Source organism: Ochotona curzoniae, unplaced genomic scaffold (genome assembly GCF_017591425.1).
Source record: "Ochotona curzoniae isolate NIBS_2020 unplaced genomic scaffold, NIBS_Ocur_1.0 contig_1014, whole genome shotgun sequence".
Taxonomy (NCBI): Eukaryota; Metazoa; Chordata; class Mammalia; order Lagomorpha; family Ochotonidae; genus Ochotona; species Ochotona curzoniae.
In genome coordinates, this window is record NW_024464920.1 from 40519159 (window position 1) to 40661868 (window position 142710).

General features: G+C 47.2%; 2 protein-coding genes across 4 annotated transcripts; both read left to right on the forward strand.

The window, feature by feature from the left end:
* The first annotated feature begins 41215 nt into the window (after positions 1-41215).
* TXNRD1 (thioredoxin reductase 1) lies at positions 41216-114305 on the forward strand. 3 transcript variants are annotated; one of them, XM_040984708.1, is made up of 16 exons: positions 41216-41357; positions 48212-48272; positions 68997-69106; positions 86407-86529; positions 88456-88528; positions 90767-90886; positions 93911-94053; positions 97365-97480; positions 98815-99040; positions 100875-100967; positions 101528-101604; positions 102594-102750; positions 105019-105126; positions 108255-108350; positions 110249-110383; positions 112523-114305. In XM_040984708.1, exons 2-16 carry the CDS (start codon positions 48233-48235, stop codon positions 112583-112585), a joined length of 1680 nt encoding a protein of 559 aa, XP_040840642.1. In that variant the 5' UTR covers positions 41216-41357; positions 48212-48232; the 3' UTR covers positions 112586-114305. The 3 variants fall into 3 exon arrangements, with proteins under 3 accessions (XP_040840642.1, XP_040840635.1, XP_040840626.1); XM_040984701.1 differs by lacking the exons at positions 41216-41357; positions 48212-48272 and adding an exon at positions 67577-67655; XM_040984692.1 differs by lacking the exons at positions 41216-41357; positions 48212-48272; positions 68997-69106 and adding an exon at positions 84100-85268.
* On the forward strand, positions 81251-82477 carry EID3 (EP300 interacting inhibitor of differentiation 3). The gene has a single exon (XM_040984722.1). The coding sequence runs from the start codon at positions 81280-81282 to the stop codon at positions 82270-82272; it is 993 nt and encodes a 330-aa protein (XP_040840656.1). The 5' UTR covers positions 81251-81279; the 3' UTR covers positions 82273-82477.
* Positions 114306-142710: the final 28405 nt, after the last annotated feature.

Sequence of the window (142710 nt, forward strand, 5' to 3'; positions counted from 1 at the left end):
TGGACCATCTTCTACTGCTTTCCCAGGCCATAAACAGGAAGCTGGATGGGAAGTGGAGCAGCTGGGATGCCAACCAGTGCCCATATGGAATATTAGCACTTGAAAGTGGAGGATTAGCCATTGAACCAATGAGCCATCACCAAGACCACTTACTTTTTAAAAATCTGGACCTGAGGATAGAAGTTTAGCCTGGAGGATAGGACATAGGTTATGATGCCCATGTTGGAGTGCTTGGGTTCATCATTCGCTGTTGTGGCTCCTAACTCAGCTTCCTGCTGCATCAGACTCTGGGAGGCAGCTTGATGGCTCAGGTGCTTGGGCTCCCACCACCACATGGGGGACCTGGGAGGAGTCCCTTGCTCCAGGATTTGGCCTTTCCTAAACGCCCCAGTTGTTGCAGGCATTTAGGGAGTGAACCAGAGGGTGAAAAATCTTGCTCAAATTAATTAATTAAATGAAAAAAATCTATTCATATTAGCTATGAATATTGCTAGTATAATTGGAAGGACAGCATTTTAATGTAAGTTAACTATGTTATTTTAAACTATGTTATTTCTTAATTTTTGCATCTATAGCAAATGACATTGTTTTTCTCATTTCAATTGTTCCCTGCTAGTATGTAGAAGTTTCTATAGAGGACCCACCACGATAGCTCAATGGCTAAATCCTCACTTTGCAAATGCCAAGATCTCATATGGTCACCAATTCATGTCCGTACTACTCCCATTCTAGTCCAGCTCCCTACTTGTAGCCTGAGGAAATAGTGGAGTATGGCCCAAAGCCTTGGGCCCCTGCATCCATGTTGGAGATCTGGAGGAAGTTTCTGGCTCCTGATTTTGGATTGGCTCAGCTCTGGTTGTTGTGGCCACTTGGAGAATCATCTGCCTTTCCAATAAAAATTTAAAAATAAAGTTTTTATAAAACTATCATGTATCCTACAAACTCATTTATTTTAGTAGTTTTCTTTGTACAGTCCATTGGATCTTCTACACAAATGGTCATATTGTCTGTGAATAAGCACAATTTCATTTCATCCTTTTTATAAATACCTTCTGTTTCTTTTACTGAACTAAAACTTCCACTTTCATGCATGATGAGAGCAGACACTTCATTTTATTATTGATCATAAGGGGAAAGAATTCAGTCATTTGCCATTAACTATGACATCAACTGTAGGAGCGAACTGGAAGTTCCCTTCTGTTCCCAGCTTACTAAAGATTTGTATCAGGAATGAATATTGAAATCAGTTTGGTTCTTTCTCTGTCTTTTCTGTTCACTAGTTTAGTGAATTGTATTATGTTTTGAATGTTAAATCAACATTATGCCTGGATTGTAGTATAGTACTTTTTTACTAAAAAAAAAAAAAAAAGGAAAAATATTTTTTTGATTGGAAAGTCAATTTACAGAGAGGAGGAGAGACGGAGAGAAAGCTCTTCCATTTTCTTTTTCATTCCCCACGTGGCTGCCAATGGCAAGAGCTGAGCTGATCTGAAGCCAGGAGCCAGGAGCCAGGAGCTGCTTCTTCAGAAACACAGGTGTGGGGTCCCAAGGCCTGGAGCTATCATCCACTGCTTTCTCAGGTCATAAGATAAGAACTGGAAAGGAACAGCTGGGATACAAACCAGCATCCATATGGAATCCTGGTGTGTGCAAAGTGAGGACTTTAATCACTAGGCCACCACACCAGGCCCTGTAGTGCCCTTTCTAATTTGTTGCTAGATTTGATTTGCTGAAATTTTATTTAAAACTTTTGTACTTGCTAATGAAAGTGTTGGCCTACAGTTTTCTTATACTCTCTCAGCTGGGTAAAGCTGGTATCCTGGAGGAGGTTAGAAAGTGGACTCCTTTTCAGTTTCTGGTATAGTGGTATGATTTCTTCCTGAAATGTCTGATGGAATTCTAGGAGAAGTCCCCTGGGCACAGAGGGTTTTTGTTGTAGTTTCCGTGGGGGAGCAGTTTAGGGAGGGATGGAATTTTTATACCTGAGGGTTTTTCATGTTGTTGATGTTGTCTGTTCTTTAAAGTTTATTTATTTATTGTCATTTGTTTGAGAGGAGCAATGACAGGGACAAGGTGTTTTGTTTTGTTTTGTTTTAATTAGCCTTAGTAGTTTGTGCTTTGAAGAAAGTTGTGTATTTGATCTATGTTGTTGAATCTGTTGGCATAAAGCTGTATTTTCCATCCTTATCCTTTCCTAGCATAGAATCTGTCAGGGTCGTAGCTCCATTATTCTGAAAATGGATAATTTACCTTATGTCTTTTCTTCTTGGTCATTCAGCAAGAGTTACTGATCACATCAAAAGAGTTTTGGGTCTCGCTGGTTTTGGTTTTTCTGTTTACTAAGTGATCAGTTTTGGTGCTGATATGTATATTATATATATATAGTCTGTTCCTCCTATGTAGCTGGAGTGCAGTTTGATCTTTTTTTAGTTTTTGAAGATGAAAGCTAAGGTTGTAGATTTCAAAGCTTTCTTTCTTCCTAATGTAGCTATCATGCCTTCAAATTTCTCTCTAAAAATGGCCTTAAAAGTACCCCATTACATATCTATCTATCTATCTATATATATATATAGTTTTTTTTATTTTGAATTTTCGAATTATGTGTTACAATTTCATATAGACTGGGATTTCCCCTCAAGCTCCCACCCCTTGACAGATTTTACTTTTTAAAAAAAGATTTATTTACATTGATTGGAAAGGCAGATTTACAGGGAGAAGGAAAGACAGAAAGATCTTTCATCTGCTGGTTCCATTCCGAGATGACCATAATGGTCAGAGCTGAGCCAATCTAAACCCAGGAGCCAGGAGCTTTTTCCAGGTCTTCTTCATGGTTACAGGGTTTCACGACTTTATGCTATCCTCTGTTGCTTTTCTAGACCATAAACAGGGAGCTGGATGGGAAGTGGAGTGACCTAGACGGTGAACCAGCACCCAGATGTGCGGTCAGCACTTAAAGGCAGAGTATTAGCCAGTTAAACCATCAGGTTCATTCAAATACACTGGTTTCTCATTTCTCTTTTAATTGATCCTCTGATACAAATATTTTAAAATTATAATTAAAACATGTCAGTCTCCTTCCAAAAAGTGGAAGACACAAATCCTGTTTCTGGTACATGGTAACAACAATCCCAAATGCAAAAGTACCATCAGTTGCCTGCCTATAAAATTGAACTTTGGCCAAAATATGTGAGTGTTTTATCAAACAACACAGCCAATAAGGAAATGAGTGAGTTTGCTCAAATTCCCCGTGTCATGGCATTGGCTCTTCACTCTGTGTTAAAATGGGTGAATTATAATTCCTTCCCAGGTGACTCAGAGTTTTAAATACATGCTCTGATGATTAACATTGCTTTTTCTCCAGCCTCAGTCCTACTATGCAAATGACTCTCCTAAAATATTTGAAGCAGATATTGAATTTGTTGGCTGTCTGTATGAGTGAGACTACATGACTATGATACTAACTTGTTCCAATGGGACCAAGAAAATCCACTAAAAAGAACAGAAAAAGGCCTGTTGGCACTGGTTCATATGATCAAAGCATTTGTAGAAGTGTTTTTTTTTTTTTAATTTACAGTATTGATAAGTTTTTTTTAAAGATTTATTTATTTTTATTGGAAAGGCAGATACACAGAGAGAAGGAGATACAGAAAGAAAGATCTGGGCCCGGCGCGGTGGCGCAGTGGTTAAGGTCCTCGCCTTGCACGCCCGGGATCCCATATGGGTGCCGGTTCTATCCTGGCAGCCCCGCTTCCCTCCCAGCTCCCTGCCTGTGGCCCCGGGAAAGCAGACGAGGACAGCCCAAAGCTTTGGGACCCTGCACCCGCGTGGGAGGCCTGGAAGAGGCTCCTGGCTTCGGGTCGGCATAGCATCGGCCGTTGCACTCACTTGGGGAGTGATTCATCGGACGGAAGATCTTCCTCTCTGTCTCTCCTCTCTGTATATCTGCCTTTCCAATAAAACATAATAAAAATAAATCTTTAAAAAAAAAAAAAAGAAAGATCTTCTGTTTGCTGGTTCACTCCCGGAGCAGCCACAACAATTGGAGCTGAGCTGATCTGAAACCAGGAGCCAGGAGCTTTCTCTAGGTCTCTCACACGGGTGTTTAGGTCCCAAGGCTTTGGGCCATCCTTAACTGCTTTCCCAAGCCACAAGTAGGGAGCTGGATGGAAAGTAGAGCAGCCAGAACTTGAACCAGCACCCTTGTGACATGCTGGCACTGCAGGCAAGGGGCTTTACCTGCAACACCACAGTACCAACTCAAGACATATTTTATGACCTAGAATATGTTGAGACCATCATGTTCCAGGGCACCTGAAAAAACTGCACTCTGCTCTTGTTGCATGGAATGTTCCACAAAAACCAATTAGGTTGCATTGGTTATTAGATACATACTACTTGGCCAAATTAAAGGAACTCCTTAAGAAGGGTGCTAAATTTGGAGAATTCCAAAATATCCTGAAGAAGGCGTGACTTTTGCATTTTGGAATTATTTTTTCTTTTTTTCTTTTTTTTTTCTTTTTTTTTAAAGATTTATTTTATTTTTATTGGAAAGGCGGATATACAGAGAGGAGAGACAGAGAGGAAGATCTTCCGTCCGATGATTCACTCCCCAAGTGAGCATAACGGCCGGTGCTATGCCGATCCTGAGCCAGGAGACTGTTCCGGGTCTCCCACGCGGGTGCAGGGTCCCAAAGCCTTGGGCTGTCCTTGACTGCTTTCCTGGGCCACAGGCAGGGAGCTGGGAGGGAAGCGGGGCTGCCGGGATAGAACCGGCGCCCATATGGGTTCCCGGGCGTGCAAAGTGAGGACCTTAACCACTGCGCCACCGCGCCGGGCACTGGAATTATTTTTTCATCTTAAACCACCGTGGTTTTGTGTCTGTTCTGCCTCCAGGCCCTTCCTTCTCCCCCATCTGCCTGATCTAGCTCTCCCAGCTCTGCTTCTGAGTCTAGCTTCCTGCTAATGCATAGCTTTTTTAGACAGCAGTGATGGCTGAAGTAGGCAGGTTCCTGTCACACACATGGAAGACTGGATTGAGCTCTGGGCTCCAGGCTTCAGCTTGGTCCAGCCTGGGCCATTGCAGGTGCCACAGAGTAAACCAGTGGATGCAGGATTTCTCTCAGTCTTCTTATTCCCCCTCTTTTTCTTTGTCTCTCTGCCTTTCAAGTAAACGTAAAAAAGAAAGACCAAAAGCAAAATTTTTATATGCCATCAGATGTTTATAAAATTACTGGAAATGCAGAAGAAAAGAGGAAAAGTAGCTTAATTACTAGGGGGACGAAGGGTAGGGGGGCATGGGAAAATGTGACAGAGGTCAGAATTGAAGAGCAGCCCAGGCCCTTAGGTAGGAACGGGTCCTTTGCTGCTTTCTTGTGTCCAATGGGATCTTTAGCCTGACCAGCTGTTCAGATCATCTGGGAAATGAGCTGGCAGATGAAAAGATCTCTTTCTATCTCTCTGTCACTCCCTCTCTCTTTGTAATTCTTTCAAGTAAATAAAAATAAATACTTTTTTTTAGAAAAAGAAGAAGCCATTGGCCACGGGACTGACAGCAGAAAAGGACAGCTCCTGTCCCTAGCTTGAAGGCGGAGGTGACCGCTGTTTTCGTACCTTGGTCTGCAGGACACAGGTCCCCTCCTCACCCCACCACCAACCCCTCCTGGTGGTTGGCCAGGCCGCTGCATGGTTGTCAGGCCTTGTTCCGTTTACTCCTCTGCCCCCACACTACTCTGCTTCTATGGCCCAGCACACTCCTAGGCTGTTTCACACCACAAGGACAGGAGGAAACTTTCTTTTTGCAAAACACCCTACTTTTAATTAGCAACATGAAGATCTGCAAGCTAAAATACACAGTATGGCTTCCAGGTTCATCATTTTGGTTTTAGTTTTTATTGTTTTCCTTCTTGGGGATAGCAGGCTACATTTCAGGTTCTGAGTCCTACTTGCCTTGGGCCAGTCACAGCTTTCCTAAACTAGATAGGGTAAAAGCGACCCACAGCTGAACCCCAGACACCCCCAGCCCCTGCCAGTTATAGGTTACAGGGGCAGTGTGGGACAAGTAGCATTTTGTGCATGTAGCAGTAAAGATTGGAACTAGCATGTTGTCACCTTGGAGCCAGCCTTTTGCCCATCTATCAAGCTATGAAACCAGAAGCCTTTGGGCTTATTATCAACACATATTTTGGAGGCAAATCGATTTGGAGATTTAAGATTCTTCTGCACTCCTGACCCATGAGTCTATTTGTTTGTTTGTTTGTTTCTTTGCCCATTGGAGAATTCTCATTAAATCTTGCCTACAAGGTATGTGTGTCCTCAACTCAGTTATATTTAAGGAGGGTTCATGGCTGGTAGCCCTCAGGGTTCATCAGGGCTCAGGGTGACTTCACAGATGATAAGTTAATGACACCTAGTCAGCTGGCTGAGGAGTGTGAAGAAATCTAGGGTGCTGTGGGCTGCCCACCCTCAGTGTTGCAGGAATTCATGGGCTGAATATGTACAGATGTTTCAGTCTCTTTTTTCTACTGATCACTAGCTAAGCTGCTACTACAACCAGCTGGTTACTACACAGCAGCTGGAGCCAAAAATCTCATTGGATGCACTCTTTCAACATCCTCAGGGCATAGACTAACAGAGAGGGTGGCAATTGGAGAAAAATCTGAGATGAGAATGGCCTTATCCATCTTCTGGAACTTCCTGGGCCAGATCTTGTCAAATTCAGCTCCAAGGGTGGCCCTCCCATGAGCTGAGAGCAGGTGGGAGTGGATGGGGAGGGGTATGGAAAACCAGGACACATGGCCCAGGGGCAGACAGATACCAGCCAACCCAAAGTCAAAAGTCAAAAGGGAATCCTGACAGGTTGTGAAAGTACTGAAGGAGACGTAAAGACACAATCCAGAGGGATGCATGTGTTCAGAACTCTATAGAGAAGCAGAACCTATGGGCTCTGTGCCAAGGCATGTAAGGAGATTTAGGCCCAGAAGTCTCAGTACATGCTGTCCATGGTTATTGTACACCAATAACAGCAACAACAAAGCCCCAAGAACCACGAGCTCCAGCGTCAGAGGGCAGAAGACAGATGCCAATTCGGGAACTCCAGGTTCGTTCATTTAGTAAAAGATGACCGAGCCGTAGAGATCAGGTGTAACTGTCTCCTGAGTGGTCTCAGCCAGGAGAAGGCCAGAGCATAGGGCTGGTGAGCTAGTGGGGCACTGTGAAAGTGTTTGGCAACTTGAAAAAAATACGTTAAAATGCAAGCAGCAGAATTTACATGTAAGTTAATATTAAGTAAATATGCATACAAGATCAATTAGATCAGCTTACATATTGCTCAATAGAGTATTCATAAAAACAACCTTTCATTGAGAAATAAGTAGTGGCTTGATTTCATGGTGAAGAGCATGGACCATGAATGCCTGTTTCCTGGCCTTGGCTCCACTGCCGAACTGTGTGACTTCAGCAAGTTACACAACTTTCTGAGCTTCACTTTCCTCATCCTTTGTAATTCTGTGTACTTTGCACTTACTTGTATGCTTGTTAATGAGGTGTCCTTCTACTGTTCTTTATCTGCCAGAAGGCATTTTTTAACACAAATATTGATTTCTTATACTCACTTGTCTCTGTTGTCACCCCAAAGCATACTTACTTAATGTTGATATGGTCAAATACCACTTTAATGTTTGCTATAATTTGTAGGCAGGCCTACAAAAGCTCCAGGAAAAGCTAGACAAGGAGTGGGCATTCGGCCTAGCCGTTACGATTTCAGATTAATGTGACAGTTAGATGAGTTAATAGGTAGTCAGGGTCACCTCTCTGTTGGAATGAAAAAAGGGGGAGTGTCTTTAAAACTGTACAAGGTACTTGCTTTTGCCCAAAAGAAGCTTTTAGCAGGATAAGATTGCTACCCTACTCTTTTAAGTTTCATCATGAGAATGGAAGGAAGAAGGTTTTTGCTGTATCTTGAGCAAGGTGGCAGGATTACAGTTCTGGCCTGCTAATAGGTTTTGTCCCTGCCCTCTTGCTGAGTGTTAGCTGTTGTTCTGCTCACACTTCCACCCATTGCTTCTCTTGGAGTCCCCCTCTTGATGCTGCAGCAGGAGGTTTCCATACTCACTGAAATTATTCACCTGAAAATGCTTTCTTGTGAGACAAGAATAGTGGGGGCTTCCACTTCAATTTCCCAGTAACATTAAGACCCTGGTTCCCCTATTAGAGTGCCCAATTCCCCATGGTGCTTCTGAGTCCTGCTAATGTGCACCCTGGGAGGCAGCAGATGGTGATGTTGTACCCAGATGTTGAGATCCCCAGAAAATCATCTAGAATCTGAAGTTGATGCGAACACACAAGGGTGGTTTATTTAGGCTAGCCTGAGCTCTCAGCCATCACCCCAACCCAGCATTACTGGGGGAGCGTCAGCAGCTGAAGTAGCATCAGCAGCCAAAAAGGGGTGAGGTTGGATAGCATAGGGTTTTTATACATTTTAGGCCAATTCCGCACAATTCCACAGTCATGATTGGTCAGTTTAATTGTTAACTTTTAAAAAGAGCAAGTTGGCAGGCTTCTATTGGTGGATTTGAAGCAAGTAACTTCCAAAAGGTACAAACTGATGGGCTGTGGGGCGGTGAATCTTATCTAACACCAGGGACCTCCTTCCTGAGGAGTGCTCTGCCTACCTGACCTGCCAGGTGTCACGTAGACTGTCAGGCCTGGAGTTCACACAGCCCCCCGGTCAGGCAAGTAAAGCAAAAATGACAAAAGCAGAAAACACTGAGGTTCCTTAGTGAATCAAACAGTGGGTCCCTGCCACCGTGGAGGACCTGGGTTGGGTTCCTCACTCCTGCCTTCAGCCCAGCCCCGACGCACTGGCTGCAGGCTTTAGCAGCATGAGCCAGGGCCTGGGGGCTCTGTCCATGCCTTGCCAAACTGGCTGCATTGCTCTTGCCACCCAGACAGAAATCCCTCTCTAACTGGGACACGGGTGAGATGGCTAAAGCAGATGCAGTCAGTAGATGGAACCCAGGGATCAGCTGCTGCGAGGAGTACCAAGGCCAGGTGGTTGTAGGATCTGAAGGACACCATTTCCGCTCCCCCTTCCCCTGCCACCAGGCACCGGGGAAACAAACTGCCTGGGTTGTTGGTGGTGCACATCTGAGCAACTCACTAGAACCCCATGCCCAGTTGGGAAGAAGAGTAGCTGCTGGGCCAGGAGACCCACTGGTGCTGCCTGGCTGGGGGCGGGGCCCCAGAAGCAGGGGCAGGGCCTATCCCAGCAGTGACAAGAGCTGCAGGAAGGTTCCTCTAGGATCAGGGGATGAGTGATGGAACAGGACCCACCCCAACACCGACTCCACTGCTGCAGACAAACTTCTTTCAGCTAACCTGACTGGCTCCCAGCCTCCCTCAGGATGTCTACAATCTCACCCCACTAGAAGGCAGAGAAGGAGGCATGGAAGAGGGCTGATCGAGAGGAGGCCCACATGGATAGAATAGTCTGGAACCTTCCTTCTTTTTACATACAGCTTTCATGTCAGACTGCCCTCTTTGCGGGGTTTCCTCTGAAACCCTCAGTGCAAAAACATTTGCCCCATCTCTTCCTGCAGGTTACCCCACTTTGGGTTTTATTCTATCTTACAGATTTTTTTTTTTAATTGAAAGTCAGATTTATAGAAAGAAGGAGAGGCAGAGATAAAGATCTCCTGTCCATTGGTTCACTCCCCAAGAAGCCCCAACGGCCGGAGCTGAGCCGATTTGAAAGCAGGAACCAGGAGCTTGCTCTGGGTCTCCCATGTGGTTGGAGGGTCCCAAGGCTTTGGGTTGTCCTTGACTGCTTTTCCAGGCCACAAGCAGGGAGCTGGATGGGAAGTGAAGAAACCAGGATACTAACCAGCGTCCGTATGGGATACTGGCTCGTGTTAAGGTGAGGACTTTAGCCACTAGGTTACTGCGCCAGGCCAATTGGCAGAGATCTTCCAACTGCTGATTTACTCCCCTAATCCAGGAGCCGGAACTCCATTCCCATCTCCCACATGGTTGCAGGAGTCTAAGTACTTAGGCCATCTTTGGCTGTTTTTCCAAGTGCCTTAGAAATGGAGCAGCTGAGACTTGTAAGGTCACCCATATGGGATGCCAATATCTCAACTGTCAGCTTAACCTGTTGCACCAGAGTCTGATGATGATGTAATATGGCTATTTTTAAATTTTCAGTTTAATTATATTTATATAATTATATAATCTTGGGTTTTAACCATTTTATTATGATCCAGTGCCTCATATCACCTCAAAAACTGAAATCTGATGCCTGCTTAAAAAAATCTGGAGCAGCTGGGACATGAACCAGCAGCCAGCCAATAGATGCCAGCACTTGAGGGCAGAGAATTTGAACTGCAACTGGTTCATTCTCTAAATGGCCACAATGGCCAGAGCTGAGCCAATTTGAAGCCAGGAGCTTCTTCCAGTTGTACCATGTGGGTGCAGGGTCCCAAGGCTTTGGGTCATCCTCCAGTGCTTTTCCAGGCCACAAGCAGGGAGCTGGAAGAGAAGAAGAGCAACCATATTGGTTGTCGGCACTTGCAAGGGGGACAATTTGCAAACTGAACCATCACGCCAGGCCAGTCAGCCCCAATATTTACATTTTGAATGCATTTGCTTTGTGCCTAGCTCCCCCAGAATACAGAAAGCCCCCCAGTAAAAGGAACTATGTCTCTTTCACTCCCTGATTTGTACTCAGCATCTAGCGACAGGGCCAGACACCAAAATGGTAGCCTCCAAATATTTATTGATTGGCAAAGGCAACAAAGAGCCTCGCTGATGCAAGACCTCCTGTTGCTGTGTACCAGCAGCCGCCCCCTCTAGTCTGAGAGTCCTGTGAGCTTCCCTGACTTGCGTTGGATGATGCAGCCATTCTCTCCTTCTCCAAGGACAGGCAGTGACTCCTTGCATCCAATCCTGCTCCACTACTCCCTCCCCCATTTGTTCTTCCCGGAACTCTTTGCAGGGGTCAGTCCTACTGGGTCTATGTGAGCCTGTCCCCAGAAGTCCACCCTTCCCTGCTATTGCCTTAGGGGTTTTTGATGTCTCTGGCTAGAATGCCCTCTTGGCCTCCTAATGGCATTTTTGCCTGCTGTATTGATCAATTCCACCTTACTTTCCTCTTAGCTGCCAGAGATACTATTATAAAAAAAAATTGGGAAAGTTAATTCTAAAGTTTCAGGATTCCTGTTCATCCCCTAAACTGAGAGATCAGATCAAGTCCCAGCAGTGGAGCATGAAGTTCAAGGTGCCTCACACTGTGTCCCCAGGTCCTCTCCTGGTCCTGTGTCTCATCAACTATCCCTCCCCCTTCCAGCTTTTCTCCTTCTAGCCACAAGGAATGTTTCAGTGTTGAACGTATATGTCCAGCCTGTCATGGCACCTGCATCTGGTGCCATCTGTGTCCTCCTTTCTCATCTGTCCCTGAACTGCTGTTCTCAGGAAGCGGGCCCTGCCGCTGTGGTCACACCCCAAACAGTCCTTCCTCACATTGCAGTGGTGGCTGGGAGACTTGTTGGAGTGATGAGGGAGCAAGGGCTTGGCGTCCTGTCCCTCTGTGCACATCATGTTTCCCTGTGCCCCAAGTCCCCTGGGAACAGCCTCTAAGGTGCTTTTCTATCTCACTGTGCTTCTCTTTTCTCCCCTCTGGACATGGAGAGGTTAAGACAGCAGCCGTAACTGCCAGCATCCCCTATGGCAGTGCCTGGGTCCGCGGCCCTGCCCAGCTCCTGTGCACCATGGGAAGCAGCAGGTGCGGCTGAACGTTTGGACTCCTGCCACCCACCTGGATTCCAGGCCCTTAGAACAGAAACAATTCCTTATTATCTCAATTTTACTGAGAGAAGGTATATATTAATAAACCCATTGCTTGTCTTCAAGTACTAAGGGCATGGGCAAAACTCCTCCATGTATCTCTCTCGCTGGCTGTCTCACTTTCTGCCTCTCTTCGCAAGTGATTTCAGTGAGCTGTTACATTTTTTCCTTATGCTAAGAAAAACCTAAAAGGGACACTCACTCCTAAACCTTGTGTTTCACATGATGTTTCACTGCTGTTGATAGAAGCAATCTGGGGTTTGAAAAAGGCCACATTTTCAGGAGCCAGTGGTAATTAAGAATATACATTTGATCTAAAGCAGTTAAGATGCCACTTAAGAAACCCCCACCTGGTGTCAGAGTGCCTGGGTTCCATACCCAGATCCAGTTTTTGTTCCAGCTCCTTGCTATTGCCCACCTGGTGTCAGAGTGCCTGGGTTCCATACCCAGATCCAGTTTTTTTTCCATCTCCTTGCTATTGCGCATCCCAGGAGACAACAGGTTGCAGGCAGCTTGAGTGGCTGAGTCTCTGCTGTCCTTGTGGAAGACCCAGACTGAATTTCTTGCTCTCTGCCTCAGACTTGCCCAGGCAACTTATTAAGGAATTTGCACAGTGAGTCAGTGGATGGGAGCTCTGTCTGGCTGGCTGGCTCTCTGCCTTTTAAATAAATAAGCTTAAAAGATACACAGGGAGGAGCCCGGCATCTTGGTCTAGTGGCTAAAGTCCTTGCCTTGTGCACACCGAGATCCCATATGAACGCTTGTTCTAATCCTGGCAGCCCCAGTTCCCATTCTGCTCCCTGCCTGTGGCCTGGGAAAGCTGTCAAGGACGGCCCAAAGTCTTGGGACCCTGCACTCGAATGGGAGACCTGGAAGAACTCCTGGCTTCTGGCTTCAGATCGGCGCAGTGCCAGCCGTTGCAGTCACTTGGGGAGTGAATCATCGGATAGAAGATATTTCTGTCTCTCCTACTCTCTGTATATTTGACTTTGCAATAAAAATAAATAAATCTTTTTTTCTAAAAAAACAAAGATATACAGAGAGTACCCCAAGAATTTTTTTATTTATAGATATTTTGGGCAAAACAAAATTAGGGACAATTTCTGGGAAAAAGACACTGAAAAACAGGAGACAAAACAAGTTAAAACAAAATTGTGTGCTTATAAAGTCATCACAAGCAGTTCTAAAAAGGTTGGGGGAGCCAGCATTTATCACTGGGACCAGGCTGTCATCTCTTCGCTTCCATCCCTGCTCCCTCCTGACTGTTGTGGGCATTTGAGGAGCAAACCAGCAGGTGGAAACTCTTTCTGTTTATCTGCCTTTTGGCCCATGCACCTCCATTCATCCATCCTTCCACTATCATCGTTTTTTAGAAAGGCCACTGGGCCATTACCAGTGTGGAGAAAGGGCACGAGTGACATTTTGCAAAAGTGACATCAGATGGGCCCTCTTATTTCAGGACACTTTATCTGAAAAGGTTCATAAGAAAATATCCTTAGAAGGATGTATTCAGGAAGCCTGAAGAAAGGCAGTCTCTAAGGGACTTGCTCACTAGCCTTCCTTTCTTGTTCTGTAGCTTCTCAAGGTCATTACCAAGTGTGGGTAAATAGAACACTGACTTGCCTGGGAACTGTTGACCTTAATGACCCTCAAGGGCCCATGAGACACAGCTTCCCACCTCTCCACTCTTCACCAATCTAGCCTTGACTGTCAACAGGCAGTGGCCACTGTAGGCTCACTCATCCTCATCTTACAGTAACAGACTTGTGGTACCCAGAGCAGCTGTGTGGCAGGGAGAGGATACAGCAGAGTGGCAGTGCTGAAGTAAGGCAACAGGTAGGGATTGGCCAAAGCCTGCCTTACAACAAAGGGCCTGCCTGAGGTGTGCTCCCGTTGTCCCCTCTCTGCAGGGTTGATCAAATGTACAAAACCCAGTGTAGGACAGGGCCTCTTCTACTCTGCTGCCCACATGGACAGCTTGCTCTGGAGCAGCCCCAGGTCAGGGATCCCAAGGCTCTCACTGGGTCAGGTGTAAATGAGCAGTCTCACAGCTGTCAGTGAGCGAGTACAGACTCCCTGAAAATTGGCCTTGGAGACATGGCGACAAAGCAGCACTGCACTTTTCAGACTGTTTTGTGCTTTGAGCCAGCTATGTAGGCACAACCTTCACTCATGTTGCTCATCTCAGGCTGATTCCAGGCTGGTAGAAATAACCCTGGACCCCTTCCAGCAATGACAGCAATAACTCGTTTTAATCAGATGATGTCACTCAGTCTCCTGCTTAAAAACCTTCCCTCTGGATTATTCCTGTGTTCCTGGATACAGTTTGCAGTGTCGTAGGATCTATCTAAAGGCTCCTGTCTCCCTTTCCAGACACAGCCTCTCCACGCCAGCCTGCTGTTGTCTTTACATGATCCACTCTTACTCACTGTGGATACCCCCTGCTCCAGGAAGCTCTCCCTAAGATACAGTCATTATGACTATGCTGTCTCAGCTACCAGGCCATCTCTAGTGCTTTCCTGTCACTCTTTGTGTGATATCGGCTGGGCCAGGCTAAAGCTGGGAACGAGGAATTTGATCCAGGTCTCCCCCATGGATAGCAGGAAACCAAGTACTGGAGCCATCACCAGCTGCCCCCCAGAGTGCACGTTAGCGAGGAGCTGCAACCAGGAGCAGAGCTGGCAACCAGGCGCTCAAGTAATACCAGTGGCTGTGCTGGATGTCTGCCTCTGTCATCTCTCCTGGTTGTAATTGTCTTAGGGCTTGCCCATCTTACTATCCTCGTCTCCACTGGCTTAGTAACTTGTTAATGATTTCTTGAGGACAGGATAAGTGTCTTTTGTTTTGTCTTCGGAATACTTATTTCTTTATTTGAAAGGCACAGTGATGGAGAAAAGGAGAGAGAAATGTTCCATCTGCTGATTCTGCTTCCCAAATGGCACCACAGTTAGGTCTGGGCCGACTACAGGCCCAGGAACTCCATCTGGGTCTCCCATGTTGGTGGCATGGACCCAAGCATTGCAGTGTATTCCTTTGCTTGCCAGGATGCATCAGCAGGAAGCAGTCAGGACTCAAAGCAGCTCTCCAATCTGGGATGCTGACTTCTGGAGTGGAGGCTTAACCTCCTGCATCATGGGACCAGCTGCTGTCTTTTCTTTCTGATGCTTAACGGTCTTTCTTTTTTTTTTTTTTTAAGATTTATTTATTTTATTGGTAAGTCAGAAATATAGAGAGGAGGAGAGACAGAGAGGAAGATCTTCCGTCCGATGATTCACTCCCCAAGTGAACGCAACTGCCGATGCTATGCCGATCCGAAGCCAGGATCCAGGAACTTCTTCCGGGTATCCCACAGGGGTGCAGGGTCCCAAGGCTTTGGGCCATCCTCCACTGCTTTCCCAGGCCACAAGCAGGGAGCTGGATGGGAAGTGGAGCTGCTGGGATTAGAACCGGCGCCCATATGGGATCCCGGGGCATTCAAGGCGAGGACTTCAGCCGCTAGGCCATGCCGCCGGGCCCAACTGAATGGTCTTTCACACTCTCCCACAGACAAGAGCCTTGGAGAAATAAATGATTCTAGCAAATTGCTTTTTAGTGCAAGTCTGTGGGGTGAGCTGCTCAGAAATGGGCAAGGGCTCCTTGCTCACAGCATGTCCTCCTTCTTGAGGCGTGGCTGAGTTCTTGACCTCAGTTCCCTGAAGTATGTCTGTATCTTCCGAATAATGCCCTGCTGCTTTTCTCCCTTAAGCCGCCTTAAGAAGTTTCTTTAATTTGCAACTGAACATATCCTAAGTAAAGCATTACCTCATAGGCCCATTGCATGAACCCTGTATTGATCTGTGCATCTCACAGCTTGTAAATTTTACTTCCAAAAAAAAAAAAAAATTGATGTCATGGAGTTGCCATGAGGCATAACTGAAACAACGCACGAAGAGTGCTGGACCTGTCATTAACTTTCCAGATGCAATGCATGGACTGCTGAAGCTGGAGAGTAAGGACTGGTCTGTGTGTGTGCTGGTTACCTGTTGCTGTGCCAACAAACGACCCGAATCACCTGTTAACCATCTCAAAGGTCAAGACTTAACTCACCGTGTGGGCTGGGCTGAGTTTGTCATGTGGCGGCTGCATGAAGCCTTTAAACTCCTTCTTGTTAGCAGAATCCAGCTCTGGGCCGGCGTAACGGTTACACTGGCTAATCCTCCCCCTTCAAGTGCCAGGATGCAACATGGGCACCAGATCATGTTGTGACTGTTCCACTTCCCATCCAGCTTCCTGCTTGTGGCCTAGGAAGGCAGCAGATAATGCCCAAAGCCTTGGGACCCTGCACTGACATAGGAGACTCAGAAGGAGCTCCTAGCTCCTGGCTTCAGTTCGGCTCAGCTCCACCCATTGATATTACTGGGGGAGTGAACCAATGAATGGAAGATCTTTCTTTCTGTATTTCCTCCCCTCTGTAAATCTGCCTTTCAACTAAAAATAAGTAAATCTCTTTTGTTTTTCATTCCTTCTTCTGTTTTCCTTTTCTTTCTTCCTTCCTTCCCTTCTTTCTTTTCTCAGAATCTAGCTCCTCACGGTTTTCATGCTCAGGGCCCATTCTTCCCTGGCTGTGCCAGTCTCGGCTCCACAGGGTCATCCACACGTCCCTCCCACTGGTGCCCACAGGCTGTTCACAGCATGGACATTTGTGCTCTTCCAGGCACACACTCTCTTCTCTGTCACCCAGATCGTCACTCAACTCAACTGCCTTGAAGTCTCAACACATCAGCAGACTCTACTCACAACATCACCAACCAGGGACCAAGCATCTTGGGAGGTCCGTGTTGTGATTCTTCCTACCACAGGCTGATTTCAGGTGGCTGGGTCCAGGGACTCAGATGCACGAGCATGTGTGTGTGCTTGTGCTATTCCAATGGTTTCACCCTGTATGTATGCTTTTGGGTGCAACTGAGGACGGAGTCCTTCCCAATGGCTGTTAAAGGATTGGCTCTGGTTGGGCCTATGCCAGCCTTCTGCCCATCTCTGAATCAACTGTTGTGATGAGGGAAACGCAAAGGCACTGGCTGGCTGGGTCCGCATAGTGTACCCTTTCTGGAACTCAGTTTGTGCTGCTTTGGCATCTACGGTAGAGGCTGGTAGTTCTCAGTGGGGAGAGGGGGTGATTTTGATCCCCCAAGGACATTTGCCACTATCTGCGTGTGGCCGGCAGAGCTGGAGAAGAGAGATGCTACAGGCACATCTTAAGTAGAGAACAAGAACATTGTGTCACATCCTACAAAGCACAGAAGAGTTTCCACCACAAAGACCCAACCTCAGATCTGAAGAGCGTCGAGGCTGGGAAGGCCTGGCACAGAGTGAGGAAAGGGGAACTCGGGCAGCACCGGAGGGGTATCAGCCAGAACCCCCAGGCCCTGCTGCCATGGACTCAACTCTCTGTAGTTTGAATTGTTCCTCTTGTTCAATCTATTTTTTGTTTATTCAAGAGACAGAGAGAGGTCTTCCATCCCGCGTTCATTCCTCAGATGCTCACTACAGCCAGGGCTGGGCTCAAGCCAGGAACCTGGAACGTAACCGATGTGTGTGACAGGGACCCAGATTGGCGCCAGCATCTGCTGCCTCCTGGGCTGTGTGTGACAGGAAGCCAGATGGGAAATGTGGTCGCCAAGTTCAACCTAGTATTCAGATGTAGGAGGAGAGGGTCCCAAAGATGGCTTAACAAGCCAGTCTCTTCCCTCAAGCGGCTTATTTACAATTTGTTTATAGATTTTTGACATATAATTATATGTATTTGTAGATTACCACATGATATTTTGATACATATATACATTTTATTATGTTCAATCAAAGTAAATGTATCTTCTCAAATATTTAACCTTTCTTCATGGTGAAAAATCAAAAAAGCCTATCTTTTTTAAAAAATAGAGACATTTAGATAATTAACATCCGTGTGATGGAAGTCAGAACTTTCAATTCCAACTTAGCTGTGATTTCTTTTTTTTTTAGATTTATTTTTTAAATTTTTATTTGAAAGGTAGAGCTACAGCGATAAGGAGAGAGAGAAGGAGAAAGATCTTCCATCTGCTGGTTCATTCCCCAAGTGGTTGTAATGGCTAGGGCCAGGCCAGGTGAAAGCCAGGAGCCTAGGACTTCTTCCGAGTTTCCATGTGGGTGCAGGGGCCCAAGGAGCTGAGCCATCAGGCACATTAACAGGGAGCTGATTTGGAAGTGGAGCATCTGGGACTTGAACCAGTGTCCATATGGCCTTTATCATTATTACTCTGTATTTGATCCCTGCCCCCAGACACTGACCTGTGGTAACACTGGGATCACTTCCTCATTCATACAACGTGGGAAGGGAAGGAATTCTTCCATTTTACAGGAGTTCCTGCTTGTGATTGGGAAAACGTTCTCCAGGAAGGTCTAGAGGACAGCTGCTGCCCCGTGGACAGGGATTGGGGACATTGGGCAAGTGGGAGAGAAATTTAGATGGATTCTCTTTGTGCTTTTGGGGAAGAGTTTTTTTTTTTTTAATGCTGTGCATGTATTCCTTTAAAAATAACTGTGCCACTATTCTTGAAGCAAGAATAAATGCTAAGCATGTGTCTAACCAACCCTGAGTCACAGAGGGGGTGGAGGAGGAGATGAGAAGAGATGAAAATGACAGAAGTGGTCCTTGCGTTAGAAGACAAAGGCAACCCTAGAAAAATCGTAAACCAGATGAGGTTGCTTGCATGGCTGTGGTGTGTAACACCTGCTGATAAACTGGGAGCCAGATCAGGAAATTCTAGTTCTGCCACTTTTGCAAATCCTGATTTTACCTGGTTTTGTCTAAAGACAAGTGCTTGGTGTCTGAAATGCCAGGGCTTAGACATCGTATTAACCAAGTAATCGCAGAACCCTGTTTCAGCAGTGAAAAAGTGTGCGAGTTTTAAACTTGAAGTCTCACTTTTCTCAGTTTTCTCATTTGCAAAATGGGGATAATACTGACCGTCTGTTATTACCCGTGCTGTGAGAGTCCTCGGGGACTTTTGAAGGTCAAGGTCACACCCACCGGCAAACAGGCATTTGAGTGTGCACCGTGTGCCGTTTGCCATGCTCATGTCTGCTCTTAGTTCATTTAATCTCTGCAGCAAACATTCCAAGGGGGCAGCACGGAAGGTGAAGGTGCAGAGACGCTTGGTAATTTGCTCAAACTCACACAGCAGGGTTGGGTGCTTGGCTAACCGGTCAGGACGCCTGCATTCCTGAGCTGGTGTATGTGGGTCTCATTTTGGTTCCTGGTTCTCATATCCTGCCAATGCAGATCCTAGGCCCAGCAGCTGATGCCTCAAGTAACCGGGTTCTTGTTGTCCATGTGGGAGACCTGGACTGAATTCCTGGCTACCAGCTTTGGCAGGGCTCCCCTCCTGGCTGTTACGGGCCTCTGGGCAGGCAGCAGCAGCTGGGATCTCTCCGTTGGTCTCTTCATCTCGCACATAAATAAATAATTAAATTAACAAATGTTTATACAGCAAATGCAGGCTCAAAACGGGACTTGAATCAGACCTGTTTGGGAACAACATTTGCTGTTTGTTCTGCTCCCCCCGCCCCCCCCCCGGGGCAATGGCGGGCAGGGGCCCCTACCTGTAGCCCTGTGAGGTGGCACAGGGGTTGTGCGTCTGCTCTTCCTACCACAGCCATAACACTCAGGGAGGCCAGCACTGCCTTCCTCTTCTGGGTGTGTGCACCTGGCTAGCTGTCCGGGATGAAGATGCTTTAGGAATTTGGGGTCGGTTGTTTGTCTCCTGGCAAAGAACTACAAGGTGAAGATAAAGGCCCCTGAACAAAGCAGGCAGAAGTGTATTTTGTCGACAGAGATGGCTGATTACCAGGAGGGGTCCCTGAAGGAAAGGCCTGTCTAGGTCTGGGGATTGGGAGCTTTGAAAGGGAGGGCATATCCACGGATCAGTTCCTCTCCATGGTGCAATATGCCAGGGTCGGCTTTGTTCCATGTCACTTGCATAGCGGTCAGTTAGCAAACGTCAGTAGGTCAACCGACCACTTGGGAGATGTGACAGTTGAGAAACATTGCTGACCTAGCCAGTGAGGGCAGGTTATGCCCGCCTGACCAGTGGCAAGCCCTGGAGACTTGCTGCTTCGAGGTGTGTGTATCCTGATAGGATGTGAGAGCATGGCTCGTACAGTTACCTACAGGTGTGGGACCCATCGTGTTTTCTGTCAGTATTTTTGTTTCCTTGGGACGATGTCCTTTGTCTAATCAACTGATGTCAGGCTGTACCTGGTTTCTTGTTCCCTCACGGCCCTCTCAGAACTTCCAGCTCCTGGCAGAGCTCCTGGTGTTCCTAAAAGAAGTGAGACCACATCATAGCCACTTTGAACATGCAACAGTGGAATATGACTTAGGCAAAGAATTGTAAAATGAGGAAAATTTGATTTAGATAAATAATTAAAAAAAAAGAAGGAAGAAAGAAAAGAAAAAGACACAGCACTGAATCTCAGAGCAAAACTCACTCAAGCAGAAGGTTCGAGGGACTGGCCTGGTTTCCAAGGCATCACTAATGATTAGCATTCTGCTACAGGCTATTCCCATTATGTGTCTTTGGTACCAAGCCAGGTGATGCAGCTCCAGGGTGAATTCAATGCATGTCTGCCCTTGCCAAGTTCACAGTCCCACAGGGAACACGGTGGTGTTGAAGGACTCCTGGGGGAGCCAGCTTCCCATCACCTCTATTCCTTGATATGGACAGTTAGAGCCGCCAAATCACAAACCCAACTTGGAGTTCTTTTCTGCCACCTGGGCTCCTCAGTCAGAGCCATTCTGGAGCTGCTCTAAGGGAGTAGCCACAGTGCAGCACTAGGGCAATGGGAGAAGGAGGATGGAACATTCTGGAAGCACTTGGCCCAGCAAGCCTAGCGTGAAAGGAAAAATCGGGGTAAGCCAGCCCAGGAAGGACAGTCTGCAGGTGATGTGGCTTCTCCATGCACTTCCCCGTGGGGACAAAAGCGTAAGAGGCAGATCAGTGAGGGGCTGGCCCGTCTTTCCTGAGAAGGCTTTTGTGCGTGTTGGTTAGTGTCTCCTTGCTCCTACGACACTGAGCTGGCCTGTTTTGTGTTTGTTTCCTGTGAAGCCCTCACTCCTCTCATAGTGGCTGGTTGGCCTACAGCCAGCGTCGCACGTGTGTGCTGAATGAATGCAGGTTTGGAAAGCTACACCAGCAGCACTCCCAGCACAGCAGCACGCAGAGAAGGATGCGTTGGCGGGACAGTAAGACGAGGCAGCGCTTCCACTCCTCTCTTCCTGTAATCAGGCTGGGGCGTGGCACTGCGAGGACCAAGCTCCAACTACCCTAACAGTGGTACACAGCACAGCAGGGGAGTTAGAGAGGTATTAAAGAAACAGAAGCAGAGCCTGAGTAGGGACGACCTCTGGCCATGGGTACAGCTGCCAGAGCAGGGAGTGGGAGGGCAACAGAGAGAACCTGAACAGGGTATTCACCAACGCTTGCACATAAAGTGTCCTGGAGCTGGCCTGCCATCTTTGAAGTAACTGTGAAACCTGACTTTTTGTTAGGATTTTGTGCTTTTGTTCTAAGCTCCAATTGTGGAAATTTAGTTCTATGGTTGACTTCTTTAATTATCATTTGAATGACAGAAAACTTCCATCCACTGGTGCATCTGCCCCATGCCCACAACAACCAGGGCTGGCCCAAGGTAAAACAGGGAGCAGGGGTCTCAATCCGGGTCCTCCCTGTCGGTGGCCGGGTCTGTTTCCTCCAGGAGCGCCAGTGAGCAGGAAGCTGGAACCGAGCCTGGAGGTTTGACACGGTGTTACATGCTCAGGTGCCGGCCATCTGTGTGAGCCTGGAGTCCATGGGAGTGCTGGGGACAGAAAACAGGAATTCAGTAGTTGTTAGCAGGGATGAGGCGTGTAAAGCTTTGTGAGTGGATGTGACCATTGACGGAGCAGGTGCAGATTTCTGAGAAGCCGGAAATGAGGGCCAATGCTGTGGTGCCATAGGTTAAGCCATTATCTGCGGTGCCAGTTCCAGCTCCAGCTGCTCTGCTTCCCATCAGGCGTCCAGTTGCTGTGCCTGACAAAGCAGTGAGAAGACAGCTCACATGCTTGGACCCATGCCCGCCCACCTGCAAGACCCAGACAAAGTTCCTGGCTCCTTCCAGTACCTGCTGATGCAGCTGTTTTGGGGGAGTGAACCAGTGCAGAGCAGGTGGCTCTCTGTCTCTTCCTCTCTAGATGTCACTGTGCCTTTCAGATAAATACATTAATCTTACAAAGAGTGCTTGTTCAAGAACTAAGCCTCAGGATAGGACAATATGACATGCCAGGGACACTGGGGGAGTATACCCAGGAGGAAAGCCTAGAGGGCATGGTGCCCCAGAAGCCAGATCTCCCTGGCAGCACAGAGGGCACTCTGAACAGGCTGAGTGAGGTGAGGGCTGGGGATGAGCTGTTGGATGGAGATCTTCTAAACAAATCACGCATAATCAAATCTCACATTTTCCCAGGGCAGCATTCTCACAGATCGGGATTAAGGACCTCAGTGTTGCAGTGTTAGGGAGGTACCTGGTTAAGGACTGAGACCTGGGAGCGAGGAGACCTGGTGTCTAAGCTAGCTCTGTGCTCCAGGTAGTAAACCCAGCTGGCATCCAGAGTCACTGTGAGCCTGGAACCACAGTGGCCCTGCGAGGACGCCACAGGATAAGGCAGGCACTTAGGGAAGTGTTGGGCTCATCTTAAGTGTCCAACAATGTGCTGTTGTGGGCCCAGAGCGATAGCCTGTGGCTAAATCCTCACCTTGCCCGTGATGGCATCCCATAAGTGTACCAATTCATGTGCAGGCTGCTCCACTTCCCATCCAGCTCCCTTCTTGAGGCCTGGGAAAGCAGTTGAAAATGGCCCAAAACCTTAGGACCCTGCACCCATGTGGGAGACCCAGAGGAGGCTCCTGGCTTCAGATCAGCTCAGCTCCAGCAGCCACTTGGAGAATGAACTAGCAGATGGAAGATCTTTCTCTCTTTCTCCTTCTCTCTGCGAATCTGATCTGACTTTCCAAAATAAATAAATAAATAAATAAAACTCTAAGAAAGCAACACCATTGTGCTGTTACTCTGTGGGTGACACAGATAAGCACATGGCTACTTCTGCCTGTGTTAAAAAAGAAGAGCCCTCGATTTGGTTAGAGGTGAGCTTTGCATAGAGGAGAGAAGAGCCACAGTTGGAATGTTGCTGATAAAATGGTCCTTATGGCATGAATTGAACAGCCGTGTCAAAACACATTTCTGAAACAATCATTCCAACAGGCTGAAAGAAAGGCAGACCTGACTCACCTCACAGAAAGAGGGAACTTTGCTTTGTAAGATGTACTGACTTAGTTACATTAGTGGAAGTTTATATTTACGTACACACACACACACACACACACACACACACACACACACATTTATTTGAAAAGCAGAGCAACAGAGAGAAAGGGAAAGAAAGGTCTTGCATCCCAAGGTTCACTCCCTAAATGCTTGCAGCAGCCAGAGCTGGGCCAGACTGAAGCCAGGAACCCAAGACACCATGTGGGTCTCTCATGTGGGTGACAAGGGTGAGAGGGGTACCCATCATCTGGTACCCTCGGATGCACTGGCAGGAGGCGGGGTAGCCGGCACTCGAGCTGGCAGTCCCAGGCCTGGCCCGCCGTCCCCCAGCCCCTGCCTCACCACAGTTCCATTAGCACTAGCGCCTCAATGAGGTTTCAGAAGTCTTACTTTGGCTTTGTGGACTGTCTGTTTTGAAAGGGCTTTGGTTCTGCTTTCATTTGCTTTCTGTATTTAAGCAAATAAATATACTGTGTTTTCCAAGAGCATTTGATCCTAGGTTGCTCCCAGGAAAACAGGATCTAAGCTTGTCCAGAAACCCAATTAAAGCAAAAAGCCCAGACCATTGCCACACATCTGGTGACCAGATTAACTCAGTAAGTCTCAGCTGCACTTGGAAATCCCTTAAAAGCAGGGAACTCGGATTAGACACATCGTAAATCCTGGAACAGAGCCGGGCGCAGGCAGGGTGCTTAGCATGTGTTGGTTCATGGAGGGAAGGCAAGCAGAGCTCTGCACGACCCAGAACAGCCATTCTGTACTTGACGTAGCAGAAAGTGACGTTCATGTTAAAAAAAACAACATATTGGGGGTGTACGCACGGGGACCACCATTCTGGAAAAGCCATGCGGCAGAGTCCCATGAAGTCTTAGAGCTCTCAGCACAAAGATGTTTAATACGGTTGTCTTCGTAGTATTTTAAAACAGTAAGCTAAGCATCTAATAATAGAACAGGCAAGCTTGGTAATTAACTCTATCAGATGGACAATTATGTCGATAGTTTTTGAAAGTAATGGGGAAACATCTGGTGCAGTGACAGACGGTGCTTTCAACATCATGTCACATCCCGTATTTGAGTACTTGGGCTTGAGTCCCAGTGACACTTCCAATTCTAATACCCTGGGAACCAGCAGGGGATAGCTCCAGCACTTGGGTCTGTGTCACTCCCATGGGAAACTTGGGTTGAGTTTCTGGTCCCCAGCTTTGGCCCAGCTCTGTCCCAGCGGTGGTGAGGAAGGGACCATGTCTGTGTGTCTTTCAAAGGACAAAAAAATTAATTCTAAAAAAGTAGTGTGTCCTTTCTTTTTCTTCCCTTAATATTGAAGTCCCTATAATACCCAGGCACTTGAGACACATCAGAGAAAAAAAAAACAGACTTATTTTATTTTTTTTAAATTAGAAAGTCAGATATACAGAGAAGAGGAGAGACAGAGAGGAAGATCTTCTGGAAGATCTGTCCAGTGATTCACTCCCCAAGAAGCCACAGTGGCCAAAGCTGAGCCAAAGCCAGGAGCCAGGAACCTCCTCTGGATCTCCCACTTGGGTGCCGGGTCCCAAGGCTTTCAGTTATCCTTGAATGCCCTCCCATGCCACAAGCAGGGAGCTGGATGGGAGGGTTGTCCAGGTTAGAACTAGCACCCATATGGGATCCCAGTGTGTGCAGGGCGTGGACTTTAGCTGTAGGTTACTGTGCCGGGCCCTATTTATTTTTAAAAATAGCATGGGCAATGAATGATACATCCCCTGGTAAAGAAGGCCATGACAGTGAAAGTGAAGTCAGCAGTCGTCTGGGTGGCTTAGAAGATGGTGTGACAGAATGCAAAATGCTAGTATTCAGTTAATAGCTCAGTGCAAATCTTTGCATAGGGAAGAGAAAAAAATGATTTAAAAATGGTAAACACAGCCACAGTCATTTGTATAACATGATTCTGGATAATGTGTTGTTTCCATTTCTTCGTCTATTTGTTATTTTTCTTAATAGTCAAATAAATTTAAGAATTGGAAAGGGGGGACGAGGTCTCAAGCTGCGAGTCCCGCCCCCCGCGAGCACGCCGCTGCCCTCGCACGGCCGCCAGGGGGCGCGCGGCTTCCGCGCCGCGTCCCTCGGGCCCGCGCGTTCCCGCGGAGCCCGGCGCGCCATGGGGGGCGCGAAGAGTAAGGAGGCGGGCGCGTCCGGTAGGCCCGAGCGGAAGGGCCAGGCCATGGGCAGCCTGCGCGGCGAGGCGCCAGGTACGACCGAGGGCCAGGGCCCGGCTTCAGGCGGGCGGGTGAAGCCCTTGGAGCCCTCGACCCCCCAACGCCCCCGTCGTTGAAACCTGCCTGGGTTTCCCCCGGGAAGGCAGGCTGGCGGCTGTGGGAAAGGCTGCGCCAAGCCCCAGACGTGCCCCGCGCGCATTCGGGCATCACTACCCCACTGAGTCTCCATTTCACAGCTGCCTGGTGCCCGCGCCCGGCCCGGGTTGAGCGCTGCCCGGGTCCACCCCTGTTTTCGTCCTTGCCGTGATACCCGGGTCGATTGATCATAACCCCCATTTCACAGACAGAGAAACTGAGGTGAAATTTGTCAAAATGGCGCAACCTAGGGAACGGTGGGGCTTGGGGTACAGGCAGAGGCGGTTGGAGTTCACAGTCCGACTGTTGTCCAGCCTCCTCTCCAGACTTTGAGAGTTAGTAAGTCACACAGGTTTCCTGCCAGGGTTGGTGGGGCGAAGGGGTGCACACCTTGCCTGGGGTTCCAGGAGGAGAGTCTGGGTAAGGAGCAGGTGCCCCTTAAAGTCTGTGTGAGCGCATTTGTGGCTGTTCCTCTTTTTAAGATGGATTGATGGATTTACACAGAAGGAGACAAGAGGGAGTCCCTTTCCGGTGCAGTCCCCCAGGGGCTGCCCCCGACTCCCACGCAAGTACTTGAATCCTCTTCCACTGTGTGTTAGCAGGAAGCTGGGCCGGAAGTGGAGCAGCTGGGACTCCATGCCCGCCACGCTAGCTGTGGCTTGCCCTGGTGGACTGCAGCTTCATCCCCTGTGGGTAACCGTTGATGGGGTCTCATAGGCAGCAGAAGGGGTCTGAGTAAGTGCATCCTCAATTTGCCTTTTTTTGTCCCACCTTCAGGATTTTCCTGACAACCATGTAACACCATGTGGGCCCTAGTTTTAACTACATGAGGTTTTTAAAAATTGTGATGGACACCTGACAGATTTGAACACCCTGGCCATTTGAAGTGTCTAGCGCAATGGTGTTGAGTAAATTCATACGGTTGTGGGATGCGTTTCCACAGCTTTCTTAGCGTTTAAATCTGAAATTCCACAATAGTTAGACAACCCTCCCCACTCTGTTTCCACCTTACCCCAGCCCTGGGACAGCATTCTGGCCATCTAATGCTGTGGCATGGAATACAATTTCCTTCCTTTTTTAAGGTTAAGTATTCCGTTGTATCTTGATGTCACATTTTGTTTATCCTATATATTTTGCTTTTTTAACAAAAATTTTAAAAGATTTATTCATTTTTATTGGAAAGTCAGATTTACAGAGAGAAGGAGAGACAGATCTTCCATCTGCGGGTTCACTCCCTCAGTGGCAGCTACGGCCAGGGCTGAGCTGACCTGAAGCCAGGAGCTTCCTCCAGGTCTCCCACATGGGTGCAGGGTCCCAAGGCCTTGGACCGTCCTTTGCTGCTTTCCCAGGCCACAAGCAGGGAGCTGGATGGGAAGTGGAACGGCCAAGATAAGAGCTGGTGTCCATATGGGATCCTGGTGGGACTTTAGCCATTAAGGCTACTGTGCCAGGCTCATATTTTGCTTTTAAAAGTAAACTAAAAGTATATTTATCATAATATAACTTGCTAAATGTTTTACAGACTGAACCTACTCAGGCAGCTAGCACCAGCTCAAAAACCAGAACTTTTGGGGTTAGTATTGTGGTATAGCAAGTTGGGTCACTGCCTGAGATGCTAGCATGCTTTAAGTCCTACTGGCTCTGCTTCTGATGGAGCTTCCTGCTAAAGTGCCTTTCCACATGGATGACCCAGATGGGGTCCTGGCCCTTGTCTTCTCTCTGGCTCAGTCCCAGCGTTTGCTGCTGCTTAGTGAAGGAGCAGGTGGAAGATCTCTTTGTGACTCTGCCTTTCAATAAGTCAATCTCAAAGGGAAAACAGAACATTGCCTGTACTCCAAGGGTTGCCATCGCTGTGACTTCTAACAGTGTAAAAGAGTCTTACTGGCTTTACTTTTTGAGACTTAAATTTGGATTTCTAATCAACGTTAATCTGTGAGGTCACAACTTTGTTCTAGGTGCTTTTCCACACGTGCACATTCATATACGTAACTTTTGACCTGAAAGACGCTCTTTTGAGCATCATGTTGGAACGTTCCAGAAAGCCTGTAGCCGCCAATAGCAGAGCAGGTGAAGAGCAGGGTCACAGGCCCACGGTTCCTTCCCTATTTAAAATGACGTGGCTTCCAGGAAGTTGGATCAGGACCTGACATGAGGTTTTGCACTCTGTTCCAATGATGAAGAAAAGTCTTTATTGAGTGTCTGTTATTTATCAAGCCCTGGGGTCAAGAGTGAGTGAGACAGGCTGTTAGCCCTTGGGCGTCCATCCTGTGGAGAAGCGGGCAGGAAGTGCTGTGTCATGATGTGTAATCATAAAGCTGCTGGTGACCATGGCATGGGGAGGTGGCATCTTGGTACTTCACATTCAGCGTGTGTTCCTGGTATGACACACATTCCATTCTATCTTTATTGGCTTGTAAACATTTCTTTTTCCCTCTGGAGTTTTGAGAACCAGTATATCCCCAGGGCAAAGGACAGCTTTGTTCAAAGTGAGGAACTTGCAGAAGTTGGTGCTGCTCACCCGGCCCTGCTGGGGAGCAGGAGGTAGTGTTGCCCAGGACGGACTCCTGAGACAGCTGTCAGAGAAGCCATGACACGCACGCGGGCTGGGCGTGAGGGGCTCATGCGCAGACTCCTTCACCCCACGCAGCAGGTTGGGCTGGGAAGTGCCTCCTCCAATGCCTCAGGTGACTCTGTTTGAACCAAGGTCTGAGACTTGCACACTGAGGCGTCTGAACTGGCGCCCGACCTTTCTCTGGACTGAGGCCTTGAGTCTGGGGCAGAGGCAGCCCCTGCAGACAGCTGAGATGGGGACTCACATAAAGGAAGCAGCAATAGAACGGAAGAGCGTCCTGACCGAGTATGAAGCATCTGGAGTCAGAAGTTACAGTTGCAGGAATTACTCAGTAATCACGGAGAAAACTTCCTTTATGTCCTCTTAAAATTGTTATTATTTATTTTAATTTTACTTGAAAGGTAGCAAGATAGAGATCTTCTGTTTGCTGATTTATTCGTTCCCCAGATGCCTGCAAGAGCCAGGGCTGGTTCAGGTCAAACCCAGCAGCCCGGAACTCAGTCTGAGCCTCCCACATTGGTATTTGGGCAGGGACCCAAAGCCCTGAGCTGCGATCTGCTGCCTCTCAGGGCGCCCGTTGCCCAGGGAGCTGGATTGAAAGCAGAGTAGCTGGGACTTGAACTGGGCACGCCAGTATGAGATGTCCCAAGTTGCGTCTTACCTGGTGTTCAGAAATCATACATTTGGCCCACGTTAAACAGGCAACATGAATAAGACACTCTTATTATTTGGATCTTTGCCATTGAGCATTACTTCTTTGTGTTGCTGTATCATAAGTGTTTAAAGATTTGTAGTCTTTGTAAAGCATATTTTAGATTTATAACCTTTTAAAAAGAATGAATCTCTATGCCTTTTTAAATTTTGTATTTATTTTACTTGAAAGGCAGCAAGGGAGAGGGACAGGCAGGCAGACAAAGGGAAATCTTTCAGCTGTTGGTTCACTCCCCAAACGTACCCAGTTGCCAGGGCTAGGGGCCAGGAAGCTCAAACTGGCCCTTTCCTGTATAAGACAGGGAGCCAACTACTTGAGCCGTCACTGCTCTGTCCCAGGTGCATGCTGGCAGGAAGCTGCTGCCATCAGGACCAGAGCTGGTCTTGAGCCCAGACCTTCTGACATAGCCTACAGGTGCCGCAAGCCGCACCATGACTGCTGTGTCCGACACCTGGCCCCGTCTGCCTTTTCTTTACCGTCGTAGATCATCAGGGGACACTAGATGAATGCTCCTTATGTCCGGGTTTCTAGCTCTGAACTTTATGTGGCTGGCAGAAACGTGTCCATGTGTCCACCTGTGAAGCACTGACACAGGTCACTGCTGATGTTGAAAATGAACGACCTGGCACGTTCTGGTGTAAGTGGTGGTGCAGTGGGTTTCAGCTCTGAACTTCCTGATGTGCCCCGTAGGTGTGCTGTGACTTTGATCAGCACATGAAAGACATTTTTTATGCCACGTGTGTGTGTAGGAAATGCACATACATACAGGTATATACATTCCAGATGTCAGCATCCACCACAGGAGAGCAGCTGAGTGGGCAGTGGGATAAACTGAAAACAACCTGTTATGAGAAGAATTAAGAAGCCTCAGGTGAGGGGTCACAACCTGAGTGACTGCCTGGACATGCAGGATGGCGAGGCCGTAGGTCGAAGACAATAGCATGTGGGGCACCCTGGGCTGAGCCGGGCGGCTGCTGTTCTAGAAGGAGAAAGGGCAGCCGAACCCCGCTTCCCCTCCATAGGTGGGGAGAGGGGCTGGGGTTGCCAGAGCTTCAAGATTTCAAGAGAAACTGGAAATTCACATCTAGTGTTTCTGCGACTTCTTCCAGGTCCTAAGTGTCAGGAGTAACTATGACATGCAGCAAAACAAGATGTGACCGCCAGTAAAGGTGGTTTGTGGCTGTGTCGCTGGCACACGGGGAAGGGACAAGTGGCTGCCTTGATGAATGTGTAGGAGGAGAGACCAGGGCATATGTCAATTTTTCTTGGATAACATCTAGAGCACAGAGAAAGGACTGAGCGAGCAGGGTACTTCGAGCTGGTAAAGTATGTTTGCTATACGGAAACAGTGTTTACTAAACTCAGTGTGTGAAGGAACCAGCAAGATGGTAGGGTTGAGTTAAAGGAGAATTCAAGCAATAGAAACTTATGTGATGAGAGAAAGGCTGAATTTTCTGTTAGTCACAGGCTGGTTAATATCTCACAGGACAATAAAACTGCAGCTTGTGAGATTACTGGACAGAAAGGCACGATGTAGCAGCAATGCCTAGGCTAATAAAACAGGCAGTAGCGAGCTGAAGTGCAGGTGCGCCATCGTGGAGAATCAGATGGGCTTGTTGCCCGAGTCCCTGCAGGACACGGAAAGCACTTTCCATGAGCTTCTTCCTCTCCAGGGTTTGTGGCTAGTGCACCATCTCTGTGATAGCCTAGGAATCACTGCTTGTTTAGTTGGTGGCAGGGGAAGCTGCTTAATCCCCTCCAATGTGCTGCCCAAACTCTGTTTAAAGTCCTCTGGCTAGTGTGGTGAGCCCTTGGTCATCTCTTTTGTGTAGGCTTAAGGAAGTAGTCTTTGCTGCTGGAACGGGAGTCAGATTTCATTCTTTTATGTCTGGTGTGAGATCAGGAGGAAGGAATCAGCAGCTCCCCCACCCCCATCCCTTGTGGCACACAGGCCGGCCGGGTGGGGAGAGCAGGAAGGGCAGTTTTATAGGGTTTTTCCTAGATGTGGCTCAATGGGTAAACCAGTAACGCCGTCCTTGGGATGGGCCAGACTGATCTGGGGGAGACAGGTGTGTGGCCAGGTGAGGGCCAAGGAAATGAAAGTGCCAGAACGTGCCTCTCAGCTGTAGCACAAGGAGTAGTGAGTGGCAGCAGCTCTGGAGTCACGGAGGGAGGAGTGCCCGTGTATGTGTGGGCAGCCAGTGTGCGTGGCGGAGGTGCTGGGTCTTGGGCATGGGAGGAGGGCCCGAGCCAATGCGGGGGATGCGGAGGGCGAGCTGATGTGTGTGAGCAGGGTGAGCTAGCAGGAGCAGGCTTGTCATACAGTTTTCACAGGATTTGTTCAAACCGTGACAAGGGCCGGGCTTTTTACAGACTGACTTAAGTATTTTAAAGGTAGACTTTCAGAGATACACAGAGATATCTCCCACCCACTGGCTCACTCCCCAGGGCTGGGCCAGGCAAAGCCAGGAGCCAGGGAGTCTGTCTAGGTGTACACGTGGGTGCAGGGTCCCAAGCACTTGGACAGTCTTTCACTGCTTTCCCAGGCACGTGAGCAGGGAGTTGGATCAGATATGGAGCAGCTGGAGCACAAACTACCTCCCGTGCGGGCTGCTGGCACAGGTGGCAGCCTCACTATGCCACAATACCGACCCTAATAAAAAAATCTTAACAACAATAAAAAACCTTCAAAAACACAAACTATGACAGTAAAGGTAAATAAATCTGTTCCAGGCCTGGCACTGTGGCCTAGCAGCTAAAGTTCTTGCCTTGAACGCACCAGGGTCCCATATAGGCACTGGTTCTAATCCCGGCAGCTCCACTTCCCATCCAGCTCCCTGCCTGTGGCCTGGGAAAGCAGTCGAGGACGGCCCAAAGCCTTGGGACCCTGCACCTGCATGGGAGACCTGGAAGAAGTTCCTGGCTCCTGGCTTTGGATTGGCACAGCACCAGCTGTTGCAGTCACTTGGGGAGTAAATCATCAGATGGAAGATATTTCTCTCTGTCTCTCCTCTCAGTATATCTGCCTTTCCAATAAAAATAAATCTTTAAAAAAAAAATAAATCAGTTCCTCTACTCTGGGTGTGGGAAAGGGAGTAGATTCTCCCCACTGCCACTGTATTTATTTATGGAAGATTTATGTATTTGAAAGGCAGAACAACACGGGGAAAGAGAATCTTCCATCTCAAAACAGCCACAGTAGTCAGATGGGGGCAGGGTGAAGCCAGGACCTGGGGTGTCCCTGGTCTCCCCATGGCTGGCAGGGGCTCGAGTGCTGGATGCGTTCGAGGGTTGGTGTTAAAGGAAATGGTCTGTAGATTGCTTCTTTTTGTGTAATCATGGACTAACGATTACGCAGACCGGATCAGGTACCCACTGGAGTCTCCGGGTGACCAGTCTAAGAACAAAGGGACTATTCTCTTGCTAAGTCTTCTTTTCTTGCCTGTGACACATTCCTGTCTCCGCTTCGCTTCCCTGAGGTTCCCTCACCTGGTCTTACACACCTGCTCTATTCTACCCAGTCCCCTTCCTTCTCCTCTTGGCTGAGTACATGCTCCTCACCCAGGAAGACCCAGTCCAAAACATCACTCAGTGGTCACACACCTGTGGTCCGTCCTGTTCCTCTTGGAGACCATGTGGTGTGGCGGGTAGGGCATTGTACTGCACCAAGCCCCCCGGGGAAGGGTGGGATTTCCCATTCGGAGCCTTGTGCACTCACAGTAGTTACTCCATAAATGTCGGAATGCAGTCAATCGGGTTAGTCCCTCCTGTCTTTGTCCCCTATTGTGGGTGAACTGAGTCTGTCTCCCTTGGAAACTTCTCCAGCTTCTCCTGCTTCTAGCTCCGTGGGATCTCAAGAAGATGGAATTCCTCTTTTTATAAGAATGGGACTCGTAACAGGGACTTTTACGGGGTATTTCCAACATTTCATATGGAACGCTGTATTTCTCAGGAATACGGGTTTTTGCAAGAGGAGCTAGCTCCTAAGGTCGCCCTGTGAACTAGGTTACGTTGACTCAGTTCAGCACCTCCTGACCCTCTTCCCACGGGAAGCACTGTCTTAGGTGCTGAAGGGGCATCAGTGATTCATCAGCATGACGGTGCTGCTTTCCTGAACAGTGTGTCACTGCTGAGCTGTTCTGTGAAAAGTAGTCCTGTTTACTGAATGCTCATTCTGAGCCAGCATCTGTCTTGAGGCTTTTTTGTTTTGTTTTGTTTCTTGTTTTGTAGGATTGGTTTATTTATTTGAGAGGTAGAGTTAATGAGTAAAAGAAAGAAGAGAAATCTGGTTCACTCCCCACATGGCCCCAATGAGCTGACTTGAGCCAGACGGAAGCCAGGAGCTTGGAACTCCATCTCATTTCCCACATGAGCAGCAGGGACCCAGGTAATCGGCCATCTTCTTCTGCTACCCCAGGGAACTGGATCATAAGCTGAGCAGCTGGGACTTGAACTGGCACTCATAGGGGATACTGCAATTGCTTTCATTGTATTAACTCACTGGATCGTTGCAACAGCCCGTGAGGGAAAGAAGATGCTGGAGTTGGGATTCTGGCTCAGGAATCTGGTGTTCTGAAGGACTGAGCGGTGCTGCCTCACTTCACAGAGGAATCGTGCGTGTCTGATGTGACATGAACCTGGGCTCCTCCCAGGAGAGCATGGTTTTCTCAAGAAAAGCAGCTGAGGCAGGATTGTGGCACCTCAGACTAAACTGTTGCTTGGAATGGTACCAGCCCATATCAGAGTGCCTGGTCTGGTCCTGGCTGCTTCACTTCCTGTCTAGGTTCCTATTGCGTATCCTGGGAGGCCACAGGTGCTGGCTGAAGTGCTGGGGTCTCTGGCTCCCAGTGTGGTCCCGACTGGGGAGTCCCAGATGTGTTTCTGATTTCAGCCTGGTCTAGCCCTGGCTCTTCAGAGCACTTGGGGAAGGATCTGGTGGACGTAGATCTCTCGCTCTCACCCTTTTCCTCTGTTGTTCTGCATTCCACATAAATAACCATTAAACAGAAACACAATTGGATTAAAATGAAACTTTTTGCAGGATTGCCAGGACCTGGACAACAGAAAAAGTAATATATTCTTTTCAGTTTCACCTTATGCTTAAAGGTGCTTAAGGACAAACAATAAAATTAGTCATGGAAATGCTAAATACAGTCCGAGGTGTCCAGCTCAGGTCCTGGATGCTGGAGGCTGTGGGCCTCAGTGGCCCTTGCCTCCAAAGTGGAACAAAATCCCTGCATCACTTCATGCTCACAAATGTATCGCCTTGAACCAGGACATAATTGTGAACTGGAAGGACCTGTTTTGTAACCATGTGTAGTCTAGGCCTTTCCCCAGCATGATCCTGCCTTTACAAAGTGCTGCCATCATGTTGAGGGCTACTTATTTACTCAGAGTATGGCTCCTTGAGTCACTCGAGGGGAAATGGAAAGATAATTAAAAGACCAGAGGTCCCGTGCCAAGGCACTTGGGGCCTTCGTACCCTCATCTGCAGCAGTAAAGTGAATGAGTGAATCACCGGTCCTAAGCTCTGAAGTTCTGTAGCTCTGTCTTCCAGAAAATGAAACATGAAGCCTCTAACACACGGGAAATGGGATAATTCCAACTAAAAATGCCTAGCACACTGTAGGATGCCTTCACAAAGTAATTCCATGTGCATTATGTAAGAGATAGCCTTTCCCTGTCTTGCCGCCTGAAGTGCAGGCCTGAATAGTTAAGGTTTAACTCACTCATTTCATGTGAACAAGTCAGTAACTCAAGATAATGAAGAAGAGCTTGCTTTTAAGTAATTTGGTGAGATCGCCCAAAAGCTACCAACTATTTTTGAAGAGATAGATAGAATACTGTGTGTAAATTCAAGTATCTTTCTAGAACCAATGCTCTGTTCGAAAGAATTCTGTATTCATTTGTAAGGTAGAGTGATGTGAAGAGAGGGAGAAGGTAGAAAAAGAGAGGGAGAATGGAGAGATCTCTCATTTGCTGGTTCATTCATCCAATGAATGCGATAGCCGAGGCTGGGCTAGGCCAGCCAGGAGCCAGGAGCTCCATTCAGACCTTCCACACAATGGCGGGAACCCAGCACTTGGATTCTTGCTTGGACCACCACTGCTCATCCGAGTGTGTTAGCTGGGAGCTGGATGGGAAGGAGAGTGAAATCTTTTAGGAGAGGGAAATCTTTTCCATCTGTTAACTCACTCCCCGAACTGCCAGAGCTGGGCTGAGCCTAAGCCCAGAGTATCTTCCAGGTCTCCCATGTGAATCTACCAGTCACATAGCCGAGAACTGAATTGGAGATGGAGCAGTCAGGACTTGACCTGGCACCCACACAGGATGCTGGTGACATAGGCAGGTGGCATCACCGATACACCTCTGTGTCGGCCCTGAGGCCATTATTAAGGCAAGCATACATCTCTCACAGATGAAAAAGGTGCTTATATACTTAGACCATCATCTGCTGCTTTCCCAGGGACGTCAGCAGGAAGCTGGATTGGAAGTGGAGAAGCCAGAATTCAAACTGGTGCTGTAGTCTGGGTTGTCAGCACCTTAAACTGTGGCTTTTGTGCTGCACCACAATGTTGTCTCCAGGAAGTTGGAGTTTTGTCATTTTTCATTTGGTCCTTTGAAGATCCCTGTGGTAGATGGATAAATTTTGGGGCTCAGTGATTAGGTAAAACAGGTAAACCCTCATCAGCAAACACGTGTCATTTGTTCCCAGTGACGACACAATGGAGTTTCTGGCAGTTTCTCTGTTATCTCAAACCATTCTGTAAGCCAGCTCTTTGGGGTCAAGATCATTCATTTCAAATGTGTGTTTCAGGCCATACAGCCAACTGAGTCCTAGACTTGCGAGAATACAGTTGTGGAGTGGGGCATGTAGGAAAGTGTTTTTAAGCCAACACCCTCAACATATCCCAGATTTAATTTCAACTGTCTCATAGCATTCCTTTAAGGAAGTGTCAACACAGGAGCTATAACCAGGATGCCATAGCAGCTTTTTATAGCAGCTTGCTTCGAACATAATTAGTAGTTTATGTGCGAAGTTCTTTGTAAGAACCAAAGATGCTTTTGAGGCAAAAAATAAAAAACATTCCACAGGATCTCCCCCAAGCTCCTATTTGGCTAACAGTACAAAAACTAAGACATAATTTGCATGATCAGAAAGTCACCATCACATCCTCCTAATGAGTTTTTTGTCTGTTTTCCTGTAATCTTACAGATACTTCTGCTTTATTTTCCCAGCGTGCCTCATCCGCTGCAGACTCTAAAAGAAACCACACACATATAATTACCTTGTAGTCTTCACTTCACAGGTCGTGTCATGTTCACCACCTGAAGCTTCCCCACTCCTAGGTCTTATGTAATAACTTCTTGCTGGAGTCTTATTAGACCCATGTGTAATATTATTCTATATGTCTTGTGGGTTGAATAAAATAGAAAATTAAACATTATTGCATTGTTAAAAGGCATCTTCAGAGAGAGGCGGCGTGTCAGCAAAGCTTTTTGCACTTGAACTGGGAAGAAGTTGTGTTAAGTGGTGTGGGAGTCGAGGAAATCCTTTGTTTCTTCCGACTTCTTACAGTCCAGATGCTTTTAGCCGTGAGCAACAGAACGAGGGCATGCTCGGGACAGGCCAGAAAGTGATGACAGAGCAGGCAGAGTGGAGTACCATGAAAGTTTTATCATCACACTTGAAGTGGTCGTGTTACTTATTAGTGACAGAAACTCAAGTTGCAGCGTGTGACAGCTGCAGTCCGTGCCCGGCTCCTCTCTGCTTTCCTCTTTGTTTCCCTGCTCTGAAGTGCACCAGCCTGTTCTCTCATCTTTGGAGTGGCAGAGACTCTTGACCTTGGCCTCATCTTGCAGAAAGCCTCATCAGTTACCTCTAAGAACTAGCATCTCCTGTTTGTTTCCATGATCATGAGCAGAAACATACGCCATCATAGCTTCACACAATGAGTGTTGATGAATCAGTTATTACAGGTGAAGTGGCATCATCTTTCCCCCCCGTGTCTTGATCTGAGTGACCTGGAAATGGAAGTCCCGCGGTAGGACCAATGCAGGACAATGACGTTGACCCCTCCCCTTTAGAGAGAAGCCTGGAACTAACACCCTGTTGTGATTAGTTTTTGGAGCTTTGAGAGAGAAGTCAACTTGTGTTCATTTTGCATCCTTTCTGAAAAGGATTTGTTTTGGTATTTTTTGCAATTCTAGATAGAAGGACTTTTAGCTCCTGTTGAAACCCAAATTTTTACATATTCTTCCTAATTTTTCATAATATCAAATATAATCATTTTCAAGTTTTTGGCTTAAGAGCTCCTTTACCTATTATATATATATTATATATATAAACTATGTATATATTTTACTTATATATTTTTCTTATATATATAATATATTATGTATTATGAATTTAATAAATAGATTTTTATTTATATATATTTAAAAAGATTGATTTATTTATTCAAAAGCATGAGAGTGAGAGAGAGATCGCCCATCACTTGTTCATTCTTCCCATGGTCACAATAACCAGGACTGAACCAGGCCAAAGCCAGGAGCTTCATCTGGGTCTCCACCGTGGGTGGCAGGGGCCTAAGCCCTTAGCCACCTTTTGCTGCTTTCCCAGGCCATTAGCTGGATGGGAAGTGGACAGCTGGGACATGAACTGGCACCAATATGGGATGCTGTTATCTCACACAGTGGCTTTGCCTACTACACCACAGTGCTGGCCCTGGGTTCCCTCAATTTTAAGCTGGGTTAATACCCAACAGTGGAGATGTCAAACAGCATCATTATGGCACTAGTTTTGCCTCCAAGGCTTTCTAAAGATGTGCTTCACACAATCTGAATTCTAGAGGTCCAGCCATCTATTTCTTAGAGATGTTTTTATTGTGTGAGAGAAATCACTGAAGTTCTGAATGAACAACAGAAACAAAAAAAAATCAGGCCGGAGACACCTGGACTCCTCACTAGCTCCAGATGAACGCAGCAGCATTAACTGACCTCCAGCCTCCTGAGCTTTTCAGACTCAGAGCAGCCAGGAGGTGCCAGGAACAGGACTGAAGGGATGGAATGACCACAGATGACAACAGGAATATGCCATCAGGGTCTGAGAAGGGAAGTTGTAAATGCCACTGGCCCAGAGTTTGTAGCAATTCCTCCAAGCGACTGAAGAGCTGGGGAATAAAGCAATAAACTCCTGTTTTTCCCTGGCCACGACTCACACGTTGTGACATTTGCTTTATTTTTCCCTTGCTTACAGCTCTCTTCTGAATTTCCCCTCTGCACACACACACTCACTCACTCACAATACACTACTCTTTCTTTCTGAACAATTTGAAATAAGATGCAAACATCATGACTTTCACCCCTAAATATTTTAGCAAGTATCTCCTGACTACAGGATTCTCATTTTTAAATAAACCCCTGGCACTTCATGTTGCTACAGCCTTGTTACTCCATGTAAGTTTGTTTTCAGATTTACTGTTGGCCCTCGCATTCTTGAGGATCCAAGATTTAACTAAGGATCAGATGTTCGTTTGTGGCCAGTTGCTGTGTTTTGCAGGGCTGAGCAGTAAGACCCCTTAAGAGAAGCTGGATCACAGGAGGCGCTTTCAACATTGAGTTAGACCCTTGGGGTCACACTGAGTGCCTTTTTACCCTTCTGGTTTCAGATAAACCTGATATCTGAGGTCTCTTCAGAAAGATAACGGAAAATTCACGTTTTGGGACTTGGTGTGGTAGCCTAGCAGCTAAAATCCTGACCTTAAATGCGTCTGGATCCCATATGGGTGCCGGTTCTTATCCCGGCAGCTCCTCTTCCCACCCAACTCCCTGCTTGTGGCCCGGGAAAGCAGTCGAGGATGGCCCAAAGCCTTGGGACCCTGCACCCGCTTGAGAGACCTGGAAGAAGTTCCTGGCTCCTGGCTCCTGGCTCCTGGCTTCGGATTGGTGCAGAACTGGCCTTGCGGTCACTTGGAGAGTGAATCATCAGACAGAAGATCTTCCTCTCTGTTTCTCCTCCTCTCTGTATATCTGAATTTGCAATTAAAAAAAAAAAATAGGAGGTCATGACACAGTAGCTTAGTGGCTAAAGTCCTTGCCTTGCATGCACCGGGATCCCATTTGAATGCTGGTTTATATATTTGCTGGTCCACTTCCCATCCATCTCCCTGCCTGTGGCCTGGGAAAACAGTCAAGGACAGCCAAAAGCCTTGGGACCCTGCACCTGCACAGCAAACCAAGAAAAGACTCCTGGCACCTGGCTTCGGATCAGCTCAGTTCCGGCTGTTGGAGCCACTTGGGGAATGAACAAGTGAATGGAAGATCTTCCTCTCTGTCTTTCCTCCTCTCTGTATATCTGACTTTCTAATAAAAAATAAATAACTCTTTATTAAAAAGATATACAAATAATAATCACATAAAAAGTGATTCATTACTACTATCAAGGGAATGTAAATCAAAGCCACCAGGAAGACACTACTATCTCTACCTACCCACAGGAATGGCTAGAATCACAGCTAAGTGTTGGCCAGAAGGTTGAGAAATTGAGGCTTTCTTGCAGTGCTGGTGGGAAGGTAAAATGGTGTCGCAGCTTAGGAAAACACTTTGGGTGTTTCTCAGAATTATTTTTGTATCAGAGGAGTTCCACTTCCAAGCATTTACATCAAAGAATTGGCAGGGATTGAGACAAAAAACTTGTAAATGAATGTTGACAGCTGTTCTGTTCATTGAACTCAGAGTGGAAATGACCCAAATGTCCAGAAACTGATGAGCAAATGAAATGTGGTACAGCTGTACAATGGAGTGTTATGTAACAGTGAGACAGTGAGGCATGCTGAATCTTGCCAACGTTATGCTAAGTAAAAGAAGCCAATCACAAATGAGCACTTAGTGGATAATTCCAGAAGGTAGGTTAGTGATTGCCAAGAGGCTGTGCAGGATGGGGACTTGCTAGAAGATAAGGTGACATGACTTCTAAAAAGTGAGGGGGCTTCTTTTTAGAGTGAAGAAATTGGTGACTTCTACGATATTGTTATTCTGTGTCAACTTTGTTGACACCATGGGCTCTAGAGAACAGGTAACCAGGATTTGAATGCTAACTCTACCACTTGTTGTGAGCTGTGCAACCTTGGGAAAGTTTCTTAACCTCTTCGAGTCTGGGGATGTTGGTAGCATATCCACGCACAGTACCATTGGAAGGATTAAATGGGATGACGCTTACAGGCGTTCATTCCCTGGCTATGAAAAATGACGAGATTGAAGAAGAGCAGATCAGCATTATGCAAACAGAAAGGAGAGGACATCACTTCAGGAGCAAGAGTGTGCAGAGAGGGGCCCAGTGTGGTAGCCTAGCACCTAAAGTCCTTGCCTTGCACATGCCAAGATCCCATATGGGCACTGATTCTAATCCTGGCAGCCCATTTCCTTTCCATCTCCCTGCTTGTGGCCTGGGAAAGCAGCTGAGGGACCCTGCACCTGTGTGGGAGACCTGGAAGAGGTTCTGGGCTCCTGACTTTGGATCATCTCAGCTGTAGCTGTTGTGTCTGCTTTGGGAATGAATCAATGGACAGAAGCTCTTCCTCTCTGTCTCTCTTCTCTGTTTATCTGACTTTCCAATAAAAATAAAATAATTTTTTAAAAAATAAGAGTATGCACAGAATGGGGTCTGGTCTGTCTCTGGGCCTTGGAGGAGACAGATAGCATAACAATTTTCACAAGGCAGAGGTAGCAATCTCTTGGTGGTTTTGGCTAGTGATGGTGCACAGCTGGCAGGAGTGTCGCATGGGGGTGACTTGCCTCTAAGCCAGGTCACGTTTCCTTTGATGCCTGATTGGGCCAGAGTGAACTCCTAGGCAAGAAACAGAAACTCTGAAGGGATTTTTGTGGAAGTTTTTCTGTGCCTGGGACCTGAAGATCCTGTGTCTGCCTAAGAGTGAGTTGGAGAAGAAAAAAGAGAAGCGTGAGCCTTGCTTTGGGCCTGGTTTCTGAGCGGTCAGTGCTGGGTGGGAAGGGGACACAGCTCTGGCCTTTAGCCTCGCTGTGTTTGCAGCACAGGTGGGAGTGGAGAAGAGGCGAGGCGTGGCCCCGGGGGCTGAGGACCCGTGGCTCTCCTGCTGCTTCCCGGGATGGTTCACACCATGGCCTGCCTTCCTTAGGCTTCCCTGGGAGTCCACGTTGAATGTGGTAACCGGAGTTGGGAGCTGGAGGGGGCTAATCAGAAAAAAATCTATAATCCATGTCCGAGTCCTTCCTCAGATTCCTCGATACAGTCCCGGGAGCCCTGATGCACGGCTTTTCAGAGTGAGCCCTGCTATTAGGAAATACATTGTCCTCTCTTCCCTTCTGATAATTACCGTCTTCGCTTCAATGACTTCCAGCTAAGGGTTATCATCCACATCAGACTTTGCCCGGACACCCAGCAGGAGCGGCCGGCACAGCCCCTGCAGACCCCAGGGCCCGGCTGCAGTCCTACATAGACGGTCACCCTGTGGTCATCTTCAGTACGTCCACGTGCAAGCGCTGTGCTGAGGTAATGCCCCAGGATCACCGGGTGGGGCTGAGCTGGGCAGCAGGGGGAATGGGGATGACTTCGGAGCTCAAGTGTTGACAATTGGATTTTATGTTAGAAAGGGCGTATGTGGGTGTAACTTGCTTTGGAGTCACTGGAGAATGTTGATTTGAGAGCAACAGTGCTGAAGTTGTCTCTTTCTGAGCTTCAGCAAGGCAGGTGTTACCAGGGATTCTGGGTCAGGGAAGGTCAGTGTGGGGCAGTTACCAAACCTGCTCATTTGCTGCTCTTTTGGGTGTGTCTAAAGGGACCATTTTATAAGAAACTATTACTTAAAGTATTCTTCTATTTTTTTCATTTCCATGATCTGGTTGGTTATGTGGAAAGTGATTTTGTAAAGAATAATCTGTGCCCAGCACGGTAGCCTAGTGGCTAAATTCTTGCCTTGCTCCCTGCTAGTAGCCTATAGGGGCACTAGTTCATGTCCTGGCTACTTCACTTCCCATCCAGTTCCTTGCTTGTGGCATGGGAAGGCAGTAGAGAATGGCTAAGCTCTTGGGACCCTGAACCCACACATGAGACCCAGAGGAAGCTACTGGCTCCTGGCTTTGCATCAGCTCAGCTCTGGCCATTGCAGCTGCTTGGGGAGTGAATAAATGGATGCAAAATCTCTCTCTGTCTCTCCTTCTCTCTGTAGATCTGCCTTTCCAATAAAAAATAGATCTGTATGTTCTACTTAAAAAAAAAAAAGATTTCTTTATTTGAAAGGCAAAGTTTACATGGGAGTGGGAGGATAGAGAAAGAGAGAACTTGTCCATTTGCTGGTTTACTCTCCTAATGGCTGCAACAGCTGGAGCTGGGCCAGGCCCACGCCAGGAGCTTCTTCCTGGTCTCTTGGGTGGGTGCATTTTTGCCGCTTTCCCAAATGCATTGAAGGGCCTGGCCTCGATAGCCTAGCGACTAAAATCTTGCACATGCCATGATCCCATATGGATACCGGTTCATGGCCCAGTGACCTCACTTCCCATCCAGCTCCCTGCTTGTGGCCTGCGAAAGCAAAGACAGCCCAGAGCCCTGGGACCCTGCCCCTACCCAAGAGACCTGGAAGAAGCTCCTGGCTCCTGGCTTTAGATTGGCACACCACTAGTCACTGCAGCCACTTGGGGACTGAATCTTCAGATGAAAGATCTTCTTCTCTGTCTCTCCTCCTCTCTGTATATCTCACTTTCCAATTAAAAAAAAAAAAAAACCACACACATCTTTTAAAAATAAAAACAAAAACAGGGTATTAAATTGCAAGTAAAATGGCTGGGACTCAAACTGGTATCTGTATAGGATGCCAGTGTTGCAGGCAGCAGCTTTATGTACTATGCCACAATGCCATTTTCCTACCCCCTCCCCCATTTGATTTTTTTTTTTTTGGTAATTATTTCATTTTGATAATCTTTACATAGTTGGTTAGGGCATAAAAGGTCAAGGGCTACAGAAAAGTGGGTAAAGCCATTGTTTCCAATTACTACTATTATTATTATTATTATTATTATTATTTTCTGTATCTGGATTAAGGCAAGAGATAAAGGGAGAAGCCCCACCCTGCCTCCACCCATCCCAGTTACCCCATGTGGGGCATGCTCTAAGTGTCCTGCTCAAGTGGTTTTGATAGTTCTGAATTGCTGCCAATCTCGCCACTCCTAGCACAATGAAATCTCTCCAGAATCCTTAGCTTGTCAGAAAAAGTACTCCCCATGGCCTTGGGGTATATTGATGTAAGCCGCCCTGGATTAACTGCTGAATGGGAGCTGAAAGACAAGCTGATCTGGTGCTTTGGAGAAGCAGCTAGGGCGTTTCGGTGCTGCTGAAGTTTGCTTTAAATTCTACTCGATGAACTCTGCCTCAGCACAGTGGCCTCAGTAACTGCCCGCGTATCCAGCCCTGCTGTAGGTCCGAGCATCCAGCTTCACTTGCTCTCAGCTTGGCTCTGCCTTGACTTACTTCCCAGATCTCACCTGTGTGGGAGACTCAGATGAAGCTCTTGTCTTCTGGCTTTGGCCTGGGTCAGCGCTGGCCATTGGGGCCAGCTGGGGAATGAAGCAGCCGATGGAAGATTCTCTCTCTTTCTCTCCACTACCGTGTGTGTGTGTGTGTGTGTGTGTGTGTGTGTGTGTGTGTGTGTGTGTGTGTGTGTGTGTCCCTTTCTATCTATAACTCCTTCAAGAATAAATCTTGGGCTCAAGCAGGTAGCCTAGTGCCTAAATCCTAGCCTTGCATGTGCCAGGATCCCATATGGGCACTAGTTTGTATCCCAGCTACTCCACTTCCCATCCAGCTCCCTCTTTGTGGCCTGGGAAAGCAGTAGAGGACTGCCAAAAGCCTTGGGATCCTGCACCATGTGGGAGATCCAGAAGTTCCAGGCTACTGGCTTTAGACCTGCTCAGTTCTGGCCATCATGGCCACTTGGAGAATGATCTTTTACTCTGTATCTCCTTCTTTTTGTATATCTGCCTTTCCAATTAAAAAAATAAATCTTAGCAAAAACTTTATGAAAAAAGAATAATTAAGGAATCTTTTTTTTTTTTAAAGATAAACCTTGCTAAATTCTGAATGATTGTTGTAGACAATAAAAGTCAGAGAATTTGGAGGAGGACTGGTATTGGATGTCTGTGTACCTCTGCATCTCTCGGGGTGTCATGATTTAGCTCTGATGATTTGGGAGCTTCTTCTGCTTCTTGTTTTATTTTTACAATCAAGGGCTTGAACCAGTTGATTCGCGAGGTTTCGTTTATCTCTAGAATTATGTGGTGGTCTAATCATTTCGGTTACCAAGCAATGGTTATGAGCTGGATTCTGAGGTCAGAGTTTGGCTCTTGGCCCTGTGACTGATTAGCCATGTGACCTTGGTTATTTACTGATTGTGCCTCAGTTTCCTCATCTGTAAAATGAGCATAATAATAGTACTTATGACATGAGTTGGTTGTGAGACTGAAGTTAGCTGATATTTTTGAAAGCCATAGAACATGCCTGGCATACGGTAAACTCTATGTAAGTGTTTGTTAAACAAAGGAACTGTTTGCCTTTCCTGTTTTCCTGGCAAGACGTAAAGTCTTAGATGGTGATTTTCCATCTGCACTGAAGCTCAGGTAAATGTTAGTCACCAAATGTCTGTCAGTTCTAAAAACAGTGATTCCTGTCAACGGCTACACCATTCTGTGGCCATCTGAATGCTTACTACGTGCAGGGCGTTATTTGATCACTCTACTGATATATTTCTAAGAATTAGTAACTAATTGAAAGTCTGTCTTATCCTTCCCTGATTCTGCCATGGAGATTTCGGTTCCTGGTCCAGATTACTATTAGGAGAAGGTAGTTACAGTGCCAGTGTATTTGGCACAATCCCACATTTTGGCCAGTAATGATTCTTATCCTTATTAACTCTTACACCTGATTTTTTTTTTTTAATGTATTTGAGAGACAGAGAGGGGGCTGGGTAAAGAGAAGTCCTTTCCTCTGACTTGTTCCCTGGATGCCCACAGTGGCGAGGCTGCTGGGCTGGGCTGGGATGAAGCTGAGCTGGGTACAGGCTGGGAGATAGGTCAGTGCAGGTCTCCCATGTGCATGACGGGGACCCAGCTGCTTGAACGGTGGCTGCCACCTCCCAGGGTCCACACTGACAGGAAGCTGGAGTCAGGAGTTGGAGATGGAAATTGGTGTGCATGTCCTAACCACTCAGCTAACCTACTCCTGTCCCTGAATTCTAAGTCCCTTTTGTTATTCTAGAAACTTTATTTGATGTGATTACTGAAAAATTCTTGGATATGCCAGGTCTTCGGGACAAAAGTCCTCTGATTTTACTTTATCTAATAGTGCTAATTCCTTAGATTTTCCAATTTATAAACTGTTTTCAGATTAGTGCCAATTAAGGTAGAAATTAATTTTGTCTGTCTTTGGCCATGGAAAATAACTAAAGCACCTCTCCTGGCGAACAATAATAAGTTTACTTCTTGTGGTAAGGTTTACTATATTAAAAAATGATTTATCTACTTACTTATCTGAGAGGCAGAGCTACAAAGAAAAAGAGATGGGGGCAAGAGCTCTTCCAAGAAAGACCTTCCTCTCTGTCTCTCCTCCTCTCTGTATATCTGAGTTTGCGATAAAAATAAAATAAAATCTTTTTAAAAATTACCTTAAAGTAAAATTTCCCTCCAAGTTATTTCTTTGCGGTTTATTATTTCATTTAGCAATTATGAGAAAATCAAAATGGAGAAACTTTGTTTTCATATTTGTGCTTGGATAGATTGATGTAAATTTCTCTCTGGGATGAGCAATGCAATTTGCATGAATTCAAGTTAGGAAATACCAACAAACAAATGAACTTTTACATGGTTTCCCAATTATTGCATAACACGTTAACATACGTGTTTTAGAAGCGTCTTACTGGGAAAGATGAATTTAAAAGAGCAAAGGTGAACCCTTTCTGTACCCTTTTCAAAAAAGATGTTTGCTTCTTATGGATATTTCGGAGGAAATTCAGAGGTAGGCAGTCAGTATGAATGAATGAAGTCTTGTACACGTGTCTATTGTCTGACATCTCAGTCTGCTACCATCGCTCAGGAGTGTTCATTTTACAGGAGAACTTGGTCATGCTCTAATTTTCAAAACAATTTCATAATTTTTATTAATGTGTTTATACATTTATGTATTCATTTGCCTTACGGAGGTGAGGGGATGAGGATTGCAGACCCATGTGAGCCTCTGATGGGGACCGTCCTCTACTTTTACCGAAGAGAATATTCTAGAAGTTAGCACTTCTGATATTCAGTACAGGTTTAAGTCTTGTACTTTGTATGAGTGCTCAAGCTTATTTAGAGTTAAAGTCACCTTCAAAATAACAGTTAGTGGAAGATTATGTATATTATATAACCCAGGGAGTATGTATCCTGCATTTCATATGCCGATTTTTAAAAAAGATTTCTTTTATTCTTATTTGAAAGTCAGAGTTACTGAAAGGAGAGACAGAGAAAGAGAGATCTTCTGTCTCCTGAAACACTCAGCTAATGACTGCAATGGCCCGAGCTGGGCCACTGAAGCCAGGAGCCAGGGGTTTCTTCCATGTCTTCCATGTAGGTACAGGACCCAAGGACTTGAACTATCTTCTAGTGTTTTCCCAGGCATGTTAGCAGGAAGCTAGACCAGAAGTAGTGTGGATGGGACGTGAACTGCACCCATATGGGATGCCAGCATAGCAGGTGGAGGTTTAGTATACTACACCATGACACCGGCCTAACATGCCAAGTTTTAATAATGACCTTTTTGGGATTTACACTTTCAAGTTAGAAAACCTTTTTGGTTATAACTTATCAATATTTAATTTCAAAAAATAAGTGGCTAAGGAAGTCATAAGTCTGTGACTTCATATGTGTATGAACTTTTTAGCCAGATAGTAAACTTGTAAGAACATCAATGAAATTTTATTGAGGTAAATTCCCAGTTCTAACCTTCCTTGCTCTCTCTTTTTTTTCTTAATATTTATTTATTTATTTTTTATCTGAAAGGCAGAGTTAAGAAGAGAAAGAAAGAAAGGAAAAGAATCTTCTTTCTACTGGTTCGTTCCCCAAATGACCACAATGACTAGGTTGGGGCCAATGACAGGAGTCAGGAGCTTGATCCTGGTCTTCCATGTGGGTGCAGGAGCCCATGGACTTGGGCCATCTTAATTGCTTTCCCAGGTACATTTGCAGTGAGCTAGATCAGAAGTGGAGTCTCCAGGACTTAAACAGGTACTCCTCTGTGCTACGTTTGAATTGGGGCCTAGATGTCATCTGAAACTTATGTTTTATTTGAAAGGCAGATTTACAGAGAGGAGAGGAGGAAAGAAAAACCTATCTGCTGGCTCGCTCTCCTAATGAGCACAGTGGCCAATCTAAAGCCAGGAGCCAGGAGCTTCTTCCGGGTCTCCCACATGGGTGCTGAGTTCCAAGGCTTTGGAACATCCTCTACTGCTTTCCCAGGCCACAAGCAGGGAGCTGCGTGGGAAGTGGAGCAGCCAGGACAGGAACTGGTGCCTATTTGCACTCAGAGGAATAGCCAATTGGGCCATTGCACCAGCCCCTCAGTATGATTTATATACACTTCGGAGCATCCTGATTAATAGTTAACACTTAGAACGAAGCAAGATTTGTGAGTTCTGTGAACCTCAGGACCCTTTGACCTTTTACATTGTATAGTATAAGCCTGGGAAGAAGAGTTCTAAGGTTTCCTAAAGGATTAACGTCTGGTTATTTGTATCTTGTGCATAAATGTTTTGCATGTAAAAGTCTTTTTTAATCAGGAATGTAAGTGTCACTCATGATTTAAATTTGGTAGTTTATTCTTCAAGTAAAATAAATACATTTTTTACTTGTGTATGATTGGTGAAGTTGGCTCTTTGTGCTGATTTGTTGGTTGAAGGTTACTGGTCAAAATCATGATTAGTATTTTTGTAACAACCCCTCCCCCACCCCTTCACATGCAGGATTTGCCACATAATGTTTTGGAAGCCTTACATATTCCATTGTTGTTGTTGTTGTTTTTTTTTTTAAATGGTGAGTGTTAAGTATCTGTGATAGTAAGGTAGCCTGAGTCACCAGGCGTGTGTAAAACCTTTATGAAGCTCCTCAAGTGAGTCATTGCCAGAATGGAAACAACACACTTCAAATAACTCTTAAATACCATTACTGTCAGCAGGGAGAATGTCTTGGATTATATGCGAATGAACTGGAAAGTTCTCAAAGGGAAGGCTGGTTGAATAGGAAAGCGTCACTGTTGAATAAGAGGCCCTTCTCTTGGTGGTAACCTTTTGTCTTTTCATTCGCTCCCTTATTTTCTTCATCTTCTTCCAGGTCAAGAAGTTATTTAAGTCTATGCGTGTCCCGTATTTTTTACTTGAACTTGATCAAACAGGTAAGGTTCTGTTTAATGCATAAATTACATGAAACCAGCCAGCCATACATGTTATTTAATCTCCTCTGTCTAGATTTCATTTTCCTGTCTTGATATTTTTAGTGTTTAGTTCATTTGTACCAGATGATTTCCTCTTGTTAACTATTTACACAATGTACTTCCTTGGGGTTGGTTGTTTTTACTTTAACTTTTGCTTGATTTACACCCTTGGTATTATCTGAAGTTTCCTGTTGTTGGAATCTTTTTCCTGTTAACCTTGGGCCTGGTTACAGGTACCGTATTTGCTGGTTTTGTGGTAGACAAGTACTTACCAAAGAGTATTTGAATTAAATATAAGTTAAGATACATTCAGAATTGTGGCAGGAACAAATAAAGGCCAGAAAGGACCATTAATGGAGCCTTGGGGAAATGGTTGCATGACGCTAAGAATCTCAGAGAAAGAAAGGCTGGTGTAGTGAAATGGAAACTTCTCCCTAGGACTGAGGTCCACCTGCTGTTTCAGGCTTGGATTAGAGCATCGAGAGCTTGATGGCAAACATTAAGAATGTGCTCAGAGGGCAGCACTGTGGCACTGTATGCTAATCTGCTGCTTTTGACATTAGTCCTGGTTGCTCCACTTCTGACCCAGCTCCTTATTAATGTGCCTGGGAAGGCAGGAGGTGTTGGCTCAGGTAACTACGCCACCCATGAAGGACCTTGCCATCACAACCATCTGGTGTAGGAATCAGCAGACGGGAGATCTTTCTCCCCCTTTTCTGTCACTGTGCGTTTCAGAACAGTGTGTCTTGAAGACTGGGGAAAGAGAATCCTGAGTTGACCATTTTTGCCCTGTCTCCAAAGGACTGGAACAACAGCCAGGGGATTCAGCTGGAAATGGGAAGACATATGGTCATGGAGATACAAATCTTACTTCTAGGGTCAGACAGGAGAGAGTTATGTTGCAAGAAATTATTACTGCTAGGATAGATTTACTCGGCCCGGCTTTGGTAGCCTAGCAACTGAAGTTCTCACCTTGCACATGCCAGGATTCCATATGGGCACCCGTCCTAATCCCGGCAGCCCCGCTTCCCATCCAGCTCCCTGCTTGTGGCTTGGGAAAGCAGTTGAGGATGGCCCCAAACTTTGGGACCCTGTACCCATGTGGGAGACCCGGAACAAACTCTGGGCTCCTGGCTTCTGATCGGCTCAGCTCTGGCTGTTGTGGCCACTTCAGGAGTGAATCATTGGACAGAGGATCTTTTACTCTGTCTCTCCTCCTCTCTGTTTATCTAACTTTCTAATTAAAAAAAAAAAAAAAGAAGATTCCCTCACTCTCACTATTGCCTCAGTATTGTTTTGTAGACTGTGTTGCTGGAAAGTCACCCATTCTCATAGGAAGTCTGCAAGGAAGACATTATCCACTTTTATGGATAGGGGAACAATTCCAGCCAAGTGAAACGATTTTTCTGAAATCATATGAATTGTAGGTCTGTAATTCAGATACCAGCCTACATGAATCTGGTCTGTGTTCCCATCATATCTTGTTATCTGTCTTTCTTAGCATGACCTTTATAGTCCTGTATTGAGTAAGGTGCTTGCTCCTAAGTTCTCCATAGTGTTAGGGAGGATTAATTAAAATTTTATCTGGATCAGAAAGTGGCATTTTACAAATGTAAATTTTCTTGGCTGATGCAAATTGCTTGTGACTTGGTGTGAATGAGGAAAAAAAGAAGTAAGTTAATTACCTTAATGAAAGGCAAAGCAAGCTAACATATACTTCAAGGGTAAGGTGAACAAGGGTGGATCAAATGGAAGAGGTTGGGCAAGGTGACGGTACTGGGTGCTGGGGGATGTGGGTTGGGAGGCTGAGGGGATTGATAAGGTGTCTCATGGCAGGAAGGAAGCAAGTGTCAACCACTTTGGAATTTTACTTTGGGCAACACTCACCAGTGAGGAAGCTCCCTTCCTTCCCTGTGATATTATAGATCACGGCTGGGAACTCCCACCCTGTTTTTGCTAATGTGTTATCTGAGAAGAGCCAATGAGTGTGGCTTTGGCTGGAACCATCTGGAAGGATGGGAGCCCTCTGCTAAGGATGACATTGACTGTGTCCTCACTTGCTACTTGTCACATGTGAGAAGTTAACTTCCGTCTCATGCTCCCTTCTAGTCGGGAAGCTGGGCAGCCAGCAGGGACAGACTAGGATTTTTCCACTAAGGCAGCAGTTTTTGAAGTCTGGTCTCAAAAATCCTGGGGGTACCTATGACCGTTTAGGGAATCCTTAAGGTCAAAATTGTTTACATTATAACAAAACACTACCAGTTTTACTGTTTTTGCCATTTGTGTTGATGCTGCATAAGTATTGTTGTATAAAGCTGTTAGTGTTTAGCATGAATCAAATCTGGGATGGAGTACCATTTGTCCTGATAGACTGGATTGTTCACCACCACATACATAGGGGGAAAAATGTCTCTATGAAGCAGTAAAGACCTTTCTTAAATCTCAACCCTGCATGGTATGACATTGTGTGACGAGGAAAGTGCGAATAGTGTTTGTCCAGCTGACATTTGCAAGCTGACCTATCTGCCTTTTTGGTGCAATACCATATATACTTAAACACATGCCTGACAGTCACACTATGACTGTTTAACTTGGATGTGGGCCAGTTATGTCCCCCATAATGGACAAAGTGAATCTGCCACTTCAAGGAAAACAACTGACAATATTTTGCTGCCAGTGATAAAATGTGATTTTTTTTAAAGGAAAAATGAGACTTTTGGAAGATGTATCTGCCATATGGTTCAGTAGCTTCACGGTACTTTTCTGATGAAATGAAAGATAATCTATTGATATGGTTTTTGGATATTGTTTGTTGACATAACTCAACATTTGAAATAAGTTGGTGAAGGAATATTTCCCGAACGTCAGTGTATGATATTACAAAGGGCCAAAGAGCAGTTCAAAGTGCAAAGCTGCTCAATGGTTTTTATTGTGACAGATAATGAAAGGTTCATCCTGATGGTTCAAACTCCAGCTTGTGACTAGCTTCCACTGAGTTCTGCTTGTGTGGCACAAGAGACCAACAGCCACACTAACCTGAGTGCATTACATATTCCTCCTTCCCAACTACTTCTCTGTGTAAGAGTGGATTTTCCAGTTACCTCTATCAAAATAACACACATGGCAACAGAGTAAACATAGAAGCAGATTTTAGAGCCTGGTTGTTCTTTGATAAGCCAAGCACTAAAAATACTCCAAAAATGTCTCATAATGTGAGTATTCTCACTGTATTTGCTTTGCTTTAGTACATATAGTTATTTCTATTAAAATATATGAACATATAATAATAGTTATATTAATTTTAGGCAAATTAGCAAATATTATTTTTTAAAAGATTTATTTATTTTTATTGGAAAGGCAAATGTACAGAGAGGAGGAGAGACAGAGAGGATGATCTTCCATCTGATGATTCACTCCCCAAGTGGCCGCAACGACTGGTGCTGCACCGATCCGAAGCCAGGAGCCAGGAACTCCTTTCTGGGTCTCCCACATGGGTGCAGGGTCCCAAGGCGTTGGGCCATCCTTGACTGCTTTCCCGGGCCACAAGCAGGTAGCTGGATGAGAAGTGGAGCTGTTGGGATTAGAACCGGCGCTCATATGGGATCCTAGCGGATTCAAGGTGAGGATCTTGACTGCTACTCTATTGCGCCAGGCCCAAATTAGTAAATATTATTGAGCATCTCAGTTTTGAGTTCTAATGATTGATGCTATGATCCATATCAATGAAAAATACTTGGGAGCTGGTATCATGGCATCTAAAGCCACTATCATGCCAACCTCCCATGTGAGTGCTAGTTTGAGTTTTTGGCTGTACTGCTTCTGATCCAGCTCCCAGCTAATGCTCCTGGAAAGGCAGCGGAGGGTGGGTCAAGCACATGGACCCTGCCACCCACATGGGAAGCCCAAATGGAGCTCCAGTTTCCTGCTTCAGGTTTAGTCATTCCAGCCATTGGGGGGAGTAAACCAACACATAGAAAAATCAGTCTTTCTCTGTCTCTCTTTCTCTATCTAACTCCACCTTCCAAATAATTAAAGTAAATCTTTAAGAAGTCATTGGGGGCCTAGCGTGGTAGCCTAGTGACTAAAATCCTCACCTTGCATGTGCCAGAATTCAATATGGGTACCAGTTTGTATCCTGGCTGCTCCACGTCCCTTCCGACTCCCTGCTTGTGGCCTGGGAAAACAGTAGAGGACGGCCCAACGCCTTGGAATCCTGTACCTATGTGGGAGACCCAGAAGAGGCTTCTGGCTCCTGGCTTTAGATAGGCTAAGCTCCAGCCATTGTAGCCACTTGGGGAGTGAATCAGCGGACAAAGGATCTTTCTGTCTGTCTCTCCTCCTCCTCTCTGTAAATCTAACTTTCCAACAAAAATACATAAATCTTAAAAAAAAAACTTTGGGAGCCTCAGTAATTACTGAAAAGTATGAAGGGACTTTGAGGGTGCAGGTGTTTGGCATAATTGTTGAGATGCCACTTGGTACATTTCGAAGCAGAGTGCTTGGTTTAAGTTCTAGTTTGCGTCTCATTGCAGCCTCTTGTTAACATGACTCTGGAAGGCAGCAGGTGATGACTCGGAGAACTGTGTCCCTGCCCCATGGCCAGGGAGACCTGCACTGACTCATGGTTCCAACCTGGCCAGGTTGCAGGAGTGAACCAGTGGATAAGAGTGCACAAACACATACTCTATCTTTCAAATAAAGAATTAAGTATTTAAAAGATTTAGTTATTTCTACAGGAAAGATCAGATTTATGGAGAGCAAGATAGAGAGAAAGATCCTCCATCCACTGGCTCAACCCTCAAATGGCTGCAATGGCTGGAGCTGAGTCTATCTGAAGCCAGAAGCCAGCAGATTCTTCCAGATCTCCCACACGGGTATAGGGTCCCAAGGCTTTGGGCCATCCTCTACTCTTTCCCAGATCACAAGCAGGGAGCTGGATGGGAAGTGGAGCTGCCAGGACATGAACTGGTGCCCATACGGGATACTGGTGATTGCAAGGTGAAGATTTAGCCACTCAACCATCATGCTATGCCCATAAAAAATATTTAATTTATTTATTCTAAAGGTAGAACTACAAAAGGGGAGAGAGAACCTCCATCCCCTTATTCACTCCCCAAATGTCTGCAATAGCTTGGATTTGGCCAGGCTAAAACTAGGAGTCAGGAACTTCCTCTGGGTCTTCCACTTGAGTGGCAGGGGCCCAAGCCCTTAGGCCATCCTCTGCTGCCTTCCCAGGCACATTAATGGATAGCTGGATCAGAAGTAGGGCAGCCAGGATCCATGTGGGGTTAGGTACTGTAGTCAGGGACTTAATCTACTGTGCCATCTCACCAGCCCCAATATATATGTATTTTTAAAAAAGGTCTATAAAGAGAAAAAAATCTGGCATCCCTTGTCAGAAGAAAATCATTGATCAGTACATTTTTGATGCTGTGAGTTTCACTTGTCCCCAGCATCGGATGTGCACTCTCCCAACGTGTGCTGTGAGCTCTACCCAGAGATTTAGAGTCCTTGTCGTCCAGGAGCTTGTAATTATGCAACTGAAGTAGCTGGTGTGGTCTCCTAAGTGTTAGTTTCACGAATAAACACCTTTATCTGTGTCTGCTTGGCCTCAGAAGAACCCTTTATTGGCATGGTTCTCACAACAGTCTTGGTTACCTATCCTCCCCCTGCACCTGCTTCATAATGGAGACTGAGAGCCCCAGAAGGTGCAGTGGTAGAAAGGGGCATTCTGTATGGAATTCAGCAGGTGTGTTTATTCATGCAGCATAGTTCTTGTAAGCCTTCTGCTGGCTAGACTTTGTACTAAGCATCGGAAATGGGTAGAATACAAGGCAGGCGTACTTCCTGGTCTAATGAAATTACACTTAGCTTTTTTTCTCCCAGGGAATTTTCTTTTATCTGCCTTTAGAGTTGAGGGCCTGAGGTAGTCCACGGAAGGCGTGCTGCATAACTTCCCAGTGAGTTCCTGTCATCTCCCAAAGGAAATTTTAAAAAGGAAGCTGTGCTGCCAGGAGGCCTCGTCCTTCACCATCATGACATCTTCTTCATTTTTTGGGCTTTATTTTGGATAATTCTATGTAATAGCAGGTTTCTCTTTTGAGAGCAACCATCAAGGTCAACTCAGGCCTAGTGAGATTGTTATTGGGGCACCTGGAAGGCATAGCCTTGGCAGTGATGTGTGGGCAGTAGTAATAATTAGTCCCCTGCCTGCACCAGAAATGTGTGTGTGTCCTCCTGCTTAATCTTCAGAATACCACTGGGGCTGGGGGTGGTGATTTAACCTTCATGTGACAAGGAAATGAGACGTGCGAAGGTGTCGGCTGCAGGGTGATTGGTTGCCTAATGGAGCCATTATTAGTTCCTGGTCCCTCCCCCTAATTTCTTTGACTACCTTCTTGGAATTTTTTGTGCCACACCCTACCTGCCTCATGTGTGATGTTCATAGTGTTGATACCATGATAGTATTTCCAGATGTGACAGTGGCTATTGCAACTGGAAGTTGTGCAATTGGTGGTGCCCATGCCAGCCATCTGTCAGTCAGCCTGATGGATGAGCTTCCACACGCAGGGCTTGTTGATGCAAAAGGGCTTCCAACTTAATTTTGGGTGTCCTTGCGGTTGATTACAACTGAGAACACGTGATATCATCAATATGATCGTCTCAATTCAGTCTTACAGTTTCTGTCATTTTGTGGTGATTGATGTGGGAAGCCCATGTAAGTTTGAAGAAGAAGGTGTGACAGTTTTTAGAAGTACATATGGAATGACGCATGTCACCAGCTTGGGGCTTCCGATTTTGTTTGTGTTTTCTTTGTCGCCTGTCTGCTTACAGTGTGGCTTCACCGCCTTTGGCAAGAGGGAGAGAGAAGAATCAATATGGCTCCTTTCTTACGCCAGGGTCTCCTGTCTCTCTCATTTTGTCATCACAGCAGCTTTGCGTGGTCATGGGATTCATTTCTGTTTTACGAGTGAGGCAGCAGAAGCTCAGCATTGGAGTATCTTGCTCACGCCCGGGCCTGCCTGCTTCCCCAGGTGCCTCTTCAGAAACTGTTTTTCTTCAGGAGATTACAAAACTCTCACTCACAGAGGCTCCTTGGGCCAGCTCAGATCTCACCACTTTGGTATTGGTGTGTGTTCATCCAGCCGATGTGTTTCGACCATTTTCTTCATCTGTCAAGCACAGTGGGGAGAGTGGATGAGTAAGGAACCATCTCATTCAGGATCATGCCACTGTTTGCGTCTGCCAGTCCAGTTTTGGGGTAATCTGATCTTTGTCAAGGTTATAGGATCCCAGAGCTTCTGTGGTAGCATGTTGGATGGCATTTTTCAAGTGGACAGAAGTACTGGGTAAGAAATTCAGGACCACCTGGCCAGGAGAGAGAAGTGTGAAGAGGTCAAGAGGCTTCGCCCTGCAGGAACTGGGGAACCACAGGAGGCTCTGCTTGCTTATGAGCGATGTTTAGTCTGTAAGCATTTTGGTTTTATTGGTAAAAATATTAATTTTTTTAAAAATTGGGGATCACTGTATAATGAAATATAAAAATCACCTTTAATTACATAGAGATGAGTGCTATTAATATTTTTATTTCTTTTATGTATCCTGTGTCCTGTTTTGTTGAATACATATTTTACTGATTATAATAAGTTCTTATAATTTCTCAGTGGCTGTAACATATCACATAGTGTATTTATTTGACATTTCTACAACAACTCCACAACGCTGACCTCTAACACTTTTTTTTTAGATTTATTTATTTTTATTGGCTAGGAAGATTTACAGAGAAGGAGAGACAAAGAAGACAGACAAAAAAGATCTGCTATCCACTGATTCACTCCCCAGACGGCTGCAATGGCTGGAGCTGAGCCTCTCTGGAATCAGGAGCTTCTTCTGGGTCTCCCACAAGGGGCAGGGTCCCAAGGACTTGAGCTGTTCCCTCACTGCTTTCCTGACGTCATAAGCGGGGTGCTGGATGGGAAACTGAGCTGCCAGGACATGACATGAATCAATGCACTATGGGATGCCAGTGCCTGTAATTAGATTAGTCAATTGAACCATTGCACAGGACCCAACAAAATTCTTACATAACAATCTGTATGAGCCTCTGCTCTAAGTACCTTGAACATAAGTAATAATAATTTAATAATTTAATTCTGTAAGATTGACATTACTATTTCTATTTTTGTAAATAAGGAAATAGAGGCACAAAGAGGTTAGACAACTCGCTCAATGTTGTAGAACCAGAAAGTAGCAATGAGAATTTGAAAGTGGAGAACCTGGCTCCTAAGTCCAGGATCTTAATCAACGCTGAACTGTTCTGACCTAATCTGCCCTTCTGTTCTGGTTAATCCTGGTGTGCTCCCTGGACGTGGTGTGCTCCACACACACACACCCCTCTACCGTGGGCCCGTGCTGTAGGTCTGTCCTTAGAAATGACTGCTGCCCTGCTGGGAGCCTCAGGCGTGCGCTGCATTTACATAAGTGGGGCAAGAGCAGAGACCAGTGATTATGTAATATTCAGGTAAGAAGATTCTAAGAATATACCTCTAGTGAGGTAAATTTCTGTTTTAAAATAAATGCAAAGGAAGTAGAAAAACTGATTATTAATTTAAGGAAACAACTCATACATTTTATATAAGAATTTATCTTAAATAAAACATTAAAAATATATTTCTGTATCCTGAAGGTCCATGTTCAAATCCATGTCGGAGATGGACGACTGATGTCTCTATCCCAATGTATTTAGATATGAGGAAGTTAGATTTATTTTTTTAAAGATTTACTTTTTTTTTTTAATTGAAAAGTCAGATATACAGAGAGGAAGAGAAATAGAGAAGAAGATCTTCCATCCACTGATCACTCCCTAAGTGACCGTAATGGCCTGAGCTGAGCTGATCCGAACCCAGGAACACAGAGCCCCTTCAGGGTTGCCCACACGGGTGCAGGGCCCAAGGCTTTGGGCCGTCCTCCACTGCTTTCCCAGGCCACAAGCAGGGAGCTAGATGGGAAGTGGGGCTGCCGGGCTTAAAACCAGCACCCATATGGGATTCTGGTGCATTCAAGGCGAGGACTTTAGCTGCTAGGCTACCATACTGGGCCCAAGAAAGTTAGATTTAGATGAAACTTTTTATAAAATAAATTATTTTAATTGGCAGACTTTGCTTCTAGTTCATTTTTTCATTCTATCAACAAAGGTTGAGGTACTGGTTTTATACATGAGATATGAGTCCTGCCTTCTGTGGGCTCATGATCTGTTGTGGGGCATTAATCATAGTTACCACACATGGAGCTTTTAGGCCCTGAGTCTCCAAATGTGGGCTCTAATGAGGATGAATATAAATTGCCTATCAGAGAACCTGACACAGTCAGTGCTTAATAGTAACTGCCAATAATGTAATATGATGCAGCTACTAAAAGTGACTCATAGTTCTAGTAGCATGGGGACATTTTCTGTGCTATGATGTTAACCAGAAAAAAATAATTTTAAATAATTTTCATAAAATAATAATGCCTTGCTTTTAAAAGCTCAGGATAGGGCCCGGCGCGGTGGCGCAAGTGGTTAAAGGTCCTCGCCTTGCACGCCCGGGATCCCATATGGGCGCCGGTTCTAATCCCGGCAGCCCCGCTTCCCTTCCAGCTCCCTGCCTGTGGCCTGGGAAAGCAGTCGAGGACGGCCCAACGCTTTGGAAACCTGCACCCGCGTGGGAGACCCGGAAGAGGCTCCTGGCTTCGGATCGGCATAGTATCGGCCCGTTGCGCTCACTTGGGGAGTGAATCATCGGACGGAAGATCTTCCTCTCTGTCTCTCCTCTCTGTATATCCGCCTTTCCAATGAAAAAATAATAAAAATAAATCTTTAAAAAAAAAAAAAAAAAAAAGCACAGGATAAAGGCTGGAAAGAAGTCCATAAATTACTAATTATCATGTAGATGTTTGTACACCTGTCTTGGCTGTGTGATAGGACTCCAGGATGCACAGGTGGATAGGATATGATTCCTCTATAAGACTATGTCTGAAAAAGAAGGTCAGCCACAAGGCAGCACTGGACGAAGGGGAGGGAGAAATCAAGAGTGCTGTTCAGATTTCTGTCATGAAGAAGGGCAGTGGCCGTCTTTTTTCTCACCAAGGGGAGACAGGATCTAAATCAGGGAAGATCATGAATGTGGTGTTGGCATGTTTTGCATTGGTTTGGATTTGGGGTTTGACATGAGATTGGTTGGACATGTTGTTCAGAGTCTGTATATAGATAGGCTAGTGGATGTATGGGTGTGGATGACCGGAGACATACATTTGATCGGGTTTAACCCTTAGGAGAGATGTGAGGCTGTAGGACCAAACAGGAGCATGCTGGGAAAGTCTGCAAAGTAAGTAAGAATGTTACCTTGCTGGTATCAAGATGGTCAGATTCTGCAAGACTCATTGTCTTCCTTTTTTTCGTGTTTGTAACTCCTCATGAGAGGATGTGTTTCCTGTGTGTTTCCTGTAATATATATGTTTTAGTTAGGATTAGGTTTTGCCACGTGTAACAGTAGCCCAAAATAATAATGTCTTTTTTTTTTTTAAAGATTTATTTATTATTATTTTTGTATTGGAAAGGCGGATATACACAGAGGAGAGACAGAGAGGAAGATCTTCCGTCCGATGATTCACTCCCCAAGTGAGCCGCAATGGCCAGTGCTGTGCCGATCCGAAGCCAGGAGCCTCTTCCGGGTCTCCCACGTGGGTGCAGGTTCCCAAAGCTTTGGGCCGTCCTCGACTGCTTTCCCAGGCCACAGGCAGGGAGCTGGAAGGGAAGCGGGGCTGCCGGGATTAGAACCGGCGCCCATATGGGATCCCGGGCGTGCAAGGCGAGGACCTTTAACCACTTGCGCCACCGTGCCGGGCCATAATAATGTCTTAAACTAGATATAAGGGCATTTCTCTTATTTAAAAGAGGCCCAGGCATAGTTGGCCCATTCAGGTTTATGTGACTTTTGCACAGTAATCTTGTTCTTCTGATGCTTGGTGCTCCTGTCCTTGTGTCCCACAGTTTTCAGTGTTTATCTTCCATCTTCCATTCCGTGTTGGGCTTCCCAACTCTAGTCAACAGTTAGAAGGATTGAAGGAAGTCATGTCATTTCCAGTGAAGAACATTTCCTGGAAGTTGCACATGATAGTTTGTTTATTTCCTACTGACCAGAATTTAGTTAGTTATCTGTATAAGAGCAGGGTACTTCTAAAGTTCATGGAAAAAAAATAGGTATATGAATTTAATCTACTGCAAAAGCTTTCATAATGTGTGAAAATGCACATTATGAAAAACCTGCATGGATTTCAAAAATGTTTATACTAAAATAAATTCATTCTTTTAGTACCATTTTCCATGATCTTTTAAAAACAAGATTGATTTTTTTTATTCAAAAGAGTTGCAGAGAAAAAGGAAGAGAGAGCCTCCATTCACAGATTCACTCCCTAGGTGGCTGCAACAGCCAGGGCGGGGCCAGGCCAAAGCCAGGAGCTTCATCTGGGTCATCCATGTGGGTGGCAGGGGCCCAGACACTTGGGCCATCTTGTGCTGCTTTTCCCAAGCTCTTGGCCAAGAGCTGGATTGGAAGTAGAACAACTGGAGTATGAACCAGCACCCATATGGAATGTTGGCATTATAGGTGGTGGCTTAACCTGCCATGCCAGACTGCTAGCCTTGAAAAGAAATCTTTATCTGAGGAAGTCATATGTCCTCGAGTCCAATTAGTGATGCTAATAGCATCTCTAATAGCTAAGGCTGGTTCATCTGAAAGGATTAGTGCAATGATAGCCTCATAAACCACACATGTGCATGCTATTTAAATTGTGAAAAAAGAGGTACCAAAATATGGTCATGATAATAATGAGATGGAAAATACTTTTATCTTCTTAAAAGTGCCAGTGACTGAGCTGTAAGTTAGAGGCTTAGTGTGTGTGGTCTCTTCTGGAAGAATACCCACCTCATGGCTAAAAAAGAGCAGAGTGGGAGGTCGTTTAGTCTCCTTCACTGTACCACAGCTTCAGAGAGTTCTTGAGAATATTGAAACATTAAGCATTTCCCCTTTTAAAATATATTTTTCATTTTAAAACATAGAGACATCTTCCATCTATTGATTGACTCCCCAAATGCTCATAACAAAAGCCTGGGCCAAGGTCAAAGCCAGAAGCCTGGGGTCATCCAGGTTTCCCACAGGGAGCTCAGCTATTTGAACTGCTTTGTAAAGTGTGCTTTAGGAAGAAGCTGGATTACGGAGCCAGGACTCGAACCCAGGCACTCCAGTGTGGGAAGTGGCCATCCCAAGGAATGACTTTATTACACCAAATGCCTGCCTCTAAATAAATGTGCTACATATAATATAAAGGAATTAAGAAAATTTTTGTTGGGTAATTTTGAAGTTTCATTTGCCTTGAAGGAGGAAAAATAAATGTTATATAACCATTTAAATAAGGCATATATCAATCTAATTCAAACCAGACCTCCAGTATTAGCTCCTAACTATTGAACCTACAAGGCTTCTTGGGACCCAGCTGCAGAATGGCGCTAGCTCCCCAACAAAGACTTGTAGTCATTTGCTTTCTTGGGGTTCTGAAATTTTGGCTCTTAGAGAAATGAGGGTGTTTCTCTTCATGTTAACTCTAACAGTGTTTAGGAATGCAGAACTTAATTATAATGATAACCTGATATGTGATACTTTTTCATCTGTAGGATCTAAAAGGCCTTTCTCACTATTCATTAATACTCACCCAACCCCTTGGCTGGTGGTGAGGGTGGCTGATGTCCGGTTTTGTAAGATTAGACACCAGAGAGTAGAGTGCAGCCTGAGCCTCCTGAGGCACTCCAAGGCAGTGGTTTTTGTACTAAAAACTGTCTTTTCCCTCTAGAATTGAAATGTGACGCTAAAGTCCTGAAACAAATGGAGTGCAAAAGGGCACTATTTCTGCATGAGATGCACATACACACACATACGTGAAATGCAAAATGTGGCATCTTAAAATTGTTTGCTTAGCTCTTTTTTGTTTATTTGTAAGGCAGAGTGACAAAGAGAAAGAGAAAAAACTCCTCTCCACTGGTTCACTCCCCAAATGCCACTCACAGCACCCACCTGTGCTGGTTAAAGCCCAGAACTGAGACCCCCATTGGAGTCCTCCGTGTGGGGGGCAGGGACTCTAGTACACGTGTCACCCAGCATCTGCTGCCTCTCAGGCACACTAAACTGGATCAGAGTTGGAGCAAAGGTAGGACTTGATCCCAGGCCCTCTGACAGGAGACATGATAATTCCAAGCTGCCGTTTTACCTGCTGTGCCACAAAGCCCATCCCCCCTCATGTAGTTTTTTTTTTTTTTCTTAAAGATTTACTTATTTTTCTTGGAAAGGCAGATATACATATGGAGAAGAAGAAACAGAGAGAAAGATCTTCCACTCGCTGGTTCAACCCCCAAGTGGCCACAACTGCCAGAGCTGAGCTGATCCGAAGCCAGGAGCCAAGAACTTCTTCCAGGTCTCCCACGTGGGTGCAGGGTCCCAAGGCTTTGGGTCATCCTCTGTTGCTCTCCCAGGCCACAAGCAGGGAGCTGGAAATGAAGTAGAGCAGTCGGGATTAGAACCAGCACCCGTATGGGATCTGGGCATGCAAGGCGAAGACTTTAGCCACTAGGCTACTGCGCAGGGCCTCATGCAGTTTTTAAAGGAGTTCCTCATATCCCTTCTATTCTTTTCTAGTAATTAGTTTTTAAAAATCATGGTTTTTTTCCACATAAACTTCTAGTAATAAGAATATGTACACTGTGGAAAATGATGCTTAACCAGAGATTTCAAATTAAAACAAAGATGAATGGATTACCCCTTGAGTTCAGCTTTTTGTTTTGTTTTTATTTTTAATTTATTTAAGAGAAATAGAGAGACGCCAGTTGTTCAATACAGTAGCTTGCTCCTTAAATATGTGTAATGGCTTGGCTCAGGCCCAGCTCAAACTGGAAGCTACGAACTCAATCCAGGTTTTCCATGTGGATGGCAGACACCTATACATTGCCTGCTGCCTCCCATGGTGCATGTTAGTGGAACGTTGGGATTAGGACTGGACCTGGCACTGAACCCACAAACTTTGATATGGGATGTTGGACTTCCCAAGAGGTATCTTAGCTGGTATGTCAAAATTTTCTCTATAAGCTAGGTTATAGATAGTGCCTAGTGTAATACAGTGTTCACTGTGAATGACTGACTTATAGAAGGGTAAATTAAAACTTTAACCATATTAAAAATCTTCATGGATGGTGCTGGTATTGTAGCACATTAAATTAAGCTTCTGCTCCCCTATATGAGCACCTGTTCAAGTCCTAGCTGCCCCACTTCTGATCCAGCTCCCTGCTAATCTGCCTGGGAAAGCAGCAGCAGAAGGCCCAGGTCTTTGAGTCTGTGCCACCCACAAGGGAGCCCTGGAAGACACGCTTGGGTCCTGGCTTCACTCTGACCAAGCCCTGGCCGTTGCAGCCATTTGGGGAGTAAACCAGCAGATGGAAGACCTCTTTTTCTCTCTCTTTATCCCTTCCTTCCTTTCTCTGTAACTCTTTGAAATAGATAGATAGATGAATAATTAACTATTTTTAAAAAACATTTTCATGCACTTGTATCATATGATGATGGTAGTAATTCAGACACTGAATACCAAACCCATTCTGAGGCCTTTACTTGTGTTTAACTCATCTGATTTCCATGGCTGCCCTAAGAGGTGTGGCTACTGTGTGGACATTTTATTGTTAAGGTAGGCGAGGCACAGAGAGAGAACAGAACTTAAGGGTGCACAGCTTGCCTGCAGAAAAGCAGGTTAAGTGCCTTCAGTGCATGCTCCCCCGTCTCTGGTGGGCCATGCTGCTCAGCAGCAGAAAACCGGATGATGCTTTAGCATTAGCTCTCAGATCTGAAGGCTGAAATGCCTTGAATGGTACTGCTTACAGGGACAGCTATAACGGAGAGGAAACCTTAGCCTCTGTGGGACCCTGGCGTGGAATTGGAATTGCTTGTGGGGGTTCTGAGGAAGGCAAGCTGTAGCCGAGATAAAACAGTTTTTACCCATGTCTTCTGAGGTTGTGGTGGTGTCTTAAGTATGTGAACAGGGGACATAGAAAGAAAGGTTGCTTGTCACAGATGACCTTGAGCTGTGATGAGATTGTAGCCGACCCCTACAGTCAGAAGAGAACCATTGCTCAACTCTCAGGGATTTTGCAAATGGGTTAGTAGCTTGCCATCAGCCCAGATGGGGAGTAATTATATCCTGGAATTGGCAACTGCCACAATGGAAGGCTACCTCCACCACCCAGAACGTCTTAGGTCCTCTCATCTCTACTTCATTAGCATTCAGCCTGACCAGATAGCATAATGAGTATCTCCTGTAAGTGAAGGTAACATGCCAGGTACCAGGAAACACCGACGAGCCCTTCAGCTGTGTGGAGGGTAGAGAGGAGTGTGCGGGAGTAAGTTTTTGACTAACTGTGAGACCGTGGCCAGGTGCTTCGCCTTGGGTTCCCCATCCAGGAACCGAGATAATAGTACATATCCCAAGGGTTACGGAAATAATTACTGAGAACATGTAATGCTGCGGGCCCAGAGGCGCTCAGTAAGTGATAGTTCTAAGTGGCTGAGATGTAAACAGATGGCTTTAATGTAGCATGATGTAAGAAAGAAAGGAGTGGCTAGTTCTAAAGGAGGAAGGCTTTGCAGAGGTCACAGTCACCCACCCCCCCTCCCCCGGGGTAGGACTTCAGTTTTCAGGGTAGATGATTCACGGATGCAGCGTTCCTTGGTTCTTGTCAGAAAGTCTGCTTTTTTTTTAAGCTCCCACAGCATATTGCTTTTACCTCCCCAGGTGAGACAAACTTGGATTTGGAGCTAAGGGCAGGGTCCTAACCATGGCCTTGGAGATCCGAGCCCTGGCTGCTCCTCTGGCCCTGCTTCCTTCCATTTTCTTCCTGGTTCACCAAGGAGCCTGGATAGATCAGGCAGGCTCCCAGCCTAGGGCTTTGGTACTTGTCGCTTCCTCTGCTTGGCAGTAGTTCCCCCTAGGTATTCTCATGCTTTGCTCTTTTCTCTCTGGTCTCTGTTCAAGAGTCATATTCTCACATGCTTTTGGAGCTCCTTGCTTCTTCAGGTGCACATGGGTTGTTTTGTTTTTCCCTGCGAAGGGGAGTACTGAGCCCTGGCGTGGTCTGGGCCCTGGATGATCCTGGGGCTGGGGTGGACTTCTCTATAATGGGACAAAGCAATGTGTTTGTGTGAAAAGCAGGTGAGGAGGCACTGACACCAATTTGGGAAGGGGAGACTGATTTTAAGAGTGGTTCTTGAAGATGAGAAGGCAAGAAAAGATAAGAAGCCACTTATAAGAGGAGCTGGCTTATGATGGGGAAGGCTGGGAATTTTTTTTGTAAAGATTTATTTATTTTTTATTACAAAGTTAGATATACACAGAGGAGGAGAGACAGAGGGGAAGATCTTCTGTCCGATGATTCACTCCCCAAGTGAGCCGCAATGGCCAGTGCTGTGCCGATCCGAAGCCAGGAACCAGGAACCTCTTCGGGGTCTCCCACACGGGTGCAGGGTCCCAAAGCTTTGGGCCGTCCTTGACTGCTTTCCCAGGCCACAAGCAGGGAACTGGATGGGAAGTGGAGCTGTTGGGATTAGAACCGGTGCCCATATGGGATCCTGGTGCGTTCAAGGTGAGGACTTAAGCTGCTAGGCCACACCGCCGGGCCTGGGATTTTCTTAAAGTAGAAAGTAGGTAAGGAGCTAATGACAAGGTGTAGGGGTGGTGGAAATTCTAGAAAAGAGGCATATGTATGAAAGCCTCTATTTGGAAACTGGGAGAACAAATCTGCCCGAGGTGAAAATGTTGCTGGGCAGTGTTGAAGGTGTATTTCAAGTGTGTGCTCTTTACAGTGAAGTCACTTTTAATTTCTGTGTTTTCTACAGCAAGGCTTTTTTTTTTTTCCCCCAAGATGTATTTATTTGAAAGGCAGCGTTAAAGAGAGAGAGAAAAGAAGAGATAGAAAAAGGTCTGCCATCTGCTGGCTCACTTTCTCAATGGCCACCATGGTCAGAGCTATGTCAGGTTGAAGCCAGGAGCTTCTTCTGGGTCTCCCCATGGATATAGGGGCCCAAGGACTGGAGCCATCCTTCTTTTGCTTTGTCAGGCTATAAGCAGGGAGCTAGATTAGAAGTGGAGCAGCTGGGACTTGAAGCAGCGCCCATATAAGATGCTGGCACTGTAGGTGGAAGCTTAGCGTACTGTGGCTATAGCACATGCCCTTCCCATCCAGCAAGGTTTTGCTGCTTAATATATAAACAGCTAGGTTTTATAAGGGTGAACCTAGCCATGTCGCTACAATTCATAAGTTTGGAATTTGTTTTGATGTCCCTTAAGCTACCAAATGTCTGAGCAGAGAACATGTGGGTGTCAGATTCTTCAGCTCAGGATGTTGTGTGTGTGTGAGATGCTTATTACAGATGGGACAATATACAATAGCAGGGTCTTAGTCTGTGTTATGTGGTGACAACAAAAGGTCTGAGGCTGTGTCACTTTGTTTTTAAAGAAATATTTTTTATTTTTTAATTTTATTTTTAATATTGTGTACATAGTTAAGAGGGATGCTCACCCTTGTGGGCCTCTGATCAGGGAGGCAGGATCAAGCTTGGAGGAAGGTGGGTAGGACATGTTTCAGGTTTTTTTTTCTCCTGCTTTTCCTTTTTCTCCTATGTTCACAGGGGACGTGGGGCAAAAGGGTCGCTTCTTGTTGTCAAATTGCATCAGCACCCAGGTATGGGGGATGACGCCCTAGAGACCCCAGTGTGGGGAGTAGTGTTCTGAGGGTATTACTTGATTGGTTTAGTAGCCCTGAGACATTGTCAGTTTCGTTGTTCCAGGGTTGAGAAAAATCTTTCCAAAGTCTGCTGGTTGACAAAATCCACCTTAGTGCATTCACAGACCCAGAAAGATGCTGCAAAGCTTGGCCAGAATATTACCTGCAGTCTCCCCTCTGCCCGCACAAGATGTTATCAGAGGCCAGGCTGTTGAATCAATCCTTGCTTGGTACATTATTTCCAGTTACATGACTTAAAACTCCTCTATCCCAGACTATGCTTTTGCAACAAACTGTAGTTTGTATATATTGTGAAGAATGGTAAGTTCATGACCCTGGCTTATGGGTTGATTCTATATACGTTAAATAAGGAACATGGCTAATACAGAGCTTGGCTTGTGAATCAGGTATAAATGTTACATGTTCTTAGTCCCAAGTTCTTCCCCCGCCCCCTTCACATTTTCCTTAAATTTCATTGTTTCCTGGATACCCTGTGTGCTAGACTCAGTCTGGGTTCTGGGGACCCCAGAATCAGGTGAGGCACTGCAATACAGACTCATGATCCACAGCAAGTGTGATGTGATGAGTGTGCACATAGAAGGTCAGATGTTAAACAAGGTGTCTGACCTTGACCTTGGAAGGGGCTAGACCGAGCCTCAGGAGGGCTGTTCAGTTCAGAGGAGGCTTAGCTTCTCCCAGTAAGAGCGGGCAAGTGTGTGAGAACCATGGCTCCCCGGAGCAGCGGCAGGTGGCTTGGCTCAGAAGACAAGAGTTAAACTGCTCTCGGTTTTCCCTAAGACAACACAAACCCAAGCCTGAGAAGTCAAGTGCCAGTGAGAATTTGTCATTTCTTTTCGGGATTAGTCAGGGTGAATCAGATGTTTCTTTAACAAAGTCTGGAAACTTCCTTTAGGGAATTACGTATCTGACTAATCATTACCTGAGGGCAGTGGGTCCCAAAACTTTGCTGTCTGCTAGTCACCTTTGGCATTTTTTTGGATGTCCAAGTCACACCCTGTGCTGGTGACATCACAATGTCTGGGAGCAGGGACCAGACACCCTGCTAGGTCCAAACTCCTCTCCTGTGAGGAGTTCTGCAGCTACTGCCCTGGAGCAAGGACCGGTCAGTTCAGTTCAAACACACAGGCTCCACTGTTCTGGCTCCACACAGCCCTAGGTCCTTTACTGCTCTTTTCTCCGCTGTGGGCGGCCAGGAGCCGGCAGGGGATACAGTGACACCCAATTAGGAGCTCGCACTTGGCTGAGTGGCTCAGCATAGGCTGCCTGGGCTGCACGAGGGCTGGATTTTTGCTTTGTCATCCTGACTCTGGCCATTTGCCCGCCCGCTCCGAGTAGGGCGTGGCTTTGCGGCGCCACTGCGAACCTACAACCCTTTCCATCCAGTTCCCTTCAGTCCCGAGTGCGCATCGCCACCCCAGGAGGTGGACGGAGCCCAGAAGGACGGTGTGCATCTTCTCCATTGTGGCGTTCATGTAAGCTTCGCGGCTGACTGGAAACAAAGCCCCAAGTCTGAGTGCGTGAACACGCCGGGGACGGCTTGCTGGCTGGGGCAGGGAGCTGGGAGCCTTGCGCCCGCCCGAGGGGGGTGTGTTAGGAACGCTGTGGCTCTGGGGATGTGCTAGGACCGGATCAAGTTAGGGGCTGAAGCTTCCCCGGTGGGGGACCGGTGCAATGCAGCCGGAGCCTTCTCCAGCCGCCGAGAGCTTCTTCAAACCCGCGGACAACCTGGGCCCCCTGTCGGTCGCAGCTCTCCTTCCTGTTGCCCTTGATGGAGACGTCTGTGCAGAATGTCTTGGTGGTGGGGAAGTCGAGGTTTTTTGCGGTTTCCCAGAGCTGCTGTCTGCAGGTGTGGATGACCAAGCGATGTATAGACGGACAGGTCTCCGAAGTGTCCGAATGTCTTCCCAGGAGCAGTCATACAGCGTAATCCCTAGCAATCCCGAGAGATTGGCAAAACCCGTGTCATCTCACTTTTTTTTTTTTAAGTGGCACGCACACCCGACACGGGCTGCTGAGCGGGTCAGTAAGACTAGGCACCAGGGCAAGGCTGGGCGGGGCGGGGCAGTGGTCAGGTGCCGGCGTTTGCTGCCTGGACTCGGCTGAGCTGCCTAGCTTTGCTGTTTCTCAGTTTCTTTCCGTGGGAAGTACTTGCCAGTGCATTCCGACGAAGGCTAAAGCGTGCCAAGCTCCACCGTGGTGGAAGTGTGGGCGGCTGTTGCTCTTAAACGGCTGTGCAGCTGAGCACTGGCCGAGCCTTTGGTGTCATGACTGGGCCGGCGTCATTGTGGAAGGCACTCTGTGAAAATGGTCCATGAGTTCCGGTTTTCACGAGCGTTGCTGAGAGGAAGAGAGCGCTAGTCTAAGTTGGCAGAGGGGTTGCCATGACGCCCTGTGGCTTCGGATTTGAAGGTTGAACTTTAAATTTCTGTATAGGCACAGAATTCAAAGCAACATCAAATTGGGAGGTGTTTTGTGAAAGCTGAAGTAATTGTGGCACAAGCGGGTTACTGTAGCCTGCCCGAAAGCTGAGAAAATAGGACTTTTCCTTTCAGCAGAGCCGGGGGGCGGGGGAGCCCGAGGCGCCCCGGCCAGAAAGCCTGGCGCGTCTGGCTCGCTGGCCTTGAGGCCATGTTTTCGGCCAGGACGCAGGTCGGCCGGGGAGTCCTGCCGGGATTGTGGGTTTTAGTCAGCGGGAAACGGCGCGAGTCACGGCGCGGCGAGGGCGTGGCCCTGGGCCCGGAAGCCCCGCCCCGCCGCGCCGCCCCGCGCGCCCCGCGCGCCCCGGAGCTCACCGCTCTGCTTTTGTGCCACAGAGGACGGCCCGGGCCTGCACGCCGCGCTCGCCGAGCTGACCGCCGACCCCGAAGTGCCCGTGGTGTTTGTGAGGCGGACCAAGATAGGCGGCCATGGTCCGACTTTGAAGGTAGGAGCTGGGGGCGCGCCGGAGTGCGCCGGCCGAGCCGGTGGGGCCCGTGGTGGGCGCAGCGGTTCTCGGGGCTCCGGCGGGGAAAGTGGTGACCTCGTGGGCGTCTTTGGCAAGAATATCTGAAAATATCCAGGGTCTCCTCTTTCCCCCTCCTCCCCAGCTAGTCACTTGCCATTTTTAGCCGCAGCCTTAGCTGCTGAGCTGGGGCTGTTTGGCGGGGAAGTACTGAACAAAAGGCACCAGGAAGTGCGTTTATTGCGTCACGCAGGCGGCCCGGGCACTCTGGGGAGTCTCCGAGGGGTGGCCGGCCTCGCAGTCCGCCGCGCCCGCCCAGGGGACCTCGGGGAGCCCATTTCCCTCCGGTGTCGCTGCCATTTATCCCCCGGGGAGGCCGGGTGTGGAGCCGTTGCCATGGCGCCCGGGCGGCTTGTGGCACGTGGCCCCGGTGCTTAGCCAGTTTTTGTGAAATGGAACTCAGCTGTTAACACTTTCACACTGCCCGCGTTACCTGTGGAAGTGCATTGAATGTGTGCATCCTGGGGAAGGAGAGCTACAATTAATTTGCATTTTTATTTACCACTTTTTCGTGCTGCTGAAGGAGTGCTCACCTCTTTTGAAGCCTGTTTAGGCAGTGGAGCTAGAGTTCAAAGACCTAATGGAAAGTAATTAGAGGAGATAAAAGGCCTTTAGCGTTATGTAAAAATTACTGTGTTCCTCATAGTTTGCGGGTAAAGTGAAACAAACTGATATTCCTGTTGATGATTCTCTTGACCGTGTCGTAAGCTTACATTTACAAAGTCTAGGTGTTTGTAAGTAAAAAGAATCCGTTTTTATGAGCTTGGGCGCTCGCTGTAACATGGTGTGACCTCTTTGCTTCCCGGTGATCTCAGTTCAGGGCAGACAGGGAGATGGAGCCGGGCTCCAGGGCAGGTGTCCCGCCAGGAGGTCGGGTCCTTTGGAGGGCCTCTTGAGCAGGCCCCCATCTGCTCTGAGCACTTGATTGGGTTTCAGCTCTTGGTGAGTGCCGACAAATGGGACTGAGGCCGACTGGTGGCCATGGTTAATTTCCAACCAGTGGTTCAAGTTTGGGGCTCAATGGGGGATTCTGGAAATCTTTAGGGTACATTGAGAAGGCATATGTATTTAGTGGGGAACTGAATTGGGGTTATGAACTTCAAATCCACACCTTAACAAAAGGGAAGATGAAGAGTTCATTTTTAACTTGCAGCTTTTTTTTTTAAGATTTATTTTAATTTTTATTACAAAGTCAGATATACAGAGAGGAGGAGAGATAGAGAGGAAGTACAGCTGCCGGGGTTAGAACCAGCAACCATATGGGATCCCGGCGCATTCAAGGCGAGGCTCTTAGCCACTAGGCCACGTTGCTAGGCCCTTAACTTGCAACTTTAATTAAGTAATAGAGAGGGAGCGCTCCCAGTCCTGGCTCTTCCCTTTGCCTCCTGATGTAGTTTCTTACCTTGTCCCCATCTTGTCCCTGGTTCCACAGTGAGCGTGCTGTGGAAACGAGGAAAGGCCTACTGAGGGGAGCCAGGGGTCCGCAGGTGCTTAGTGACCGAATGCACACACAGCCTGTGCCCAGGCTGGCTTGGGACGTCAGTTCAACATAGGTTCGGGTTAAGTAGCAGCTTGGGCCGGCTGTTTCCTGTAAGGGATTGTGGGTTCCCGTGCTGGCGTCTCCAGTCCAGCTTCCTGGCGGCGTGTACCTCGCAGGCAGCAGGAGGATGCCCAGGTGCTTGGGTTCCTGTCACCAACATGGGAAATGTGGAGGAGGTTGCTGCTGTCTTTGGCCTTGCTCAGTCCTGGTTGTTATGAGCCTTGGGGAAGTGAGACAGTGGGTGTTTCTGGAAACCTACTTTGCAAATAAATAAAACACTCTTAGGAAAAAAGCACACATGCTCAGCCTTACCTGAATCCTGACGTGTGACCGCTCCCCACCACCAGCCACCACCCAGAAGAGACTAGAAATATGTCTGTCTGTCTTATTTTCTTGGAACAGTTACCTTCTCTGGTCATTTTTATCAAAAATACCAAATTTGGGACTGAAGTATAAATGTGTTCAAGACCAGTTGATACAATAACCAGAATTGGGGTAGGCAGAAGATTGCCCTTTATAATACCCAAAAGTTACTAATTAGAAAATAGCAAACGGTAGCTCCACAGAGGGCTAACACTTCATATTGCCTCCCCTCTTTTAACTGAAAACTTATTTTCCTGAAAGACAACGTGAGAGAGGCTGGTTTTCCAGCTCGTAGTTCACTCCCCAAAGGTCCGCAATAGCCAGGACTTTGCGAGGCTGAAACCACGAGCCCGGATCCCCCACTCCCACCTGGGTGACAGCAGCCCACGTACTTGGACCATCTGTTTCTGCTCTCCCAGGCACATCCTCAGGGAGCTGGATTGGAAGTGGAACAGCTAGGACCCAAGTTGGCACTCTGGTGTGGAATGCCAGCATCACAGGTGGGTGGTTTCACATGATGTGCCCCAATGCTAGGCACCACATTGGCCACTTCAGCCCAGAATAGGAAAAGGGAAGTGCTGTCTGTGGCCAGGCCTTGTGTGTCCACATGTAAAGTTGGAACTAAGGCACTTCTGAGTTACTGCTCAAAGACATATGACTTTCCTGAGCATCTTTGGTTATTGGACAAGATGACAAGATGACGAGTATGTTCCCTTCAACATCTCCAAGATTCTAGTTTTGAAAGCACTTAGGTAAATGCCCTCTGGTGGTACTGAGAAGTAGATCGAACGAGAAAACAGATGCTCAAGGTCCGACATAGGGAAGTGTTCTGCAGTTTTCAGATAGTAATCTTGGGGACAGGACTAAAACTGGTGACAGAGAACTGGAATTGTGTAATGTCTTCCGGCCCATAATTGGAACGATGACAGACATGGCAGCAGTGTGAAGGTGACGCCAGGGGAGTTGTGGACAGTGGATGGGTGTAGGTTGGGAAAACCCATGTTCCAGTCTTGGTAGGTAGACGGAGACAAAGGCAGGTCTCTTCTGACCCAACTTCTGTTAACTGAATAGGCATTAGGAAATTAATAATTTTTATTTTTAAAGAAAGCTTTGTCTATTTGAAAGGCAGAGCTGGTGGGTAGGAAGAGGGAGAAATCTTCCATCTGCTGGTTCACTCCTCTTAGGGTCCCCTTGGTGGGAGCTGGATGGGTCAGGAATGGCTTCTGGTTGTCTGTACATGCAGGGCCCCAGTCACTTGGGCCTTCCTCTGCTGCTTTCCCAGGCACCACAGCAGGGAGCAGCAGGTGGAGGGCCCAACAAGCAGGAACTGGATAACTAAGCATTCTCTTTTCTCCTCATTCTATTTCTTTTTTAAGATTTATTTATCTTTATTGGAAAAGTAGATATACAGAGAGGAAGATCTTCCGTCTGCTGATTCACTCCCCAAGCGGCCACAACGGCTGGAGCTGAGCCACTCTGAAGCCAGGAGCCAGGAGTTTCTTCCAGGTCTCCCATGTGGTGCAAGGTCCCAAGGCTTTGGACCATCCTCGACTGCTTTCCCAGGCCACAAGCAGGGAGCTGGATGGGAAGCAGGGTTGCCGGAATTAGAACTGGTGCCCATATGGGATCCCAGGCATGCAGGGCGAGGACCTTAGCCGCTATTGTGCCGGGCCCTTTCTCCTCACTCTAAACAAGTTTTGGATTTCTCTTTTTGGGTTGGAAGAGGAGCAGCCAGGCCTTGAACTATTTGGGAGGCTGACCCTGTGAACTGTGGTTTAATCCAGTGTGCCACAATGCCGGCCCCAGTAGGAAAGTTTCACCAGTTGTACTAGTGCATACTGAGACCCAAATCGCCACCTTTCCCAGATGGCAGCACAAACCTTTTTGGCTGCGTGTGTGTTCTGTTGTGGTGGTATCATTGTGCCTATGGTTTAGGCATCACATGTCCTCCTGCACATTTCCTAAGTGTTCACTCACGGGCTGACTAGAGCCACGCATCTTCCCACTGCCCCCCTTTACTTGTTGCGGTTGGAGTGCTTACGTCTCCCTCCTCTGCCAGGCCATCTGCTGCTGGGTTCCAGCCTGATTGCTCCCCCCCTGCGCCCAGGCCAGCATCCAGAATCAACAACAGGTGCCCCTTCTAGAAATTCTGGCCCTTGGGCGTACGCCCCAGCTTGTGTCACCCTGCTTCCTCACTGAAGGCTCCGGGCTGGGGTTGCTAAAATTTCCCTCCTTTATTTTGTTTTATGTTCAATTCCTTACATTTCTTCCTGTCCAGGCTCTTTTTTTTTTCTCCCCCCCCAGCTGCTATACCTGTTCTTGCTTTCTCTGATTTCCCTTAGCACTCCCAGACATCTTTGTCTCTGGACAAGGATGAATACTGCCCATGGTCATTGTTGCTTGTGCATCAAAATTGGAAAACAAAGCTTATCTGTGCCAGTGAATGTGCTTTTTACCAATAAGTACTGCTCACCCAATGCTGTGCTGCCGAGTTTATTCCTCAGGGCAGTCTCATGAAGGGGCCGCGGTGTTCTCCAGTGTTGCAGGTGAGAGAACAAAGGCCAAGGGAATGGCGCATGCTTAGTGAGATGACAGCAGCAGAGTCAGGAACGGAACCTGGGCCTGCCTCCTGGCAGAGCTCACGCTGGAGTCCTCACACTCCTGGCAGTTGGCTTTGCATTCCTACGTTGAGATACCTGTCTCCTGTGCTCATGATTGGTGGTTAAGCCAATGCAAATCCTGGGATTGCTAGCATAGTTGGGGCAAACATTCATTAAAGACTTGCTGAGTGGAATATCATTCTCCCATACCTACTTAATGAAACTGTATGTTCTTTTGGGAGAACAGTAATCACATTCTTGCATCTTTATATCTTTTCAAATCTTTATTTTCATGTACTTGAAAGGCATTTGATTGCTCTTGCATCCACTGGTTCACCTCCCAAATTCCTGCAACAGTCAGGGCTGGGCCAGGTCGAAGCCAGGAATCCCAAACTACCTGGGTCTCTCTCCTATGTGAGGGGCCAGAGTCCAAGCGCTGGAGCTGTCCTCTGCTGGCTGCTAGGATGTGCATGAGCAGGAACTTAGAGCAGCACTTGCACCTGTCCAAGCAGTAGCTTAACTAGTGCGCTACAATGCCCACCTCCTCTGGATTCTCACCTCCACACATGCAGTAGGAGTTGAGTGAGGATAGTGGTGTTGAGGCTGGAGAAGTCTTGTCTCAGGAAGGGATTTAAGTGCAAGGTGTCTGATGTTATTGAGGATCGTTTGGCTGTGAGAGGCAAGCCCCAGGTCGCTCCCAGAGGGGTTCCAGGGAGCATGTGTGAAAGCAGTTCAGTGTTTTCAAAAGCTGCCACCTACAACATTTCATGAAGGTATGCCCAGGTTCATTGGGAAGAAAGTCACGTCAAGTTCATGGTCTTGAACACCTATGTTGTTGACACTGTGATAGGGCACTATTTTTGTTATCTCTAACAAATCTGTAAGGTGATGGACTTTTTTTAAATAAAGATTTATTTTTATTGGAAAGGCAGATTTACAGCAAGAAGGATGCACACACATATTTTTAAAGACGGTGTTTGCTAACACATGCTTACAAATGAGTTAAAATATGGTCACAGCCATTCTATATGGCTAAGTGAGATATCAGTAGGCCAGTTAAACAAAGGAAGAGACTCAGCAGTGAAGAAAACTTGTGGACATTAAGCCCTTTAAAAATTGGAACCCGATGTGCAGAGCCCACCCATCCCCCGACTTTTGAGAGGTTCGGTTTGTTTCATCTCCCACGCTTGTGGCTTGCTCTGGAAGCTTTGCAGTGAGCCAGGGTTGGGTTTTCTAAGTGTCATTAAGTATGCAAATTTAGAGTGACTGTAGAGCTTTTATATAGCAAAAATTATGAATCCAGATTATTTGGTGGGAGTTGACTTTCATCTTTTACCTCACTGGTAATAATACCATCTTATTTGAATAGAGCAGTTACTTAAAATCTCTTTGGGATACTGACCTTTTTGCTTTTAAAGCTTTATTTATTTGAAAAGCATTTGTGGGGCAGGGTGGAGGAGTGGGAATGGAGGGGCAGGGAGACAAAGAGGTTTTATATCTGTTAGTTTAATCCCCAGATGTCCATTATAGCTGAAATTGGACAGGTCTGAAGCCAGGAGCCAGGAGCTTCTGAATCCCCATGTGTGTCCAGGGGCCCAAGTATTGGGACCATCTTCTGCTTTCCACATGCACATTTGGAACAGTTAGATCAGAAGTGGAGCAGCTAGGACTTGAAGTGGCACCCATGTGGGATGCTGACATCACAGGCAGTGGCTTTATCCACTGTGCTGCAACACCGGGCCCTAAGCATACCAAACTTTTAAGATTTATTTATTTATTTATTTGAAAACAAGAGTTAGAAATTTATCTGGTTTATTCCCTAGAGGACTGCAGTGGTCAAGGCTGGGCCAGGCTAAAGCCAGGAGCCAGGTATTCTTACTGATTTTACCTTTAAATATATTTTTTTGTTCCTAAAGCAATATCTGGGAGTGAAAACTATTTGCACCTTTTTTTCTTCTTGTTTTCAATGTCTAATCTTTGGAATCCATAATGATTCATTATGTATTTAGTACATGAAAATATTCAAAATTTCCAGTAGTTTAATGTTTGATATAGCATCTAAAAATCTCAAATGCTTCAAAATGTGAATTTTTAAAATGGTTTTTAAAATTTTTATTTGAAAGGCAAATTTTTGTAGAGAGAGGAGAGTTAGAAGATCTTCTGTCCACTGGTTAGCTGCCCAAATGGCCGTTGGCTGTTGTGGCCAGAGGTGAGCTGACGGCAAAGCCAGGAGCCTAGAGCTTCTAGGTCTCACCTAGGCACAAGGCCCCAGGGACTTGGCCATCTCCCTCTGCTTTCCTAGACCATAAGCAGAGAGCTAGATGGGAGGTGGGGAAGCTAGACCATGAACTGGCACTCAGATGGGATGCCAGCGCCACAGGTAGAGGATTCTGTGCCATCACACTGGCCCCCCAAAATGTGAATTTTTTGAGTGCAGGCATCATGCCCTAAGTGGGACGTTATATGCCTGGTTTCAGGCGACAAGCAAAACATGGGCACTCTAAAATATTGTGCAAAATCATTTTTGATTCTTTAGGTTATTTGAATAGAGCAGTTATATCCCCGTTATGTCTCATAATTTATGTGTGTATATTTAACAACTTAAAACCCTTGTGGTCCCAGGCATCTTAGATGAGTGGTGGTGGGAGTCCTGAGATCTTCCCAGTGAGGACCCTGGAGGCTCGGAGGTTAAGCAGATTGTCTGAAGCACTACTATTGCTGAGGAGTCCAGGTTTCTTTCCATCTGGTCCACAGTTTTAAAAGCTCATTTTATTTATTTATTTATTTATTTATTTATTTTTTTTTTTTTTAAACAGTTTCTGGGGAGCTTAATTTTAATCTCCTGGCCCATGCCTTGGTGTAGCACATTAAGTTTCTTTTTTTTTTTTTTTAAGATTTATTTTTATTATTTTTTATTGGAAAGGCGGATATACAGAGAGGAGATACAGAGAGGAAGATCTTCCATCCGATGATTCACTCCCCAAGTGAGCCGCAACGGGTCGATACTATGCCGATCCGAAGCCAGGAGCCTCTTCCGGGTCTCCCACGCGGGTGCAGGGTCCCAAAGCTTTGGGCCGTCCTCAACTGCCTTCCCAGGCCAGAGGCAGGGAGCTGGAAGGGAAGCGGGGCTGCCGGGATTAGAACCGGCGCCCATATGGGATCCCGGGCGTGCAAGGCGAGGACTTAACCACTTGCGCCACCGCGCCGGGCCCTAAAAGCTCATTTTAATATAGCACAGAAGTCTGTCTTGGTCATTGCAAAGTCTCAGCAAGCAAGTGAGGAAGATACATGCACACATGTAGGTGGCCTTGCAGGAAATTCAGACGAAAGGGAACATACTCCTCACATTCGGCTCCGCCGGGAGCTCAAACCAGGGCTTGCACCTCGTGACTTCGCAGGTCAGATGCACTGGTGGGTGAAGGAGAGAAGGCTGCATGGAAAGAAGGAACGGAGAAATGAGGGGGAGGTGGTTCCTGAGGGGTAGTTGGTAACCAGAGTGTCAGAGTGGGACTCAATGGATCCTGCTTGGGGTCTCCTAAAAATACATTAATTTTTCAGTTAAATAAAAAGAAACCACAATGGACCTATGTGAATTCTTATGTGGCCAGAGAGAGATGTTGACATTGGTCATACTGACATGTTTGTGCTGAGTGGTAGGGGTTCCAGGAAAGAGTTTAAGACTGTTTGGGATGGTTGAATCAGAACTCCTAGGAAAGGGACTGAAGAATAACACAAGAGAAGGTGGAAGGAACGAGAAACCAGGCAGGGTTATAGTGATGCTGTGCAGCTGCACTGGAGAAACAGGAGGGCCCAGGGCTGCCGGAGCCTGGCTTGGGGCTTCTGGGGCTCGTGGTTGCCCAGGCACAGGGCAGGCCGACTGCAGTGGCTTACTTCATGGTCCAGTGCCCCTTTGCTTCTTACTTAGTGGTCAGGAACTTTATTGGTATAACTTCTAAGTATGTATGAGGATATTTTTAAGAAGTTCGTGGAGAATGGAATTAAAACAAGTATGTTGGTGTAAACAGTTTGTGAAATTCCTGCATATAGAGTTTTTCAAAAAAATTAAATGCAAAATGCATATTATGAAAAAAATTCACCAAACATCCCATTTCAGTTCCATTTTTTTCCACATTATCAAGTGTCCTTGGGATGCCTGCCTGCCTGCTTCTTTCCTTCTTTCTTTCTTTCTTTCTTTCTTTCTTTCTTTCTTTCTTTCTTTCTTTCTTTCTTTCTTTCTTTCTTTCTTTATTTATTTATTTATTTTAAGATTTGTTTGTTTACCTCAAACGCAGTTAGAAACAGAGAGGGAAGAAGGGATCTTTGAACCGCTGGCTCATTCCCCAAATGCCCCATCAGCTGTAGCTAGGCGGATCCAAAGGCAGGAGCTGCTTCTGGTTTTACCATGTGGATGCAGAGGTCCAGGTCCTTGGGTGATCTTTCACTGCGTTCCAGGCACATTGGAAGTAATCTGGGTTGGAAATGGAATAGAGACTCGAACCAGGGCCCACAGGGGATGCTGGCACTGCAGGCAGTTAGCTTCACCTGCTCTGCCCCAGCACTGGGTCCAGTTTCTTTTGAAGTTGTATTTAAATAGTTACTGTTAGTAATTGAACCTCAGGTTAGAAAACTGCTGTTCGATGTAGAGAAATCCTAGGCTTGAGATGGTAAGAGGAAAATCATTAGATATAAGATTGTTTTCCTCCAGCAGTATCTGACGCCTTGTACTCCAAAGGCAGAATCTGTCCAAGGATGATCTGAATAACCTTATGACAGTTCTTGGGAACTAAGACCAAACAGAAGGAATTCGGCATTAAAAATCAGGACTTTGAGTTAGGGTACATGAATGGTGTTGTGTGGGCTGTGTGTCTTTATCTCCTGAGAAATCACCATAAACAGCGTTATGATACTTGATGAGTAGGTTAGAGGATTCATTTATTTTCTATAGCATTTTGAAATTCTTAGATGAAAGGCTCTGTACGGAGCAAGCTGGTGTCAGCCTGTTTTCCTTCCTCTGAGCTAGGAGAAAATATGTACCTTAGGGTGGGAATTAGCTTTTGGGGTTTTGTGAATTGCTTTCATTGAATTTCAGGTGTATATCAGAAGCTCCCAAGACAATGGTTCACTATAAGGTCAAACTTTTTCCAGTGTAGGTCTTGGATTTTTCAATTGTGTGTTGTGTTGTCTTTTATTTGAAAGGCAAGAGTTAAAGACCTGTTACCTGCTGATTCACTCCCCAAAGGACCGTAATGGTTAGAGCTGGGCCAGGTCAGAGCCAGGAGCCAGGAACTGCATCCTGGTTTCCCATGTGGGTGCAGGGGCCCAACCACTTGGACCATCTTGTGCTGCCTTTCCAAGTGGAGCACCTGGGACTTGAACTGGCACTCTGACATGGAGTGTTATTGTTACAGGTAGTGGCATAGCATGCTGCACTGCAGTGCTGGCCTGTGTCTGAGCTAGATGGATTTCAGTATTGGTTGAACGTGTATAAAATGCCACTCTTCAGTGATTCTGCATCTCAAATTTAATTTCTTCTTGATTTTCCTTTTTTCTGGATATTTTTATACATTAACCATTTACTTCAGAAGCTGTAGGAAGCTAGTCTTTTGTAAAGGTTTACATATTTATCATTTGAGAGGCAGAGTGACGCAAAGAGAGGAAGAGAAAGAGCTTGTGTTGATTCCCTCCTCATATGGCAACAGTGTGGCTGGGCTGGACCAGGTCCCATCTTGATTTCTCCCAGGTGGGTGGTGACCCCGAGGACTTGGGCTATCTTTTGCTGCTTTTCCAGGTACATTAACAGGGACCCGGATTTGAAGGGGAGAAGCCTGGCTCACATGCACAATATCGCCAGCTTACCCTGCTGCGGCACAATTTCACCCCAGTGAAATTCATGTTTCCTTGTCAACTTGGAGTAGGTGCTGGATCAAACGTCTCATCACGTTATTATTTAGTGAGTGCATACTCAAACTCAGATACATTAATGTGAGAATAGCTATGGTTGGAATATGGAGCCACATTTTTGTTTCTAAGAATCAAATAGTATTGTAGGGCAGGATTTAATATAAATACACAAGTAACCATAATAGATGGTATTCTTACAAACTACATGTTGCTTCTGCAATTCCTCCTGCTTAAATACAGTGTTTGTGGACAAACGGTAGCAACGTAGAAGCTTGGAAGGGAAGGAAGCAGAGTTGATTTGCTTCCTGGTGCTGGGAAGCCTGGGGCAGTTGGTGTGTAGTTTAAGCCCTGCTTGTTCTGTTCTTTAAAGGACACACTGCAGTGGTTGGTAAGAATCTGTGTCTTTAAGAACAGATTTTCCATTGTTGCTTTTTATGTGACGGAAGCTGACCCCCTTCCCCTTCCACCCCTGCCTCTGCCCACTTCTGCCAGTGGGTGAATTTTCCAAAAACAGATTAGTCAACCCAATTTATGGTTTTTCTTCATGTCTGTTATAAGCAGATTTTGCTTAAAAACCTGTGTATTATTACTGGTCTTTGATTAGTAACCACCCAGTGAGCTTTATTAGACTTTGGCAAAGTTCCAGATAATTTTTCCCCCCATTTTCCTCCCCTTTGGAGAAGCCTACCCACTCTATATTCTCCCACCTTTGGGTGGCAGAGCGCCGAAGGGCACTTGAGTTTAATAAGACTTTGCACATGGTTGGCAAGGACCTCCACTGAAGCTGCCAGCCCCAACCTCAGGAAGGGGTAAGCAGGTTGCAGCTTGGCTTTTGAAGGCAGACAAGTGTGGTAGTGCGCCAGATTTACATTTGTATAGTGAATCCCAAACAATCGTCCTGGGATCCACCTGTGTTTCTAATGGATTCTCTGTGTTTTCTGATCTTGGATTGTCCTCACAGTTCCTCATTCAAATATATAGTCCAGCCAGATTTAGTTCTCAGTAACTGCATCTTTTAGTGATTGAAAAACTTCTGATAGTAAACGTTTCAAATTCCAAGACCTTTAATTCTTCCAAATCTTGCCTGAAGGCTGTCCAAAAGTCTTTGTTTGCAAGTTAAGTGATAATGTCATTAAACACCAGCAGGGAGAATGGCTGTCCCATGAACAGCCATTACATCCTGGTAGAACTGGGGCCCACTGTTGCGCGCGTTTCTCCCGCGCCAACGCACAGATCTTGCCTCCAGGAAACAAGGCCCAGCAGAGGTGGAGCTGTCCTGCACCCGTAGGTGCTGCCGGGGAACCGGGGGAGGCGGAACCCGCTGCCATGGCGTGGGGCCGGCCTGCTGCGAGGCGGGGTCAGGGCGGGTGGAGGCGGGGTCAGGGCGGGTGGAGGCGGGGCCGCCCTGCCGAGGGGCGGGGTCAGTGCTGGGGAGGCGGGGCCTGGGCGGGACGAGCTGCCGGGCGGACTCAGCGGCCGCTACTGCGCATGAGCAGGCATCCTGCGCGGCTGCAACTGCCCACTTAAGTGTAGACGGCTGCGGCGTCAGAGTCGTTGGGGAGGCCGTTCCCATTCCCAGCATGTCTGTTGAAAAAGGTGCCCTGAGAGAAGGCGAAGCGAAAGAGGAGGCAGCCATGGTGACCGTCGCCAGTGCCCAGTACTTGATAAAGCAGGCGGAGGAGGAGGAGCGGATGAAGCTGGAGCTGGCCATGGACTCGGATGGTTGCTCTGACGACCTCAGCTCGGAGGAGGTCGACCTGGACGCTGCCCTCTTCGGGATGGAGGCTGACGAGGAGGAGTGCCGGAGCATCCGCAGGCAGTACCGGCAGCTGATGGACAGTGTGCGGAAGAACCGCGAGGACATCATCAACACGGCCAGCAGCTCGCTCACCGAGGCGCTGGAGGAAGCCAACGTGCTGTTCGACGCCGTGAGCCGCACCAGGGAGGCGGCCCTGGATGCCCAGTTTCTCGTTCTGGCTTCCGACTTGGGGAAAGAGAAGGCGAAGCAGTTGAATTCGGATATGAGCTATTTTAACCAAGCCGCGTTTTGTGACTTCCTGTTTATATTTGCGGGCCTGAACTGGCTGGAGGAGGAGCACGACGAGCTGAGTAGCTATGAAGATAACGTGGCCCTTCTCTTCTGGGACGCGCTGCAGAAGGAAGCGACGTCCTGGACGCAGCGGGCCGAGAGCTTCCACTACCTGTATGGTTCGTTCAAGCCTGCGCTGCGGAAGGCACGCTCTGAACAGCAGAAGAGAGTTGGCCAAATGACAGGGAGTGGCGACATGCCCACCAAGCTGAGGAAGCTGGACCTGAGCAGGAGCCAGGAGGCCACCGAGAAGGAAGTGGAGAGAATCCTGGGGTTGCTGCAAACCTACTTCCAGGAGTACCCCGACACTCCCGTGCCCTACTTTGAGTTTGTGGTTGATCCAAACTCGTTCTCTCGCACCGTGGAGAACATATTCCACGTTTCCTTCATTATAAGGGATGGCTTTGCGAGAATAAGGCTGGACCAGGACAGACTGCCAATATTAGAGCCGATCAGTACCACCCAGGCAGGTGAAGAAGGTGATGCCGGCTTCCATGGCCGGAAGCAAGGAATCATCTCTCTTAGTTTGCAAGAGTGGAAAAATATTGTGGCAACTTTTGAAATTTCAGAGGCTATGATCACAAATTCATACTAGACAGAGTTTTGTTTTAAGTTTAAGCCGTTTTGCGTTGCCAGGACTATCTCAAGAAATAGTCAGTAAAATCTAAACAGAAGCATATACTGTATATCCCGGGTCAAGTGAAAAAAGTATTGCATAAACATCGGAGATTTTACTCTGTAGTGTATTTTCCTTGGTAGTTTGCAATGTCATGGTCATCTATTAAAACAAAATTCACTGATAACATTTATGGAACGTTTTTATTTGTAACACTCTGTACGTATTTGAAAAGTAGTTTCTAAATTTTGTGAATTTGTTATAATTTAAAAACCAGTCAGTTGTGCCATGTGCATTGTTACTTACTGTGCTAGGGTGAATCGTGCATGGACCTGGTTGGTACTGAAGGTGCAGAGATGAAAGACAAGATATCCTTGCAGTGGCTGGGGGCAGTGGGATCTAAGACGCAGCCCCCTTCTCTGGCTGCCAGCTGAAGGCTCCCAGTTAGGCACTGCAGTGGAGAGAGGAGGAAATGGTTTGTGTTGTTGGAGTTGCAAGAAAGGAGAATTGTTTGAGAGTCTGAAGAGGACAGGGAGGTAGAATGGACCTCGTCCTGGTTTAAGCACCTGTCACAGGTGACGTGTCTGGGTTCACTGAGCAGAAGGAGCACAGGGCTGGACTGCTCTGTGTCCTGGATCAGCACTGACAGGAGGACATGCCTGCAGGGCTCAGGCCGCAGGGCTCCCGGGACACCTGGAGGACACACCTAGAGGACAGGCTACGAGGCTTTCAGATTTATTCCCAGAGAGCAGGGGAGAATTGATCATTTACAGAGTAAGCCTGCCAACAATCACTGTTTCCCTTAAACTCAGCCAGCAGGTGAGGTCCAGGGGGTGTGTTCTCTTATTTAAAAGTTTTGGAGAGCATCAGAGCAAGTGCTTAAACTGGGTCGGTTAACACCAAAACCATGTAAAAAGAACAGAAAAACCAACACAGAAGGTGGTGAAACAGCAGTCCTGTTGGGGGTGCGGGGAACCAGAATGGCTGATCCTAATATTCCAGAAATCTTGAACAATGAACTTGTCGTGCATTTTTCTGGGGAGTCTGAAGCAGTGTTTATTAGGAGCGGGGTGGGAAGGGCATGGCTGTGAGAGGCAAATGGGAGAAGGCAAGTGACCAGCATGGGCTGGTGGGCTGGCGGGCTGGTGGGCTGGTGACTGCAGTCTCAGGGCTCTGTGTGCCTTTTAGGAAGGCTGAGAGGTGAACTTTATTTTCATACTACTAAGATGCTGTTTGTCCTTTTAAATTAAGACTACTACTAATTTTTCTTTATGAACAATTTGTTCCTTGAAAGTCAGAGTTACAGATACACGGATCTTCTGTATGCTGACTTACTCCCCACATGGCCACCACAGCCAGAGCTGGGCTGGTCCAAAGCTGGGAGCCAGGAGCTGCTTCTGCCTGACCGGTCTGCTGCTTTCCCAGGACATAATCAGGGAGCAGCTGGAACTTGAACTGGTGCCCTTATGGGATGCCTGTACCATAGATAGGAGCTTAGCCTACTGTGCCACAGCGTGGACCCCATGAACTGTCTTTTTAAAAGTCAGGCATTAAAGGGAATTCCAAAGATATGGAATAGTAGTGCTCTTGTAATTAAATAAAAGTTTTCCTAAAGATATTTGTTGACATGTAATGAATGTGTTAATTTAAAAATTTGAATGTTTTGAACTAAAAAAAATTTGAGGGAGATAGAAAGAAAAAGCAAGCACTTCCAACTGCCAGCCCTCTTCCTAGGTGACCTCACCAGCTGGGAGCCTCCTAGTGGCTGGAAGGCACCCAGTTACCTGAGCCATCACTGCTGCTCGCCAGGGTCTGTGTTAGCAGGTAATGAATGCAGGCGCTTGGATATGTGCTATAATGGGATGCAGGCTTCTCAATTGGTACCCAAATGCCGGGCCTGAGTTATTTCTGATACCGCAAATGTGAGTAGGCAAAACCTACTTTAACAAGCCGTAATTTAGGGCTATGGTGTGACCCTGAGACTGCCAGCAAAATTGAGAGCTTCCTGGATCAACCGTCATAATTAGCCACTGTTAAATTCAGCCCCTGCAATTGGGGGAGGGTGGGAGAGTTTTTCTCTGATCTTCTTATCCTGTGTCTGTGTTCCTTAAGCCATCTCAGAGCTGTGTTCCACTGTCTGTCTTAGCTGTATGACCCTTCTAGTTGGGTTTCCATTTGTCTGGAGCTGAATGATGGTAGTTTTTATATTAAGTTAAATTTTTCAACTTAATTAAAACGTAGGAGCCAGTTCCACCTCACAGAAGTTAAGTAGGACCAGGTTTCTCTGGGATTCTCTTTGTAGAAATGGATGTGCTCTGGATAAACGTGGCCCTCAGAATTCCCGCAAGGAGCAGATTGTGAATGCTGGCAGAGACGGGATTTGTCTTCTTGGCATTTTCGTCTTTTATTTTGCTGTACTAGATGTGTTGGGGGGCTGGGGGGAAGCTAAGAATGGGGTGATTTTCTTTAGGTCACAGCAACTGTGTTGAGCCCCATCTGTGCCGAGCACGCTCCGTGACAACTGGGAGGTGACTGGTTTCCTGGCACTTCTGCTGCTCTGTTGGTCTGAATGGCGACTGTCACCCAACTGTTTCTTCCCCACAGCGCCCGGTACTGCAGGAGGAACCTCGGCCACAATGCCAGTCTACGAGTACTGGCTCTGTTTGCCAGCCTCCCACGTTAGACCTTTTGTGCAGACTGTCAGGGTGACACAGTCGTGTCCCTGCTGCCGCTGGTTTCTAGCTGTTCCCCCTTCTTCGGTCCCTGAGCCACCAAATGGGCCCACTGTGCTACCAGGGTGCAGCTGCAGCCCCGTGCCGCCACCTCCGCAGCCCTCCACCGCACCCTCTCCCGCACCCTCTGCTGCACCCTCTCCTGAAACATCCCAAGCACCCTGTTCATCTGCTGACCCCACCCTTTGCCCATCAGCTCCTGCAGGTGACTGTAAGCAGGAGAGCAGTGTACAGCCTGGGATGGTAAGTTGGAGGACCTTTTGGATGTTACTGTGCTTATTAACTATTTTTTGTCCAGGATTTATTTATGTTCATTGGAAAGGTAAATTTACCGAGAGAAGGAGAGACATAGAGAAAGGTCTTCTGTTCACTGGTTTATTCCCCTAGTGGCCTCAAGAGCCAGAGCTGAGCTGATCCAAAGCCAGGAGCCCGGGGCTTCTTTTGACTCTCACATGGTACAGGGTCCCAAGTCTTAGGGCCGTCCTCAACTGTACCCATTGCTCCACAAGCAGGGAGCTGGATGGGAAGTGGAACAGCTAGGACACAAACTGGTGCGTGTATGGGATCCCAGCACGTGCAAGGCAGGGACTTAGCCACTAGGCTATCATGCTGGACCCAGGTTTTTTTTTTTTTTTTAAGATTTATTTTACTTGATAACCAGAGTTGTAAGGAGAAAGAGAGAAAGAAAATCTTTCATCTGTTGGTTCACTTCTCAAATGGTCACAACAGCCAGAGCTGGGCTGGTCTGATGCTGGAAGCCAGAAGCTTCCTCTGGGTGTCACATGTCAGTGCAGGGTCCCAAGAACTTAGGCCATCCTTCATTGCATTCCTAAACCATAAACTAGGAGCTGGATGGGAAGTGGAGCAGCCAGGACACGAACCTGTACCCAAATGGAATGCCATCACACAGGGCGGAGGTTTAGTGTGCTGTACCCATTGTGCCGACCCGAGCCCATTCATTCTACAGAAGTACAGATGGTTGCCAGATTGTGTGGACTGTTTTACTCTAATGTGTGGTATATACTAGTTGAAACTAGCTTACCTCCTTGAAAAATTTTGGGGAAAAATAGCTGGTCATACTTAGTTTAGGTGGAGGTTGTTTGTTGGGTCATCAAAGTCCCCTCTGAGCACACCTCAGCGTGGTGAGCAGTGATGGAAAGGCCTGGGGACTTGGACGCTCAGGGCTCCTTACCTCAAGGAAAGCAAGTCCCTGGGCCCTTCAGAGGAGGGCTGGGTGTTGCCATTTATGTGCTGTAAATTAAATCAGAAATTTTTCTTTTTAAGATGCCTTTTGTTTTTGTATTTCTAAAAGATTTTCTTGGCTCTCTGAATGTTGCCACCTTTCAGTTGGGTTCTATGTCCTTGTGTTGTGTCTCTGCAGGCTTATCAGGAGGGCACGCTGCAGAAGCTCCTGAAGATGAATGGTTCAGAGGACCCGCCCCAGGCCTATGACTTTGACCTCATCATCATCGGCGGTGGCTCAGGAGGACTGGCAGCCGCCAAGGCAAGGCCCCTCGCGTTGTGTTCTCTGAACTGTGCCTACAACTTCAGCATAGTTCCCTGTGCTCTCTGTAGATTCCATTTGATTCATTCTTGTGGCATTTTCCACGTTGACTTGGCTATTTATTGTTTTTCTGAATTGAAATGTTCGTTCTTTTTTTTTTTTTTTTAAAGATTTATTTTTATTATTTTTTATTGGAAAGGTGGACATACAGAGAGGAAGATCCTCCATCCGATGATTCACTCCCCAAGTGAGCCGCAACGGGTCGACACTATGCCGATCCGAAGCCAGGAGCCTCCTCCGGGTCTCCCACATGGGCGCAGGTTCCCAAAGCTTTGGGCCGTCCTCGGCTGCCCTCCCAGGCCACAGGCAGGGAGCTGGAAGGGAAGCGGGGCTGCCGGGATCAGAACCGGCGCCCATATGGGATCCCGGGCGTGCAAGGCGAGGACTCAACCACTTGCGCCACCGCGCCGGGCCCGAAATGTTCGTTCTTTATGAAAAAGTACAGAACCCAATGTTTGGGGATGCATTTGCACTCATTTTTAATTGGTTTTTCAAAGATATTAAGGGTAATATATAGGAATGGCTAGAAATTAGGTGTTTCTTTTTATAGATATCATCATTTGATTTTTCACCTTTATGATTCTCTGCTCAGAATTCTAAAAATGTGGAGAGTAATTATATTTCTCAATCTGCTAGAAATGTTAATGCCTTGATCTGAGGTTAGCCACTCACTCTGTGACAGACATCTGACTGGGAAGAGGGTGTGTGCAGAAGGAAGATTGGCAGGCAGGCGCCTGTCCCTGAGTGCAGGTGCATGTCCCGTTTGATGAGCCCTCAGGCCTGTCCTTCCCCCACAGGTTCTTTGAAAAGCTGTACTGATTTTTCTCCTACCAGTAGGTAGATGTAGTCCGTGGTGAGTGAGTAAAGTGGGTTTAAAGGAGGCAGGCCAGTGTAACATGAAGCAGTTTTTGCCAAAAGTGATTGGTGAGTCCCTGCTGACGTCTTGACAGTGTGTTTGAAGGACACGTAGACTCTGTCCTTTGAAAAAAGCCCTTGGAACTCTTGTTGCCTGCACCCACAGCTTACTGTTTGAGAAAGATGCAAAATTCTGCAAATGAACTTGTGACCTTTCTCTTTACTTCCCTTGAAACAGATCTGGAAAATCTATGTATGTCCTCAACCTCTCCATGGGCTCCTCACGTCACGTGGAAATCTTTTAGGAAATCTGACAACTTCTGTCAAAAAATATGTACAGTATTCTTCAGGACTTAGAAGTTTAGACTGTCAGATAAAAGGCTATAGACTATTAGTAAACTGGATTTAGCAGTTACTTAACCAGTTGTTTGGAAATGGCCACATTTTTTGGTCTGGTTGTTACTTAATCTGCTATACAACTGGAATTAAAAATACTTCTGAGATTTCTACTTGGTTGTAAAATTTTTACAATTGTCATCTACATTTATTTATTTGAAAGCCAAAATTACAGAGAGAGCGGGAAAGAGATCGTCTGTCTACTGCTTCACTGCCCAGATGGTCTCAGTATCTAGGGTTGGGCCAGGCTGAAGCCAGGAGCGTCACCTGAATCTCCAGCCTGGGTGTAAGGGGGCTGTGACACTTGGGTCATCTTCCACTGCTTTTCCCAAGCTCTTAGCAGGGAGTAAGATTGGAAATATAAGATCTAGGACATGAATTGGTGCCCCTGTGGGATGCAGCAGCTCTACCTGCTCTGCTACAATGCCAGCCCTTATTTGAATACTTATTGATTTTTATCTTGAAGTTGAATTAATCATCATGATATAGCAAATTCTCAAGTATTTACAATTGGATATTCTTTAGGCATTTATAGCTTAATTGTGACTGGATTTTAATTGTTTGTGATCTCTCTTGTGATCCTTTTCAACTAATTTTAATACTTTTATTTTCTAGGAGGCAGCTAAATATGGCAAGAAGGTGATGGTTCTGGATTTTGTCACCCCAACCCCTCTTGGAACTAGATGGGGTAAGATTTTTAAAATATTTTGGAAGTGTTTTTACAGAAGCAAGCCTTTCTTTGCTACTGTTGAAATGACTCCTAGAACTCAATTTAAAAGAAAGAAGTTGAAAACAAAGCTAAAAACATAAACCTTTTTCACTGAGCTTAGCTAGAATGGGCTCAGGTTAAATGCTGAAAAACATCAGTTTCTTTGGCACCAAGTCAAGCTAGTAAATTTTTTCCACAAGCTGTGATTTGAAGGTAAATGTTTTGGTAACTTTAGGGGCTTTCATAACTGAAAATGCCAACTTTTCAAGATTTAAATCCACCTCCCACATTCTACCAGAAGTGGAATTTGATACTTTAATGGATAGCCCATGCTAGCTCTGAGTCTTGTAAATTATATGTTACTTGCTCGATTCACCAGGTATTTGTTGAGCCCTTAGGTACTCTGGGGTGGAGTAGTGGATTTGATACATGAGAAGTTGCTGTCCTCATGAAGCTTGTATTATAGTGGGGGAGTTAAAAGATAAGTAACAAACTTAAGAGATATGCTGAGTGAGACTGAGAAAAATACAACATGATTGGGAAGCTCTGGCAGGAGACTTTGAGAAGATTATTGAGGGAGACTTCTGAAGAGCCAACATTTATCGATTTATTCTAAAGATTTGTGTACTCACTTGAAAGAGTTAGAGAGGACACACGCACACACACACTCAGAGTCTTCCATCTGTTTGGTTACTCCTCAGATGGTATAATGAGCAGGACTGGGTCAGGCTGAAGCTGTGAGCTAACTCCAGGTCTCCCATGTGGGTGAGAGCTGGTTCAGAAGTGCAGCAGCCTGAACTCCAGCCAGTACCCACACACAGTGCGCATTTTATAGGTGATAGTGTTGCCTGCTATGCCATACTGTCAGCTTCAGACCCGGCATCTAGATGAAGCCTCAAGAATGAGAATGCCAAAAGCTGAGGCAGAACCTCTAAGACAGAGACTATGAGGTAGGTAACAGTCCCTTGTGGTTGTGGCACAAGTCACAGAGGCTCAAGGTAATGGTGTCAGCAGTGACTGGTCAGAAGGCAGGTGTCAAGCCTGTGCAGGACCTGGTGGGCCAAGGTGAATTTGTAAGAGTTGCCTGGGAAGCCTCTAGGCATTTAAGGTAAGGGAGTGATGGAATATGTACATTCCATAGAGATCACTTGGCTGCTTGTGTTAGGATGCGAGAGCAGGAAGTTCAGATGGCACCGTTTCTAGTTTCTTTTGGGTAAACACCAGGTGTCAGCTCTGCGTCACACGCTCTTGGTACCAGTGCATGTCCTGCCCTGTGGTGCCTACACTCTGTGCGACCCCCTGCTGCTTCTCAGAATGCTGACTGTGAGCTTTCAAGACCACGGACACCCAGGCAGCTTGTGGTAACTCATGTTTGGGTCCCCCTCCACCTGCCTGCGTTTTGTTCTGAGTCAGAAGTTAACATCATGTTCTTTTCACAGAGAACCGTTAACTCCTTTTGGATGGAAGAACAGTTTTTCACAGAATCAAGTAAATCACATCCTAAAAATCTATACACATGCCAGATTTTATAATTTCAAACCCACATAAATCTAATCATACCCAGCATAACAGCATCACTTGATTCTGTGCCTATATTCAGTGGCAAGTATGCAGTTGTCATGTTTATTGGCATTATATAATTTTGGATCTTTGAGACATGTGGAAATTGTAGAAGCTGGCATTGTGGTGCAGCAGATAAATCTGGCATCCTATCGCAGACCCTCTACTTCCAATTCAACTTCCTGCTAATGCACTTGGAAAAACAACAGAGAATGGCCCAAGACCTTGGGCACCTGTACTCACATTGGAGCCCTGGAAGAAGCTCTTGGCTCCTTGCTTCCTTCGGACCCAGCCCTGGCCATTGTGCTCATCGGGATTGAGCTACATGAGCCATGGAACATTTTTCTCTCTCTGTCTCTTCCTCTTTGTTTCTGTAATTGCCTTTCAGATAAATAAATGTCTTTTAAAAAAAATTCAGAACACAAAATAATATTTTTTTCGAAGAAATTGTAAAAGTGTACTTCTGTTTTTGTTTTAGGATGATGTTATGTTTGGTTTTCTGAAATTTCTTAATAGTTAGGAATAAATTTACATACATAGTAGTGGCCACATTAAGCAAATAAAATGCCATGTTTGACAGAATCTTAATCAGCACTGACCTTTTGCTTTGAAGGGTTGTAAGACAGGCTCTGAGCTGGCTTCTCCATGTTGTTGCAGGTCTCGGAGGAACGTGTGTGAATGTGGGTTGCATACCTAAAAAGCTGATGCATCAGGCGGCTCTGCTGGGACAGGCGCTGCGAGACTCTCGCAATTATGGCTGGAAATTCGAGGAGACGGGTATGGGAACGAACTGCTTTTCAGTTTGCACTTGGGGTTTTGAGCAGTGTGTATACGAGGCTGGCAGATATTCTGGGAGTGGTTTTTAGTGTTTACATTCTGTATGGATGAAATCACTACACTTTTCCTTAGCTGCATAGTTATTATGGTAAGAATAGCTACTATACTTGGAGTGTGGTATTTCTGTAATAGAAAACAAGAATTCTTTGAAATGAGTTTTCATGTACTTGTGAGAAACCATGCAATGTTAATAATTTATAAGCCAGTGCAAATCACATTGGCTTTCTGTCGAGGTGTTTGTGTTTTTCCCTCTCCAGATAATTTCTGAGCTAATACACTGACAGGGGACTGTTGGTTGAGGTAAAATATTTAGAATGCTCTGTAAATGCTGGGCCTGTTGAAGTGGCGGGTGGCACTCTGCAGGAGGTTTGGGGAGGCCTGACCCAGCTTTGTGACTGATTCGTGACCTGCACATTATTCTGTCCTTGAGCAGTGAAATTTTAGTTTTGAGATCGATGCAATATGGGCTATTTGAGGGGGAAATCTTCAGTCTAGTAACTAGGATAAGCTATTTTGTGACTTCTCGGAGATTCCATAAATAGCCTACTAAGTGCAAAAAATGAGGCATAGATTTTACATGCTGTGAAGAATGTTGCTTCTCTTCAAACACATCACACCTCCTTTGTTGGTGCTTTTCCTTCTTGTGTGAAATCAAGTGGCTTTTTTTTTTTTTTTTCATGGCTGGAGGTGTAGAAAACCAGTTTCTTCTCCAAGTTTTCTCATGTTTGAGGTCTCTTCTGTTTCTGCCAACCCAGTGCAAGGCTGCTTTATGCCTGTGACCTGTGGCCGCCTAGGCCATGCTGCGTGTCTGAGTGCCATCACATCTTTAATTGCCCAGTTGAGCAGACTTCTGGCTGTGGAGCATGATTTTGATACACAGGGCTCCAGTCGTCTCCCACATTTCTGCCCGTCCTTCCTCCGTGTTCTTGCTGGCTTGCGTGTCTGCCAACCATGTCTGCCCACACATACCCCTTTCCACTACTGTTACACCCCATTAACAACAGGGTCTCAGGGAATTTGTTTAGCTTCTCAGTTGACACTTTAGAAATGCAGTGGATGAAGCCGTGTAAGAAGAATATTCATCTGAAAAGGTTTAGAATTTGAAGTCGGGTTGTTCCACACAAATTTTGATTTATGCCAGTCAATTTTGTGAATCTATATGCCTTCTGTTTCCTGAACCCCTGACTCATAAATGCAGGTAAATCACCAGGCTAGGGAGTTTGTGTGTGGTGCTGGTGGAGATTAGCCTCATGCTATCAGCTGGACATATAATAAGGAGTCTTTAAGTAAAATTCCTGGGGCTCCTGCTTAACTTTATCAGGTTAGTTGAAGGAGAAAGTAAGGATGGCTGCTGTGATTTTTTTTTTTCTTTTTTTTAAGTTTTATTGTATTGGAGCCGGCGCTGGCATCACAAATGGGCACCAGTTTGGGTCCTAGTTGTTCCATATCTGATTCAGCTCCCTGTTAATGTTCCTAGGAAAGCAGTGGAAGATGGCACAAGCACTTGAGCCCCTGCACCCACATGGGAGATCTGGATGGGGCTCCTGGCTGCTTGCTTCAACCTGGCCCAGCCCTAAACATTGCAGTCATTAGAGGAGCAAGCCAGAAGGTGGAATATTTATCTTTCAAATAAATAATTATCTTTAAAAAAAATAAATCTTGAAATACTTGAAAGTAAGAATGACTGAGAGAAAGGGAGAGACACAGAAGGAGAGACATCTTCTGCCCACTGATTTACTCCACTAAATGCCCACATTGGCTGGGGTTGGGCTAGGTCAGAGCCAAGTGCTGGAACTCATCTGGGTGTCTCACATGGAAGGAGGCACAGGTCCAAGCACTTGGACCACCTTCCGCTGCTTTTCCAAGTGTATTAGCAGGGAGCTGGATCGAGAGTGGAGCAGCTGGGACTTGGGTTAGTCACAGCTGGTGGCTTAACTGGCTGCACCACAGCATCTGCACCTGTGTGTGTGAATTTTAATAAATGGCCAGGTATGCCAGACTGAAGCCAGGAGCTTCTAAGGGGTCTCCCATGTGGATGGCAGGTTCCCAAAGACATGGTCTGTTCTTTGCCATTTTCCCTGGCACATAAGAAGGGAGGTGGATGTGGAGCAGTGTGGTCTCAAACTGCTACACCACCACACCAGCCCCTCAGATTTGTGTCTCTTTTTTCCAAAGATTTCTTTATATTTATTGGAATGGCAGAATTATAGACAGAAGGAGAGAAGGAGAGAAAGATCTTCCGTCTGGTGCTTAACTCCCCCAAATGGCTGCAACAGCTGGAGCTGAGCTGATCAGAAGCCAGGAGCCAGGAACCTCTTCCGGATAGGGGTGCAAGGTCCCAAGGCTTTGGGCCATCCTCTACTGTTTTCCTAGGCCACAAGCAGCAGGCAGTCAGCTTTTTCTGTAAGGTCCAGGTAGTAAATATTTTAGGCCTTTGTGGCCATGTTGCCTGTGTCTCACATTTTGCATTCTGCCATGTGGTGTGAAGATAGTATATAGGTACTTGCCTGTAGCTGTATTGCAATAAAACTTCATTTGCAAAAATGGTGGACTGAATTTCTGCCATAATATATCAGCTGCTGGCACAGTTACCACTTGAGTAACCTTACACCTGCTTTTATTGAAATCTCTTGGAACTTCAGATGTAGCACCCTAAGCCTTAACTCTCTTTATTTATACCCCAGCAGTTAATATTTACAATCCAAAGTTCCAGTTCATTTCTAGAAAAAGAAGATCAAATATGTATGACTATTATGGTCTGGACAGTTGTCAAGCAGCCTTGCGTTGCTCTTCTGCAAGGGAAAGGATCCCTAAAGATGAAAATGTGGCTCGTGTTCCCACAGTGAAGGCCCCCGTCTTTTCTCCCAAGAGCTCAACGCTTTGTTTCTGGGGAGCAGTTACTCAGAAATGTTGTGGGCCATGCAGCGGAAAAGCCTAACCATGTGTCGTAATTGTCTTATGCAGTTGAGCATGACTGGGAGAAGATGACGGAGGCTGTCCAGAATCACATCGGCTCCCTGAACTGGGGCTACCGAGTGGCTCTGCGGGAGAAGAAGGTAGTCTACGAGAATGCCTATGGCGAGTTCATCGGTCCTCATCAGATTAAGGTAATTGCATCACATTCTGAGACACCTTTTTTTTTTTAAAGATCTATTTATTTTTATTGGAAAGTCAGATATACAGAGAGGAGGAGAGGCAGAGAGGAAGATCTCCCGTCCGTTGATTCATTCCCCAAGCGGCCGCAATGGCTGGAGCTGAACTGATCCAAGGCCAGGGGCCAGGAGCCTCCAGGTCTTTCACGTGGGCAATCCTTGACTGCTTTCCCAGGCCACAGACAGGGAGCTGGATGGGAAGTGGGGCCACAGAGACACGAACCAGCACCCATATGGGATCCAGGCATGTGCAAGACAAGACTTTAGCCGCCAGGGTACCATACTGGGCCCCAAGTCGTTGTTTTAAAATAAGATTAAGTTGGCGGTGGGAGAGGACAAAACATTCTGAAGTATGAAAAGTATTAGGAAAATGATAATCCCTGTGGCCTAGACCATCCAGTGTGGTAACTTTGCCACCACCCCTTTTGGTCACCTTTGGTGGAGGTGTGGGAATTTTTAAGAGTGGGCTTTACGACAGCTTCCGCCGCTTGCAGGGACGCCGGCATCCTCCTGGCCCGGGGGTAACTAAGCCCCCTCGCGGGTGGGTACTCGCGAGGGCTGGCGAGGGAGGCTGGGGGTCAAATCCTGGCTCCCCTCTGCCCCCGTCAGCTTTTGGCTGACGGCAGGGTAGGCTGGGCGGTTCGCGTCTCCGGACAAGGGGCGGGGTTAAACTCCCATGCGAGGTGGCGCTCCATGGGAACGCCCCTTCCGGCCCGAACCATGCCGGAGTCCCAGCCACAGCCCCCGTTCGTCGCGAGACGGGGGCAGAGACCCAGGCCTTGGGCGGCCAGTGCACCAAGTGGTGCCAGGCTCTGCCTGCTGGCCGCCCAGCGGCGAGCTCTGGGGTTTTGAGGATATGAAATAGGTGCTTTGGGACACCCAAAAGTAAGACCAGCGGTAGTGTAGGTGAGACACTAATTTCTGGTGATTCCCAGGAACCGGGACATGAAACCCTAATGCAAGTGCGGGACTGAGAGATGAATGTTCGGACCAAGCAAACCTTAGCCCACTAGTGTGATTGGAACACAGGGTGCAACACAGGACATGCCCAGCTTGGATTTGGCTCCAACTGGTTCACATTAAGCACAAAGTTGAGCCACAGAGTCTAAGGCAGAGGTCATGACAGGTGGACGGGGCTGCGGCAGGATCTGGATACAGCTGTCCTCTCCCTTGGCACAAATGTGGATTGGGAAAAGATGTACCGGGCCAGGCCAGACACTAACACGTTCTGGTGCTCTGGAGTACCAGGGTGGATGTGGGGCGGACTAGGCTAGGTCCCAACCTCAACTTAGCCATGTACAAGCTATATGGGGGCATGGATGACCGTGGCCGCGCTGAAACACTCTACAGCAAGAACCAGAACGGGATGATGGCCAGTTAGGAAAGACCACTGTTCCTACAAGGATAAGAGGCGAACTGGCACATGGACCCACTGACATGCGCGAAACCTGGCACATGGAGGGGTTCTGATGGAGGAGCTCAGGCAACTCCTCTGGCAGGACACAGACCCTGCAGGTCAGCACAAGGAACATGCAAGGCAACAGCCAAGAGGTCATAGAAAGTGTCCCACTGGCATGCATTTGGCTTGGGTCGGGGGCAGACCAGGCTGAATCCGTTCATGTCATCCACTGGTGAATCTGACCGCCAGAACAGAGTGTGGGTCGAACCAGGTCCGGTCGTAACAAAAGCAACACGCAGGCTGGAATGCCAAGGTGAGGTAGCCTGAGTCGGATGCAGCCGCAGCACCCAACCAACACAAGTGAGAACCAGGAAAGGAGACGGCAGAACTGACAGGAGAAAAAGGGGAGGCTCCCTAGCTGAACAGCAAATTACACTGAGGAGCGGGAGCTGGGTGGGGGGTAGACTAGACCAGGCAGGGACACAGCGCCTGTGCACCTCATGGGGACCAGATTGGGTGAAAACCAGGCTAGGCTGACCAATCCCACTAGAGTAAGCTACAACCAGAGTTGGTGAGGGTTGTTGGGCTTAGTTGTAGCAACAGAAGGGTACTGGGGACAGACTGGGCTAGTATGCCATATATACTGGCAAGCCAGGGTAGGAGGTGGGCCTGGTTGAGGCTACTGTGGGCCGCCCTGACTGGGCTGCAACTCCTACTAGTTCGTGCGAGGGACAAATGCGTCCAGGGTGGAACCAGGCGGGACTGCAAGAAGACACGGGTGGAGACAGAACCGGCCCAGCAACTGCAGCCGCCAGCTGACCGGGGCAGTGGACTGTGATGGGCCCTATGCTACTAAAACAGCAGGAATCTGGACTGGGAATACCTCAAAATTTCTTCGAGGATCTTCCCATTCGAGACACCGGACTCGGAGTCCTAACCAGGGAAAGACAGGACAAATCAAGCAACAACCTCAGCCATCTGTTGGCAGCAGAGACTGGGTAAATGGAGACCCTAGAAGGGACTGTGTCAATCAATGAACTCTTCAATGACCACATCATGATTGGGGTGGCGAGACTGGCAACGACCCATGAATAGTGAACTATTGGAACCACTTGATCGAGTATCTCGGAGCGCACCCCACTTCCGGGACTTGGGGTGGGCGGGAGATTGGGTGGGGCTTCTTCCTCTATATCCCCCTTTAGACCTTGACCCTTTTTTACCCCAATTAAATTTGTAAGGATTGTCAAAAAAAAAAAAAAAAAAAATCAAAAAAAAAAAAGAGTGGGCTTTACGCACTGCACCACAGCACAGCTTCTCAGATGGTTGGTGAGGCTGGTGTCCTGGTCCTAGGACACCTGCTCTGCCCCACATGGCAGAATGAGCCAGCAGCTCGCTGGCTCCTGCTCTTTCGTAAGGCACTCGTCTCATGTGGCAGGGGAGCTCTACCTTTCTGAGCCCAGTAAGACTCGCTAGACCAGACAGAGAGGAAGATCTTCCGTCTGATGATTCACTCCCTAAGTAAGCATAACGGCCGATGCTATGCCGATCCAAAGCCAGGAGCCTATTCTGGGTCTCCCACACGGGTGCAGGGTCCCAACGCTTTGGGCCGTCCTCGACTGCTTTCCCGGGCCACAGGCAGGGAGCTGGAAGGGAAGCGGGGCTGCTGGGATAGAACCGGCGCCCATATGGGATCCCGGGCGTGCAAGGCAAGGACTTTAACCACTTGTGCCACGGCGCCGGGCCCTATTACCAAGTTCTTACAAGAATGAAATGTGACATCCAGTGAATGCTCCTTGTTAACCATCACATTTAAAATTCTAAGGGATAATTGCATACAGAATAATTGCATTACTGTTTTCCTTCATAGGCAACAAATAATAAAGGCAAAGAAAAAATTTACACAGCAGAGCGATTTCTCATTGCTACTGGTGAAAGGCCACGCTACCTGGGCATCCCTGGGGACAAGGAGTACTGCATCAGCAGGTGAGCAGGGAAAGCAGGGAAAAGAAAGCTCGGGAGTTGCGCCTTTTTCTTTGAGCCAGCTTGGTCCAGTTCTTGTATATCAGACCAAAATTTTTGTCCTATTTGCCTTTCGGGACAGCAGATTACAAAACATAGGAAAGGGAAAAAATATTTTGGGAGAAGGTTTGAGAAATTCAGAAACCATGAATATTGGTCATCTTGGCATGTGGCCTTACTGTCACTGCTAACATTCTTTTTTTATAGATCTGTGTCTTTGAAAGTCCAAGTATGCATGTGTATGTATGCATAGACCCTATACAGCCACAGGGATGATCACAGCTTGTAATAAGTGTGACTATGGGTATGCACATTGCGTTTGTGCAAATCCAGACTCACAGGTTACCCTAAGATTTTTGAACATGGACGTCATGGACGTTAGGCAGGCTAACTGTTGGATTTCCCAGACCTCTCGTCCCCATTCACTGCTGAATGAATGAATGCAGCATCAGCAGGAACCTTCTGAAGTACAGGAATCAGACAAGGAGGCTTTGCTTGGCAGTTTATTTATTTATTTTAAAGATTTTTTTTTAATTGTTAAGTTGGATCTACAAAGAAAAGGAAAGACAGACAGATCTTCCATCTGCTGGCTCACTCCCAAGTGGCCACAACGACAGGAGCTGAACTGATCTGAAGTCAGGAGCCAAGAGCTTCCTCTGGGTCTTCCATGCAGGTGCAGGGTCCCAAGGCTTTGGGTCATCCTCTACTGCTTTTCCAGGCCACAAGCAGGGAGCTGGTTGAGAAGTGGAGTAGCTGGGACATGAACTGGCACCCACATGGTATTCTGGCGCAGGCAAGGCACATGGGATCCCTTTAGGCTATCGTGCAGGGTCCAAACACCTTACTTTGTAATACTGTCGCTTTGGAGGGCAGCATTCCATTGAAAGAATTTGAGGAGGGACAAAGGGAGCTGGACACAGACATTGATAGATCCCACTGTTAATAATATAGGTGAAAAACAGTATGGATTTTCCACGTTGTAAAGAGCTGAGGTGGGATAGGGGCATGGTTTGCGAATGCATGATTCATTCCAAATAATTCAAAATTGTTTTGGACAAATGCCAGAAGTTATATGCCTTGCAGTACATGGACAGAATGGTTTGCATTAGGCTCAAAGCAACTGAATGTCAAGAAAAGGAGAATATCTAACACCATGAGGTTCCCATGTGTTATGTGTTTGGTTAATTGAGTGTTTATAACACGTGTTTCATGTTCCTTTGAAAATAAAAATGTTTCCCTTGGTTTTCTCATTCCTGATGCATGAACATTCCCCTCTTCCCGCCTTAATTTCTTTCCAGTGATGATTTGTTCTCCCTACCTTACTGCCCGGGTAAAACCCTCGTGGTCGGAGCATCCTATGTTGCTTTGGAGTGCGCTGGCTTTCTTGCTGGTATTGGTTTGGATGTCACTGTGATGGTACGGTCCATTCTCCTCAGAGGATTTGACCAGGACATGGCCAACAAGATTGGTGAACACATGGAAGAACATGGCGTCAAGTTCATAAGGCAGTATGTGCCCATTAAGGTAGGTGCGGATATGGGTAGATGTCTTGCTTCTATACTCATGCTCCCTGTAATGTTGAAAGGTAACCAGGTGAGCTTGAGAATGAAAATACTCTGGGATTCAAATGCTCTCATCACTAGTTTCTTGCTATGTGACTTTGCAAGAATGGCTTAACATCTCTGGACCTCAGATCCGTGAAATGAGGATCATGGGGACGATCCATCCCCGAGTTGTGAGGATTGCATTAGCCAGCCCTTGTGAAGTACTGAGATCAGTGCCTGGCCTGTAGGAAACCTGACGGAAAGCTGTCGTTTGATGTGACTCTGGAAGGGCTTTGGAGTACCTTCTTTCTGTAGGTTTGTTTTAGGGGAGGAGAGGAATGGATGGATGCTGTGTGTGTACCTGGACTGTGATCAGGGTAAGCAGCCCCAGGCCCTGCGCTGCGCTGACAGGAAAGTCACATCTCCATGTATAATTTGCTTAGCACTCAGAAAGCAGCATGAGGCCTTGAAGTGTGGTGAACCGTTCCTGGTAAAATGGGGAGGCTTGAGAGTCTGATTTCCAGTACCCAGATGTAGAGCAGTCTCTGTTAGGAAGGAAAGGAGCCCCTGCAGAGCTTATGGAGAGAATGCGTTTTGAACATAGAACATAGGCTGTGTGGGGAGGAAGGCTGTCTTGGGGACAGAGCGGCCTGACTGGAGGATTAGCGTGTCGTTACGGGAGCAAGAGTTGAGCTAGGATGAGGTTGTCGCCATTGTGAAATGAACCCATGGTACAGACCAGTTCAACTCTTTCCGGAAAATGAGAACATTTCCATTTAAACAGGAAAGAATTTTCTGAGACATTGAAAATGGCTTAGCTATGTATATAAGAAGCAGAGGGAATTCAAGGACATCTTTGCTGTTTATTGATGTTGAAAATAAAATTACCCTTATTAGTTTTCTCGAACGACAGTATAGTAGAAATTGGAGTTGATTTTCCTTTATTAATTTATTCTATGAAGAATTTCAGAAAAAATGATTTGCTGGCTGTTAACTTGTGAGCAAAATTCAAGCACATACTTTTTTTAACAAGAAAATTTTTTTTTTGGAAGTTTTAGTTTGAGGGAGAAATAGGCTGGATCATTCCCCCCAAACAGAAGCTGGATCATTCCCCCCAAACTCAAGGGCTGAGTGAGGCCACGCTGGAGCTAGGGGCTTGAGCTGAGTTTCCCATGTAGGTTGCAGGGGCCCAAACCCAGTACCCAGCTGCACGCTGGACCAAGTTCCCAGGTGGGCTCTAAGTCATTACTCCCTGGTCGGTAGGTTATTGGTGACACCTCTGGCTGCTGATGGTCTCGTTTTCATTTGCTGAAGCAGAAGTACGTGCGCTTGTTCACTGTCTCCTGCGTGCTTCCCCAGGGACGCCTCCTGGTTGTGAATAGATCCATCTCTTTGGCCTCAGGCTTTATTGCCAATGAATGCTGAGCATTGGTAGCTTAAAGGGACCTTTTAAGTTGGGACAGCAGTGGCTCGCTCAGGGACGAATGGTTCTGGATTAATTAGGAAATGAGAAGATGGGATAAGCGGTATATCATTGGTCTGATTTAGTGATCGTGTGTTTTCTCTGGAATTCTTTGTTCCCGTATTTTGTTTAAGATCTTTTAGAAAGAAAGCTCCAGCAAGCTACATTTAAAAAGTAAGAAAAGAAGGGGGTCACTTACCATCCTAATGGTGTTAAGGCAAGGGGAATGGGGCACAAGAGATCTGTCAGATCAGATTTTAACTTTGGGTTAACCAACCTGAAGAGGGAAGACACCATCTGTCCCCTCAATCAGTGTGCGTATGTCAGATTGTGCCTTCCATCACTTTTGTAGGTTGAACAAATTGAAGCAGGGACGCCAGGCCGGCTCAGAGTGGTAGCCAAGTCCACCACTACTGAAGAAACCATCGAAGGAGAATATAATACGGTAAGGAGTGGGCCTGGCTTAGTGCCTCACCAGAAGACAGCTGTGAGTTTGCTGGGGCTCTGCTCTGTTCCTTGAAGGACTAATGCTAATGCTGTGCTGCATTCTGACTTAGGAATTGCTTGGGATGTTACAGTTCTATTTGGCACGGAGATGCCTTTTGATTGTCGTAGCAATAACATCAATGTCTATTAAAAAGGCACCAGAATTCTGAAATAAGCTGTTTTGTGTGACGTGTGGGCTTTCATCCCCTCAGCCTACCACTTAAAAAGTAACTGAACTCAGTCACAACTGTGCTGCCTTGTTTCTGATTTGTATTAAGGAATTCTTAATGCCTTTCTCTAAATCAAAAGTGGTAAAGCATTTAGATTATATTGTATTCAAAGGGTTTTACTTCATGAAAGATTTTGTTTAAATGCTATATTATTTTCTTAAGGATATATTTTCTTTCCAGCTCTGGAAAGTGAAATGAGGTTAGCTTAATGAAAAGAGAAAAAGTGTAGTTAAATAGTTCATACAAAGCCTTTTTGTTAACAGTCACTAATATAAAAGTGATTTTTCAGGTGTTGCTGGCAATAGGAAGAGATGCTTGCACAAGAAAAATTGGCTTAGACACCGTGGGCGTAAAGATAAATGAAAAGTAAGGAAAAACACCTTTGTTATATCATAGATTTTATTGGATACTATTTCAGTTACTTATTTTTAAAAACTTTGGAGAATTTGCTTTTTTCACTTACATGGCATCTGCCATGATCACACACCTTAGTACTTTCTGGATACCACATCTCCCCCTTTTGGTTTTTTATAATTCTAACTTTTAAAGGATTTTCTTATTGATCATTTGAAAGAGAGACACAGAGCTCTTCCGTCTGTTTATTCAGTCTCCCAAGTGGCTGCAGTGGCTGTGGCAGGCATGACAGGGTCAGAGTTGGTGGTCTGGAACTTAACCCTGATCCCCCATGCAGCCAGCACACTGTGCTTGAGCCATGCTTTGCTGCCTCCTGGCGTGTGCGTTGGCAGGAGGCCAGAGTTAGAAGCAGAGCCAGGACTTGAACTTGGCCTTTGCAGTTTAGGATGTGGATGTCCCAGGTGGTAACTGCTGCACCAGATGTGCTGCTCTCCTTATAGTTTAACTGTTAACCACTGTGGTGTTGTCCTTCCACTCTGAAGTTTCTTACACTTGTTCAGTCTGCAAAATTGTGACCACAGCCATCATTTAGCATATTGATTCTGCTGCACTCAAGAGCTGTTTAATTTGTCCGCTTGCGAAGAAGAGAAACTGACAGAACTTCCATCTACTCAATCATTCCCCAAAAGCTTGCAATGCTGGGGCTGGACCAGGCTAACGCTGAGACCCAAACTCGATCAAGGTCTCCCAAATAGTGACAGGGACCCAACTACTTAAGCTGTCATCTGTTTCCTCCTGGGTGCCTGTGTATCAACAGGGAGATGGACTGGGAAGTGGAGCCAGTGTTCAAACACTCAAAAGCCCCCTCTTGTTTTGTTTTTAATGTTAGAACATTACCCTCAGCTAGTTTCATTAGTTGAGGCTTCCCTGGGGTAAGAAGGATTTTATTTAAGTTTAAATAGTAGTGATTGATGATGATTTATAACCAAATAAATTTGCAGGACTGGAAAAATACCGGTCACAGATGAAGAACAAACCAACGTGCCTTACATCTATGCCATTGGTGATATCTTGGAGGGAAAGCTGGAGCTCACGCCAGTAGCCATCCAGGCAGGAAGGCTGCTGGCGCAGAGGCTGTATGCTGGCTCCACCGTCAAGGTGAGTGTCACACTGTGGGCAATGGTGACTGCCAGTTTCTTCATTAAGGGCTCATTGGGGAGTTTTCTAGGTGTTGGATAGACTATAAATGAATTTGGGGATTTAGGCAGTTGTGCTGCTGTGCAGAACTGCTGAAATCACAAAGTCTTTCCCATTTGGAATGTGAAGTATATCACAGGTTATATTGATTTTTTTGTTAGGATAGGAAATTGATGCTTTTGCATATTTCATAGGATTAGAAGAACAGAAAAGAATTTTTTAGAAGAATTGTGGAAAATTAATTGTAAATAATTTAGGAATAACTCCTTTAAATTATCATTGGTTGAATCCAGTTGGTTTTAGTAGTGAACACACGGCAAATGATGCTCGCAGAATTTATTTGTGTTCCGATGCTAGTATTTTGAATAAACTTGAAATGACTACCACTTCTACATCTACTGTGCCTCAATGGGCAGAGGTGGGCTGGCCCAAAGCCAGGGGCCAGGACCCTCTTCCAGGTCTGCCATGTGGGTCCAGGGCCCAAGGACTTTAGCTACTTTCCTAACTAGCAGCAAGTTGGATCAGAAGTGGAGCAGGCAGGACTCAAACCAGCACCTATGTGGGATGTCGGCAGTGCAGGTGGTGGCTTTACTTAGAGGTATAGGCTCCAAAAGGTTTTTTTCCCCCTTCTCTGCCAACAGTATGACCTAAGGGGTGAGCAAAAAAGTTTCACCTGAATCAGGTTGAATCATTGTAGAACAGATCTTGCGGAGTCCCTTTCCTGGTCTGAGTGAGACTCAGGAGGCCTCCATCCATGATGAAGTTCTAGGTGAAGCTCCCCTCCGGTTCTTACAGTTTGAAGGCACTGGCTTCTGTGGCCTCCGTGATCTCTGTCCCACTGACAGACCTTTGGGTGCTTTCTCAGCTACCCTGCTTACAGAGATGTGGAAATGCCATCTGAGCAGCAGCTCATAGGGGCTACTCCCTCCTCTCATGGGTCGCCGGCCCACACTGCCCCTTGGCCTGTGGCTACAAAGTGTTGTCCCTGTTTGATTTTTAAAATTTAAAGCAAGAAGTTAAATCTGATACAACCCAGTAGTTATGTGTTTTTACCTTCTAGAAGGGCTAAGGTTTTTAAGGTTTCACTGTATAATTTTAAAGAGTGAGACTGTACTTCTCAGGATTGGTGTTAAACTGCCATTTGCAACACCAGGATTCCTTAAGGGCACTGATTTGAGTCCTGGCCGCACCATTTCTGACCCAGCTCTGCTAATGTGCCTGGGAAAGAACCAGAAGGGTGCCCAGGTCCTCTGCACCCATGTGAGAGATGTGGAGGAAGGTCCCCGACCTGGCCTGTTTATTCCCAGCTGTTTTGGCCACTTTTCTCCCTCCCTCCCTATCTTCTTTTGTAACTTTGCCTTTCAGATAGAGAAAAATCTGCTTCTGTTTGTTTGTTTTTAAGATTTGCATTTCTCAAATTTTAAAAACAGAATGTTACTTAGGATCAGCTATGGCACAGATGTAAATGTTAGGTTTGTAACCAGTAGGTATGTATAAGCACACTAGACTTTAATTTTTTTTTTTTTCAATTTACATTGGCATATTGCATGTTCTTAGAAATCTGAGACCCAGTCTTTTTAACTAACTTGTTGACTTTACAATCCTTTTGTCATCAGTTCCTGTAAACCTCACGCTGTGTGCTTTGGAGAGTGCTGTTATAGGCGTTAACTGTGTTTTTGTTGGCATAGTTGAAAGCTTTTCATAGATGTGGGATTTCAAAGCTGCTCCAGTGTTGCCACTCTCAATAAATACATGCAACTTTTTTTTGGTATATTATCACATTAGTTGATATTTTATTATGTAGTAATTGATAATACTATAAGCTTGCCACTTTTTAAAAATTGGGATTATTGAGACAAAGATATAAAATACTTGTGCCTCTTAGCATGTAAGTTAATTTGATGTTTCCAAGCATTCTGTTCATTGTTGTCACTATTAGCATGGGATTCTTGCACTGGGTGGAGTGTTGTTTCTGGCTTTTCGGTGAAGGAGAGACGTGTGTTGCTGTAGGCGGGTGGATGCTGGAGCACTCAGAGCCAGGCCCCCGTGAGGACTTGACACAGGAGCTGATGGGTCTCTGGGGGTGGATGTCACCTGGTGTTGATAGAAGTCTGTCAGTCATTTTTCTTCCAATTTTGAGCCTGTTTGAAATCTGTTTTGTGTTTTGGTAAGATACAATTTTACCCATGATGACTCTCTCTCTCTCTTTCTCTCTCTACATTGAACCAGTGTGACTATGAAAATGTTCCAACAACAGTGTTCACGCCCTTGGAATATGGCGCTTGTGGCCTTTCTGAGGAGAAAGCTGTGGAGAAATTTGGTGAGGAAAACGTTGAGGTGAGGTTGCCTTTTCAAGCTCTTTTCTCGTACTTTCTTAATCCTGTTTTTCTTCAGCCATTTCAGTAATTTCAAGAATGTGTGAAAAGTTGAACAGTAGTACAAGACTGTCCATCTACTTATTTTCCAGATTGACATATTGTTAACATTTTGGCCATTTATTTTACATACACTTTTCATGTTTTATTTCTCTGTGTAGTTTTCTGTTTTTCTAATCTTTTCAAGATTAAATTGAATACCCCTTTCCTCTTAAGTTCAGATTACTTCTGAAGGATCATGAAGAAAGAAACTTAAAAGTAAATTCATTTTGTTAGAAAAATTTTTGAAATATGTACATGAGAGGTCTGAATAGTTCTTGGAAAATTTGTGTTATGGAAAAGCTTTTCATGGGTTTCAAAATGATTTTACAGAAAATTAAACTTTAATACACACACATATATATATATATACATTTTTTTTTTTTAAGATACAGAGAGAAGCAGAGATTTAAAGAGATCATTCATCTGCTGGTTCATTCCCCAAGTGGCTGCAGTAATCAGAACTAACCCAATCTAGAGACAGGAACTTCCCCAGGTCTCCCATGCGAGTGCAAGAGCTCATGGACTTGAGAGCTATCTTCTGCTACTTTCAAAGGCCATGAGCAGGGAGCTGGATGGGAAGTGTGGGGCAGCTTGGACTTGACCCAGCACCCATACAGGCTTAGCCTCTTAAGTTATGGCGCCAGGTCCTCAATAAACATGTTTAACTGGGTCTTTCTCCATGCAGTTTTTAAGTTGTGTGTTATGAAAGCCTCTTCTGTGCAGGCTGTCTCTGGCTGGAATCTGGGTATTCAGTCCAGGTCCTCCCACAGAAGAGGAAGAGCTCAGTTCCTTGAGCCATCATCATTCATCCAAGTCTACATCATCCGGCAGCTGGATGGGAAGCCAGAGGCAGGAAGTGAGCCTTTAGGCAGGTGCTCTGCTGGGGAGCCACGCAGGTCTCAGGTCACTTTCTTAAGCACCACAGTATAACTAACACTTACAGGAGATTTGTGTGTTGATAATAGTGCTTTTTTTTAAAATCTCCTTTATGTTTCATTTTCAGATTTTGTCACTTAACCAAATGGTATTTCCTTTTGCTTTTTGAAAAGTAATTACATTTATTGATTTCATTTAAAAAAAACAATACAGGAAAGTAAGAAAAAATAAATTGAAAATTGACTATAACTGTACTGCTTTGACCATAGCCGAGGGAGATGCCCAAGCTTGATTAATGCTGCTCCAAGAAGTTCTGTTTCAGATATTTGCAGGATAAATTTTTAATAACATTTCATAATGACCAGATTTTTAAAGTTAAAGTCAATTATATGATAGGAAATCCTAATTTAGACTTTTTATACCATTGGTAGTAGAATTATTTTCATTATTCTTTGAAAGAGTTGCAGAGATTTTCCATCTCTGATTCACTCCTCAAATAGCAGTAACAGCCAAGGCTGGTTGAGGCTAAAGCCTGGGAGCCAGGAGCCTCCCTGGATCTCCAAGAGCTGCTATCCTGCTGCTTTCCCAGGTGTGTTAGCAGGGAATTGGACTGTTGGCACGTGGGGCTTGAACTGGCACCAGTAGGGGATGCTGGCATTGTAGGCAGCCACAACCCCACCCCTTCAGTCCAATACCTTGATCCATTAAAGAACATAAATGCTTTTTCTGATTATAGAAGTAGCGGAGGAATAAATGTTTGGTGTGGTGCTTAAGACACTCCTTGGACACCCACACTGCCTATCAGAGCGTGGGTTTGAGTCCTGGCTCCTCTGCCCACTCCAGCCTCCCGCTGATGAGCGCTGGGAGTAGCAGTAGCTGGACCCCGGCCTCCCCAGGGAAAAACCTGAATGAGCTCACCATTCCTCGTTTCAGTCTGGCCCAGCTCCTGCCACCAGGAGTGTTTAGTGAGTGAGCCAGCATGCAGATGAGATATATTCCCCAGCCCCATCTCTGCCCTTCGAATAAATAAATTGAAAATTTGAATATGTTTGAAAAACAGGGTGATATCAAACATGAAATTTAATTCATGAGGAAATAACTGCTATCAATGTTTTTACGTACTTCCTTCCAGTTGCTCAGTTTTTTTCAAAGTCTAACTTAAACATGGTTTTCTGTCCTTTAGAAGTAGTGTACCAATGAACGTTTTGCCTTGTCCTTTGGTTTTCTTCTTGTTTGTTTCTTTGTTGTTGTTTTGGGGGGGGGGGATAAAGATTCATTTATTTGAAAGGTGAAGAAGGTACAAGAGAAGTAGAGAGGGCTTCTTCTCATCCCCTGGCTCATTCCCCACATGGCCGCAGTAGCCAGGGCTGGGCCAGGCTATGCAGGACGTGGGAAGCCAGCATCCATACACCTGGGCTATCTTCCCCTTCTTTCCCAGGTGCTTAAGCAGAAAGCTTGGTGAGAAATGGAGCTGATAGGACTCGAACTGGCCCTCACATGGGATGCTGGCAGTGCAGGCAGTGGCTTACCTCACAGTCTACAGTGTTGATGCTGTGTCCCACATGTATGAAGCCATGTGTGACAACATAAAGGAACGCTTAAGTGTTCATATTCTGTGCTTCTAAAAAGAGGTTGACTATAGACATTTTGAGGCTAAACAACTAGATGGAAAAATAGTCCCTCAAGTTATCAGTAAGGACATCTCTCCATCCTTTATTTTTCTTTCTCCTTTCATTCTGCCCTCCTTCTGTAGTTTTGGTGAATAATGTCAGGAAGACACTCTTGGAAGTCTTAAGGCAAGAGAACTAGATAATTGCTATAATTGTTCAAAATTTGCTCAAAAGTGCCATTCCTATAAGAAAAAAAAAAGTAGTAGTGCATCTTTGTTACTTTTAGATGCAAGACAGTACATCTTTCTCTCATCCCTTGGTCTTTGTTCCTGTTACTTTAGGCTTATAATTAGAGATTGAAAAATAATTAGGGAAACTCACTTTCACTAAAAGCTCCTGACAGCAAGGAGTTTATAAAGTTATTTACCTTCAGATCAGATTCCTGTCTATTCCAGAAATTTTATGTTTAATTGAAGTTTTAATTATCAAAGTCTCCACTGTCTTTTACTGTATCTAATATTCCTTCGGATAATTGGTGTAAGTTATGCTTGTATTTTCTCAGGTTTACCATAGCTTCTTTTGGCCATTGGAATGGACGGTTCCTTCAAGAGATAACAACAAGTGTTACGCCAAAGTAGTCTGTAATCTCAAAGACAACGTAAGTGCAGACCTTGCCTAACCCCTCCCAGTGGTGTCCCTTAGGTTCTAATAGGAAGCACTGTTGGATCCCATGATCTAGGTGGCATTTCTTTAGTGTTCCACCTGTCCATCTGCCAGCTGCATGCCCCACCTCAGAGGCCAGGAGCTTGTGCTCGTCTCATCATCTCTGGCACTGGCCCTACCTGGATGGCAGGAAGGCAGAACTTACTCGAATTGTCTGTTTGTGATAGAAGAGGAATGAAGCCGCTGCCTAAAAATAATAAACAGCAGAAGAGAAGGCTGATACAAGTCCCATCCCAGCAGCAGGCACCAAAGAACACAAGGTGTAATGGGAAGAGCCCCTAATTGCTTCTGATTTAAGAAAAATGCCATTACCTGCCAGTGCACAGAGCCCCTGGTAACAGGAGGCCTGTGGGCTTTGGCTCCTATGGGGCTTGTTTCCATACCTGCAAAATGAAGGATTGAGTCAGCCCACATTTTCCAGGCTTTTCTACTCCTGCCACGCAGCAGGAGATGTGTTTTGGGTACCTTGGGACTCATTGATGTCCATATGCATATTCTGTTTAAGTTGTGTGTTGAATTTTATAGAGCAGATTTCCACTTATCTAGCACACTATCTTTTATAGAGATAAAATAATGTCTAAGAATCCATATGTTAAATATCTAATAAACCCTGATAAGTTATTTATTTACTTATTTATTACTTTTATTTACTTTTTCCTTCCCTAATTTGAAATTCAAAGAGAAAAGAGATTTTTCACTCACTGGCCCATTCCCCAAAATGCCCACATCTGCTGGTTGTGCCGGACCGGGCCAGGCCAGGCCATACCAGGCACATGGAACTCAGTCCAAGTCCCCTACATGGATGACGAGGACTCAGGTGCTTGAATCATCATCTGCTGCCTCCCAGGTAGAGCTGGCTCTCAACCCAAGCACTCCAGTATGGGATGTGGGAGGCCCAAATTGTGCCTCAACTGTTCTGCCAAATACCTGCTTCTCTGATCATTGTTTTTATCTTGAGCTCTGATTGTAATTGAGCCGCATATCCTTGAAGACCCTCGGGCTCCAGCAACAACACAACCAGAAGGCCATCTGTGAGGCATTTAACGAGTGGATATTCTAGGGAAGCCCATTAGGAGCTGGACCCTTGACATAAAGAACAAGGACACTCCTGTAGTTTTCAGGCACATTATTGAAAATTGATATGTGTTAGTGTTAGGTGTCAGTAGTGGCAGCAGAGGGAGGAAACCTCAGGCGTTCTGGCTGGCATTCGTGACCTGCCTCCCGGCAGTGGGGAGAGACCATCTGAGCGTGGACAATCATGAGACCTCCTGAGGTTTCCTTCATTCCAAGCAATCCTGTTGCCAGAATGAATACTGCTCATGATTGCCTCTTCTGTTCTGGGCAGCGGGGACTCCCTAGTCTGGCTTATCGTGGCCGAGAAAGTCTGACCTAAGCAGTAGAACACGACAGACTTCCTTCTACCCCCAAGAGCTTGCTTAGGTCTTTGTTAGGGTGATTGTTTCATATGAGTCCCTGCTGTCCAGAGTCACAGAGCCATAGCAGGGCTTCTGGGGAGCCAAGACAATCTGGGAGAAGATGGTGGGATACCATGGCCCTCTTAGAACACTGGGGCATTTGGTGGTAGAGATGCTGCAGGTGCTTTTGCTTTCCATGTTGCTCTTGTCGTCATGGTTGGTACTTCACTTCTTTCTCCATAGGGACATGATGTGCCCTGTGTTGGCCCATGTGAAGGAGTGTTGAGCCTACACAGGCGTCAGCAGTAACCATTTGCCATGTCTGAAATGGACTTTGAACTGTTGAGGGTGGAATAGGCTGTGTAGGCTGACTTGAGGAAACACCAGCTTCATTGTATTGCTTTCTCTTCCATCTTAGGAACGGGTCGTGGGCTTTCACGTACTGGGTCCAAATGCTGGAGAAGTCACCCAGGGCTTTGCTGCGGCGCTCAAGTGTGGGCTGACCAAAACACAGCTGGACAGCACCATCGGTATCCACCCGGTCTGTGCAGAGGTGGGTCACCTGCGCGCCTCTCGGCTTGTAGGGGGTGGGTGGAGCCCTCCGTTGCCAGCGCCCACTCCTCTGCTGTGTGGATGCTGTGTCTGTCTTCTGGCAGTGTGAGGATAGTAAAACATGCTTCCAGAAGGGTTCTTGCTCCCTCTTTCAGAAACATGTTGTTCCTAGAGTAGACTGGAGGCTTCTGTCAGGCTTTGAAGTAATGAGAATTAGGAGGTTGGCTTATAGAGATGTGCCTTATCTCTTTTACATGTCATGACTTGTAAATGTTTTTCATGGCAGTCAGTAAATGTCGTTTGTAGCTGGCAAGAGCCTTGGTTATTCTTAGGTACTCCGGAACCACCTGGAGGCTGAATGAGGTGTCTGCCTCTTCAGCTTTTGATATCCAGGAATGAGACTGGAAAGTGATGCTTTTAAGAGGTTGGGCAAGTGGCAGTGGCCCTGCAGACTGACTGGTCCAGAGGGCCTCCGAATGTCAGTGTTTCTTTGCTGTCAGTGATCCACCAAGAGTTGAATGTTTTTGGTACTACAAGGGTTGATAAACCGAAACATATGACCACTTTGGAGAAGATGGCGAAGGTTGGAAGGAAGTGCCACACAAATGCTAGCCAAGATGTATAGTTGAAAATTTGCATCTGGTGTCTGCTTGGGAAATGTTTCCTGGTCTTTTCATGCCAGGCATGTGTTAGCAATGATGTTTGTGTCACACACATGGGGGTGACCAGGGAAGGCAGTGGGGTCCCACAGTCGGCCAGCACAGGGTGTGTGTGTGTATGGGTGGGCGGGGTTGGTGTTTGAACTAGGATCCAGGCCCAAGTCAAACCCAGGTATTGTGATGATGGGACACAGGCGTCTTAACCAGCACCTTCACTGCTAGGCTTCTCACCTGCCCTCAGAATCTTTTTTCTAAGTGTGGAAGTATTATGGTTTTAGAAATCTTGATGTTAGGCAAGCTTCCTGTTTGGTGAGACTGCAGGGCTGGCATTGAGACTCAGTGTGTAAAGCTGTAACTTGTGACGCTGGCATCCATGTGGGTGCCAGTTTATACCCCGGCTGCTTCGCTATCTACCCAGCTCCCTGCTAATGGCCTGGGCGAAGCAGCAATAGGTGGCACAGTGCTTGAGCTCCTCTCACCCCTGTGAGAGACCTGGATGAGGCTCCTGGTTTTGGCCTGGCCCAGCCCTGGCTGTTGCTCATCTGCAGTATGAATCAGCAGGTGGAAGATCTCTGTGTCTCTATAATGCTGCCTTTCAAATAAATAAATCTATTTTATTTTTATTGGAAGGGCAGATTTACAGAGAGAAGGAGAGGCAGAGAGAAAGATCTTCAGTCCTCTGGATCATGTCCCAAGTAGCCGCAATGGCCAGAGCTGAGCCAGTCCATAGCCAGGAGCCAGGAGTTTCCTCGGGTCTCTCATGCCGGTGCAGGGTCCCAAGGCATAAGCAGGATGGGAAGTGGAGTATATGGAACATGAACCGGCGCCCTTATGGGATCCTAGTGCATGCAAGATGAGGATTTAGTCACTGAGCCATTGCACCGGGCCCACAGATAAGTAAATCTTAAAACAGACCTCCAGAGACAAGCAGCTGATAGTGTGTTTGGCGCACAGTGGACTTGCAGGCCAAGAGTTCAATTACAAAGCTTTAGGATGGAGCCGGGAAAGTAGATAGCAGAAGAGTGTATAAGCCAGCCATCTTGCCGTGTAAGAGTGCAGAGAAAGAAAGATCTGGGGGGAATCTGCAGGCCTGGTAAGCACCAGTTACGGGAGGAGAGGGCCGTCAGGAGGAGCATGCGCAGCTAGTGGGGTGTGGGTGACCATCACTGCACATCTCTCTGAGTCCACAGAGTTGACAAGCAGTTGGGGGACTGATATGCCTCGCTTGCTCTCATGCTAATAAAAATCTCCACCAGCTATAACAGTGTTTTGGCTCTTGTTGGTTTTTCAGTGTTTTTCCTGCTTCCTCTTCTGGAGTAACAGAGGTTGCCCTTGACTGATGCCAAGTCTGTTTTTCCTGAAGGAGTCCCCTGTGTCACCCTCACCTTAGCCATCCTCACCTGTGTCATGTTCTGTGAAGCACTCCCTATGAACACCTCTACTCAGATGTCTAAACACGTGGCCCTCTGTCTCCCCTGCAGGTGTTCACGACGCTGTCAGTGACCAAGCGCTCCGGGGGTGATATCCTGCAGGCCGGCTGCTGAGGTTAAGCCCCAGTGTGGATGCTCTTGCCCGGACTCCCAGCTACTGACTCAGTTCCTTACCCAAATCCAAGGCGAAGTTTCTGGGAAGGTTCTGCTGGCACCTGTTGAGGGGCCGTGCTTAACCGCTGCCCAAGAGCCCTTTGGATCTCGCAGGTGGAAGGTGCTGAGCGGAAGGCAGGCAGCATCGCACTGGGGTCACCGTAACAGACTGGAAACTGGCCTTTGGCAGTGCATCGAGGGGTGCGTCCATGAAGTCACTAGCCCAAAGCCTGCGTGGTGGGCCGTGATGGAACAGCTGTCAAGCCAGTCTAGTGCCCTCTTTCCTTTTTATGGATTTTCTGATTCTCGTTGTCAGACTTTTTAATGTTGATTATGGTCCCCCTTTCCCCCCTCCGTTACGTCAGTGATGTAGAGATGAGAAATGTTATGTAGTCTTTGTCCTGAAGCAATTCGTGGCTGGCGTATCCAAGTGCAACTTGTTGGACGGACAGGTTGCATTGGAGGCACAGCTTGTCCAGTGAAAGAGTGCTCTCCCATGGCTAACATCGGACATCCGGGACACGGAAGTCTGTGTCCACGCCGCTGCATGCTCGCCACTGACTGTGGTCTGATTCTGGGTAGGATGGGAGGAGGCCACTTGGCCACCTGGTGGACATGATTTTCCGTTGCTCAGAACTTGGCGGGAGGCTTGGTGGTGCCCCAGGTGGAGGGGAAGCGGTTAAATGTCTCTATTACTTATGCGTGTCACACATTGCTCTGCAGGGGCCGAGGTGCTTGGCAGTGGAAAACACTCACTTAAAACTATTTGGGGTGGCTCCTGCTGGAAGCCGGAAACAGGAGCCAGGACTTTGGTTTTGTGTCCGTCGTGTATGCGAGCCTTTCTACCCAACCACATCCAGAGGAAAATGGGTCTTCCCACCCAGGGGGCAGAATTATTATTATTTTTTTTTTAAGGAAGCTGTTAATATTGTAAATTATTGTTACTCATTTTGAACAGAGGTGGATGTGAAGGATTTGCATTTTGAAACCAAGCGGTTTTGACTCTTTCATGCTGATTGAGCGTCCGTAGCCGGTGGAGTTTGGGCAGAAGCCTGCGTGCTCCGGTCCGCTCCAGCTTACCTCCCCCCTGGAGCATTCACTCTCCAGTTACAGGCCTCCGTGCAGGCGTGCTGGCTGCGGGTTACACTGAGGCCGTCTTTTCTCCCTGTGGGAGCTGAGTGTTGGCCATGCGCCGTGGACACCAGGCCTCCGGCCTGAAGTTCTCGTCACTCGTCTGTCATCCCCTCCCCTCCGCCTGCGGCACTTGTCGCCGCAGCACAGGGTGGTTATGTTTCAGAGTACCAGTCTGAGCCGCCTCGGGGCACCCACGTGTCTGCAGAGGGACCCTGCCCCACACCCTCGTCCCCTCTAGGCGAGTGCAGGTGGTTGGGTGTGTCTGAGCGTACTTTTTTTTTTTTTTTAATTTCGTTCCTTCAAGTCAGCCAGTCTGAAGTTAGAATCTCAGTATGAGGCGATGGGGCCTCATCGCACAGGGATCCTTTCCTTAGTGGAATGGGTGATTTTAGCTCCACAAGAAGAATGATATTTCATAGATGTGTCTTGTTTAGATTCTGTAATTGGCCAACATACTGAAATGCATACTAAATTCATGTGTTTTTGTTATAAATCTTCTAGTAAAAAAGCAAAAGACAATGTGAAAAAAGTAAAAGGTTTTACTGCCCATGTGTGTGCCTTGTTACTGAGTGACCATCTCAGGCCTGTTGCCCGGAGCCCGCCTTCCTGGCTGGGTCTGGGCGATGCCCCGTGGGCCAACTAGGCCCTGTCTGTCGTCACGCTGGCAGCTTGTCCTGTTTCCCCTTTGGGCTGTCCTGCCTTGACCTGTGCCCCGCTCCACCGAGAGGCTTGTTCTGGGTGTTCCAGCACTTTGTGCATCCTGAGCTGTGACCCTCTGCAATGCCCGTTGCAGTGCTAGAAGTGACTGGCCTGGGCACAGGCAGGCGTCTGGGGTACGGTGCACTGATTTCATCACAGGCCCCAGGTCCTGGCAGTATCCAGCACATAGGTGGTCATGCCTGGCTAATGCATTCGCTTAGTTCTCTTGGCAGAAGCTCCTGCTCTGTACATCTCCTCTTCAGCAGTCTTTGCTAAGTCTCTTCTCAACCTGAGCACAGATGCTGTCAGGAGCAACGTCACACGTGTCGTCACACAGAGCCCCAGGCTCTGTGCTCAGCAGTGCTGGCTGGCTTCACCCATGGCACAGTCCTGTGGGAGCCCAGCGTGTGCTCAGCTTGACACAGCCTATAACATTAATGGTGCATCACGTTTTTTAGTTCAGAGTCACCCCTGTGGTACAGTGAGATGGGCTGTCACCTGTGACACTGGCATCCTATTTGGCTACCAGTTTGTGTCCCAGCTGTACCATTTCTGATCCAGCTCTCCTAATTCCTTAAAAAAAGCAGTGAAGGATGGCTTAAGTGTTTGGGCCTCTGCCAACCCACGCAGGCACCCAGATGAAGTTCCTGGCTCTGGCTGTTGTGTCTGTGTAGGGAATAAGCTGGTGGATGGAAGATTTCTCTCTTTCTGTGACTCTGCCTTTTTACATAAGTACTTCTTAAATATTTTGGGACCAAGCTAGGCCTATGATTCAGAAGCCCAGCCTCTCGCCGTTCCTTTTCTCACGGACCTGTGGAAGCTTTCAGGGCTGCCGCATGGACTCTTGGGACTGCCAGCAGAGGATGCTGGCTGTACACCTGACTCCTCTGAGATGTTTGACTGCTTTTCCCAGCTGATACTTGCCGTGCCAGTCCACATTGACAAACTTCGTGTGTCCCAAATGCTAGAGCTTCTTGAGGCCTGTAAGCTTAAAGTCCCCTGCCAGGCTTGTCACCTGTGTGTGCACTGGTACTCCTTGACTCCCTAAAAGGCCACCTGGTTTGGATTACCTCCAGCCCAAATCCCCTGCCTATAATCTCAGGGCGCTCTGTGGTCTGAGCACTCTGAATATTCTGCATGAAAATGGACACATGTCCCCACTACTAGGTTATGCTTCCCCAAGCATCTAGCACAAGGTCTCATGCCAAAAAGCTTGGTGTCATAGGAGTTGCAGGTAGAGCACCAGCACCTGCATTGGACCTTGGTAGAGATGACCATATGAGGAGCCTCTTCATCTCTTCCTGTCTGGTCAAGAACCCTGATTCCAGTGGGAGTGGCAGAAATGGTCAGCCAGACCACCAAAGGGAAGCACAAGTTAAACAGACACCATTGCATGCCCATTGTGTGCGTCAGCTTGGCCAGGGTAGATGCCCAGAGAGCTGGTACAATGTTTCTGGAGGTGTCTGGGAGGGTGTTTCTAGAAGATACTAGCATTTGAATTGGTAGACTGAGTAAAGAAGGGTGCCTTGCCCAGTGCAGGTGAGCATCATGATATTTTGAAAGGGGTCTTGCACCTGCTGGCTAGCTCCTTACATAGCTGTGACAGCCAGGGCTAGGCTGGGCCAAAGACTGGAGATGGGGCTTCATCAGGTCTTCCACCAGAGTCCTTGGGACCCAGATACTTGAGCTGTCATCACCTGCTGATTCCCAGAGCTCACATTAGCAAGGAGCTGTAGCCAGAGGCAAAGCTGAGGCCAAAGCCCAGTGGGGTGTTAACCCTGTGCCAAGCACCTGCCTCTGGACCTTGGTTCTGATTGCAAGTGCCTGCTCATTTGTCTAACCTTCCTATTTCAGACTGTAATAATAGATGTTACTGTCTGCTTTACCATCTGCACAGTGAGATCGTATTACAAGGACTCGGTGTTCACCCACTAGCTCCTGGGGAAAAGTGTGGCCCAGGGCCAGGCACAGGACTCAGAAGTCCTGCCAGCCAGCCAGGGATATGGGAAGATGGGCTTGGGCTCAGGAAGGAGGAGGGGACAGGCTTTGAGCCAGCATGTATCTGGAATAGCTAACAGCAACCCTAGGACTTGTTACTGTTGCTCAGCTAGAGATGGCTGGATGGTTTCATCCGCCATGCGCCATGAGAAAAAGGCCACTGATTACAAGGGAGCCTGAGCCTTTAGAAGAAGTTTTATCATGGAGGGAAAAGCCAACAGCAAAATTGCAACAGACACGTCCTTACATGTCTGGATAATGTATCAGTTGCTAGATGCAGTTGGGTCACACTCGCCTGTGTCAGTGGTACTTAAGGCTGGGGCAGGGGGAGAGGGATTCCTTGATGCCTGGAGCTGTGTGGGCTGACAGCTCTGGAAGTACAAAGGGGCCGGGATAGAGACCCTGAAATAGCCGGCAGGAGACAGACAGCTCAGAGCTGCAGACCAGAACAAAATACACTTTCCATGCTGTAGAAAGCCTTCAGAGCTGGTATTAAAAAGTTTAAGTCACTTGGGAGATCTCAGTCCTGTCAGTAGCACAGGTTAACTCCAAAGCCAAAGGAGAGGTGTGCCCCCTAGTGTCCATCCCTGTGCACAGCAGGCTGCCATTTATGTGAGACAGCCCTCATCAGTTACCTAACGGACTGCGAATTGCTGGGTTAGGGCCCCGGAGTTAAATGCTGGAGAATTTGCCAGCCAAGGGGGAGGGACAAAGAGTGGGTAAGGCTGGGGAAATGTCATTCCATGGATATTCATAAAATCAAATCCTTTCCTAGTGCTGTACAACGAAGCCTTGAAAACAGGTTGACAACTATGATGTGTATGAGAGCACTCAGATATTTACATGGTAGATCCAGAAGATATCTCTGAGCTGCAGGTTGGGAAGGACTTTTCAAGGCAATTTCAAAGGCAGAGTTAAGAGCCAGGGGCTTTCTCTGGGTCTCCCATAGAGCTGCGGGGGCCCAGGCACTTGGGCCATCTTATGCTGCTTTAGGCATCTTAACAAACTGGAGCAGCCGGGACTGGTGCCTGTGTGGGATGCTTGTCGCAGGCAGCAGCTTTTCCCACCATGCGACGGCACTCACCCTGGCTTAGATGGGGCTGGTTGCCTCACCAGCTCTGGCTCACAGAGACATGTTAACAGACAGTGGAGCTGGGAAGAGACAGAGTCCAAACAGGTTCAAGGGACTTGGGCCCACGTGATAACAAGGAATTCTGGCCGTCAACGAGTATGTAGGAACTCTGTGAGCCCCAGAGGTGGGGGATCCGGCGGGGTTTGGGTTGCCTGGCTTGAGTGCTTGTACCTACCTGCATAGTGGGTACCCAGTTTGTGAGCCCTGGGGGCAGGGGATCCAGCGAGGCCCAGGTCAACCAGCCTGGGATCCTGTGCCCATCTGTGATATTGGTGCCAGGTTCGTGAGCCCTGGGGGTGGCATGGGTCACCTGGCCTGGGTCCTTTGGCCTGCCTGCAAGAATATGGTCTCTGAAAAAGGCAGAGCAGTGGACACAGATCCTGATGCACATGGAGAATATGGCAGCCCATTTGGTACCATAGCAGAAGAAGGAGAACTGAACAAATTGGATAACTACCCCTGCCAAACTGATAGCAAAAATCTGGGTGAATGGAGACTTGAGGTTGACCATGTGAGCCAATGGTCATTGGGAGGGCTGCATTATCCTTGAATTGGTGAAATTGACAGCATTTCAGAACTATCCAAACCACTTGGGCAGAACCCTCAGAACATGGGCACAGCGGGACTCTAGGTTGATGTCGGGTGGCAGTTTCCCATCCCTGGATACTGGGACATTTGGGAGACTGGGTGTGGCTTTCTCCTTTATCTCTCCCCTCCCCCCGCAGAAACAAGAAGAAACAGTAGCAAATTTGGAAACAATGATTTCATCCACTTTTCCCTAACCCTTGATCCTTCCCACCCTGATCAACCATGTAATCATCAATGTATATATATATATAGGAACCCCAAGAGAAAATGGGTGAACGACACTGTTGAATGACCAAAGGTGAAACAGATGCAGCAAGAGAGGAGAGGTGTACCAGCCTGATTGGCTAATCCTCCACCTCCAAGCATGGCATCCCATATGCTCCACTGCGCCATCCCTGAAATGGTGTTCCTTTTAAAGATGTATTTATCTGAAAGGCAAGTTGTCAGAGAGGGAGAGACATGGATCCTCCATCTACCGGTCCATTCACCAAGCCACTGCAAGAGCCTAGAACTGCATCCGACTCTCCCCACATAGGTGGCAGAGGCCCAAGTATGTAAGCCATCATCCTCTGCCTCCTGGGCTTGTTAGCAGGGAGCTAGATCAGAAACAGAGCCACTGGGACCTAATTTGGGATACCATTGTTGGGAGTGGCAACTTCACCCAGGGAACTGCTGCTGTGGATTGCAGCACATTCCCGTGTGGGTCAGTCACCATTACTAGAACAATCCTGGCCACGTTACCCACTCTCCTGTGTGAAGGACACGGGTCACCTGCTCCTGGGGCATGAAGTCACCCAGGGGACCCACTAGGACAGGGAGCTAAAAAGGCCAGCCCCATGCCTGACACAGGAGTCAAGGAGTGCATTCTGCCATGACGCGATTAAAATCAGTGTTGGGCAGGCATCTGGGGCAGCAGTTAGTGGTGACACTTGGGTTGCCCAGACCCCCCATCAGAGTGCCTGAGTCGGGTCCTGGCTCTGCTTGTGATCCAGCTTCCTGCTGGCACACAGCTGGGAGGCAGCAGGTGGTTGGAAGTGGAGCATCCAGGGCAGGAAGCAGTGCCTTCACCTGCTGCGCCCTTCTGCAGGGCCTCTGGAATGAGCTGTGAAAAGCTCCACTGAACAGCAGCTTCAGGCAGCAATTCTCCCCCCATCAGCATGGCGTGGAGTGATGCTTGGCAAGACAAGTGCAACTTAGGGTTCTTAGTGCAGGCTTCCAGCAGTAGTCCATGCAGGCAGAGCTCCACCTCCAGCTCCACCTGGTTCCTTCTCCTCTTCCTTTTATCAAGTTGAAAAATAAACCCCAGGGTGAGCCTTGTGCCCCCAGGCCTGCATGTATGGAAGGAGGTCCTCCCTTCCACCCTGCTCTGTTGCAGCCCAACCAACTTCCATGTTCTACACTTGTCCTCACCGCACACAACGCCTCCTCCCGCTGGCCACCTGGTTGGCTTTCTGTGAGAACCTCTGCTCCTGCCGCAGGGGAGGGGCCGCTTGGCCCACTCCTGGGACTGTCCACGTCTTCATTTGCAGCAGCCATGCTCTGGGACCCCCAAAATGGGTCTTTATGGGGGGTCCAGTCTGGGTGTACCCAATCCAGCAAAGGCACCAGAAACACAGTTTTCTCCAGTGTCAGCTGCTATGCTGGGCAGAAACCATCTGGGAACACTGAGGAAAATCCTAGCAGAGCTTGTGCTTGTCAGAGCTTCAGTGGCTTGTCGTGGGAATGCTAGGTGCTGGCTCTGGGAGCCACCAAACAAGAAAGGTCTTGGTGTTCATCGAGTCCCCCAGCACTGCAGGAAGGACCAGGGCTGCTGCACCACAGCCCTGCCATCTGCCAAGCCCAGGCCAGCAGCACAGCACTCCTGCCCTCAACACCAGTGTGGCTTGTGCCGAGTGACCATTCTGGCATGTGAGACTTACGGAGCTGAGCCAACCAAGGGCTGGGCTGGTCAGTGCAGGGCCCGGCCCAGGGCTGCCCATTTGGCTTCGGTAAAGTCAGGATTTATTCACTGATAGAAGATAAACACCCTAGGAGCAGTCACTGGGTCATATTTTCTGTTCATGTCATTTTTAAATATTATTTTTTCTGTTGTTTTCCGCTTTAAGATTTTGTTTATGTATCTGAAAGGCAGAGTTTCAGAGAAGGAAAGGGAGAAGCAGAGAAGTCTTGCTTCCACGGGGTCACCACATGAATGGCCACCACTGCCCAGGGTTGGTCTAGGTCAAATCCAGGAGTCAAGGGCTTCTTTAGCCTCTCTCACATGGGTCACCTGGGTTCAGGTGCCCAATACTTGGGGCATCTTCTACCCCCATTGCATGAGCAGGGAGCTATATTGGAAGTGGAGAAGTGGAGCAGTCGGAACTTGAACTAGCACCCATATGGGATGCAGGTGCTGCATGTGGTAGCTTAACACACTCTGCCACCATCCCTGCCCCTGGTTTTGGTTTTTAAGAAAACTATTTTTGCATTTCCACCAGCAAGGTAGGAATTTATCTTCCTCCTTGTCTGCAGTTGGTATTATCATTAGTCTTTATTTTAGCCATTTACCTAGCTGAGTGATGATATCTCGATGTGACTTTCCTTTGCATTTCTTGAATGGCCAGTGCCTAGTTTTCACCCTGGATGGAGTTCCAGGATCCTGTCTTCGGCCTGGCTGAACCCTGCTGGGGCCTTTGAGGAGTGAGCCAGTAGACGGAAGATTTCTCACTGACCCTCTCTCAGTAAATCTGCCTTACAAATAGATAATGCATCTTTAGTATGTTCTTTTTGTAGGTATATTTAGCTGACCTAGTTTGAATTGGGTAAGTTGTAGTCATTTATATTTTTCAAGGAATTGGTCCATTTATGTCTTTCCCCAAACAAATGTGTGTGCTTGGCAGCTTTTTACAATTCACTTTCCACTGTCAGCTTCTCTGGCTGAAACGAGGTATGGATTCTCCCACAAGCCCCTTTACCCGCCCGCAGGGATGCAGAGCTGATCCATGACATAAGGCGTTGTTTTGTTCCTTAATCCACGACAGCTGAGTGGACGCGCAGGAAGAGTCCAGTGTCAACTCACAGTTTTGGGATGCAAGTGCCTTGGCCCTCTCTGATGTGTGTTGGAACCCAGAGCCTGCCTGGGGAGACCTCCCTGGAGCCCCTTCCTCTAGACCAGGTGAGGACGTCAGGGCAGAGGCCCTGGGTGCCACTTGGTGGCGCTCAGCACGTGCAGTTGCTCTCGGTGGCTGCCAGGGAATCTGGCAATTGCAGTAGACAGTGGGGCGTTTGGTGGAAAGAGCCGCACTTGAGGATCCCAGGGGCCAGGTGGATGTGGCAACACTTCTCTCCAACTTACCTGCAGCAGCAGTCCAAGCTGGCCTGGAGCAGTCTAGCCTGGGCTGCATCTCTCTGCTCTTGGATCCCTACCCCAACCTGGCCCAGCTGGCACAGATCCTGTGAGCCTCCTACCTCTTTAAACATAGGCTCCTATGGAAAGACCCAAGATTTGGCAGCACTCTGCCACCTATGGTGCCCTGTGGGCAAGACGTGTACAGGGCTCTGCTACTTTCTGTACTGAGTCTAAATCCTGACTTAACATTTAGCACCGTGGTGATACTTGAAGAAATTTCTGTAAAATACTATAGGGAGATAAGTTTATTCTGGCACACACACACAAATGGAAATCAGTAGCTTTTTTGTTTTTTTCATAACACACATTTTCCATGAAGTTGAAGACTCCTCGTACCTTGTATCTTGCGGCCGTGACTTAATCTCTACAAGCCTTGGGTTTGCCTTGTGCTGTGAGGTTTTAGTGGAAGTGTGCGTGCAGCGTGGCAGAGGCCCTGGGCAGGGGCCCCGTGATGCTTGTAAATGTGGATTTCCGTACCCCTCCCACCCCAGCCCTAGCTAGCTGCAGAGTAGTCATTTCCTATTGCTACTGGAGCAAATTACTACAACCGTGCAGGCTCCAAACAGTACAGAGCTGTTCTCCTCCTGGACTTAATGTTAGAGCTCTGTCATCAAGGAGCTGGCTGGGTGGTGTGCTGGGTGGAGGCTTCAAGGGACCAACTCAGCCTTGCCCTGCACAGCCGCCAGCGCTTCTTTCCCTTTGGTGCCTTGGGATCTCTTTCTTGCATCCCCCCAGCCTCCTGCTTCTGTCATCATGTCTCCCATCACTAACCTGATTCTTTGGCTTCTTGTAAGGGTCCTTGCAATTGCCCTGGACCCTTACAGATAATCAGGATAATTTCCACATCAAAGCCCTTCATTTAATGATGTCACAAATTGCCCTACTGTATTGTGTAGTGAGGTTAACCTAGTCGCAGGTGTCAAAGATAGGGAAGTGGCTATTTGAGGGAAAGGGCATCCCACTGCAAATGGAAAAAGAGACATAGATTGAAAAAAGAAGGAAGTGCTGGGAAAGGGGCATATGTCCTGTTAGTTTTACTTCCCACTGCTATGTTCTGAATTTTGTGTCCCTCTCAAATCTGCATCTTGAGGTTTGCCAGGTGCCGGACACAGTGCTAAGCCCTTTCCCTCCACGCTCCTCCCAGCCTAACCCCCAAGGTGATAGCATGAGGGAGAAGGGCCTTGGGGGAGAACTGGATTCAGATGAAATTGGCAGGTGTGACTCTCTCTTGGAAAAGTAGCCCCCAAGAGGCCTCCACCCTTTCTGCTCTGTGAGACATGGCCAGGAGGTGTCATCTTTGTTAGGAAGTAGCCTCTGGGCAGATGCAGAACCTGCTGGCATGTGGACCTTGGCTTTCCCCGGCTCCGGAATCTCAAGAAATAACATTTCTCCTGTTTATCAACTATACAGCTTGTGGCAGCCGGAGCAGACAGAGGTGTCTGGTGTGGAGTATATTGCCTTTTTGGCTTAGAAGGTCCTTTCTTTTTTATTCCCTTCCTCCCTGCTGCACACCCCATGCTGTTCTTTCCCTCTGTTCCCTGGGGCCGTGTCTAGAGGCTGGCTGGGGTCCATGGCAGTGAGCCAAGTGCAGCTCATTGCTTTCAGGCTAAGCGGGTCGAAGGCCTCGGCCTCTGTCTTCCCCACCTTGAGAAGCAGGGAGGCCTTCTCCTGAGACGGTGGAAGCAGCAGGTTGTGAGTGCACAGAGGACAGCTGCTTGTAGGAGCAAGCGAGGAGCTGCTGGGATTGTGGGGGCTGCTTGTTGTGCACAGACAGGGACTTAGTGGGACTGCCCAACCTTTGAGGTTCAAATCAAACCAGGCTCCATGTAGAAGAATCATCTGTAAGCAGGCTTCGTTAGGGCCACACCCAGGGCATGGCAGGTCCCTCTGCTTCAAGGTCTTGTCCAGTGTCAAGCTTTCTGTGATTTTTTTCACTGTAGAATCAGGAGGTTAATGGATTCACGTGGTAGGCTTGCTAGGGCCTCGTATAATTAATGCAGAGGGTTTAGCACAGTTCCTACACCTGGAAAGCCTCAAAACGTTTGCTGTTGTCACCAGCATCATCGTTGCTGTCATCAGCGTCATCATCATCACGGCTTGATTGTCTTCACTATTGCCATGACCACCATCATCTGGAGGAAGAGCAGAAAAGGATTTTTCTTTTCTTTTGTACAAAGGGAAGATTTACTCTGATCAAGCCCGCTAAAGGTAAATGTCAGCAGTGCAATCGCGTGCTGTTAACTTTAATTCACGAAGCTGGTAAAAATTAATTTTACAAGTCTTGCACATGGTCCTGCCTGTTGCCTCCTCTGGTACCATCACAGTTTTCTGCTCTCCCTCCTACATAGACTTGAGGCTGATTAAAATTCTTTCTGGGGAGATAGAAGCTGCGGGGGGGGGGAGGGCAGATAGCCCCCAGGAAGGAGTCAGATTACCTCCTAGCTAATTGCGATGGTCTGGTGATTTCCCAGAGAGCTGGGTCTTCGTGTGGGTTCCCAGGCCTCAGGCAGAGTAACACCGACAGCGTGCTGGCCAGCATGCCAAGACCGGGAGCGGATAACCGGAGTTAGGCCAGCTTCGGGAAGGGAAGTGCTGGTTTCCACCCGTGGTCCTGGAGGTCGGGGCAGCTCCTGGCACCGGTGCTGTTGCTGCAGGGTTCTGAGAGTACATCACGGGGCATCACAGGGCAAGAATCGGAGAGCAGAGTGTCTGTTTCTCAGTCTGTGGGATCTCAGTCACCATTAGGCTCCACCCTCATGGCTTATTCCAATCTAATCACTCCCCATAGATGCCATCTGTAAACGCTGTAACTGAATGAACTTTTCCCTGCTTAGAACCATCAATGTAACTCTTTGAAGATTGAACTCTTGAGTTTAGAGGGACAAATACGCAGACAGGTGACAGCATTAGAATGTCAAGGCTGCCCTGATGTATTCGCTAGACTGTCATGTACTAAATCACCTATTTACTCATTCATTATTATTCACTATTCAGCACCTGCTAAGGGGCAGGCACTGTCCTGGGCAGCTCTGGGACGGGTCTGACTGGTGTTAGGCTACGCTCTGCCCCTTTCCCTTGATTGGTTGGGGAATGGACATGTGACTTAACAGAGCTGAGAAAGTACGCCTAGCTACTGGGAAAGTTGAGTCTTCACTGGACAGGAAAGAAAATGAAAATCATACCCACGTTGAAGATGTGGGTATGTAAAAACTTGCATGCAAAAGGCTCTCATGGGTAGATGTCTACCAGATGGTTTAATTATCTGTTAAGGTGCCCTGGCACGTCCCACTCTGGAGTGCCTGGCTCAGCCCCCAGCAGGGCCTCTTGATCCTGGTTTCTGGCTGATGCAGACCCGCAGAGCAGCAGATGATGGTTCAAGGAGGTGGTCCCTGCCGTCAGTGCAGGAGACTGAATGCTGGGCTCCGGAGCTCTGCGGGGACTGTGGGGAGTGAACCAGCAGACAGAGGCTCTGTCCTTCAGCCGCTCCAATAAAGTAAAAATGCACAAAAAAGATTTTCATTACAGTGTTGCCTGTAGCAATCAGTCACTGGAAGAAGTCACAGCTTGATTAAGTAAGCTGTGGGGTAGCCATCGAAGGAAATGACACACTGATATTTAAAATAATATAGCTCGAATGAAATGGGAAGAAAGGGTTGCAGAAGAACATAGAAAGAAAAACATCACCCCAAATTATGTATCTATCATGACAATGAAAAGGTGTTTTTAATTCATATGCAATAAAATCAGAAGATGATTATTAATAAAGGAAAATAAAAGATTGTTGGGATTATGAATAGTTTTAAAGTACCCTTTAAGATATTTTATGGTGGGCTCACTTTTTTTTTTTTTTTTTTAAGAATGTGCCTGATAAATTCCAAGCAGGTGGAGCAATTGATTGTCCTTTTCCAGGGTCTGCCTGGTGGAATCAGAATTCCCTTCCCCCACTGGTCACCTCCGGGCTGGGGGTTTCAGATGCAGCAGATGCTGACTGTGGCAGAGGGCAGGGGGAGAGAGGCCCAGGTCCCTCCTGATCTCGGTACTATTGGCTTCCTCCTGCTGCAGCCTGGGGCTGAACTGGGTGGAAGCACAAAGCATGCTAACACAGACCCTTCCTTCCTTTGGTCTCAGGGCTGCTCAGAGCAGGTGCGTGAAGAGACTCCCAGGAGGGAATGCATACTGGGCTTGTTCCTTCTGCCCTCTATGCATGCCAGAGCACACAGTGGAACTGGGAGTTTGGGTTAGTGGTGAGGACAGCAGCTGGGATGCCTGCAGTCCCGTGCCAGAGTGCCTGGATTCAAACCTCAGCTTTGGCTGGTACTTTGCACATCCCAGGAGAATGGATGGTGAAGACCTAGGTGAACCTGAGTTAGGCTAAAATTAAGCAGTGAAAGTGGAGACTAAATCCCTGTGGAATAACAAATGAAGCAGCTCCAAAGGCATGGGAGCATCTCCCGAGGCCCTGCCTGGGGTTAATGGTTCAGTCAGAGGGATGCCTGTGCTCTGATGACTCATCGTGCTGGCAGACTGCATTCCCTGTGTAACCGGCACGTGATGACATTGACCTACAGGCATGTAGCACACACGTGTTTTTTTGCCAATGACGGACCACCACAGTGATCTGTAAGGGAATGATAGAATCGAAAGCCATCCCTGTGACTCCAGAGCCTAGCTGCTGTCTCCTATTGGTGGTGATGTTGGTGTAAGCTTCCAGTTGAAGAAAGCCCAGCACAGGCAGTTATAAGTGGTCTGTGGTACTTGATGATGAGCATACATGACTGTGTTACTAGTTTATGTGCTTGCTGTACTATACGTTTTGTCATTATGGCAGCGTGTACTCTTTCTGATCATTCAAAACACTTGTGTAAAGCGACCCCCTGCTTTCTTTGGCAGCTGTCTTGCCCATCGTGTTTGTTGGTTCAAGAGGCCACGTGGAGAGACGACCTTCCCCATCCAGGTCTATGTCAGCGCCTTCCTGATGTCTACACATTGAGAAATCAGCTCACAGTGCAGTTCTCAGAATGTGTCCCCACGGGTAAGTGACACATGACTGCATCTTACTGAGTCTGAGATGCAATCCTCCTCTCCCCTCCGTACATTTTTGGCAGCTATGCGGCTAAGAAAGTGTCTTAGGGTCACTGATGCAAGATCACTGACACAGTTGTCCTTTTGCAACACTTTCCGGTAAGATCCAGAAAGCTCCAGCAGCAGATTTGCAGAGCAAGTGTCAGAAGCCCGAGACAAAGCCCTGAGACCAGGACCTTGTAAGAAACTTCCTCATCATTGCTGGGGGCAGCGAGGGGAGCAGTTTGTTAGAGAAAATTGACAAGGAGTTGAAAAATGTTGAGAAGATTACGAGTTCCTGCAGAAGTCTTGGGAATAACTGCTTTATTTCACTTACATTTTCCTCTTTAGACATACCCAAATGTGGCATGTGAAAACTTAGGCTGGCTGGGTGGGTAGTGTGGTTTAAGTCACCAGTGAGGATTTCTGCAGTGTCTGGCTGAAGTCTCAGCTACTCTGTTTCCCATTCAGCTTCTTACTAATGCAGACCAGGTAATGGCCCAAGTCCCTGGGCTGCTACCTGCTGTGTGGGAGACCTGAACAGAGCTCCTGGTCCTGGCTTCAGCCTGGCCTGTCTTGGCTGTTGTGACCATCTGGAGAGTGAGCCAGCAGAGGAGAGCTTTATGGACGTTCCTCTCTCTCTGTTGTTCTGCCTTTCAAATAAACATCAATACATAAATGTTGTTAAAGACTTTAAGAAAACACTTAAAACTTCGGGGGTGGGTAGGTGTTGTACTGAGTTAACTTGTGCATGAGATACCCCTGTCCCATAGCAGAGTGCTGGAACTGAGTCCGTTCCTGCTCTGGCGTCCTGCTGCACACCCTAGAAGGCAGCAGAGGGGGAACCAAGTAGCTGGGTCCCCCGCAGTGAGTCCCGGGCTCCTGCTCCAGCCCTGGCTGTTGTGGGCACTGCAAGAGTGAACCAACAGATAGAAGATTTCTCTTTGTGCCTTTCAAATAAAAAATGCTTTTAAAAAAACTTTAAAATGGAAAAGAAAAAAATTATACATGAGTTTCAAAACTTTTATTTTCACCAAAGTTATCTTCCAATTCCATTTCCTACGAAGCTTTGGAGGCATGCCTGTAAGTAATGTAAGGCATTATTTTTGTGTGAATCCAAAGTCTCACTAAGGAAAATGTGCAATCAGTGGACTTTTAAAGTGATCGTTAAAAGTAATGTATCCAGGCCCTGTGCTATAGCTTAAGTAGCTAAATCTTCATCTTCCATCCGCTGGGATCCCATATGGGCTCTGGTTCGTATCCTGGCTGCTTCACTTCCCATCCAGCTCCCTGCTTGTTGCCTGGAAAAGCAGTAGAGGACAACTCAAAGCCTTGGGACTCTATACCCACATGGGAGACCTGGAGCAAGCTCCTGGCCTCTGGCTTTGGATCCATTCAGGTCTGGCTGGTACAGCCACTTTGGGGAGAGAACCAGAGGATGGAAGAGCTTTCTCTCTGTATTTCTGTCTCTCGGTGTATTTGCCTTTCCAATTAAAAAAATCAAATAAATTTAAAAGAAAAAGAAGTTCTGGATTCTGTCCTGGCTTCCAGGTCAGCTTCTCGTTCACTCTTCTAGCCCTGGGGATGAGTGGCTGTTTTCTGTCTACCCCAGTGGGTACAGATGTGGAAAAATTTGAGCAGCTCCCTTTTACAAAGAGCGCCTTGAACCTTGTGGCCATTGGTCAGTAAGCAGAGAAATACACTAGGTCTGTGTCTTGGGCTGGCTTCCACTGCTGTCCACCATGACCATGGTGGGCCTTGCGGTGCAAGGGACTTGGGGATTGACAGACTGTTCCCTGGAGTGTTAGTGTGGGAGGCCCAGGCAGGGCGGTTTTGAAGGCTACATCAGACACTACTCTAGGATTTAAGGCTATAATGGAATCATTTTCCTTGCTCAGTCTCCCCTGGTTTGGGGACTGTGGGGGGTTAGGGGTAGATGGTCAGAGCTATATTAGGCTGAATTTGGGATCTCATGAGATCAGTAGAGTCCAGATTACATGTATAGAGGTGGCTGCCTGTCTGTAACTCTCTGAATAAGGTTTTGCCTGTGTGTACTGGTCTTTTAAGAGAATACATTTTAATGTTCATTCATTCAACAATGCTTTTTGGACACTCTAGGAGTGTTAACTGCAAGGGCCACACAGATCAAAGTCCCTGCCTTCATGGAGCTTCATGCCTAGTGGGGAAGACATATCATTTTTAAAAGTGTATGAAAATATTCAGAATCTTTCATTAAGCCAGCGCTATAAAGAAAAGTAGGGAAGGGAGTATTGTGTTGGGGAGCTGCAGTTTTAGCAGATGGTCAAGTGTCTGTGCACAGGTGACATGCGGGAATGCTGAATGAAACCACGCGTGTCATTTTGCAGGGACAGGCTATGGAGTGCCTGGTGGATGAGAAACAAGGGTGTGATATGAGTGAAGGAGAAAAAATGGCCTTAATTTCCAGGCGTGGAAAGCAGGTTCCGATGCGGCTAGGGTGATCCCTATATGCTGGTATCCACACCCTGGTGTAATCCCCTCTTCCTCAGTGTGAGGGACCTCCTGACTTGCTCCCAGTAAGTGGATCGGGGTCTCACTTCTGTGATTCGGTTACAAGAGGCTGTGGCTTCACGTTTGGTAGCAGATTCTATCATTTTCTCTTTCTCTCTTTTTTTTTTTTTTTTTTTCAGTGAAAGCCAGCTCCCATTTTGGAGTGGCCCACATAACAAGGAATGGAGGCAGCCTCTGGCTATCAGCCAGCTGGGGAGGAACTGAAATTCTCAGGGCAGCAACCCCAAAAGGCCTGAGTTTTGCCAACAGCTCTGTTTGCCTAGAATGGTCCTTCCCAACTGAGCCTTCAGAAGAGTCAAAGGAGAAGCCAGCTAAACTGTGTTGGGACTCTTCACCCCAGGCACATTGGACAGGCATATATAATATAGGCTGTTAAATTTTAAAATGGTTAAAACTTAACCATTCTTAACTTAACCAGAATGGTTAAGGCATCCCTTATGATGCTGGCCCCCCACATCAGAGACCCTATTCAAGCTGAGGGCGAACAACTTGACAGCCTCTTTTGACACACTGTTTAGGAGACAGAAGGTTGTATAGTCAGCACTTGAGAAGGACCTACGTGTGTGTTAAGGAATTGAAGCCATTTGCTGCACTTCCTGAGGCTTTAAATGATGATCACCTAAGCAGAGATGGAAAGCAGGCGCACAGCTAAGAACAAAGGAGTTACAATTGGCAGATCTCCCCTGGAGCACTCTGGGAAGGGTCTTCCACGCCCACTCCTTGTGTTCCCTGAATCTGGGTGGCCATCTTGGGACCCATGGATGGAGTCAGACTGAGGTGGTCCAGCCAAAAGATACAGAAACTTGGGTCATTAAAGCTCTGGTTCAGTCACTGCATTCACCAGTCCTTGAACTTCTGCACTTGGGGACCTGTTTTTTTATAGGAGATGGGACATTTCCCAACATGTGACAGCAATTTGAGTTAGGTTGCTGCTACTTGCATTCTAACCAGGACAAGAAGATTCTAGGAAAAGATCTGGGTGCTGGTTTGGTCAGTGGAATAATTTTCTATGTAAGGAAATTCAGAAGGAGAAGTGGGCAAGGCTGAGGATGTGGAGAGAAGTGATGGACCATCTCCTGATGTATTTACTGTGAACCGAGGTGCTCCCAGGTGAGGAGCTGAATGTTTGGGATACAGATGTGGAGACCAGGAGACCAAGTTCTAGGGATCCTTGGGTGGTACAAGTGAGTGGTTTAACTTGGACGTAGGTTTTGGTTCAGGCCTGGCCTCTACATCTTTGTTACCTGGGGCAGGACACCCAACCTTACGGAGCCTCTATTTTCTCATTTATAACATGAGAATTCTTGCCTTAATGATTTCAAGGCAGGCATTCTTACCTTGGGGTGATCGAGACATGGCAGGATCTGCACCAACACTTGTCTTCCTAACACATTCCTTGGTGTGGGCAGTGGCAGCTGCTTTGTTGTGATTCTGACTTGCTGACAGGGTGACAGATTACCAAGACAGGAAAGCAGGGAGAGTAAAGCAAAGCTTATTAAAGTACATCCCAAGGGAGGAATGAGCCAGTTAAGACAGCACGCAGCACTCTGTCTTCTGGGTTTGGGATTTTTAACCCTAAAGCATGAAGGGCACACCAAGGTATATGTATTGAATGCACGTATGTATATATATTGGAAAGTTCATGGATAATGCATGTCATGAGAACTATGCACAGATTTAAAATTTTTTGTGCACCAGTATTAACTTCTCCTTCACTTCCATTTTCCACAACCTTTTTGAAGTCCTTTCACAAGTATGTAAAGCTACCTCATCAGTCTTATGAGTCCAGAGACTTTATTACTTAGGACTAAGATTGGCTTAATTAGGTGAACCAGCTAATGCAAAATGTCCAATAAATAACAGGATAGGTGTTAGGTGGGACCTGAGGCTTTGCGCCTGACTCAGCACCAAGCGCATGACAAGTGAGTGACAAATGGCAGCTCTAGTCTCTCAGGGTGAAACGTGCATTCTAGGTTGATCACGCTGCTTCATGGTGACAGGCTGGTATCGCACTGCCACCTTTGAACGATGCAAGTCCTGACTCTGTTCCTTCTTTTGTGAATCTTTTGCTCAGCAGCTGTAGAAGCTGAGTGTTGCTTTTTCTAGGGGGCCTCACATCTGCTCTAGAAGAACAGATTTCAATGTGCTGAACCAGAAGCCCTGTGCAGGGAAGAACTGTGACTGACCCCGCGAGCTATGACCTTCACTCAGCACCTGGGGCACAAGCGGTGGTCCACAAGTCTTTCTCGAGAACCAGTGCCATTTTGATCACTCTCATAGACTCCCATACCATCCGATTGGCCTTGAACTTCAAGAACAATGCCTCCTGGCTAATGAGGAAAGCGAAGTGCTGATCAAAGCAAAGTGACCCAAAGAAGGCTCAGAAATACGGGAATGGGAAGTGGGACCTTCAAAAGCCACACGGGAGGTGGCACAGCTCAGCCTTGTGAGTGTCCTGAGTGCTGCAGGATTTCTCGTGTCACTGCCAGTGCCCACCAATGCCCGTGGTATCCCCAGTCACTACTCACCTAGGTGCCTCCAATGGCACAACGGGCAACCTGCCCTGCTCCCTGCATGAAGATGCCGAGACCCCGGGCAGGGAGAGAGACCTGCCCACACGGCAGAGCCAGTACTCGGACCAGGCTCCCGCCTCAGTCGTCTTCCTCCACTCACTGCTGTGGATTGAACATCCCTCAGCTAAAGACCCAAAGTGTGAAACTTTTGAGAAACTTTTGACATGACAGTGCAGTGGGGGAATTCCAAACCACCACATTTGCCTTCATACATAGGATAAATATATTAAACATTTTAAAAATTTATTATTATTATTATTATTATTGGAAAATCAGATATATAGAGAGGAAGATCTTCTGTCTGTTGATTCACTCCCCAAGCAGATGCAACAATCAGAGCTTAGCTGATCAAGAGCCGGGAGCCTCCTCCGGATCTCCCATATGGGTGCAGGAACCCAAGGCTTTGGGCTGTCCTCTACTGCTTTCCCAGGTCACAAGCAGGGAGCTGGATGGGAAGTGAGGCTGCTGGGATTAGAACCGGCACCCATATGGGATCCCAGCAAGGCAAGGACTTTAGCTGCTAGGCCAACATGCTGGGCCCTAATAAATATATTGTATGAAATTACTTGTTGGCCACTTGTATCAGATGCATATGGAACATAAATAAATTGTGTGTTTAGACTTGGGTCTCACTGCCAAGATAGCTCATTATGTGTACATTGATATTCCAAAATCTGAAGCATACTTCCAGAGGGGTGCCCATCCTGGAGTGTGCCTCGCTCAGATCACTCCGGGAGCTCCTGCAGGGAGCAGGGATTTGGGATGTCAGGATTCAAAACTCTAGGCTACCGTTACGGCTTTTCTCACTAGCCTTTTGGTACAAAAATTTGTTCCCTATTCCTCCCCATAACCCCGGCCCTTGCCTTTTCTGCAAAAAGCTATGTCATCTATCTGTCACCTATCAATCTATCCATGTATCTGTCCTCTATTATCAATCTGTCCTTCCTTCCATCATCTAGTGTCATCTATCTGTATCTATCTGTATCATATATAGATGTACTATCTACCTTTCTGTAATCGTTTTCTGGAAGTTCATGAACAATGAATATCATGAACAAAACTGTGCCTCAGACTTCAGGCATTTTTGAGCCAACCTGTAATCTGTCAGTTGTATTTTCCACGAGCTTTTTGAAGCCCGCTTGTCAACTGAGGGGGGAGAGGGACTGTGGACGGGAGGGGGCTGGCGGGAGGGAGAGTGTGCGGAGTTGGAGCTCATTCCCAGGCAGAAGCTGGCCCTGACACCGAATAGAGCTGAGATCCGTGTGTGTGTTTTAAGGCAGGTAAGTGTTTCAGGACCCAGGAAAGGGAGATGTTAATGGCTCCACTCGAACTGAGCAGAATTCATTTCCTGTTAGGGCCAGCCTTTCTGAGAAGTGTGATTCAATCAAGATTAGAGATCAAAGTGGCGCTGTGACTGATACACGGGCGGCCTGCCCTGATGTATATTCTCTGCACGTGACTTCATTGGATCTCTGAGCCTGCAGCTGCCCTGGCACCCAGGACACACTTGCTGTTTCTTGCTCTTCCTCTGGTCTTCCACATTGGAAAACATCGTGTTTCCCTGTTTGTGTTCATAGTCAGCACTGAGGTCGGCACAGGCTGACCTACTCTGCGTCTGTCAGCTTATCATGCCCACGTGCCCATCGGCAGCCCTAGCCGACCACCTCGTCCTGTCCGATGATTATGTTACAAAATGGGTAGGTTTGCCAAAGTGAGACTGAGACTCCTGATGAACAGCCCCAGAAAAGACCTACAGACTTTACTGCTGTTTTCTTTCCAGAAAAAAAAAAATGCTATTATCACAGCCGTTAAACTACTTTCCTACTCAACTGAGCAGTGATTATCATGTAATTGCCATTTCTTGGTGGCTAGGATGAGAAAATGAGAAGTTGTCACCTTTTTGACGCCATGGCTGTACAATCCATGATGCATGCAGAGGGAAACTACGTGAGCACTTCACAAAGTTGGGGCAAGGATGGAATCCAGAGGTGAATTGATATCAGCAGAAAAGCAGTTGGAGGTCCACACATGATTTTTCCATAATAAGCATTTCCTGGAATGTTTTGGAAGATCGCTCATGTGCATGACTCAGAGGTTTTGCACCAAAACTCATCTAGGAAAGTCTGATTTCCATGAAGGTTTTGAACTGCCCTTGTGTTTGGGCTTTGTGTCATCCTTCAGCTAGGTCTGTGACAGAAAGAGCCACGTTCGGCACAGTGGTTAAGACTAGGTGGCATGTGAACTATATGTACTGATTTGTCATAATCTGGTCTGAAGCCAGGAACCAAGAGTTTCTTCTGGGTCTCCCACGTGGATTCAGGGGCCCAAGGTCTTGGACCATCCTCCACTCCTTTCCAGACTATTAGTAGGGAGCTGGATTGGAAGTGGACCAGCCCAAACATGAACTGGCACACATATGGGATGCCAGTGTCACAGGTAGCAGCAGCTTAACCTGATGTGCTACAACACTAGCCCCTGAAGCAAACTTTCTAGAACAAATCTCAATGGCTATGCTTTCAAACTTGTACTTTGGTGCTGATAAGGTAGAAGACAAAGCTGTCATTAACAAAAAAAAAGGCATGGATGCCAATATTAAAGTCCTTCTGTTTGAGTCCCAGCTCCACCCCTGATTCTAGCTTCCTGCTAATGTGCACCCTGGGAGACAGTGGGTGAGTGTTCTAGTGCTGGGTCCCTGCCACTGATGGAGGAGACCCAGATGAGCTCAGGGCTCCTGGCTTTTGACTGGTCCAACCCTGACTGTTGTACACATTTGGGAGTGAACCAGTGGGTGGGATATCTATCACTCTGCTTTTAAATAAATAAATACAATTTTTTAAAAAACCACACAATGAAAGAACAACTCAGGGTTGAACCAATTTGTCTCTGGAGTCCTCAAATGAGCTGGCTTTTCTGAGAACTGGGTGGCCACTGCCTCTGACAGCAGTGTTCGAGTGTGGCCTGTGATGTCGGTAAATGTTTGGCCATCAGCTCTCCAGGGGAGTTTAACAGCCCTGTCACCCAGTCCTGGCCACTTGTTGTGGTGTAAACACTCCCGTAATGACAGCTTTGAAGACACCAACACTACCCCAAGGTCACCTGAGCATCAGAGAAGGTGAGCCGAGGGCAGCGCCAGGAATGCTGGGAAACTCCTAGGAAGGCTGGTACCTGGAAGACTCACTGGGCATGAAGGCAGGGCCTCCCCGTGCTGTTGGATGCTGCTGCTGACTGCGCCGTGCCAGTTGAAAGTGAGTTTTTGATGCTTCCAGGCGTGCTTGATGTTCTGTGCACGGAAAGACCAGAGCCTGGGAGGTGCCCTGGAAGCCAGGGTCCCCGCACTGGGGGAGCAGAGCCCCGTGTGCATTTAAACACAGGACCAATCTGTTCTGTGCTGATAACAAGAGTGGGAAACGCATCGGCACCACAGGTGTTTCATGTGGGAACAGAGAACAGACATTCCCTCTCATCTGTTTGTCAGTGGCAAGCGAAGCTCTGGTCCACAGGACTTTGGTGTTTGGTTTTGCTTTTTTTTTTTTTTTTCCTTTGTCCCACATAGATGTAAAGACATCCATGGCTGCTTCTGATCTTCAGAAATGTGTGCCTGGCCATGCAGCGCTGGGGTGATGGTACAAGGAAGGTCACATCCGGGGTACCGCTGGCTCTATCAGCCACATCCCATGATGCATGCTGGCATAATGGTCAGCTACACCTGAGCAGGAGGCCTGGGGCAATCACTGCATTTGCCTGGATTGACCTCCTGGTGAGTAGTGACCTGGGGCTCACACACCGGTGGTCTCCAAGACCACTGCTGCTGGGCCTGGCATGACAACCTAGTGGCTGGAGTCCTCGCCTTGCATGCGTCGGGATCCCACATGGGTGCCGGTTCTAGTCCCGGCAACCCTGCTTCCCATCCAGCTTCCTGCTTGTGCCTGGGAAAGCATGGGAGACCCGGATGAAACTTTGGGCTCCTGGCTTCAGATCAGCGCAGCTCTGGCCATTGCGGCCGATTGCAGAGTGAATCAACAGAGAATCTTCCTCTCTGTCTCTCCTCCTCTCTGTATATGACTTTCCCATAAAAGCAAATCTTAAAAAAAAAAAAAAAAGATGCTGCTGGATAGGGGTGTAGGTAGGAGGGGAGCATACTGCCTTCTAAAACAATGGAACAGAGAGGGGGCGAGTGTGGTCTTTTTTTCTCTGTTGAGGGGTTTATTTTAATGAATTAGCCACCTTATGTGAGGAGACTTGGCAAATCCAAAATTGGGTGGGGATAGACAGGTTAGAGACACAGGGCAGAAATGATCATTTGACATCCAAGGGCAGCCAGTGGCAGGATTTCTTCCTGTTCCAGAGGTGTCTGTTCTATTGGGGCCATCACCCGGTTGGCTAAGGCCCATTCCAACAGGGAGGGCAGTCTGCCGTTCCCAGAATACACCGTTCCAATGGTAACGTGATTGCAAACATCTTTAAAGAAACACCCAGAATCACCTGTGAGCTTCTTTTTTGTTATTAAAAATAGAAGATTTATTCATTGTTACTGGAAAGGCAGATATATACAGAGAGGAAAGACTAAGAGATCTCCTAGTCACTGGTTCACTCCCCAAATGACTGCAATGGCTGGAGCTGAGCTGATGCAAAGCCAAAGCTTCTTCCAGGTCTCCCACAGGGCACAGGGTCCCAAGGCTTTGGGCCGTCCCCAACTGCTTTCCCAGGCCATAAGCAGGGAGCTGGATGGGAAGTGGAGCAACCAGGACATGAACCAGCATCTATATGGGAAACTGGCACTTGGAGGTGGAGGATCAACCAATTGGGCCATTGTATTGCCCTCCCCTCCTTTTAACTTTTAATTTATTTTGTTCACTTGAAAGGCAGAGACAGACTGAAAGATCTTCATTGACTGGTTTACTTCCCACATTGCCCACAAGAGCGAGGGATGGACCAGTCTGAAGCAGGAAGTCAGAAACTCAATCCAGGTCTCCCACGTGGACGGCAGGAATGTAAGCAGTTGAGCCATCACCTGCTGCCTCTCAGGTTTAATGGCAGGCAGCTGGACCCAGGAGGAGTGTGGTGTCTCAAATCCAGGCACTCCAGTGTGGCAGGTAGAGTCCCACGTGATGCAGCTAGGACTCCACGCCAGATTGAGGATGTGGGCATCTCGAGTGGCAACTTAACCTCTGGGCAAACACCTGCTCCTTTTTTTTTTTTTCTCGTACGTGTTGTAGACAGAAAATGACACACTCTGGGCTCCCTGGCTGGTAGGCGAGGCCTGAGAGGGAGTGGGAATGCCAGGTGCTTCAGGTCTGTCGCACAGTCTAGCCGTGGCCCCGGTGTTCAGCTGAACTGCATCGACCCATTTGAGCGCTTTCTCCCCTGACAATAGGAAACACGTCCTGAGGCTCTCCTGTGGACTGATTTGCTTGCTGCCCTTTACCAGAAAAAGAAATGCAGGGTGGGGGAGGGGAGGGGAAGGAGTACAGAACTCCCCTCCTGCTCACTGCACTCTCCCTGCGAGCAGAGATGCCGGCGGCTGATGGGCACTGATGGGCAGCCCTGAGCGGCAGTGGACATGGCAATGCAGAGGCCTGAATAGACCAGGTGCGCAGGCAGCTGGGGGACGGCCGCGAGGAGGATGACGGGAGACACAGGATTCAGTAATAAAAGGAGTGGAAGGGCCTGCGTGCGGACGCGCAGGGTGAGCCCTTCAACCAGAGCGGTGGGAGCTGGAGGCCACGCAGAGGAGCAGGTTCAAGGAGAAATGTGAGTGAAAGCAGGGGGGTCACGCGGTTCGCTCGTTCTGATGTGGAGGGATGTTCGGTCTGAGCACCTGAAATGTCGGTTACTGCGGAGGTGTGACCGCAGTGCCAGCGCTGGGGCAAGGCCCGGAGGCCAGCGTGGCAGAGGTGTCAGGCATGCCTCTCATGTTGCCTGTGCCTTGCCTCCCTTCATTGCCCTGCTTCCAGCTCGGGGGCTGCAGATGTGGAATGGGGTGACAGGGCGGCTTCTGTGGCTGAGGGATTCATGTGTGGGACCTGGGGAAGAGCGGCTGTGGTGGTTGCCATGCAGTGCCACCCAAAATCCACAGGGTCCCATGAACTCACTGTTCAGTAATCAGGCAGCCTGGTAGTTGCTGGCTGAGTCCCTGAGCGGCTCCTGCCTTTTCCTGGAGTCAGCCACCCTCCCGCCGTGGGCAGACACCTGCATGGTGACTGCACAGTAGCCTGCTGTTCCCTCTGCTTGGTCTTGTGTCCTCTGTCGTCACCACAGGACATGTTTTGTCCTTGTGCGTCATGCCCAGTAATCGTGCTGTGTGCATAGCTGCATCTCTCAGTGCGTGCCAGGAAGACAGTAGAGGTCTTTTCACCACTGTGGCTGGATAGTCTCAGGCCTTGAAACCATCAGGTGTGGCTGCTTAGGCAGGCTCTAAAACAACAGTTCCTGCAGCCAGAGCTGGGAGGGAAAAGCATGGGCGCGAGGCCTTGCCTGGGGGCCCGAGTTATCTGTCTAGATTGGTGTTAGTGCCCAAGATAAAACACATGGAACTCCAAAGGAATCTAACCATGTTGGAACAGTTGTCAACTGTTATAAAAACACCACAGCTTTTATCTGTAACAATGCACAAGTTATCCTGGTCCTGTAATACAGTTAGTAAAACATTAACCTGTGAGTCCAATAATGTAGAAAAAGTGAGGCTTTCTGGCCTTTCAAGGCCTATGAGAGGGTACTTTGAAAATATCACAGAAAATGGGAACACAAGAGAAGTGTGTTTTGGTGCAAAAGAAAACATTGAGAACCCTTGCCTGTGAGTATGGCATGGAAAGATCTGGCTTTTGTTGGTGGCAAAGTCACAGGTTTGGGAAGTGCTGAGGGCCCGCAGAACATAAGTTTTGCTCACCCAAAGTCATGGACCCCTGAATTCTCGGCAGGGATTCAGTAAGGCCTGTGGCCTTTGAGTTCAAGAAGAAAAAGCAAACCTTGGTATTGTAAGATCTGCCACTACCCTGAGATGCTTAGTGCTAGAGGATATGGGATCAACTTGTTTGTCAGTGCTTTAGGCTGGGATGTTTGTGTCCAGTGAAATCTACCTGCTCAACTCTAATTCGCAATATGGCATGAGCAGGTGGGAGGCAATTAGGTGGAGAGGCTCGGGCCCTCGAGGGAGGAGACCAGAGAGCCAGCTGGCTATCTTTCAGCTGCAGGAAGACACAATGAATAGATGGCCATCTACAAGCCAGAAAGTGGACCCTTCCCAGACATCAGATCTGCTGGTGCCTTAAACGTGGGACCTTTCAGCCTTGAGCACCATGAGAGAGAAACATCTTCTGCCTAAGCCATTCAGCAGATGGTAGTCTGTGAGAGCAGCTGGAACCGACCAAGCTGGTGCCCACAGCGCCGGCGGATCGATTAACACTAGCTCAGAAGTGTTACACTCAAGACACCTGCTGCAAGTTCTCTCCCCCCGTCCATCAAGTGAGACACCAAGTGCCTCGCTAATTAGCAAAGAGACTAGCAGAAGTGGGCCTTTATTGGTGCTACCTGTGCAGAATAACCTACTGTCTGTTATAAACCGTTCTTGCTCATAAAATCAGTGGTGTTCATGATGAGATTGGCTGAAAAGCTTTGTGAGACACTGTCTGCCTGGGGCATAAGGTTTGTGCATCTCCTGGGGATACTGGCCTGAGGTTTGGTTCCCATCCACCCCTGTCCAGGGAAATTCTTCCTTTTTAGTAGCAATCACTATATGGAGATAAATGTAGGTATACATCTAGTAAGTTCTAGGAAAGTGGGGACACAGATGAGCAGGAACCAAGTCTGTATCACCGCAGTAAATGCCCCATCTGCCCAGATCAGTGACAAACTGCTCCTCCATCCGTTCACACACTCACTCATCCACTCCTCGAGTTCTGACCATCTGCCCTGCTGCTCACTGTGATTGGTGCTGAGGCGTAACATCTGAAAAGAGCAGTGTCTGGAGAACTCATAGAAAAGCCTGAAAACAGGATTCGGTCTGGCCAAGTGCGACATGAAGAGAGGAGGCTGTGAATGGGTTGAGCCATCGAGGTGGGCTGGCAGGAAAGAAGCCAGGGATTATGTGCAAATACAGGTAAAAGTTAGGTGCAGCCACTGTCTTGAAGACTCATCAGGTAGGAGGAACCACTGTGCCACTGAACGATGAACAAGATTGAGCTGTGATGGAGGGCTGCCTGGAGGCGATGATGTTTGATTTGGGCCCCAATAGTTGAATAGGAGCAAAGGCAAGGAATGCGATTGGAATGTTGGGAGTAATGCTGGCTTGCAGCTGGGTCTCTGGGAATTGTTGGTTAGGTTGTTGCGGTGGAGCTCCTGCGGCTGTCTTCTGGTGGCTGTCTAAAGAGAGCAGACACAGCTGGGCTTGCCACGGGACGCCTGCACCGCCTGGGGACCCTGTGGGCAAGAAGCCCTCCCCAGATGCCCAGGTGAGGACTGTCTGCTCTGGGCCTGTGAACCTTGGTAGCTGCGAACCCAACTCGGTCTTTCCTCTCTGGAACATGAGCTCCTCTCGGGTGTTCTGTTGTAACAAAAGGCTGACTAGTGCAACTTCCTACAGGTGGATGCTAGGAACACTGCAGGATTTGCTGCCCACATAGGATTTTTATGCTGTTCAGAGAAGAGCCTCACTATCTAAACATGTTGAAAAGCGTAATGTGTGTTTAAGTGGTGGCTAATCATGTGTCATTGGGAAGAATGCTTACTGGGAAGGCGGCTTGAGAGCCAAGACCTGGGGAAAGGAGAGAGGCATGCAGAGATTGGAAGGAAATGCTTTTCTGCGAAGGGAACAGCACGTGCAAATGCCCTGAGGTGGAAACATGCCTGTAGTGTTCAGGGCAGCTAGAAGGCCCGCGTGTGGGGTGAGGATAAACAGAGTGGGCAGTAGGAGTAATCCCACGAGGCCAGTGGGCCTGCACTGCAGATGCCGGAGACCAGTGTCAGGCTGGGGATTAGTCTGAGTGGGAAAGCAGTGTTGTATGCGGAGAAGAGACATGAGGATCGTGTTGGCTGATTCTGGAGAGATGGGGCAGATGCGCGGGACCGCCCGGATCGGTGGGCATAAGGCGAGGAGCAGGTACGGCTGACTGCATCGGGGAAGGGGGCAACCTGTGGAGGCAGGGAGAAGGAGCTGAAGACGGAGCCAAGAAATGAACGAATGCACTAATAAAAAGTTGTGGTTTGAGAGCAAGAGAAGATTCCAGGGAAAGTCCAGAGCCTTTTGCTTGTCTACCTAAATGATGGCATTTATGTGAACCGGTGAGAAGACCGGTTTTGGGGTGAGTTTGTGTTAGGAACTTCATTTTAGACTATAAAGGTGTTAATAGGCAGTTAACAAAATGATCACACAGGGGCCATCCCCAGCTGCTTTCGCAGGCCAGCAGAAGACCCTGCCAATGACAGAGCAGTGACATTTTGCCGATTCCTCCCTGTACTTAACGCGTCGGGTAGGGAATTAAGACAGAAAAAACAGAGCAAGCCTAGTGCCAGAGTCAGAAATGGATGGTCTAAGGCCTCTAATACGAGGTGAAGAGGAAGGGTCCTTAGTTTCAAGTGTGACTTCAAATGAGAATTTCCTGGGCATCTATGGACACACCTAGCTCAAATTTTCTGCTTTGAAACACTATTAAAATATTGCTATCATTCTGATTCTTCCAGGCTCATAAATAGCCTAATCTTTTTGTGTCTGGGTGGAATCTTCAATGCCCCAAGAAGGCAGACATACACAAGTACCTCTAAAATAGTGACTGCCTTGTGGATAGACTGCACTGGCACTGCCTGCCTCTGCTCTCTGTCCTGTTGACATAACTCGGGTGTCTGGTGGGGAGGCGGGGGCTATGGCACTGCTTAAGCTTTGAGGAATTTACGTTCTTCTCCTTGGAGATGCAATGTAAAGCAGATGATCCTAGCTCCATCCTTAACCGGCTTCTCTTACAAGCGCTGAGTCGCCTGGCTCTGTTAACGGTTTGATTGCTGGAATTTTCGTGAACCTTGCAGTCTGTTAGCAACATGTCTGAGCTGTTTCCCATCAACAGAACCATGTCATTTTTTTGTTGTTCGATATCAATAGTGCCACCATACCTGGTCTTGGCTGTGCCGGAAGGGTGCTGGTTTGTGGGGAAGGGAGCTCTCAGAGGCATAACACTTGTTGATTTCTGTGGTGCTAAAGTTCCCACTGCGCTAATTTCTAGCAGCTGCTGTCCTGCGAGGGACACACAAAATTCCTGAGAAGTTAATAAACACACTCCTGTTGGAAATGTGTCCCTTCTAACAAGTCACTTCATATGTTCAGGCTTATCTGTTCACCTGAAAAATGGGGACAAAAATAGTTCTTACATGCCAGGATGTGTATGAGTGTTTAACACATGGATGTACTGGACATATGAACCAGAATGTAGAATAGACAGCACACTCAGAAAACAAATATTGCACCTGCTGTTGGAGTTCGCCAACACCTGATGGTTATTCAGTAACTGAAGCCCCGCACAAACGAGCAAAATATTCCCTGACCCCCTCATAATTCTGGTTCTGCAGACTGCCAGATAGGCCGGCCGTGCCCAGGATCTTCATTCAGCAAAAGACAATTCTATAATTGCATTCAAAGTGTCTGTCACCTTTTTAATATATATATGTAGTTTTATCTTTATTCATTTATGTTTATTTGAAAGGCAGGGTGACAGAAAAAGAGGTGGGTCTCCCATCTCCTGACTAACGCTCCACATGCTCCACTTGTCACTCAAGCCTGGAGCCAGGTACTCCCTGTGAGTCTGAAGGTGACAGAGTTGGAAGTCCTGGGGCAAGCACCTGCTGCCTCCTGGGAGGGGTTTGGAAGCATGGGTGGGACTCCATCCCAGGCGCTGTAACAGGTGATACAGATGTCCCAGGCAGTGGCTTAACCCTGTGCCCAACCACTGCACCCAGAACTCTCCCCGTTTCTAGGATTCTT

Bases quoted from the DNA above. Each gene is read 5' to 3' on its own strand.
- EID3 (XM_040984722.1), top strand. From the start codon at position 81,280: ATGAAGCTGGAGCTGGCCATGGACTCGGATGGTTGCTCTGACGACCTC.
- TXNRD1 (XM_040984692.1), top strand. From the start codon at position 84,930: ATGCCAGTCTACGAGTACTGGCTCTGTTTGCCAGCCTCCCACGTTAGA. The intron at 99,041-100,874 runs GTAGGTGCGGAT...TCACTTTTGTAG, and splicing joins GGCAGTATGTGCCCATTAAG to GTTGAACAAATTGAAGCAGG. The intron at 102,751-105,018 runs GTGAGTGTCACA...ACATTGAACCAG, and splicing joins ATGCTGGCTCCACCGTCAAG to TGTGACTATGAAAATGTTCC.